The sequence below is a fragment of the Mangifera indica genome, chromosome 2 (genome assembly GCF_011075055.1).
Source record: "Mangifera indica cultivar Alphonso chromosome 2, CATAS_Mindica_2.1, whole genome shotgun sequence".
Taxonomy (NCBI): Eukaryota; Viridiplantae; Streptophyta; class Magnoliopsida; order Sapindales; family Anacardiaceae; genus Mangifera; species Mangifera indica.
Genome location: NC_058138.1, coordinates 20149766 through 20257074, shown reverse-complemented (window position 1 = coordinate 20257074; position 107309 = coordinate 20149766). Strand labels below are relative to the sequence as shown.

The following is a 107309-nucleotide window of genomic DNA, read 5'->3' as shown; positions in this document are numbered from 1 at the left end:
TAATATTGAATAGTCATATCTTTGATTACTTCTGCAGATGTAGTTTTAGGCTTATGTGATTGTAACTCTTCCTGAAATGGGACAAATAAACAATTTTAAGTAGTTTTTGGTTTTCTGTAATCTCTTAGGCATCCTACTTGTTGAACTTTTTTAGCTACATTATATTGATCATGATACAAGATGCCTTCTGGGCCTCTTTAAAATAATGTTGATATGCCTGAATTTTGCAAATTTCCAATGTCATATTTTGCAGTATTGCATGGTTGATTGGTTGGTCTCTGATTCTTGAGTATACGATTGGTGGTGCTGCTGTTGCTCGTGGCATATCTCCAAATCTGGTCTGTTGAGTCCTTTTCTAACTTTAATTATAATATTTTGGTTTTCACTTGTGAGTTGCTTGAGTTTCATTGTTTCTTCTACGTAAAGGATCAATTAATATGCTCAGGTGTCTATAAGTTGGAGTTCTATTAATCATCTCTACTATCTTACCTTTGTTTTTATTAATGGATCTAGGCATTGCTTTTTGGAGGTGGAGATAGTCTACCGGCTTTTCTGGATCGCCATTATATTCCTGGGCTTGATATTGTTGTTGACCCTTGTGCTGCAATTCTAGTATTTATTGTCACTGGCCTTTTGTGTGTAGGAATCAAGGAGGTACCTTCTTGTTCCTTTCTGATTTTATTCTTTCTTTGTTTTTTTTTTTTTGGTGTGGTTCGTTTCCTTACTTAAACACTCTTGCAGAGCACAGTTGCACAAGGAATTGTCACTACTGCCAATGTATGTGCCATGCTTTTTGTCACAATAGCCGGTAGTTATCTGGGATGCAAGACTGGATGGGCTGGATATGAACTTCGTACTGGGTAATAAGCCATCCCATTTGCACACCAACTGTGATAAGATAACTTCCTAGGTTTTCACTCTTTATTTTTGATATAGATATTTTCCCTTTGGAGTCAATGGGATGCTTGCTGGGTCTGCAACTGTCTTCTTTGCATACATTGGTTTTGATACAGTTGCCAGTACAGCTGAGGAGGTTTTATGTTCTTTCCTTAGCTCACCATTAAGTCCTTTTACTTAATGCAGTTTGCATTCATTTTTTAGGAATGCCTTGATGGATTCAATTGTTCATTTTTCCTTATTAATTTTTCTGTTAGGTAAAGAATCCTCAAAGAGATTTGCCATTGGGCATTGGAGCAGCAGTGTCTATTTGTTGTGCATTGTATATGCTGGTCTCCGGTGTTATTGTTGGTCTGGTACCTTATTATGCAATGGACCCTGACACTCCCATCTCCTCTGCATTTACCTACCATGGGATGCAATGGGCAGCGTGAGTGATAATTTTGGTTAAAGAACTTGTGGTGCATTGATTAATAATTTTCTTATTTTAATGAATTGAATTATTCCTTTCTCCTGTATATTTTGTCGGGGTTGGGGGGGGGGGGGGGGGGGGGGGTGGGGAACTTCCAGGTATATAATAACAGTTGGAGCTTTTACTGCACTCTGCTCAACACTATTGGGTTCACTTCTTCCTCAGGTACAAATAGGAGTGCTCAGAATTTTGTAGTTTAGCTAAATTTTATAATTTCTTGCGAGCTAACAAAGCTTTCAGTGGATGAGGATTATTACGTACTTGTCCAATCTCCTCTTAAAATAAACTGCATGTACACCATGAAAATCACAATCGTCCTTTAACTTGCACTAAACAACTATCAACCACACACACTATACCAAACAAAGTGCAAGCAAACCATTAAAGGATATGATAGAATATTTGTAGATTGTATTGACTTTGTCAATCCCTTTCCAACCTATCCAATAATCTTCATTAGAACAATCTAAGGAAAATAAATAGAAACTAGGGTAACCTCCAACATTTCGAGGAGTTGGTACCTCCTAGTAATTATACAGAGAATATCTCCTTTCCTTTTTCTTTTCTTTTCTTAGGCCCCGATATATGTCTTCTCTCTCAATCATTCTCTTTTCTTCCTCCTATGATTTGTCTCCACGTTGATCCAAAATTGTCATCACCTTCAACCAATTTCTCCATGCTATATGTAGCTCCTTTTTCTATCCTTCTCCTCACATAAACTCTGAGTGGCCTAACATTACTTCCCCCTACCAATTTCACCTTTGTCATCAAAGTGAAATTTTGGAAATTGTTCTTTGATGGTGTTAAAATCTTTGTTTGAATTTTCAAAGTTAGTTAGGGAGCCCCTCCCATTGGATCAGTACTTGCATCGAACCTTCAACCAAGTACTTTACTTCCTTCATAACCACATGTTGGAGTTGCAACTTTGTACCTTTGGTCAACCAAGGGGGTACAGGTTGACTAAAAATTTTTTTTTCCTTAACTTTTTTCAATAGGGAGATGTGGAAAACAGGACGCATATAAGCATCCTTCCAGGGGAGTCAACTTGTTAGCAACCTTACCCAATTGTTCAAGCACTTCATAAGGGCTATAAAGTCGGGGGCTGAACTTCTCATTGGAGCGTTTTTCTAATGGAAAGTAATTTGTATGGTTGAAGTTCTATATATACCCAATCACCTACTGCAAACTAAATTTCTCTCCTTTCGTCAGCCCATTTCTTCAAATGCTTTGAGCTTTCAACAAATTAGCTTTCGATTTGTCCAAGATTGCATTTAGCTTTCTTATTTGGTTATAACTTCCTCATTCACAAAAGGGTTCATTGATGAGACATAGAAGTTTAGGCGGATCACATTCATAGAGGGCTCTAAAAGGAGTCATACCTCTTACCCCTTGAAAGGAGGTTTTAACCCAATATTCGGATTAAGTGAGCCACTTAACCTACTGTTTAGGTTGAGAACTCATAAAACAACACTAATAGTTTCTAAGCCCCTATAAACTACCTCAGTTTGCTTATTTGTTTATGGATATGTGGAACTATGCTATAAAAGAATACTGCATACCCAAAATAGCTCCAACCAGAAATGACTTAGAAACACCGTGCCCCTATTTGAAACAATGGAATTTGGATAACCATGAAGGCGTACAATCTCTTTCGCAAACAACTCTTCGAATTCCTTAGCTGTAAACGGATGGCATAAAGGAAGGAAATGGGCATACTTGGTTAATCTATCTACAACCACAAAAATTGTGTCAAACCCATGCAATTTTGGTAACCCCTTACAAAATCCCTTGAAATGTCAATCATTTCGGCACTTGAATTTCATTGGAATCGACCAATTTTCTGTCGGAGTTTGCCGATTTATCATATTGGATTTTCGTTGATTTGGAGATGTTGTTGGAATCAGTTGTTTCTTCAAGACACCAGCATTAACCAGCTCAACTTCCAATATATATCTTCCCTCTTAATCATTCTCTTTTCTTCCTCCTGTGATTTGTTGCCACAGTGATCCAAAACTGTTATCACCTTCAATCAATTTCTCCATGCCACATTTAGCTTCCTTTCCTCTTTCTCCCCACATAAACTTTGAGTGGCCTAACAAGGATACACTGTTAAGTGCTTTGCTTTATCCATATTTAAAATACAAGCTTTACTCTTATTTATGTTTTCCCACCACAATGCTTCCAAATTGAACCACATGATAAAACTGGATAAGTTTTACTGGACAATTACTTTTTTTTTAGCTGATGTTTAAATGTTGCTATGAAAAAAATAACCCAAAAAATTTATAGTTGAATTTAATACCATATCTTTTTTAGTAAACTATATTAATTGTAATGCAACTATTAGGTGAGCTTCATTTTGCTTGTGTCTGATCTCAGATTCTCTGTTTCTTTAACTTCAGACTGAATTCTTTAATATATATGTAATTAATTGTGGATTTCCTTCATCTTTCTTCTTCTTTGTCTTTAACAGCCACGGATTTTGATGTCAATGGCAAGAGATGGATTGCTGCCATTATTCTTTTCAGATGTTAATGAACACACTCAGGTTCCAGTCAAGAGTACTATTGTGACTGGTATTGTTGCTTCAACTTTGGCATTCTTTATGGAGGTTTCTCAGTTGGCAGGAATGGTAAGTGGACTATTGTTGCATTAATTTGGAACAGTACTGTTGGATGCTCCAACTTAACTGTGTAGTCGAAACGTGAGATGAATCATGATATAACCACTTAAATATGAGGGTTCCTGGTAAAATTTTAAACCGGCAGTTCAAAGTGGCCAGAAACTTATATATCTTTGAAATGTTAGGCTCTGTCCTGTTCTTTAATACCATTATTAGGATTCCAGAGGCACAATTATCCATGGTTGTTCAAGTATCAGTTTTGTCTAGAATGTAGAATACCAGCTTGGAAAACCCTTGTTTCTCATGTTTGCTTTTATTCCCACCTACTAAAAAAACCTCTTTGTATAGAAGATGAACCTAATTGAGTTATTCTTTATATTATTATTATCTAGAAATGCAATCTAGGGTAAATTCTAGTAGGACATAAAGAAGCTATACTGTCTATATTCTTGACTTCCTTAAGTGTTGAATCAAATGGCCTATCAACTGATAGAATTCTAAATTCTCGATAATTGCCTTCCTTCTGCAGGTTAGTGTGGGTACACTTCTTGCCTTTACTATGGTGGCAATATCTGTATTGATTCTCAGATATGTCCCACCAGATGAGGTGCCACTTCCTTCATCACTCCAGGAATCCATTGATTCTGTCTCATTGCTATATGGTCAGAGTTCTGCATATAGTAATGAGAGTAACCTTTATGTTAACATTGGCAATTCCAGCGTTAGTGGACCTTTACTGTGCAAAAAGGTTGCACCTGTTGGTTATCCTATTATTAAGCAAGTTCAAGGTATTGTATCTCCCTTGTATATTCTTGCTTCTCTAGTACTATGGAGCTTTTGAATAAGCAATTTATGCTAATTTAATGATTCATTGTTGGCTGATCATAGGTTACGTGGTTGGTGTGCCTGTAGGCATTGGTTAATCATACAGAGTTATTCATATAAAGCTGTCATCAACAACTTTGATTTTGGTCTTAATTTTGGGGTCAGTCTTGACTTTCATTAGACAATTAACTAGGAAATGAAATCAACATAAGTGAAATAGAGATTTTCATTTAAATGGCAAGAAGATGAATCCAAATGGAAGTCTTCTCTCTCAGTATAACTAACTAGGAAAATCTGAGAAAGGACAAATATCAAGATGGTTAACATTATGATATTGTTGAGGTGCTATCAAAGAATAAGACAAAAATGATTTTACAGTTGTTGGTAATATTCATTTCCTGGTACCATATTAAAATCTATGAGACTTGGAAATATTTCATACTAGAATCCTTGCAATCGTTTATTTTTTTTGGCCCTGTCTTGTATCAGCTGGGTTGTGCTGAACTCTTCTATTCTGTTCTATATTGTGATTGTCACAGATATATTCAGTGGAAAGAACCGGAGAAAAATTGCTGGCTGGACTATAATGTTCACCTGCGTTGGGGTGTTTCTTCTTACCTACTCAGCTTCAGATTTGAGCCTTCCTAGGTGTGTGTACTTCAGACATCAAGAAAGCAGTGGAAATATGTTGTTTCTTCCCTAAATAAACCTTGCCTTCTTAGCAGTCTGAGTGCCTGGTTGATTGTTGTTAGTTTTAGTCTTTTACATTATTAGTTCTTCTTCCAGGATCCTTCGGTTCTCATTGTGTGGAGTCGGTGGTGCTCTTCTTATGTCTGGTCTGGTTGTGCTAACTTTTATAGGCCAAGATGAGGGAAGACATAGCTTTGGGCACACTGGAGGTATGTTTTAACCCATATATATCTAGTTATGCACTTGATATGCTCAGTCTAGCTTGACTCCCTGATAGAGAAACTAGCTTTGTTCCCCCAGTTGTTGCATTGATGTTTCATAGAGGCCTCAAATTGTGTGAGGTTTCTGCATCAGTTGCTAAAAATATGTATGCTGCACACAACCAACAACCATGTTCTATCTATAGTTTGAAAACACAAGTTACCTGGTATTAACCTTAGAATATTCATGAAATATTTTATGTTTACTGGTTAAGAATAGATTTATTCTTGAAGTTAGTGTATTAGGTTAGTGATATCATGAAAGATTAATACCACGTAACTTGTGTTTTCAAACTATAGCAAAGAGACAAGTTGCCTGGTATTAACCTTAGAATATTCAAGAAATATTTTATCTTTAGCAAAGAGACTAAACTAAAGCAATTAGTATAGTAATATCTTATATGTTGTGTTTTTTTTTAATTAGAAGAAACGCGGTTATAAACCAAAAACGAGTTTCAGAATTTCTTTTATTTGTGGAAACTGCCCCGACATGTTTTGTAGAGGTTTAAGAGCATTTCCATTTCCAAAACTTTTCTGAAACCTGGAAACTATACCCACACGACATTTCCATGCATCATAGGTGTCATCCCTTGCAACTGTGGTGTTCTTTTTACACTTTGGTAAAATATATACAAATTGTTTGCTAATAGAGTATAAACAAGACTTTCTTCCTTCTGCAAGGCTTTTTTTTTTTTTTAAAAGCAATGCAGCTATTCATCTTTCTTCATTATTCAGTTCTATTTTTAATTATGCCAGCGTTGTTATATATATATATATATATATATATATATATATATATATATATATATATATATATATATATGTATTATAATTTGGTTAGAGAATTTACCAATGGATTATTGTTCTCTTTTCAGGTTTCTTATGCCCATTTGTTCCACTCCTACCCATTGCCTGCATTCTCATCAATGTCTACTTACTGATTAATCTTGGGTGAGTATAGTACTATCAATCAGCTAACTTTGTCAAAAAGAGTGTACGTGCGCTTAAATGACCCTTGTGATTACACCTGGTTATTACTCCATCCTTAAGTTATAATATCAATCCTCTTCTCATTTGATGTGTTTCTTGTCAACTTTCAGTGCTGCAACCTGGGCTCGTGTTTCAGTCTGGCTTATCATCGGAGTATTGGTTTATGCATTCTACGGACGCACTCACAGCTCACTGCTAGATGCAGTCTATGTTCCTGCTGCTCATGTTGATGAAATTTATCGCACTTCTGGTTCTGAAAATTCTGTGGCTTAGTCTGTTAAAATTGCTATCATCCTGGCAAGCTGCTTCTGCAGTTAGTTTTACGGAAGATACTCTTTGTTGTAAGCTTGAAATTTCCCCTTGGGGAATGCATGATATCTTTTAACTTGAATTCGATCTCAAGTTTGTATAGAATCTATTGTTGTTGATATTTGTATGGGGCTTGGAGAAATAGTGTAAAAATAATTTGCAAATTTAAAATGTTTGATAGATTTCCTACTCTACAACTTCCTCTGAATTCTGCCTCTCAATTTTGCCCTCTCTCAGGTTCTTACAAGCATGCTTCTTTAGCCTGTAATGGGTTTCATTCTACAAGGACCAAAAGCACTTCAGTGGGAGGTAAAGAGACAACAAAAGCTCTTTGGTGTTATCATATGGCCAAAGAAACCAGTTCACCTTTATGATTAATTTCATAAAAATGGTGTAGCATAATAAAACATGTACAAAATGAAATTATTATTACCAGGGAAGAAAAGTTGCTTGTGGAATTATTTTTTGTTCTCATTCTGGTTTATCATAAAGGTGAACTGGTTTCTTTCTCCAAATAAAATTTATGGAGATAAAAAAAAACTTGAATCAATTGTTTGAATGTCCTGCTATAGGACCCAAAAGAAGTATAAAATGACATAATACATCTGAATAACATTCTTCAGAATATCACAAAAAGTATTACATGGATGAGTTAAGAAACAATATCAATCTGGGAAGATTCTCAAGAGCAAATGTGAAAATTGCACCAAGTACAAACATCAAAATGAATGCTAACAATATCTTTCCAATGTACATGGAACTGATTCCAGGTTTAGAAATTGTCTTTTGAGGACCCGTCCGGTCAGAACTCTGAAAAAGCAAAAAGGAAAAAAAAAAAACCAAGATAAGTTTAGCCAAGCACATAAGATATAATTAATATCCCTAGCTAAGTAACAGCAAAGAATACTAACAATGGATATATTACTTGATTTTTGTTTGCAAATTGCTAGATTCAAACCTTCAAGGTGCAAGGGCATTTTTTAAAAGAGCAATATTATGTGCATTTATAACGAGTACCAATTTAAGTACCAATGATGATGTGAATATAATTTTTTGTTCCAACCGATGAAAAGATGCAGGACAAGCATGAAATGACTAATCAGTTACACCAACAAACCATTGCCTTGACAGAGCATACCATCTAAAATCATATTACACAATTCAACATATCTTATATTGAACAAATGCATCATCACTATCTTCAAAATGCATACACAGGTACCACATCCCTGAAGTTTCAAGCCACCAAAAATTAATCAAGTATAAAAGTATGAACTTCATTGTTGTTGCAACATTGGTGACACATGCAGGCTTCTTAACAATGTCAATAATCTGAAGGATTTTTTTACCTGATCAATTATCCAGTAGTAACTGACTTGTTTTTCATTTGAAACTTATTGCAACTCAGTCTTCTAACAAAGGCAGAACATGAGAATATGTAGCAAGTTCCCTAACCCATGCAACAAATAGTTTGAAGCATGCAATCGTACACATGAGGCCTACTTTTTCACAAGAGCTAAATAAAATTACGAGACAACATTATGACAATTATAACAGAAGTTAAGGTTTGAGATGGTCTTAATAGAAAGAGCTTCCTAGATCATTCTAAACTTCACCTTCTCTGATATGAGGTTAATGGGTCTACTGTTTCCATTACAAAATAAGCAACAAATTGTCTTCTACCCTTTAAATTTTGTGTATCTTAGTACTTTTGATTTTTCTTTGTTTAGTTTAACTATGAATTCAAGTTGCAATATTTCAATCTGTGCCACCATTTTCTTGTGATCTAGAGCTGAATCAATCAAGGGAACACGCTGACAAGACTCAATCAATTAATCCTGTTATCTACACACTTCGATGCACACCTAAGAGATGTTCTTTAACCAAGAGAGGTTGTAGCTATATCCTATTCCTTTTGTCCTATAGGGACTCAAAATCCAATTTTTCCTAAGAAAAGAAAATTAAAAAATAATGAAATTTACAGGTTCTAGGTTTGCAATGCTTAATCTTGTCTAGGAAGTACTACTCAAAACACACTATCAAGAGATATAATGGGCATTCTTTATGGCTGTAAGACTAAGGAAAAGGCCAAGAAGAATTGTCACATCAATAACTTTAACACTAATCGAATGTTTTAATTTTGGTTTAGAATGATAGTCCAACCATAGAATTTTCAAGAAGTTTATCCATATCATCTGCAATCCATGTAATAGATCAAAGATTCATGAAGTCAGACACAACTAATAATGTGTGCAACCATAAAACAAAATTATACTTAGCCTATTTTCAAAATTAGCTGTAACTTATATGCATAGTTGCTAGTAACCTCATATCTTATCCCAGATAACCTTTCACTGTATGGCATCCCAAGAAATTTCCTAGAAACAAAACATATGCAATAGATATATTTAAATGGTCAATTTGTGTAGAAACATTAGAGTACCACTCACAACATTTCATAGACATCAGCGGAAGCTTTACTTGTCAAAGATACATATGATTACTCCTGATCTACATACTTTTCGACAATTATCTATCATGTATCAACCCTAATTTTTTCACAATCCTGCATAGGCATGGTTGCCTGATACATAGCTTATTTTCAAATATATATCAAAGGGTTCAACATAGCATGTTTGACTTTATGCAAAAAATGCTGAAAAGTAGATGCAGAAAGTGAAAAAATTTCATACCATTACACCAGGCACCTGTGTGGCAAATAACCGATCCTTTTCTCTTCTTCTGAAACCTTCTTCAAGTGAGAAACAAATTATAAACAAGGTAAGCAACACTAAAACTAATCATATAACATACACGATCCAAAAATATATAAAAAAATTTGAACTGAAAAAACTCAAAGATACCCGCATAATCTTCTTCAGTAACTGTTTGTAATTTCCAATCCTTGCCATAATCCACAAGAACTGCATTGGGGCCAAAATTAATTGGTTCTTCCCCTTCTTTAACTGCTTCAATATGCAAAGCAAGAGGATTTCCATTACCCAACTTCCTATTTATCAAATTCACTGCAAAACCTGCCTTAGTACCTGCCGCATACCGGCTTATTTTACCAGAGCTTTTGCATATAACCTCCAAATACTGTTTCATATACAAAACATAAATCAGCATTCAATCCATTAAAAAAACCAGTATGCTAGAAATTAAAAATATCCCAAAAGGTTGTGGGTGGAGATTCGATTACTAAATTAAAAGATGTATAAATCCAACAAGGAATTGAATTAAGCTTCAATGATCTCTGAACTCTAGCAAAACACAGGCATAGATGGATCAAAATGACATCATCAACAGTTTTTCTTGTTTAATTTTTTATCATATAAATAAAAATAAAGTAATTAAACACAAAGAAATGAAGAGACAGTTACAGGTGGGGGTGGTGTAGATTTGACTTTTGATGACTCTACGTCCTCCATTTGCAAGAGAGAAGCTGCCAATAACGTGTTCTTACGAACTAGATTTAATGCTTTGTTTATATGGGCCGAGCCTATACTATTCCGTTCGACCCAGGAAAGCTTAGATTATCAGGCCTTTTATATGACTTTCTTTTACACACTTGAATTTGAGGGAAATGGGAATTCTTTGGAAGTGCCTCAGTTGTTAAAAAGGATTCTTGCATTATTTGGAATTACAAACAATCCTTAAAAATCTCTTAAAATACCAAAGAACCCATAGAGTGTAAAAAGTTTCTTGACAGTGACAGATGATTAGTTTTTTTTTTTTTAATAACAATAGACGTGTTCATATGCAGTGATCTCCCATGTAAGAGCGTAAAAAGTTCATTGACTTATTAATGTTAAAGCTGACAAATATCTAACAGTTGAGTGTTAGAAGCTTCAAGTAATCACCCTAATATATATACACTATATCTATATTATTAAATACGTGATTTTCATTCAAGGATAAGAACACTGTAAAAGGAAAAAACAGTAATTGATAAATGAGTATTGAAAGCTTTCACTGCATTTCTATTTTGATCCTGAGCTTATTAGGCCGTAGCATTTGTGTGTAAGGCCACCAATGAAGCATAAATACCATTCTTCATATTTATCAAAGTTTCGTGGTTTCCTTTCTCAGCAATCATCCCATTCTTAACCACAGCAATTAAATCAACACCTTTAATTGTTGATAATCTATGAGCTATTGTTATGGTAGTTCTGTTGACCATAACTCGATCCAATGCTTCTTGAACCACTCTTTCGGATTCTACATCAAGAGCACTTGTTGCTTCATCCAGAAGTAATATTTTAGGATCCTTCACTATTGCTCTTCCAATTGCAATTCTTTGCTTCTGTCCACCGGATAATTGGATACCTTTCTCACCTACCATTGTATCATAACCCTGCACTTATCAAATACCGCAAATCTTCAAAATGTAATCCATTCAAGTCATTTTTATTTTATCATATCACAACAAGTAAGACTATAACCTGTTTTAAGCTGCTAATGAAGCTATGGGCATTTGCCAGTTCTGCTGCAGCTAAAATTTCTGCTTCTGCTGCAATTCCTTCCTTGCCATATGCTATGTTTGCTCGGATAGTATCATTAAATAACACAGGCTCCTGACTCACCAATCCCATCTGTTGCCTGAACCACTTCAGTTGTAGATTTTGGATTTCAATTCCATCCAATGTAATTTGACCAGAATCAGGGTCATAGAATCTTTGCAACAATGAGATTACAGTTGATTTCCCACTCCCACTTTCCCCGACCAGAGCAACAGTCTGATAGAAATCATATATGAATTTGTATAGTTAGTTTCTGGAATGCAATTTAAAAGCTTGAACATGGCAATTAATGGGGTGAATAGAACATGATAGTAACATCCAGTTACCTTGCCGGAATGAATAGCCAAGCTGAGATCTTTTAATATTTTGATATCTGGTCTTGTAGGATAAGTAAAACTGATGTGCCGGAACTCAATGTCCCCTTTAACACTTTCTATTGTTGTTCCGGACTCATCACTTGAGTCTATTTTTGATTTCCTGTCAAGAATTGCAAAAACAGAAGCAACAGCAACCATTGCCTTACTAGCGTCAGGTGCAAGGAAGCCTGATTGAGAAACCCCACTTGCTGCCAGAAAGAGAGCATAGAAAACCTGCAAATTCAGAAAAGAAACATCTTGTCTCTAAATAACAAACTACAGGAATAGGAACCGTGAATGTCATGTTGATGAACAAGTGAGAAAGAAATGAGAACTTACACGAAAAATGTCAGGAAAAGTTGCTCTTCTGGCCTCAAATAGTCGGACTCCAAAATAAAAACTGCCCGCATAGAATAAAAACAGCAAGCAGAATGATAGTCCAAAAGCTACACCAGCTGCCAAACCTTGCTTTATCGATGCCTTGACAGGGCCTTCACATTTCTTCTGATATACTTCCAACACCTTTTCTTCCGCACAGAAGGAAGCAACTGTTCTAATACTTCCTACCGCATCATTTGCCACTTGACTGGCTTCCTCGTATATTTTCTGTAATTATTGATGAAAATGGTTGAGCTTTACTGAAATAGGCAAAAAGCATATTATGCATCATCTGTTAGTGATTTATGGAGCAGACCTTAGCGTCAGCACTGAAACCTTTAGTATATTTCATCTGAATATATCCGTTAACTGCTATCAGGGGCAGCAACGCAGAAACAATAAGAGCCATTTCCCAGTTTGCTTCAAAAGCAATCACCAAACCAGCAATTATAGTTGCAATATTCTGAACTAGCAAACCAAGTGCATCTCCAACAACCCTTCGAAAAGAAGCTGCATCTGCAGAAAGCCTTGCACCAATTGCACCACTTGAGTGGTCAGGTTCATCAAACCAGCTTATCTCCATGTTAACCACCTTCTCAAAATTCATTGATCTGATCCGTCTTATCAACTTAGAGCCGGCCACAGCAAAAAAATATGACTGTAATGGAAAAACAATTAAACATGATATGGCTAAAAAGAAGAACAATAGTGCCCAAAATTTTGTATGCTTGCGGAGCTCATCCTCTGGCTCAAAGAAAGATTTTATTACACCGGAAAGAAGGATGCCAAAAAATGGTAACTGCAGACCAATGACTACTGCAGCAATTGTGCCTAGCACTAACACTGGGATCTCTGGCTTGCTTAGGTATGCCAGGCGTAAAAGTGAGACTTCTGGAGGTGATTTGGATAACTCTGAAGTTGAAGTAATTGGTTCCACGTCCACAGGTGCTAATTCCAGGACATCAATTCCAGTTGGTATACGAAATGAAATTGAGAATGAGTGATGACTACTATTTCCAATTCCAGATGATCCCTGGCTTATTGATCGGGTTAAAGACATCCCTTGGCTTGAATGTCTTCCTGTATTCATTAATATTTCAGGCCCATCCCGATCCTTTGAATCGTTTTCCTTTGACGCCTCGCTTGTTTCTTGCAACTGAACAAGCTGGCTATATGCTCCATTAGGATCATTTGTTAGCAAAGAGTGTGTACCTGAGATTAAAAGTAAATCAGATTAAATACTAGAAGCTGTAATTTGTGTTTGTAGTCGTGGAATGACCACTATATACAGAACTAGTTATCACCGAATAGCTTATGTCAGCAAGGATCCACAATAAGGAAATTTCATCATTCATCAACTCCATGTATTTACAATGAATTTTAATATATGCGTAAGTGCCGAGAAACTTCTGGTGGAAAAGTTTTACCTTTGTCAACAATTTTTCCTTGATGAATAACAACAATTATATCAGCATTCCTTATTGTACTCAAGCGATGGGCTACAATGACCGTAGTTCGGTTGATCATAACTCTTTCAAGTGCCTCTTGCACAACTCTCTCAGATTCTACATCAAGAGCGCTTGTGGCTTCGTCTAGAAGTAGAATTCTGGGGTTTTTAAGAATTGCTCTAGCAATGGCTATTCTCTGCTTTTGCCCCCCTGATAGTTGAGTTCCATGCTCCCCAACGAGAGTGTCCAGTCCCTAGAAAAGAAAACACAGGAGAAGAGTAAGTTAACAAACAGGGTTCATCAAGTTGGTTGGGAGCATCCATCTGATAAATAAAACATGTAATTCTGCATGTTTCAGAGAACCTGAGGGAGGTTATCTATGAATGTGGTGGCATTTGCTAGTTCAGCAGCAGCCCTTATTTCCTGAATAGTAGCAGAATCCTTTCCATAGGCTATATTATCTTTAATGGTGGAAGAAAACAACACTGGTTCCTGACTGACAAGGCCTATCTTCTCCCTGATCCATTTAAGCTGGAACTCTTTGAGATTAATACCATCAATAAGAACTTCACCAACCTGAGGATCATAAAATCTCTCAATTAAACTGATAACAGTTGATTTCCCAATTCCACTCTGTCCAACCAAAGCTGCAGTTGTGCCAGCTGGAATTGTGAGGGAAAATTTACTCAACACTTGCTCATCTGGTCTTGCAGGATAACTAAAACAAACATCTTTTAATTCTATGTCTCCACGAATATCATCTAATTTTACCCCATTGGTGTCATAAGCATCTATCTGTGGGTTCCTTTTGATTGCCTCAAACAATCTATATGCTGCAGCTTGTCCAGGACCAAATGCACTAAAGCATCGATATGCCTGGCCTGTAGAACTGAAAAATATACATGGTGAACAAAAATGCCACACTTTTGCTTTTGGCTCGCAATCAAATATCACATTACATAAAAATAATGGGCAGCACAACTTACTAGGCTCCAGCCATTATAGCAAAGAGTGCAGTAATGACATCTCCTCCAGAATATCCCTTTTCGAGTATCATTTTCCCACCAAACCATACAGCAAAGGCATAAGTGGTGTATGAAACAAAGCTAATAGAACCATAACCCAACCCAAAGGCCAGACCTTCTTGCACACTAGATTCATATGCCTCGGTTAAAGACTGATTGTATCTAGCTACAGCTTGCCTCTCCCCAGTAAATGATGCAACCTGCATAGTTAAAGAGGATCAGGATCAAAATTATTCCTAGACAAGAAGGAAAGGCAAGTATTAGCCATCGCGCTGAGATTTTATACAGTTCTAATTGCTCCAATCGTCTGCTGAGATACCGATGCAGCAACTGAATAAGCAGCTTGTCCTCTGGATGCCATTTTTGCCATTACAGTATTCATGACAGCCCCACTGATGAAGAGAGGCAGAAGAGAAGATAACAGGACAAAGGTGAGAAGCCATTCTTTGATAAATGCAATAACAAAGCCTGAAATGTATGTTGAAACTAGCTCTATGAGCTTTCCAACCTACACAAAGAGTAAAAAGTAGAGTTAAAAAATACATTCGGAAAAACTGAACTCCTAAGAGAAGAGGAAAAAGTGGAAAATGGTTAGGCTTTTGTACTCCTTAATTAATACCTTCTCACCCATGGCATCTTGAATAAGTAAAACTTCACCTGACATTCTTTCAACAATCTCTCCATGACTTTCCGTGTCAAAGAAGCCAACATCTTGTCTCAACATGGTTTTTAAGTATAACCTTCTTATTCGTGCTGCTTGGCGTTCTCCGGTGACAATCCAACAAGTCATCTCTAGCATATAAAAAAACATAGATATCTTAGTTAATCTATCCATACTTTGTCTCAGGAATAAGCCTGATATACTTACGCAGAAAACCTAGAGCACCAGCTGCAATAGCTAAGAATACAAAATCCAGAGACACCTGAATATAACAAATCCATCAGTTATGATGTATCTAATTTTATTGCATAAAAGATAAACAAAAATTTTAAAATATACCTTTGAAACCTCATTAACCACTTTTTTGGTGTCTTCATTTTCTCCATATGCATTTACTAAATTTCCAAAGAGTAGGGTCATGAGCGGCATGCTCATCCCATTCCCTATGGCACCAATTATGCCCACAAAAATTAGCAAAAAATCCGAGAAGTTGGCAAAAGAGTAGAGCTTGTAATATGGCAGTTTATTGCTGCTGTCTTCTTTCTCCTTTCTTTTCTCCAAATCTTGTTGGTTGTCATCCCTTTCTGTAGCTTCCTGAGAATCTACCACTTGGGAGAGACTTGTTGACACTGCAGCCTGCTCAGTGATTATTTCTCCATCGAAACCGTCCTCGTTAACCATGTTACTTACAGCAATCTATACTTTCTTTGTTAAATTAACAAAAAAAAAAATCAAAAGAATATAAATAAACTGTTAGAACTAATTAGGATTTGTTAAGAATATTCTTTTAGATTATTCAGATTACCAAGTAACCAAACAGAACAATCCAGAATACGAAATCAACAAGAACAGGAACAAAGAACACAAGAAATACTTGGTTCGGGTTTCGATTTGAAACCCTACATCCAAGGCAGAGACAAGTCTCTAGTCGAATCCACTATAGAACACAAGCGATTACAGCTTACAGAATACCCTCCGATGAACCTCTCACGATATCAATACACCGCAAGATAATGCCTCCTAACAAGCCTTCTACCAGACTCAAGACAAATACACAATCAGAGAAAACAAGGAGATTTCTCCTTCGGCTCAACTAAATCAGAGAACCAGAACAGCAAACCCTAATCGCAAACCAGAGCAGAGCAAACCAGGGAGCCGACTCACATCAATCAAATGAGCGCTCACCTTAATATAGTTAGGGTTACATTTCAGTATAAGACCATACTGCCCTCAATGTACAAAATGACATTAATAACCCTAATAAGTCCTACAATGACCAAACTCTCCTTAATACGTTTTTAAGCCATATTCCACATAACTCCACCTTGGCTTAAATTTGGAGATGAAATGCATTCCACTAGAAAACCTTCTCTGCAGTTTTATTTCTGTCATAGCTTTTGACATATATTTAGAGAGTTCAAGGCTTCCTTGAACTTGCTCACAGGAACTGCTTTAGTCAAAATATCTGCTGGATTCACACTAGTCATGATTTTCTCAATCAATATTTGCTTGCTGGACAGCACATCTCTGATGAAATGAAGTCTCACATCAATATGCTTAGTCCTCTCATGATATGCACTGTTTTTAGAAAGATGAATGGCACTCTGTGAATCACTGTAAATCACAGGAATATCTGAACTCAAACCCAGTTCAGATGTGATTCCCTTCAGCCACATAGCCTCCTTCACAGCTTCTGTCAAGGCAATATACTCTGCTTCAGTGGTGGATAAAGCCACAATAGACTGCAAATTGCATTTCGAGCTCACAATATTTCCACCATAGGTGAAAATATAGCCAGTTAAAGATCTTCTTTTATCCAAATCAGCTGCAAAATCTGAATCACAAAATCCTTTTACAAGTAAACTGTTAGTAGGATCAGATGTGAACAATAACCCAAGGTCTGCAGTACCTTTGAGATATTTCATTAACCATTTTACAGCATACCAATGATCTTTGCAAGGATTGCTCATGAATCTACTTACTAAGCTAATAGCATAGGCAATATCAGGTCTTGAACCAATCATTGCATACATCAAGCTACCTACTGCATTTGAATAGGGTATTTTATTCATGAATTCAGATTCAATAGTAGATAGGCTGACAGTAGATTTTAATCTAAAATGAGCACCCATAGGAATACTAACAGGCTTAGATTCAGACATATTATATATGCTTAAAATCCTTTTAATGTATCCTATTTGTGATAAAAATAAAGATCTTTTTGTTCTATCTCTTTCAATATCCATACCTAATATTCTTTTTGCTGACCCTAAGTCTTTCATAACAAATTCACTTTTCAGCATTTGTTTCAAGGTTATCAAAGCAGACATATCTTTGGAAGCTAGAAGCATATCATCAACATATAAAAGCAAGTAAACATAGCATCCAGCATCAGACTTTAAATAATACACACAATGGTCATAATTGCATCTTAAAAAACCAATAGACAGAACAAACTCATCAAACCTCTTGTACCATTGTCTAGGAGACTGCTTTAGCCCATACAGAGATTTGTGAAGCAGGCAGACTTTGTTTTCAGCTCCAGGTTTTACAAAGCCTTCAGGTTGCTCCATCAGAATTTGTTCTTCCAAATTTCCATGCAGGAATGTTGTTGTAACATCCATCTGTTCCAGTTCCATATCAAATAACACAACAGCAGATAATATGAGTCTTATAGAGGTATGCTTCACAACAGGGGAAAATACTTCATGGTAGTCTATCCCTTCTCTTTGTGAGAAGCCTTTTGCCACTACCCTTGCTTTAAATCTTGGCTGTTCTACTCCTGGAATACCTGGCTTCCTTTTAAAGACCCACTTACATCCAATTACCTTTTTCTTCAGAGGTCTATCAACCAGAGTCCAGGTGTTATTCCTTTTCAGAGATTCTATCTCACTTTCCATTGCTCTTAACCAATCTGAGCTATATTTACTTTCACAGGCTTGGGTGTAATTCAAGGGTTCACTCATCTCAATCAAGTCTCCAATTTGAAAAGCATAAGAGATGAGATCAGCATGAGCATATCTAGAGGGTGGTCTTATTTCTCTTCTTGGCCTATCTCTAGCTAATTTATAGTTAGAGAGATTTTGTTCTCCTGGGCTATGAGGACACTGAACTTGACTTTGAGGTGAGAGTTGCTGATTCAAGTCTGAGATTTCGTACTTTGAAGTACGAATTGAATCCAAACCCAAATCAGGTCCCTCACCAGACTCTATAGACTGAGATGCAGACTCTATAGCACTATGATGTCTAGACACAGGTGTCTCCACCTCAAACTGAACCTGCCCAGTTTTCCTTTCTGAAGAGAAAAGATCTTTGTAGAATTTTAATTCATTAAAAGTAACATTTCTACTCACAACACACTTATGTTCTTCTAACAGCCATAGTTTATAGCCCTTAGTGCCTGTGGGATAGCCTAGAAAGACAGCTTTTAAAGCTCTTGGGTTCAGCTTACCTTGACTAACATGCACATAGGCAAGGCATCCAAAAGGTTTCAAGTGATGTAAGGAAGGTGGTCTTTTTGACCACATTTCAATTGGAGTCTTAAACCCAACTGCTGATGATGGTGACCTATTTATTAGATAGCAGGCAGTTGCCACAGCTTCAGCCCAAAATTTCTTGTCTAATCCAGAATCAGCTAGAATGCACCTAACCTTATTTAGGATAGTCCTATTCATTCTCTCAGCCAGGCCATTTTGCTGTGGTGTTTCACTACATGTTCTGTGCCTAAGAATTCCATGTTTCTTACAAAAATCATAAAAAAGTTTGTTGCAATATTCAAGGCCATTGTCAGTTCTAAGCACTTTAATTTTCTTGTTAGTTTGATTTTCAACTAGATTTTTCCAGTCTTTAAAGCACTCAAAAGCCTCATCCTTTTGTTTTAGGAAATAAACCCATACTCTCCTAGAGTAATCATCAATGAGTGTCATAAAGTAGTGTGCATGAGATAATGAATCAGGAACATGAGGAGAACCCCACAAATCAGAATGCACATACTCAAGTATATCATTTGATCTACATGTGGCAGTAGAAAACTTTAACTTATGAGATTTACCAAGCACACAGTTTTCACAGAACTTCAAATCAGAAAGCTTATTTTGATCAATAAGTTTTTGTTTACACAATTCATTTAAGCCTGCCATACTAATATGCCCAAGTCTTTTATGCCACAAGATTGTTTCATCAAAATTATCATGAGCAGAATGCATATTATCAGACACCACACTACCATCTAATATATATAACCCATTTGATAATTTTCCTTTCATTACAACTAAGGAACCTTTCATGATTTTTAAAACTCCTTTTTCAGATTTATATGAAAAACCATTCAAATCAAGTGAACCAAGAGAAATCAGATTTCTTCTTAACTTAGGCACTAGCCTGACATTTTCAAGAGTTTTTATAGAACCATCAAACATTTGGAATTTGACATTACCAATAGCAGTCACATCACAGGAGTCATCATTCCCCATCAAAACTTTCCCACCATTTATGTATTTTAAATCAGTAAGCCATTCTTTCTTAGGAGTCATATGAAAAGTACAACCTGAGTCCATTACCCACTCTTCATCTAACCCTATTTCAGAAAGAACTAACACTTCTGCACTTTCATACCCCTCAAGAAAATTTGCTAGTTCTAGATTTTCAGTTTTATTAGAAAGGACCTTCTTTTTCTCTGGACAATTTCTTTTGAAGTGACCCTCCTTATGACATAACCAGCAAGTTTTCTTAAATCTAGATTTTGACCTAGATGTCTTCTTGTTAATAGCATTATTCCTCTTTTCTTGTCTGCCCCTAATCTGAAGACCCTCCCCAATGGATTTCCTCTCAAATTTTATTTCTAAGTCTTTAGACCTTAGGGCTCCTAGGACTTCATCCAATGACAAGGAATCCCTCCCATATTTAATAGCAGCCTTAACATCCCTAAAAGATTCAGGTAAAGCATTCAAAATTATTATTGCCTGATTTTCATCTGATATTTTTTCATCAATACTGTTCAGATCAATAACAATTCTGTGAAACTCATCAAGATTATCATCTAAAGACTTAGAGGGGTCCATTTTGAAACCAAACAACTGTTCTTTCAAATATATTTTGTTTATCAATGATTTAGTCATATATAGGGATTCAAGTTTTAACCATATTTTTGCAGCAGTATCAGCATCATCAATTTTCCGCAACACATTATCAGACAGATGCAAAATTAATAGACTATAGGCTGTTTCCATTACCTCAGCTATTTCAACATCAGTCATACCTTCCGGGAACTCAGATGGTTTTCCCAATGCCTTCGCACATTTCTGATGCACCAGTACCGCATACATCTTCTTTTTCCACATGTTGAAATCGCCTTTGCCATCAAATTTATCGACATCGATTCTGGTTGAACCCATTCTTCCTGTCTAACAATTTACTTTACAATCTTTAGGCAAGAAGCAAGATTAGTAATATCAGAAAGATTATATTAAAGCAAAAATTCAAAGATATCACCAGAAATCGATCACCAGATCATTCACAACATAAAACCCTAACTGGCTCTGATACCACTTGTTAGAACTAATTAGGATTTGTTAAGAATATTCTTTTAGATTATTCAGATTACCAAGTAACCAAACAGAACAATCCAGAATACGAAATCAACAAGAACAGGAACAAAGAACACAAGAAATACTTGGTTCGGGTTTCGATTTGAAACCCTACATCCAAGGCAGAGACAAGTCTCTAGTCGAATCCACTATAGAACACAAGCGATTACAGCTTATAGAATACCCTCCGATGAACCTCTCACGATATCAATACACCGCAAGATAATGCCTCCTAACAAGCCTTCTACCAGACTCAAGACAAATACACAATCAGAGAAAACAAGGAGATTTCTCCTTCGGCTCAACTAAATCAGAGAACCAGAACAGCAAACCCTAATCGCAAACCAGAGCAGAGCAAACCAGGGAGCCGACTCACATCAATCAAATGAGCGCTCACCTTAATATAGTTAGGGTTACATTTCAGTATAAGACCATACTGCCCTCAATGTACAAAATGACATTAATAACCCTAATAAGTCCTACAATGACCAAACTCTCCTTAATACGTTTTTAAGCCATATTCCACATAAACAAACTCATGATTTATAAGTGGCATATAACTGAAGCATGGAAGTTGATATATATTAATATGAGAGCTTATTAATCATACGACTAGTCTAGCTTTGTAACTTCAGCTTCTCAATAATAAGCTATAGTCTTTTTATTTACATCACGATTTCTGCAGCTGCGCTAAAATGGAGTTAAATAAAGGGATGGAGATTGAGACTTGGCTTTCTTTTTTCTGAAAGTAAGTACATTATTTTTCATTCACCCACCGGTAAGCAAAAAAATAATATAAATGACATACATGTCTTTCATTCATCAGCATTTTGGGTCTGCAATCCCAACAAAGTCAGTAAATTTTTACCTAAAATGTGCTGCCCGGATATTTCTTCCAAGTTAAATCTGACAACCTTATACTAGAAAAGAGAATAAGATGTCACTATAAATAAATTTACTTGGTCTCAGACAAATTAAGAACAAGTATTAATAGAATCGACTGACATGCAAGAAACAAGCTGCAGAAACTTGAACATTTTATCATCCAAGCTACATATAAATTCAACAACATAACATTTAACTAAGAACTAACTATAAAGTATCTACAAGTCCTAGAAGAAGTTAGATTCCCACCTCTTTGGAATGCTGACAAGTTTGTAATTGGCCTCTAGAATTTCAACAAAGCATTGTGTATTTATGTTAGTTTGATATATATGCTACCTTGATCATCTCCATGGTGTATATTATTATACAAATAAGTAAAATATATAGGGCAGTCTATCACATGGTTTGTAATGGTTGGACCACAAAGATTTTTCAACTATTGGGTTTGATTTTCTCAAGTCCACCACTCTAAAGAGAGGAATAGGATCATTCATGATTTCTTATTTTCGTATGGGATAATTAATTTAAAACCTCATCAAGTTTGCCCAAAATCAATAAACCCCAAAGACATTCGGTAATAACTTTAGACCCTTAAAGTTGGGAGTGCTTCGTTAGTTTTAATAGTAGAGGGGATACACATAACTGCCACATCCCTTGAGGGAGGCCCTACCATCGTAACCCACCTCACTCTATATCTTATAACTTTTTTAGATCGGTAACTTTTACATATTGATGTGACAATATGAGATTGAATAAAATTATTATTTATTTTTTTAACTAATTATATATTAATAGTTAATTAGATTTGTTTGTATATATAATTAGATTTTTGTAAATATGAATTTTATAAAGCTTGAGCCATTTATGAAAAAAAATAGTGAAAATTATGTTCACACAAGGGAAGAAGGTGATCTCATATTTAGAATATAATTATTCTATAATACATGCACCAAATGTGTCCTCTTGAATAATGTTAAGAAATCAGGAACCGCAATCCACAGTTGTCATTAATTTGTATTTGTGGGGATGGACATTAAACAATTATGTGATCGATCTTTTTCACAATAATACATTTATTAATACAAGCTTGTCTAATTTTTCAGATATTCAAACTTTTTAAGGTTTAATAACTACGGCAAATGACTATTTTTCACCCAAGTTTTAACTTAATCTCGAAAGTATATTTATGGTAAATAAAAAATTTAAACAACCATTAATGGGTTAACTGCTATTACAATTTTTAGTTAGAAATAAAGGTAAAATCATTTTTTTATCACTAAACCCTAAATTTTTAAAAGTTACTATTATTTTCCCTTCAGATTTAAAAAACTAACATTTCATTCCATTCTCAAAGTTTGAAAAATTTAGATTTCACTCCTAGGGTTTGTTTAACTTCTTTAGCCACCACCATCCTAGCCATTAGTTGATGCTTTCCACCTATCTTGTAGATCGATAGCCACCCAACCACCACAAAGGACAATGCTTCATCACGTCATCCATATGTGACAACGAAGATTTTCATCCTTTTTGGTGGTTGGGCAACTATCTTTTGTCGTTGGATTTAAAAGATGGATGGAAAACGTTGACCGATGGCTAGAATAGTGGTGGCCAAAGAAGCTAAACAAACTCTAGGGGTGAAATATAAACTTTTCAAACTTTGAAAATGAAATGAAATGTTAGTTTTTAAAATATGAGGGGAAAAATAATATTAACTTTTAAAAATTTAGGGTTTAGTGATGAAATAATGATTTTATCTTTGTTTTTAACTAAAAATTGTAATAGCAGTTAACCTATAGGTAAGTGTTTAAATTTTTTATCCGCTATAAGTATGTTTTTTAAATTGAATTAAAACTTGAGTGAGAAATAGTCCTTTGGCCTAATAATTATATAGGGGAAAACAAGATTCATTGGCAAGAGTTGAATACTCACTAGACGAGGAAAAAACATAGAAATTTGTAGTCTCAAAATTAAAGCAAAAACATGTTTAAATTTATCATTCCTTTTATACATGATTATAAACATGTCTCTGATTTGTAGTATCATTCTATAAGCATAGAAATTGCACTAGGTTGAGACAAACATAGAAAAAACATATGGGTAGTCGCATAGCATTTGCTCCTTGTCCACCCCAAAAAAAAAAAAAAAACATTTGCTCTCCGGAGAGAGATACTACTATTAATTATTTATGCATGATCTCATGTAAATATCATAGTTACAGGAGGTAAGCCTTCAATAATAAAAATACCACCTCATTTTATTAAAAATAGCAGAAAACAAGTAAAAGAAGTTACTGACAAAACATCATCTAATGTATGTAATACATATTCCAAAATCATAAACACACATAAATAAGTCTCAAAACATATGACATATCATGAATATATTTATTACTTATTTGACCATAACATCAAATAATGTGCCCCTCATGCTCACCCTCAGTTGTCCCATCTCTAAGCAGTTTTCAACGTTACTTGTTCTCTGCAAAATATAAAAAGAAAATGAGTGAGTGATAATCATAAGTAGGAGTCTTTAAGCTTTACACTTGTTTCTCTTGGTTCTTTTCTACATTGAAATCTTGCATCCTATTCTTATTAATCACCTCATCTAGGATATATCTAAAAACTTAGACATGGATGACTTAGAATATAATGTATGTAAAAATATCATTTAAAATTATTGGTAAAAATATTTTCTCAAAAAACATTATTTTTATAAAACATTTCACCTTTATGTCGATCAGACTAAATTAAGACAAAGATTCGATATATTAGTCACGTGGGTCTTATAAGCTATTGTAATTCACAATATGTATGAGTTTGTCCTAACACCTCTTTGCGGGTGTACATGAATGAGCTCTCATAACACTTCTCTATGAGTGCATATGATGAACAATGTGTCCACTTTGTGAATACAACACCCTTTTGTAGGCAGATAGACTATCCTATGAGTCCCCACTTGGCAACATTTTTATAAAATATAACTTTTTCAAATCATAATAAAAAACCATGTTTTCATAAGTAAAACAATTCTCTCAATCTATAAGATTTATATGTCCCACACATATTTGATAGGATCTTTGTGAGCCACGTGTTCCATGGGATTACTATGTCCCAATCATCTCACCACCCTAAGAAACTCATAAAACATGGAAAATTATTACTCAACTCATGCATAAAATCAACAATATGTTTTCATTAACCATTCATGTATATGCTTATGATTCATGCCCAATCACAAATTCTATCTTAGATATGTCATGGTACTTCGATGTATCATAAATGTCCTTTAAGATCTCACAAAACAATTTTGGGAATGAATGTTCTCTCTATGAAACAATTGGTTTTGTTCTTTAATTCAGGAATGACATTTCACAATTCAAGAACACATATTCACTCTACTCTTTTGAACGTGCTTTGAATATTTATTTCATGATCATTCATCTATCTAAAAGCATTTTAGTCTTTTCACATATGAACGATTGTACTATACTTCAACAAAGGTGTTTATCGTGACCTAGTTTATCTATCTAAAGACATTTTAGTCTTTTCACATATGAACAATTATACTATACTTCAACAAAGGTGTTCATTGTGACCTAGTTTATCTATCTAAAGACATTTTAGTCTTTTCACATATAAACGATTATACTATACTTCAACAAAAGTGTTCATCGTGACCTAGTTTACATACTCGTCTTTGGGAGAAGTGTTTCATTGCAAATATAAAAAAACTCTAAATCAACTAAGTGATTGTTCTTGTCCTTAAAACAACTATTCTATAGCGTTTGTAACGATGAATTACGATTGTCTATATTGGAATTCCTTGTACCACAATACTATAACAAATTATAACCGTCCAAAACACAATCATATTCTAATATCACATACATTTAAATATCATAATAAAACACAAATCATACTAGTATAGAAATCCTCAATTATCTCAATCTCATAATATTTTAAATCACACATTCATTAACTTTTATGATGAAAACTTTAAAAAGACAAAAAATACCCTTTTGTCTTGATGAATACCTATTAAAAAACAAAATGACTCATTTTCAATATTATTTAAACAAAGCTACATCATTCACTCAACCGAAATCAAGAAACATAAAGGATAAAACAAGAGCCTGCGATCCAAGGGAGAAGATGGATAAACACATCACAAAAATCATTGAATATTGAAGAGAAAAATTGCAATGAAGTTGGATGACTTTGATGAGTAAAAGCATACGTTCAAAAAAGTGGTATGAGCTCAAAACTTCAACCAGTTTAAACAGTTGGTGTGATACCTTAGAATTAGGGACGTGCACATTTTCCAACCAAACTAAAAAAATGGTTTGACAAAAGGGATATTAATTAAAATAGACAGCCGCATTTCCGCCTAAACCTTTTTCGGCAACAATTTTTACATTTTACCTTTTTAAGCAAACCGTTGTTTTCATTCAAAAAATACCCTTCGTCTAATTTCTCACTTTACTGTAGCATTTTCCCGATTATTTGCTTTCCTTTCACGAAAAACATTAAGATTAAACTACCATAATATTTATAAATTAAAAAACAGATTAATATTTTATAAAATAATTTATTTTTATATATAAAAAATATTACGTTTTTTTCTAAATTATCTATAATGAATAAAATTTATAAATTAAAAAATAGATTAATATTTTATAAAATAATTGATTGTTATATATCAAAAATGTTAAGTTTTTTTTTTTAAATTATCTGTAATGAATAAAATTTATAAATTAAAAAATATATTAATTTTTATAAAATAATTGATTCTTTTATATAGAAAACAATGCATATATCGAAAACGGTATGTTTTCCTTGAAACGGTGCGTTTTCTTGTGGAAAGGGGTGTGGGTGCGGGAATTTCAGAAAGGGTGCGTGGACGGTGTGGCAGCAGCTTCAGAAAGGGTGCGAAATTGCAAAAAGGGTGCGACAATTTTTGAAAGGGTGCGAGAATTGCTGAAATGGTACGACAGTTTGTATTTTGGGTGTGGCAATTGCGGAAAGGGTGCGACAGTTTCTGAAAGGGTGCGAGAATTACTGAAAGGGTGCGTGGAACTGTGCGACTACTCATTGCGTGGAATATATATTAATATATTATATTATATATTATATTAATATATAATAGTTATATAATATAACAAAGGGTGCGGATGCGGGTGCGGGAATTTGGTAAAGGGTGTGGGACTTTGGTAAGGGGTGCGTGTGCGTGCGAGCGAGCGCGCGCGCTAGCACCCCCGCACCCCGTTCCCGCACCCACACGCAAGCAGCGCCAGTGCGAGCGCGCGCGCCAGTTTATCCCCGCACCCCTTTATAATTTATAAAGGGGTGCGGGGTTATAAAAAGGGGTGCGGGAGAAATTTCTCCTCCCGCACCCCTTTACAATATACATTAATTATTATATATTATAAATATAATATATTTATATTATATTATATAATATATTATTATAAATATATTATATTAATATAATAAAAATATAATAATATATAATATAATATATATTAATAAAATATAATATATATTATAATTCTCCTATACCCTTTTTATAATTTTCCCGCACCCCTTTTGTTTTTTCCGCACTCGTTTATATTTTCACGCACCCCTTCACATTTTCATGCACCTTTTCACATTTTCACGCACCCCTTTACAATTTCACGTATTCGTTTGTATTTTTACGCACCCGTTTTGAATTTTCACGCGCCCCTTCACAATTTCACGCACCTGTTTGTATTTTTACACACCCGTTTTGTATTTTCACGCACCTGTTTGTATTTTCACACACCCGTTTGTATTTTCACGCACCCCTTCACATTGTCACGCACCCGTTTGTATTTTTTACACACTCGCTTTGTGTTTATTATTTTCATGCACCCCTTTTATAATTCATGCACCTTTCAGAAAATTGTCGCACCCTTCCACGCACCCTTTCAAAAATTGCCGCACCCTCCACACACCCTTTCAGAAATTGCCGCACCCTCTACGTACCCTTCCAGCAATTGCCGCACCCTCCACGCACCCTTTTAGCAATTGTCGCACCCTCCACACACCCTTTCAGAAATTGCCACACCCTCCACATTTTCACGAACCCATTTGTATTTTCATACATTCGTTTGTATTTTCATTCCCTTCCCGCACCCCTTAATACTTTCCTGCACCCCTTTTGAGAAAACGCAACGTTTTGAGAAAAACATACTGTTTTCGATATATCCATTATTTTCCATATATATCAATCAATTTTAAATTTAATTATTTTGTAAATTTATAGATTTTATAAAATAAATTTTATAAAATTTGTAGATTTTATTCATAAATTTTATTCAATTTATAGATTTTCAATGTGTTTTTCAATTTTATTCATAGATTAACATTTTCAATCTATAAATTTTATTCAATCTGTAGTATATTTGTTTTTCAATCTATAGATTTTATTCATTACAGATAAATTAATCTTAATGCGTATAGTTAAGGATGAGAAAGGTAGACAATTAATCAACGTGAAAGGTAGGTAATTAATCGACGAAATGCTACGGTAAGATTAAGAAATTAAACGAGGGGTGTTTTTGGAATGAAAAAAACAATTTGCTTAAAAAGGTAAAACGTCAAATTTGTTGCCGAAAAATGTTTAAACGGGAAAGCGGTTGCCTATTTTAATTAATATCCCCTAATTTAGCGTGACATTTTTCGAAGACCTCTTTGATTTTTCCGTATCCACTGTTTAAGCTAAGAGACCAACCTTCGCCAGGATTTTGAGAAGATAATGGGTGCATGTTGGGTTTGTCCCCTGAGAACGAAAGAAGAGGATCCAGTGAAATACAAGATAACAGTTAGAGCATAACACAATTATGTAAGAGAATATTTTCCGGGGAATTTCGGTGAAGCCATTAGGGAAAAAAAAACTGCCATCAGGTGTTTGAGAAAATGTCTCATTAACAAACATGCTTATTAAAGTAGAAAAATTTTATTGGTTTTAGTTATTCTTAAAGCGTTACGATTTCAATAAAGAATTCGCCTATTGGCGTAACTGATTATTTTATGGACTTAATTCTAAGAGTTCTTTTGTTTGCAGTTTGATTCAATGTTTGGAAGAACTCCCATTGGGCTTTATTCAATTGAAGAAATCTAGAGAGGGGAGAACAATCTTTGGTTGATAGAATTGACAAGGGAAACCCCAATATTGCCTTCGTTTCTGCAGCGGCTTTTTCAGTTTTGTTTTATGCAAAGATAGTTAATTAAATTAAGTTAATATCATAGTTCTAAGAATGAAGTTTTCAGATTTTTAGGAGTCTTAGTTTCAACTGGCTTTGATGAAACACAGAGAAAAAGAAATGGAGAAAATATATTGAGGCTAGTGGAAAATATTGTGATGGAGCTGAACTAAGAATACTAGAGTTGACCTAAGAGTTAGCAAAATTGGTGGAATATTAGAACTTTTAAGGTGAAACTCTGAGTTCGAGCTTCTGTCACACTTGTGAAACCTTAATTTACCTGGTGCAATGATTATTGTTCTAATCACTGTATCCCGAGTTTACCCGTCTAATAAATACGGACGGTCCTCAGTTGTCCAAAAAAAAAAAAAATACTAAAGCTACTCTACTATGTTATTGTCGGAAATTGGGATTATGAAAAAAAATTGAACCGAGTGTTGCACTTAAACAAGAGGGAGTCAATGCAACTTTTATGATATAATTATTTTTATACTTGTTTCAGTTCATTGAAATAAATTAATTAATTATGGTTACTGAGTATTTTTAAGTCTGAATTGGGTTGTGATGGTAGGACAAATTATTTAATCATCTCAAGCATATTTCAGTTCTCTGAAAAAAAAAAAAATTCCTTAACCATGTCCCAAACCACAGTCTAAATTCGACCAATTTGCAATTTTCCAGTCCAATTTGATTTGGTTTGAAGTACAAAATTATATGATTTGATTTAAGATTTTGTCAATAGTTGGACACAAATTTATTCCAATTTGCAAACTTTTTTAAAATCCAGACGAAATAACGACACCTTATTTTTTAATGAAGAGATGAAATTTTTTTAGGTTAAAGGGCTATTTCTCACCGGAGTTTTGGTGAAATAAACGAATATATATTCGTAATAAATAAAAAATTAAAATATTTATCTAAATTTTAGTATGTTAAGATACATCTATAAATTTTTTATTAGGATAAAAAGATAAAATTGTTATTTTACTGATAATATTAAAATAATTAAAATTATATTTTATTTTTTTTTATTGATTTGGAAAAATAACAATTTTTCTCTATGATTAAGTTTAAAAAATTTTTTTTTTTTTTTAGAATACTAAACTTGAAAACTGGCCATTTCCTGACGCTTTGTTGCCTGATCTGGATTACAAGCATTGTCCAAGGATGATGCTTTGTCATCCAACAAAGTTCAAAGCCTCTGGCTATCGGCTATCATCAATGGTTGGAGGCATGAAGAAAAAACCTAGAAATTTGGAGGAGAAAAATCATTTTTTAAAGTTGAGATTTGGGGATGAAATATTAACTTTTAAAACCAAAGAGGAAAATAAGATTAAATTATATATTTTTTAATATTATTGTTAAATGATAGTTTTACTTTAATATTTTAAAACAATTTTAACAAAAGTTTATGAATAAATGAGTATTTAAGTTTATTATATATCGCAAGTATATTTTTAAGGTTGAGTTAAAACTTAGATGGAAATAGTCCTTTGGCCTTCAAAATAATAAAAAAGTTAGCACTACCCACTCCATGGGGAAAGATGTGTTGAATATAATTTAACATTTCTAACCTCACCATCTAAGCATGTCCTATATTAAAATAGAAAAATAAAGGTTTAATGACTGAAGCAAATTTGTGAGTAATGACACTTCAGAAGGCAAGAAACTTTTCATAGGGCAATATAAGAACATCATCAGCCAGCACTTCATAGAGGAGGATGAACATACGAACAGAGTTGAAAAAAATTCATTTGCTTTGCATTCAAGATCAAGACATCATCTCCAGTGCCTGGCCAGTCTTCACCCAAATGTCATGATGAGGAAGCCCTTGTAAATGCTCATGAACTTCGCTACAAATGCTGCAAAAATTCGCCATAAGTATATCAAAGCTCTTAAAAAGGAAACGTCCTACTTTTTTTCCAACCATTTAAAGGGTGTAATAGTTAAGAATAATTTAATGCTAAAAATCAGTGAGGAAATGTCAAGCTTGGTGATGTTCAATCAATAAGTTACTGATGATTGCATATCCTATGCTCAATTGCTAGCTGTGAACAGAACATATCCAAATACATGGAAGTACCTTCAAGGTGAAATATAGCTTTCTGTTCCAGATGCATCCTATGTTCCTGCAGGAAAATAACAAATTTCACAGTTGAGAATGCAATCCAAAGCAAGCCTGACCCAAGAGTCATTACAGTTACTACTACAAAGCGAATTTTGTTGAACTCCTTGGTGTCACAAAGAATTGATCCTTTTTTATGTTAAATACTGGGGTTGATGAATGATCACATTGTTACTTAACTGTATCGACATTGATGAATGATCTTTTTTTATGTTTGCAAACAGTACCAGATTAACCGTTTGAATATGCAGGCATAATATAATATATATTTTTCTCTAGCTTTCCCACTGTTTTCTGGGTACATAAAAAAAAAGCCATAACAAATTTAACTGGCATCCAGTGTTTATCAGTGAAGTTGAAACTCAAGCTGCAGTTGATCTGCAAAATCTAAGGAATTAATGCCTTTGTCTGCTCCGTACTTATCAATTCAAATCACTCACCAAACGTCATTTATCTCTTTGTGGTTTTCTGAACTGAAAAAATGCCTCTCTGTCTCAGTCGGCATTCATTTTATTACATTATCATTTTTTTTTTAAAATATATCTATTCATATCAATAATATATATTTTATTATATAATATATTATTATATCATATTAATTATGATACATCTCATAATATATATTATTTTTTATTTATATCATATTATATAATACATATTATATATTATAAGATACTAATAATTATAAATATAAATAGTTAGGCTTGATGGGTGATTTAGTATGAGGAGAATGGTAGTTGGTTAAAATTTTGCCTTAATAATAGGGAGAGTATGCCTTAAATGTATCGTGTATCATAAGTAAAGATGACAACGCGAAGAGATGGGGAGGGGATCTCAATCCTCGTCCTTGTCCTCATAAGAGATATCAATCTCCATTTTTGGTTTGTCCCCGTTACAGAGATAAAAATGATTCATCATCCCCTCGTAAAAAAATTTTTCTCTCTATCCTCACAGGAAAAATCCCCTTCCTATATCCTCAAGACACAAATATAATACATTAACCACTTTAATATGCATAAGAAAAATCTAAATAAATTTAAAAAACATAAATAATTTAAAATTATATTAATATAAAAAGACGGGATAGAGACAGAGAAATTACCCATATATCCTCATCTCTAATTGCGGAGATTTCTTTTGTTTTTGTCCCCATCCTCTTCTCCATTTTTATCAGAGAATTCTCTCTTTATTAAAATTAGGGAGAATCTACATCTCTAAAATCGGATCAAAATTATTATCTCTAATAGGAGTTCACTAATTACTTAATTGGAATTCCTAAGAGTGAGTGCATTTTGGAATTCCTAAGCACATTCAAAAAGAATTCCAAGCCTTTGTTTTTATGGAGCTGAGAAACCCCACGAACTTCCCTATGTGCCTCTGAGAAAAAGGGATTTTCTCTTCAAGCACATTTAAAGATTTGCGTGTGTTATTAGAACTCATTCTCTTCAAAAACTAGAATATAGAGAGAGAGAATTGCATGTGTTAAATTTATGATGTTTTTATAAAAAAAAATGTCAGGGAAAACATGAAAAAAGAAAACAAGTAAACAAAACAAACAAATATAATAAAGGAGGGGAAACGGCAGACAATTATGGGAAATGAAGGAAGAGCGACGGCCATGGGTGAGAGAGCAGGGAGAGAGGTGGCACTTGGTTCATTCATAGTTTGCTTCATTCTTATTCTTTCCGATTGTGGGCAAATTCTATTATGAATTTTTTATTAAGAACCATGAACCTATGATATTTCAAAACTAACAAAACTGTGTTTTAATGTTCTTGATGGAATGAAAGAAGAGATTAAACTAGAGGAAGAGAACATCGAAAGGAAAAGAAACTCAACCTAATAGAGAGATGCAATTTGACCACCCACAAAATAGATAATAGGATGAAATTGTTAATCTCATTTATGTAGAGGAAACATAATAAATTCTGAAAAGTAAATCAATTAGAAGTAATAAGATTGCTACAATTTCTTATGATAGTTAATATAAAATAAATATTTTGATGAAGCTTGAGAATTCACACTCATATATATATATATATAAAACAATTATAATAATAAAAATAAATAAAAATTAAAATAAATCTATATGTAAACTTTAGGTTACAACTGATATTCAAGTTATAGATGATACTCATAATTTTACAAACTTCAGGTTATAAATTAGATACAATTATTATAATAAAAATAAATATTCTAATGACATTCAAGACTTCTAGCCCAGATTTATGTTTTTTGTAAATTTTAGGTTACAGATGATATTCATGAATTCAGGTCCAAATTCATAATTTTGTAAACTTTGGGTTACAAATAATATTTAAGATTTTAGGTCTAGATTTATGATACTCAAGACTTTAGGTCTAGATTCATAATTTTATAAATTTTGGATTATAAATATGATATAATTATAAATATGAAAAATAAAAGAATAAGAGAAATTAAAATATCTTAAGTCTATATTTTACAAACAGGATAATCTTATAACTAAGATATTTGTATTTATAATATACAAATAAAATAATAATATAAATAAAAAAATAATTAATATTAAAATATTTTTATGCTAATTATATTGATAACAAATTATAAATATGATAAAAAAATTATGAGTAAAAATGTTATAATTAAAGTAAACTTTAAGTAGAAGAAGAAATTAAATGAAGTAGATGTAAACAGAACAAAATGAAAAGCAAAAAGCTAAAGAATGAAAGCAGAACTTCGGAGGCTTGGATGAAGATTTTATCACGTGTATATTCGTAGACAGCTGCCCCTCCAGTCAAAGAGATGGCTATTTTTCAAAGCAAATTTCCAAGACTCTTTAATGCTTTCATATCATCTTTTGCCAGCGTCTCTTTCACATGGTGGAAAAATCTACCATTTATAAGAGACACAAATTTATTCCAATTTTCAAACTTTTTTAAAAAATAGGACTAAATAGCGACACCTTATTTTTTAATGAAGAAATGGAATTTTGTTAGGCTATAAAGGATTATTTTTCATCTAAGTTTTGATGAAATAATAAATATATATCTATAATAGATAAAAAATTTAAATATCTATTTAAATTTTAATCTGTTAGAACACACTTATAAATTTTTTATTAGGGTTAAGAGATAAAATTATTATTTTATTAGTAATATTAAAATAATTAAAATTTTATCTTATTTCTCTCTTTTAGTTTTGAAAAGTAATACTTTCTCTCTAAGATTAAGTTTTAAAAAATTTATTTTTTCTTCTAGAATATCAAACTTGAAATCCAGTCACTTCCTCTAATGAACAACAATCTTATGATAGATGAAGATGTTATCTTCTAGAGAATAATATTTAGATGATACTTTGTCGTCTGATCTGGGCTAGAGGAATGAAGAAAAAACCTAGAGATTTGAGAATAAAAAGTCATTTTTCAAAGTTGAAATGTGGGGGTGAAATATTAATTTTTAAAATTTGAGAAGAAAATAAGGTTAAATTATGTATTTTTTAATATTTTTATTAAATAATAGTTTTATATTTATATTTAAAGGTAATTTTAATAAAAAATTAGAAATAAGTGAGTGTTCAAAATTTTCTTTTCTTACGAGTGTGTTCTTAAAATTGAGATAAAATTTAAATGAAAATAGTCCTTTCATGTTCAAAATAATAAAAAAGTTAGCACTACCTACTCCATGAGAAAAGATGTGTTGAATATAATTTGACATTTCTAACATCACCTTCTAAACATGTCCTATATTAAAATAGAACCAAAAAAGGTTTAATGAGTGAAGCAAATTTGTGGGTAATGACACTTCAGAAGGCAAAAAACTTTTCATAGGGCAATATAAGAACATCTTCAGCCAGCACTTGGAGGATGAACATAAGAACAGGGTTGAAAAAAATTCATTTGCTTTGCATTCAAGATCAGGACATCTTCTCCAGTGCCTGGCCAGTCTTCACCCAAATGTCATGATGAGGAAGCCCTTGTAAATGCTCATGAACTTCGCTACAAATGCTGCAAAAATTCGCCATAAGTATATCAAAGCTCTTAAAAAGGAAACGTCCTACTTTTTTTCCAACCATTTAAAGGGTGTAATAGTTAAGAATAATTTAATGCTAAAAATCAGTGAGGAAATGTCAAGCTTGGTGATGTTCAATCAATAAGTTACTGATGATTGAATATGCTACGCTCAATAGCTAGCTGTGAACAGAACATATCCAAATACATGGAAGTACACCTTCAAGGTGAAATATAGCTTTCTGTCCCAGATGCATCCAATGTTCCTGCAGGAAAATAACAAATTTCACAGTTGAGAATGCAATCCAAAGCAAGCCTGACCCAAGAGTCATTACAGATACTACTACAAAGCGAATTTTGTTGAATTCCTTGGTGTCACAAATAATTGATCCTTTTTTATGTTAAATACTGAGGTTGATGAATGATCACATTGTTACTTAAAACCGTATCGAGGTTGATGAATGATTTTTTTTGTGTTTGCAAACAGTACTAGATTAACCGTTTGAATATGCAGGCAAAATATAATATATATTTTTCTCTAGCTTTCCCACTGTTTTCTGGGTACATCATAAAAAAGCCATAATAAATTTAACTGACATCCAGTATTTATCAGTGTGAAGTTGAAACTCAAGCTGTAGTTGATCTGCAAAATCTATGGAATTAATGCCTTTGTCTGCTCCGTACCTATCACTTCAAATCACTCACCAAACACCATTTATTTCTTTGTTGTTTTCTGAACTGAACAGATGCCTCCCTGCCCCAGTAAGCATATTCTCTCGCTCTCTATTTATTGACTTTTGATTCATTCCATATTTAACCCTGCTGTTTGATCGTTAATATATTAATTTCTACAAACGGGATCAGATGGAAGAGAGCCTTCTTGCGTCGGAAACTACAGATATCAGAGATTTGAAAGGAAGAGTTTGGGTGGAATCAAAAAAAATATGGAACCTGGCTTTTCCTGCAATGTTATCCAGGGTGGGTCAATATGGAATGTTTGTGGTGACACAGGTGTTTATGGGACACATTGGTGAACTTGAGCTCGCAGCTTATGCACTCATTCAAACCATTACCGTGCGGTTTGCTTATGGCATACTGGTAAAGTTTTCTTTCCTAATATTATATCAGAATCTGCCGTTTTTTAAAACACAAACCTTACATAAATTTGAACACTTTGGATTGAATAGTCTTAGGGAGATGAATACTAGCACCTTATCCTGTCAGTTCATCTGTTTTTGCCACTGTCAAGTCAATTTTCTCCCCCTTAGCTAGCTTTATTCATTGAGCCAAATGTGTCTTGAAACCTAATAAGTTATTCAGCCCTTTCCGAGTCTCTAGCCATCCCTGCTGTTATCTGAGTCCATCTTTGTTAATGTCACATACTTGACAGGTGAAATTTGGGATGTGTTTTAAGATTATTGACATTACTATCATGTTTTAGGTAGGCATGTCAAGTGCAAATTCGACAATGTGTGGGCAAGCATTTGGGGCAAAACAGTACCACATGCTGGGAATTTACTTGCAAAGATCATGGATCATCAACTTCACTACTGCTACAATATTGCTGCCTGTGTTTATCTTCACAACTCCCATTTTCAAACTGCTTGGTCAGGAAGAAGATATAGCAAGTAAAGCAGGAGATATCTCCCCTTGGTTCATACCCATCATCTACTCTTACGCATTCATGTTTAACATGCAGCAGTTTTTACAATCCCAGCACAAGAACCTGATAATTGGCTGGCTATCAGCAGCCTCATTTGCACTTCATGTTCTTCTTTCATGGATCTTCGTCACCAAATTGAACTTGGGGATTCCTGGTGCAATGGTTGCCATGATTGTAGCAAGTTGGTTGGTCACAATTGCACTGTTCTTATATATCTTCTGCGGTTGGTGCCCTAATACATGGAAAGGACTTACACTAGCCGCTTTAGCTGATTTTTTTCCTGCAGTAAAACTCTCTTTATCCTCAGGAGTGATGATATGGTAAAATTCTTTCATCCAAATTAAATATCAATTATTTAAATACTTAAATATACATTAATTTGCTTGTTTATGTTGAATAGCTTAGAATTATGGTACAATGCTGTTTTAGTCCTGCTAGCAGGATATTTGAAAAATGCCACAACTGAGATTTCCGCCTTCTCCATATGGTAAGTTAATTTCAATGTATTCAATAGTAGAAATATTACACAAATTCTTACTTGCTGTTTGGGATTTCCATAATGAAACTATTCTGATTCAAGTTGAATTAATTTGTAGCATCAATATAATAGCTTGGGAATTAACGTTATGCTTGGGGCTCGTCGTAGCTTGTAGGTGAGAGTCCAAAAATATATACTTATTTTTTTTATGTTATTTTCAATAAATTTATACGTACTCAGTTAACATACAATCTTATGATGATATTTTACAGTGTCCGTGTCTCAAATGAATTGGGGAAAGGAGATGCCAAGGCTGCAATATTTTCCATCAAAGTCAACTTAACCACCACAGTTTTGATGGGAGTGTTGTTTTCGATAATTTGTCTAGTGTTTGGCAATAGAATTGGCTACATATTTACAAGTGATGAACAAGTAGCAGCCACTGTTTCAAGTCTTTCTGTCCTGCTTGCTATATCGGTTTTTTTAAACAGTAGTCAGACAATACTCACAGGCATGTTTACAAATTTTGATCATTTTTGTCAAATTATATAATTTTTTTAAGCTTCAAGCATTCAGGAATCTTTATCTGTTTCTAATGCAGGGGCTGCTATAGGTTCTGGCCGCCAAGGTATGGTTGCATACATTAACATTTGTAGTTATTATTTGATTGGAGTACCTGTTGGAGCTCTTCTTGGATATATAGCTGACCTAAAAGTAGAGGTAAAATTTTGTTGTTTAAACCAATTTCCTACCCAACTGTCTTCTTCCCAAGATTAGGGTTTTTTTAATTGATTCTCAAAAGTTGTTTACTTGAATGGTCAGAATATGCTGAAGAAATTTTTTCATGTCAGGGTATTTGGATTGGGATGATTCTGGGTGTTGTGATTCAAACACTTGTTCTTGGCTACATTACCTGGAAAACTGATTGGAATGAGCAGGTAATTTGAAATGCTATATTTCAAAAATCACATATACATATACTAGAAATCTTGATTGTTCTCTCCTTAAGAATAGCCCCCTTTAATCTAAGCTTTTGACTCTCCATTAAACATATTCACTTTTACAGGTGGATAAAGCATCAAAACGACTCGATCGGTTCAAAAGACCTTTGGAGGAATCAAATGGCAATTAATTTTTTTGTTTTTATAGAATAGCGTTTTACTATTATTTTAAGCTATAATTAAGGATGTTCATCACCGATAAACAAAAGCAAAAATTCATTTACTTCAACTTCCAGACACCACAACATAAACGACAATTTCAAGCATGGGCCTTATCTTTCTTCATGAAATTTTTATTAGAATATATTGCCTGAATTGGATAACAACAGGCTTTCCATACTGTTTATATTTTCCCAATACAATTGTTACTATAGCAAACTTATTAAAAATGTAATCAATTTAATTCTGTTGTGACCACCAGTAAAATTGGTAAATCAGGATAAGCCAACTCCATCACTCAATTAGCATCAGTTTAATAGAGCTCAACAAGATCACTTCAGTAGAAAATGCATATCGAGGAAATGTGTTCATTAATAGATTACCTCCCCCAGATTCACAAAGAAGAATGTCTTCTTTGACAAGTTAGTAAGTTCCTCCAGATGGCCAAGATTTATGCTGATGTCTTCACGAATTGCAGCACGTGGACAGCCTCCCGTGTTTCCACAGCATGCATCCTTTCCTCTGGCAGGGCACCATTCTTCATCAGGAACTCACCATCCTCTTTTGTGAATATATCATTTGTCACCTGAAGTAGTAACATTCTTCTTAATCCATCACTCAACAGAAATAATCATTTAACAACAAAATTAACAAGGCAAACAAAATAATTAACCCATTTTCAAGTTAACATTTTAGGAGATTGTAGCCAAACACCCAAAAGAAATGGTTGTTCTTAATGACACTGATGAAGTTTAAATTGAGAATACAAAATCGTAAAGTATTCATCAGTTTATCCACCTATCAAGTGCAGGGAAAATGAAGTAAACAGATGACGATTTATTATGAGCTCAAAATGGGCAAAGGCACATCACTAACAATCCTCCACCAAAAACAGATTAACTGCCCCGAGATTTGAAAAACAAAAATATTACAGATAAAGATCTTCATACAACATAAAGGTTCCTAATGCCCCTCCACAACAGTCATCTCTCTGAGGAATACCATCGCATAACTTAAGTATGGGAAATTTAAAGAAATCTACTTTTATCACTCAATCATTTTTTTTTTTTTTTAAACACAATTTAATATTAAGGTGGGTAATAGGGAGAGTAACCAAATATTATGCACAAGTTAAAAGCATGAAACATAAAATACCATCTATAAATCTTTCTAAGACGAAGTATTTCTTTGTCGCTCTGACACAGTAAACAGAGTTAACTTGACCAGGTTCTGCATAAAAATGACCAAAAGTTGAAAACTTTGAAATAGCTCGAATGCAAAACATAAAAATGTCAGAGAGATGTTTGAGGGGGGGAATTCGTAATTATAGATGATACTTACCGCGGCAAGACTGTACTTGTCCCGTAAGAATTTACATAAAGCCAGCATCAAAGCAATTTTCCTGTAAGGTAGTAACCAATAATTAGGGCTGGACTCGAACCGAGTCTGTTCGAATTCGAGTTTGAGCTCGACTCAAACGATCAGCCCTATATGAGATCGGTCGAGTTCGAGTTTGAGCTACTTGTCAAATTTTCTATTTAAAAATTTTGATACAAAACGACGTCGTTTTAATAACAAAGCTTGACTTTCACGAGCTCAAACTTAAACTCGAGTTCAATTATATGTAAGTCAAGTCAAGTTTGAGCTTGAGCTTGACTCGATTCGAATCTAATCTTACTAATAACATATAAATTTTTATTATTTGTAAGTTAAATAAAGTAACGTAAGTTATTAAAAATAGATTATCAGAGTATTTTTTAATTCTCTTAGCCAGTTGGCCTCTTACATCCCTATTCTCACCATGCGGGGCCTATGTAACCATTTCTCACCACACAAGCCCCACTTGAAGGGTGTTTTATGCAACTTTTAAGCTTTTCTAATATTTTTTATTTTAGAGGGTAAAACCATTCAAAGGCTTTTGATACATAGTTTTCAAAATTTCAAAATTTTTTTTTGAATAAAGAATGTATTATGAAATTGATCTATTTTTATTTTATTTATTTTCATATAAAAAATTGGCATACAAAATAAAGAGACATGAATCTAAATTGAATCAAATCAATAATTTAAACTACTAATTTAAATTATAAATTCGAATCAAACTAAGTTATAAATTTAAATTATTTATTCAATACAAAATTTGAAAAATATTATACAAAATCACAGCCTTTCCATTAGACGATAACATGATCCATCGTATTTGCGAGTTATGCCCAAACTCAATCATGCCCATTTGAGACAGATGTGTTGGCCCATCAAGTCTAATTATAACATAATAATTTCATTATCGTATTTGGAGTCCTTAAATAATATATCAAATGCTGACTTTTGAATTGTTAATAATATGATACATTAATATCGATTTTAATGATTATCTTTCTCTGCAATTTTACCAATTTTATATGATTTTTGAATTTTTATAACTGATATAAATAAACACACAAAACAATTAGATACAGTTCGATTTGAAAAACATAATTCCGAAAGTATATTTTATCTTATAAAATACATGGAAATTCATTCATCATTAGATGAAAAAAGTAGAATCATAACTAAAGGGGTAAAAATATAGCTTCTGACCATTCCATTTTATTGTTGTGCAACAATTGGAATTTCCCAAAAAAAAAAAAACCACTTAATTGGTTGACTTATGATAGTTTTTGAAACTATTGGAAATTTAAATTTTACTAAAAACTTTGGGTAGGATTGGGAAAATGCCCTTAAATATTTAAAATAATAAAGGGCCATCAGAAAAAGGCCAAAACGCGAAATGTGAGCTGGAATGTCGGTGGATGGTAGAGTTTCAGTTCCCGCCATTATATTTTTCCCTTGCCATAGCGGGCAGATATGAGTTTCCTGCAATATTTAGTGATTAGATTAATGCTTACATCAGAACTCGTGTGAAGATATATTGGCCAGAAAAAATAAATCATCTTTTCTATGCTCACGCTAGCGAAATTTTTCAATGGCAGAACTTGGTCGAATGGATGAAGACATAAAGTTTCAAATTCACTGTATGGAGAAAGAGGCATACTGTTATGTTTTGAGGGCTTTCATTGCCCAATCTGATCTCCTTTCATGGGTATGCTATTTTGTTTTTGAACATTATGTTTTCCTACTGTGCGTCATCAAGTTGTATGAATTGCCTTGATCATGCATGTTATACTTCGAATTTATCTTCACTGGTCTGCCATAATCACCCAAAAAACCCTTGTCACTGCACAGGGTAAGGAGGGGCTTATTACTGAATTGAGAAAGGAACTTAATGTTACCGATACGGAACATGGAGAACTTCTTATGCAAATCAACTCTGACAAGCCAATTAAAATGATAAGGTCTTTGTAATCCTTTTAGTATTCATTTTGCTATGCTGTAGTTTGTTTTTCTTTGTTTTGATTATTATGTTAACTCAGTTTGTGGTTGATATTCTTACGCTTTGTTGATGGCACATTTGATGTAGGGAATGGCGGGAAGGTGCTCACCATGCCCAAGAACCACTTTATGGAAAAGTGGATGCTTCCAGCTTTCTTCCAGGCTTTGCTCCTGATTCAGTTGGCAATACAGTCCCAAAAAGAGTGAAAAATTCTCATTCTTCAGTCTCAAAATCTCAGAAATATGTTCCATATAGTCTACCTTCTCCAGGAACACAATCCTGGAAATATGTGTCACACATTCAACCTTCTTCTGTAACTCTTCCTTCTCCATTGCTGGTAAGTAGAAGCAGTACAAGCTGAAATGGTTAATTATTTTTCATTTGTTCTCTGCTTCACTGTATTACACTTTAAAAATAATGTGTCAAATATTAATTGTCCAAAGGATATCTGATCCCACCAAATCCTGTAACATAATGAACCTACTGCTAAACACAATGGATACAAAACTGGGAAATGTTCGGAGAAAATTTTTAACTGAAAGAGGAGTTATGTATTAAGCATTAGTGTTCAGACAGGGTTATCAGAATTCTTTTTTTTTTTTCACATAATTAAGTGTGGCCTATAATTTAATAAACTGCTCTGAAATGTGTCAGAGCCCAGTGAAGTTAATTAACGTGGTCCAAGTTTTTCCATACAGTAGTTCCTTATCATCTTATTTTGCCCGATGAGACTTAAAGTTAAGAACTGAACTACCAAAAATAACCTTGAATCTTCTGATTTAAGTTTAGTTCCCATCTATCTGAATTTTGTGTCCAGTGACAACAATTGGCAGTCTTAGGGTAATTTTGGCAATGCAACTGATGCAGCGGTTTTCATTGGTTTGTCATCTGTTTGTTTTGTGCAAAATTGTTTTATCTTTCGACTTAGGATTTGTGACCATGATAATATAATAATTTGTTCTTTCTGTGTGTGAGGTGGCGGTTTATGTGGTACAAAGGATTTGAGAAATTCTATTTTTACATTGAATTTATGTTTACTTTTGAAATTCAAATGCTAAGTGTACAAGTTTTAGTGGAAGGTGACATTATAATTGGCAAAAAGTTGATTTATTTATAATTTTTTGAGAGAACTATAACTTTGTTAGTTCCAGTTTCGGATAGCAAGTCAAGAGATATGATTCACAATGATGATTATTATTTTTTTCTTCTTACGAAAATCTGATCGTTCGAATGATCCTTGTTAGATAATTGTTCATTCCACAGAATTATTGAGTTGTTACATAAGATTCTATGTAAACTTTTAGATATTTATTTATTTCCTTCATTGTTCTTTCTGTTTATCAGATGAGTGTAATAATTTTGAATTTTGCCTCCTTAGATATGATATTTGCATGCATGGTGTCAATATCTTCACTATTTCCAGGTGCAATTCAGGGATGATCAACCTAACCATGAATCAGTTGTGATCTCCTCTGGGAATCCTGAGCAGTCTATGAAGATAGTTAATCATAATAATCAGGCACCATCTGACGGCAAACGAAAAGTACTGGGGAAATTTCAATCAAAGAAAGTTATTCATGCACCTGATGTTAAGAAAAGATCCGATGTAATTGAGATACGTGCAACAGATAAGCTTATTCACAAGGTGAGACTGAAATGTTAGTTGTCTGATTTCATGAGTTACTGATATATTAAAATTTCAATGGAGTTGGTTTGTAATTCAACAAAAAAAAATCTTGGATGTAAAAAAAGTAAGAATTTATATCCTATTTTGCAATGTCATATGTGAATAGTAGTGATCTACCGAATTTGGACCTTGGACCATTTTCTGAGAGCTTGGTAAATTAGTACTGTTCATTTATCTTGTGGCTAAACCCATACATTCAAATGATATATAGAAAAAACTGTTTTCAAACGATTTTTAGGATTGCAATTGGTAAAAGTATTAAAGTTGATTCGTTAGAATTATGGAAATAGGCTATGAAAATCAGATATCTATGTGAAATTGGATGAACTTTGAGAGATTTGAGTAGGATTGGAACTTTTGTTGTCTTCAAGATTGGCATTTTGCCATGTAGTTTTTATAGTGTCTTCCATTATTTTAGAGTCAGTCATGATATTTGGATTATACCAATCATAGTGGCGCAGTTTGTGTTGATTTCTACTGATGCTACAACTTTATTTAACATAAGACATGGTATGAGCATGAATTGGTCAAATGTTATCTGGGTCAGTTTGATTAAGTTGAGATCTGTATAATACTATACCAGTTTTGATACCGTTTAATGTTATGAGTTCTGTGTGTTTCACCCTTTTATGTGAATGATTACCTATCAATTGATTGTTTTGTGTGTTGCACCTTTTATGTTACAAGTTTCATTCACATTCTAAATTAGTAGTCTTTCTTTTTCCATTATCAATATTAGTTTCGGAAGAAAATCCCTTTTTCTCAGAGGCACACAGGGAAGTTCGTGGGGGTTCTTATCTCCATAAAAAAAGTCTTGGAATTCTTTTTGAATATGCTTAGGAATTCCAAAATGTACTCACTCTTTTTCTCATTGTATGCAATTCTTAGTTATTAGCTTGATGCATATTCCAAATATTAGATTTTGTCACCTTATGTTGCGGCTCCAGCTTCTATAGATTCTGGTCCCAGTTGTGGTGTTATTACTCCAGCATATTTCAGTTTTTTTTTTTTTTTGAAAAGAAACAATAATTTCTTTTTTATTTCTTTTACTAATATGGATGATAGGCAAATTGGAGCAGCATAATGGGTAAAGTAGAAGTTCACAACTCAAGAGTCTGATGTTTTGTGGATTCTATTCTGTTTCTAGCTCAATTCACCCTTTGTAGCTTTTCTACAATCAATTAACTCTCATCTTACATACTGTGCCAAAAATGTTGTTCTATTATAGATGAGAGATTGCTTTGTTCACCTCCATCTGTCACCTTATAGTGCATATCTGTATATGTGTCACAACCATCTGCAGCAGCTGCATAATACTGCAAAAATTTTCACCGTTAGTATGATAAAGCTGGTTGGTCGACTTAAATACAACGTACTACTTTTTCTCCTGCGTTAAATTTAGTCAAAATCTAGTACAAGCAAATCAAGCATCAAACTGATCGACTTCAAAGTGCTGAATTACAAGAATGAGAAAGTTATTTTTTCAATGACTAAAGCACGTACATGTGTTTGAATGGTTATTATTTTGTTGAATTCAATTAAGTAATTAGTATCCTGCTATTAGAGATGACAATTTTAATCGGATTTTAGGGATCTAGATTTTTTTTATTCTAATGAGGAGAGAATTCTCTGATAAAAATAGAGAAAATAATGGGGACAAGGGCCAAAAAAATTTATGTAATTAGAGATAGGGATATATGTGTTCTTTCTCTGCCTTATTTTCGTCTCTTTATATTAATATAACTTTAAATTATTTATATTTTTTAAATTTATTTAAATTTTTTTGTGCATATTAAAGTGGTTAATATATTATATTTGTGATATTTAAAATAATGGGTTAGTTTTAATTTTACTTAATTTATTTTTTAATATATTTTTATTGTGTTTAGAGGATATGAAGAGAAGATTTTTTCTTGAGAGGACGAGGAGAAGATTTTCCCTACGGGAATGGAGAGAAGATTTTTTTCGTAGGGAGTGGATGAAGAATCATTTTTATCTCCGTAATGTGGACAAACCAAAGACGGGATTGATATCTCCTATGGAGACAAGGATGAGGATTGAGATCCCCTCCCCATCTCTTTGCGTTGTCATCTCTACTTATGATACACGAAACATTTAAGGCATATTCTCTTTACTATTAAGGCAAAATTTTAACCAACTACCTTTCTCCTCATATTAAATCAGCCATCAAGTCTAACTAAATATATTTATAATTATCAGTATCTTATGATACATAATACGTATCATACGATATGATATAAATAGAAAACGATATATGTCATGAGGTATATCATAATTAATATGATACAATAAGCGTATCATACAATATGATACATATTATTGATACGAATTGATACACTTTTTAAAGAAAATGATAATATAATAGGAGTATATATGAAAATCTTAAATTTTTAAAGATATTTGTGATATTTTCTAAAATGATGATATTTCAATTATATTTTTTAATTATTTTATTTTTAAAAATTGTATCATAAGATATAATATGATACTCAATATATGATATATAAAATTAGATTTTTGATATATAATACTATATATAATTATATAATATGATATATAATTCTATTAATATATGTTTCTATTACCCTAAATCCTACTTTTTAATGTCAGTCCCACTAACCAAGTCCTAAGCTATGATTGTTGTAACAAGAAACACTATCTAAATTCGATCACTCTTGAATAGTAAAACCAATCACCTGAAGTAGATAAAATCTCGAGTCAGTGTCAAGTTGAAACTCCATCAGCAGTTTATCTGTAAAATCTGTAGAATTAATGCCTTTGTTGTTTTCTTCAGTGTCGAGAAAAATAAGGACTCGGCAATATGTTCTCCCTAAAATGCCAGTTTCTGAGTTCATCCAATTTCTTATTCCGTACCTATCAGTCAAATCAAACCACTCACCTAATTCCTTTGTTTTGTTGTTAAATCTACCCAGTTCAACGACTACACGCACGAAGGGACTTTTTTTTTTTCTCTCTCTCTCTAGTTTTTGAACTGAAAAGAAGCCTCCATTAAGCATATTCTCTCGCTTTCTATTATTTGACTTTTGAATCATTTCATATTCAACCCTACTGTTTGATCGTTAAAGTATTAATTTCTACAAACAGGATCAGATGGAAGAGAGCCTTCTTGCATCGGAAACTGAAGATATCAGAGATTTGAAAGGAAGAGTTTGGGTGGAATCGAAAAGGATATGGAAACTGGCTTTTCCTGCAATGTTATCCAGGGTGGGTCAATATGGAATGTTCGTGGTGACACAGGTGTTTATGGGACACATTGGTGAACTCGAGCTCGCTGCTTATGCACTCATTCAAACCATTACTGTGCGATTTGCTTATGGCATACTGGTAAAGTTTTCTTTCCTAATACTATATCAGAATCTGCCATCTTTAAAACACAAACCTTACATTAGTTTGAACACTCTGGATTGATTAGTCTTAGGGAGATGAATACTAGCACCATATCTTGCCAGATCATCTGTTTTTGCCACTCCCAGGTCAATTTTCTCCTTCTTAGCTAGCTTTATTCATTGAGCCAAATGTGCCCTGAAACTTAATAAATATTTTATTATTTTTCTTGTGGATAGGGAGAGGCAAAACTGTGGAGAATTTTTCCAGGAGATGGGGAGGGGAAGAGGAGAGAAATTTTTTCAGTGGAGAGGGGATGAGGATTCCCCGTATCGGGGTTGGGACAGGGAAGAGGATTTAAGTATTTGCCCCTAACAGTCTGTAGTCATCCCTACTCTTATCTGAGTCCATCTTTGTTAATGTCACATACTTGACAGGTGAAATTTGGGATGTGTTTTAAGATTATTGACATTACTATCATGTTTTAGGTAGGCATGTCAAGTGCAAATTCGACAATGTGTGGGCAAGCATTTGGGGCAAAACAGTACCACATGCTGGGAATTTACTTGCAAAGATCATGGATCATCAACCTCACTACTGCTACAATATTGCTGCCTGTGTTTATCTTCTCAGCTTCTATATTCAAACTACTTGGTCAGGAAGAAGATATAGCAAGTAAAGCAGGCCATATCTCCCTTTGGTTCATACCCATCATCTACTCTTATGCATTAATGTTTAACATGCAGCAGTTTTTACAATCCCAGCATAAAAACGTGATAATTGGCTGGCTGTCAGCAGCCTCATTTGCACTTCATGTTCTTCTTTCATGGATCTTTGTCTCCAAATTGAACTTGGGGATTCCTGGTGCAATGGCTGCCATGATTGTGGCAAGTTGGTTGGTCACAATTGCACTGTTCTTGTATATCTTCTGCGGTTGGTGCCCTAATACATGGAAAGGATTTACACTAGCCGCTTTGGCTGATTTGTTTCCTGCAGTAAAACTCTCTTTATCCTCAGGAGTGATGATATGGTAAAACTCCTTCATGCAAATTAAATATCAATTATTTAAATACTTAAATATATATTAATTTGCATTTTTATGTTGAATAGCTTAGAATTATGGTACAATGCTGTTTTAGTCCTGCTAGCAGGATATTTGAAAAATGCCACGACTGAGATTTCTGCCTTCTCCATATGGTAAGTTAATTTCAATGTATTCAACATTAGAAATATTATACACATATTCTTACTTGCTGTTTGGGATTTCCATAATGAAATTATTCTGATTCAAGTTGAATTAATTTGTAGCATCAATATAATAGCTTGGGAATTAACATTATGCTTGGGGCTCGTCGTAGCTTGTAGGTGAGAGTCCAAAAATATATCCTTACTTTTTTTATGTCATTTTCAATAAATTTATATGTACTCAGTTAACACACAATCTCATGATGATATTTTACAGTGTCCGTGTTTCAAATGAACTGGGGAGAGGAGATGCCAAGGCTGCAATATTTTCCATCAAAGTCAACTTAACCACCACAGTTTTGATGGGAGTATTGTTTTCGATAATTTGTCTAGTGTTTGGCAATAGAATTGGCTACATATTTACAAGTGATGAACAAGTAGCAGACACTGTTTCAAGTCTTTCTGTCCTACTAGCTATCTCGGTTTTTTTAAACAGTAGTCAGACAATATTCACAGGTATGTTTTACAAATTTTGATCATTTTTGTCAAATTATAATTTTTTTAAGCTTCAAGCATTCAGGCATCTTTATCTGTTTCTAATGCAGGGGCTGCTATAGGTTCTGGCCGCCAAGGTATGGTTGCATATATTAACATTTGTAGTTATTATTTGATTGGAGTACCTGTTGGAGCTCTTCTTGGATATATAGCTGACCTCAAAGTAGAGGTAAAATCTTGTTGTTTAAACCAATTTCCCACCCAATTGTCTTCTTCCAAGACTAGGGTTTTTTTAATTGATTCTCAAAAGTTGTTTACTTGAATGGTTCAGAATATGCTAACGAAATTTTTTCATGTCATTGACAGGGTATTTGGATTGGGATGATTCTGGGTGTTGTGATTCAAACACTTGTTCTTGGCTACATAACCTGGAAAACTGATTGGAATGAGCAGGTAATTTGAAATGCTATACTTCAAAAATCACATATACATATACTAGAAATCTTGATTGTTCTCTCCTTAAGCATAGCCCCCTTTAGTCTAAGCTTTTGACTCTCCATTAAACATATTTACTTTTACAGGTGGATAAAGCATCAAAACGACTCAATCGTTTCAAAAGACCTTTGGAGGAATCAGATGGCAATTAATTTTTTTTTAAGCTATAATTAAGGATGTTCATCACCGATAACCAAAAGCAAAAATTCATTTACTTCAACTTCCAGACACCACAACATAAACTACAATTTCAAGCATGGGCCTTCACTTTCTTCATGAAGTTTTTATTAGAATATATTTGCTTGAATTGGATAACAACAGGCTTTCCATACTGTTATATTTTCCCAATACAATTGTTACTATAGCAAACTTATTAAAAATGTAATCAATATAATTCTGTTGTGACCACCAGTAAAATTGGTAAATCAGGATAAGCCAACTCCATCATTCAATTAGCATCAGTTTAATAGAGCTCAACAAGATCACTTCAGTAGAAAATGCATATCGAGGAAATGTATTCATTAATAGAATACCTCCCCCAGATTCACAAAGAAGAATGTCTTCTTTGAACAAGTTAGTAAGTTCCTCCAGAAGGCCAAGATGTATGCTGATGTCTTCACGAATTGCAGCATGTGGACAGCCTCCTGTGTTTCCACAGCATGTATCCTTTCCTCTGGCAGGGCACCATTCTTCATCAGGAACTCACCATCCTCTTTTGTGAATATATCATTTGTCACCTGAAGTAATAATATTCTTCTTAATCCATCACTCAACAGAAATAATCATTTAACAACAAAATAATTAACAAGGGAAACAAAATAATTAACCCATTTTCAAGTTAACGCTTTAGGAGATTGTAGCCAAACACCCAAAAGAAATGGTTGTTCTTAATGACACTGATGAAGTTTAAATCGAGAATACAAAATTGCAAAGTATTCATCAGTTTATCCACCTATCAAGTGCAGTGAAAATGAAGTAAACAGATGACGATTTATTATGAGCCGAAAATGGGCCAAAGCACATCACTAACAATCTTCCACCAAAAATAGTTTAACTGCCCCAAGATTTGAAAAACAAAAATATTACAGATATAGAACTTCATACAACATAAAGGTAATGCTCCTCTACAACAATAATCTCTTTGAGGAATACCATCGCGTGATTTAAGTATGGGAAATTTAAAGAAATTTACTTTCATTACTCAATCTTTTTTTTTTTTTTCTGGCACAATTTAATATTAAGGTGGGTAACAGGGAGAGTAACCAAATATTATGCACAAGTTAAAAGCATGAAACATAAAATACCATCAATAAATCTGTCTAAGACGAAGCATGTTGTTGTCGCTCTGACACAGTCTGCATAAAAAAGACCAAAAGTTGAAAACTTTGAAATAGCTCAAATTCAAAACATAAAAATATCAGAGAGATGTTTGAGGGAGGAAATTCGTAATTATAGATGATACTAGCAGCAAGACTGTACTTGTCCCGTAAGAATTTACATAAAGCCCGCATCAAAGCTATTTTCCTGTAAGGGAGTAACCAATAACATCTAATTAGAAATAGCATCAAAGCTGTTTCATTTAAGCCAGCAACAAGAATCATTGTCTACATGAAAATGGAAAACATTCGGCAAATACAGAAGTCTCAAATCAACAAGATAATTGCAGATGCCAAAACAGCTATGCACTCAAATAATTAGAAATAACATTTAACGACAACAATGAAACCCTCTAAAAAGTAAAATCGAACTAGAAAATTACATTTAGAACTTAAAATTAAAACTTAGAGAGAAAAGTGAAAATACCCAGTACCAACAGGACCGCCAATATCAACAGTGAAGGCTCTCTCGTTTTAGTTTCTTGAGAGAAGAGGAGGAGTTCTTCTACTGAAGAAGCCAGGAGAGTAAATGGGTTCATGCGAGTGTGGTGCGAGTCCATCGTGGCTATGGTACACCGTCCCCATGATTTAGTTGCTGAATCTCCATCGCTTCATCTTTGTTGCTTCATGAAAACAGTGAGTAATTTCATTATAGCAAAGAAATAATGCTCAACCGAAAAAATAAACAATCAGATTTTAGAAAGACTACTGACGGTGATGATCATGATGATGATGGTCATGGGAAGCCATTGACTATGGAAGTAAAGTGGATTTTTGTAAGAGACTGTTAAGACAGAAGACAAATCCCGAAAGATGCAAGAGAGGCAGACTGGCTTCCCAAGTTTACCAATTAACTTTAAAAATTTCTTTCACCCATCAATTAGTTATATTCTTTTTCCTTCTTAAATCCTAAAAGTAAATAATTTTTCTCAATTTAAGTTTTCAAAAATAATATTTTCCTCTATAATTTTTAAACTTTTAGATTAAATTTTTCGACTATGACTGATAATCTCCAGACGATATGTCTTTCTCTCCGATGTCTCCTCCTTTCGGTCATACTTCTTCTAATCCTCCTCGATATTATCATCGACAAAGACGAGTCATCTTTGTTGACGACGACATTGAAGAGGACGAGAATGAGCACGATTGGAATGAGGAGACATCGAAGAGGAAGAGACACTGTTTGGAGATCGTTAGTTGCCGTCAAAAAATTCAATCCAAAATTTGAAAATCCTAAGGGGGAAAAATGTTATTTTTAAAAACTTGAGTTGGAGGAAATTGTTAGTTTTTAGGGTTTGGGGAGAAAAATAAAATCAAATTTAAGTTTATTTTTAATATTACAAATAAATGATAATTTTATCTTTAAAATTGTTAATTTTAACCGTCTTTGGTGGGTAAATAGGATTTTCAAAGTCAACTAAAAAAAATTGAGAAATTAGCATACTTTGGGTGAGAAATAATCCTTTGGCTTATAAAAATTATATTACATTTGCAGGAATGTTTTATTATCAAAATTAAATGATTATTTTAAGTATTATTATATATAAATTATTATTATATTTGATAAAATTTTATAAAATTATGTAAATATAAATCATTATTATGTTTGATTAAATATAATAAAAAAGCTAGCGTATTATTTTATTTACGTACCTTGAATATAATTATTTTAAAATATTTTTTATATTAATTAAAAATAAGATTATTTTTAAAAAGATTTAATAAATAAATATATAATTATAATAAAATTAAGATTTTTTGATAATTTTTAATACTTAAAATACAAGTAATAGTTAGATTACTTCTTATATTATTTGTCACATTACTATTAATAATAAAAAATTATTATAATTTTTTTAATTTATAAATAAATAATATATATAATAAAAGGCCGAGTATTATACTAAGGCCAAAGGACTATTTCCCACCCAATGTATACTTTTTATGCACATTGTCACCCGTTAACTTTGAAAAGCTCATTTACCTACTTATGGGCTGTTAAAAAAAAACGGATTCAAAGGTAAAATCGTCATTTTATATGTAATATTAAAAATAAATTAAAATTTAATCCTCTTTTCCCCCCTAACCCCTAAAAACTAATCATTTCCCCCTAGGCCAAGTTTTGAAAAATAGCATTCCCCCCCCCTTAGGGCTTAGTTTTCAATCCCCGATGCCAAATCCGGAGCCATCGCCGACGACAAAGCCTTTCCAACGCACCACCATGCTCTGACGACCTCTCTTCTCTCCTCTGGAACATCGATCGGCCCAGATCTAGCGTCGTCTTTGCCTATAAATTTGAAGAGCTTCGTCGTCGGCGATGGCATCGAATTTGACGTCAGAGATTGAAAACTAAACCCTAGAGGGAAAAATGGTTAGTTTTTAGAGGAGGGGGGAAAAAGAGATAAATTTTAAAGCATTAGGGTTTCGTTAAATTAAATTGCTCATGGGTGAGTATTTGGTATTTTCATAGTTAAAAGGGGGAAACTTGAGAATGCAGTATACTTCGGTGGGAAATATCCTTTGGCCATTATACTAATCTTCAATTTCTTTAATCAAAGGTCCTTTCGTCCCTATCTTCACCATGCGAGGCCTGCGTACCCAGTTCTCACCACACAGCACAGTCACGCTTAGTGGGTGTTTTACGCAACTTTTAAGCTTTTCTAATATTTTTTTTTTTTGAGGATAAAACCAATCAAAGGTTTTTTTTAGGTAGTTTTCAAATTTTTGATTTTTTTGAATAAAGTATGAATTATGAAAATTGATTCTACTTTTATTTTATTTATTTTCTTATAGAAAATTGACATACAAAACAAAGTGACATAAATTAAGTCTAATAAAATTAATAACACAAACTATTAATTTAAATTATAAATTCGAATCAAACTAAACTATAAATTTAAACTACTTATTCGATATCAAATTTGAAAAATATTGTATAAAATCATGACTTTTCCATTAGGTGATAACATGATCTATTATAATTATACCTAAACTTAGTTGTATCTGTTTGAGACAAGTTGTGTTGGCTTGTCAAGTCTAATTATAACATAATAATTTCATTATCATATTTAGACTCCTTAAATAATGAATCAAAACACTGACTTTTGAATTGTTAATAATTGGATACATCAATATCGATTTTAATGATTATCTTTCATTGCGATTTTACTAATTTTGTATGATTTTTGAATTTTTTAAACCAATATAAATAAACATACAAAACAATTAGATATAGTGTGATTTGAAAAACATAATTTTGAAAGTATCTTTTATCTTATAAAATAAATACATGGAAATTCATTTATCATTGGATGAAAAAGGTAGAATCGTAACTAAAGGGGTAAAAAAATAGCTTTTAATAATTTCATTTTAATATTGTGCAATAATTGGAATTACCAAAAAAAAAAATCCCTTATTGGCAGACTTATGATAGTTTTTGAAACTATTGGAAATTCAGATTTTACTAAGAAATTCGGGTAAGTTTGGAATAAGCCCTCAAATATTTAAAATAATAAAGGGGCATTAGAAAAGGGCCAAAACGCGAAATGTGAGCGGAATGTCGGTGGATGGTAGGGTTTCAGTTCCCGCCATTAAATTCCGGCAAATCCTCACCGTAGACGACACTCGTTGTCTTTCACTTACTAAATACTTATCCTTTCAGTTCGGCTAAACCAGTAGTTCCAATGGCTTACATCAATCACAACCGTGCCAGTAAGTTCCTTCTTTCCTTCTCTCATTTTCTGTTAGCTTCCCGATGAAGTTTTAACTTCAGATTTGATTAAATTTTTCTCTTTTGTTTCCTGGCTAAGTTAATTTACTTTAATGTGCCATTTTGCTAGGGTCATTGGGTTAACTAATTATTTTAAATTTATTTATTTTTGGACCCCAAAGATTTTGGCTTTGCTGTATGTTAACTTGTACTTGGTTATTTTCTTGCTTCATTTTCTGTTTGTTTCCTGATAAATGTACTATGAGAGGCATAGAGAATGAAGTGAAGTTTTGGTGCTAAAGTGTATTGTGCTGTTTGAAGCGTTTTGCTTTGTTTAAGTGAGAGCCAGAACAAACTTAGGGTTATGTAGTGCTATTTTGGGGTGTGTGGATCTAGAGGTCATTGAAATAATTCATCCTAGCGGGTGGTTTTTTGAATTATTTTTTGGTTCTCGGGAGTGTTATTTCTGTAATTTTTTATTTTAGCATACGCGAACAGTGGAATGTGTTTATCTGCGTGGAGTGAGGACATTAAAATAAAGAATATAATATGACGGAAAGAGAATGAGAGTGACCATCTGCATTTGTGTATACGGTTTGTCTGGGATCTTCATAACAGCTGAGACCCACTTCTATGCAGCGCTTGTCATGGTTGTTAACTTAATAATCATGAACTTGGCCTGGGATTTGACTTGCTGGATATTTCTTACTCTTCAATAAAAACTAATAATGATTAAACATTATTATGGAGCGCACACACACACATACATTTTTCTATTATTACCGGATTAAAAGACAGAAATTAATGTAAAAAGGTTTAAAAATTCACATACAATTTATTAGAAGCCACTCTGATCTTAAAAAAAAAAAAAAAAGATTATTGCTTGGATTCTGCTTTAAAATATTTTGCTGCAAATAGTTGAGCTTTGCCTTGATAATAAAGTACCTTCTTGTGGGTCAATTGTAAGTCCAAAAAATTTCGAAACAAGAACTTTCGTTTAGTTCCTTTTCTTTGTCTCTTTATTTTTGGTACAAGGCATTATCAAGAGAGTGATATTCATGTCTCTATATTCGTTGGGCAGAGTGACTTAAATTTCTGTTTACTTCTTTTTACCTTGTCAGCAACTGAAATGGAGATGTAATTTCTATCTCTCTAACTACTGTTGCTGCTTTTTTCTTTTTTTAGCAGATTAAAGCTCCCAAAGCTCTTTTTATATTTTTTCCCTTGCTATAGCGGGGCAGATATGAGTTTCTGTAATATTTAGTGATTAGATTAATGCTTACATCGGAACTTGTTTGAAGATATATTGGTCAGAAAAAATAAATCATCTTCTCTATGCTCATGTTAGCGAAATTTTTCAGTGGCAGAACTTGGTCGAATGGATGAAGACATAAAGTTTCAAATTCACTGTATGGAGAAAGAGGCATACTGTTATGTTTTGAGGGCTTTCATTGCCCAATCTGATCTCCTTTCATGGGTATGCTATTGTGTTTTTGACCATTATGTTTCCCTACTGTGCATCATCAAGTTGTATGAATTGCCTTGATCGTGCATGTTATACTTCGAATTTATCTTCACTGGTCTGCCATAATCACCCAAAAAACCCTTGTCACTGCACAGGGCAAGGAAGGGCTTATTACTGAATTGAGAAAGGAACTTAATGTTACCGATACGGAACATGGAGAACTTCTTTTGCAAATCAACTCTGACAAGTCAATTAAAATGATAAGGTCTTTGTAATCCTTTTAGTATTCATTTTGCTATGCTGTAGTTTGTTTTTCTTTGTTTTGATTATTATGTTAACTCAGTTTGTGGTTGATATTCTTACGCTTTGTTGATGGCACATTTGATGTAGGGAATGGCGGAAAGGTGCTCACCATGCCCAAGAACCACTTTATGGAAAAGTGGATGCTTCCAGCTTTCTTCCAGGCTTTGCTCCTGATTCAGTTGGCAATACAGTCCCAAAAAGAGTGAAAAATTCTCATTCTTCAGTCTCAAAATCTCAGAAATATGTTCCATATAGTCTACCTTCTCCAGGAACACAATCCCGGAAATATGTGTCACACATTCAACCTTCTTCTGTAACTCTTCCTTCTCCATTGCTGGTAAGTAGAAGCAGTACAAGGTGAAATGGTTAATTATTTTTCATTTTTTCTCTGCTTCACTGTATTACACTTTAAAAATAATGTGTCAAATATTGATTGTCCAAAGATATCTGACCCCACCAAATCCTTTAACATAATGAAACTACTGCTAAATACAATGGGTACAAAACTGGAGAAATGTTTGGAGAAAATTTTTAACTGAAAGAGGAGTTATGTATTAAGCATTAGTGTTCAGACACGGTTATCAGAATTTTTTTTTTTTCACATAATTAAGTGTGGCCTATAATTTAATAAACTGCTCTGAAATGTGTCAAAGCCCAGTGGAGTTAATTAATGTGGTCCAATTTTTTCAATTAAGGCAAAATTTTGCCATATTGTAGTTCCTTATCATCTTATTTTACCTGATGAGACTTAAAGTTAAGAACTGAACTACCAAAAATGATTTTGAATCTTCTGATTTAAGTTTAGTTCCTACCTACCTGAATTTTGTGTCCAGTGACAACAATTGGCAGTGTTAGGGTAATTTTGGCAATGCAACTGATACAGCGGTTTTCATTGGATTGTCATCCGTTTGTTTTGTGCAAGATTTTTTTAATCTTTCGACTTAGGATTTATGACCATGATAATATCATAATTTGTTCTTTCTGTCTGTGAGGTGGTGGTTTATGTGGTACAAAGGATTTGAGAAATTCTATTTTTACATTGAATTTATGTTTACTTTTGAAATTCAAATGCTAAGTGTACAAGTTTTAGTGGAAGGTGACATTATAATTGGCAAAAAGTTGATTTATCTAATCTTTTTCGCTGTTGGTGAATTTATAATTTTTTGAGAGAACTATAACTTTGTTAGTTCCAGTTTCAGATAGCAAGTCAAGAAATATGATTCAGAATGATAATTATTATTTTTTTCTTCTTACAAAAATATGATCATTCGAATGATCCTTGTTAGATAATTGTTCATTTCCACAGAATTACTGAGTTGTTACATAAGATTCTGTGTAAAGTTTTAGATATTATTTTTTTCCTTCATTGTTCTTTCTGTTTATCAGATGAGTATAATAATTTGAATTTCGGCTCCTTAGATATGATATTTGCATGCATGGTGTCAATGTCTTCACTATTTCCAGGTGCAATTCAGGGATGATCAACCTAACCATGAATCAGCTGTGATCTCCTCTGGGAATCCTGAGCAGTCTATGAAGATAGTTAATCATAATAATCAGGCACCATCTGATGGCAAACGAAAAGTACTGGGGAAATTTCAATCAAAGAAAGGTATTCATGCACCTGACGTTAAGAAAAGATCCCAAGTAATTGAGATCCGTGCAACAGATAAGCTTATTCACAAGGTGAGACTGAAATGTTAGTTGTCTGATTTCATGAGTTACTGATATATTAAAATTTCAATGGAGTTGGTTTGTGATTCAACAAAAAAAATCTTGGATGTAAAAAAAGTAAGAATTTATATCCTATTTTGCAATGTCATACGTATGTTGTGATCTACCGAATTTGGACCTTGGACCATTTCCTGAGAGCTTTGTAAAGTTAATATTGTTCATTTATCATGTGGCTAAACCCATACATTCAAATGATATATGGAAAAAAACTCTTTTCACACGATTTTTAGGATTGCAATTGGTAAAAAGTATAAAAATTGAATTCATTAGAATTATGGAAATAGGCTATGAAAATCAGATATCTATGTGAAATTGGATGAACTTTGAGAGCTTTGAGTAGGATTGGAACTTTTGTTGTCTTCAAGATTGGCATTTTGCCATATAGTTTTTATAGTGTTTTCCATTATTTTAGTGTCAGTCATGATATTTGGATTATACCAATCTTGGTGGTACAGCTTGGTTGATTTCTATTGATGCTATAACTTTATTTAACATAAGACATGGTACGAGCATGAATTGGTCAAATGTTATCTGGGTCAGTATGATTAAGTTGAGATCTGTATAATACTAGACCAGTATCGATACCATTTAATGTTATGAGTTCTGTGTGTTTCACCCTTTTATGTGAATGATTACCTATCAATTGATTATTTTGTGTGTTGCACCCTTTATGTTACAAGTTTCACATTCTATATTAGTAGTCTTTCTTTTTCCATTATCAACATTTGTTTTGGAGGAAAATCCCTCGAATAGTTTTCTTAATAACCTTCAGAGGCATATAGGGAAGTTCGTGGGGATTCTTGTCTCCATAAAACAAGGCTTGGAATTCTTTTTGAATATGCTTAGGAATTCCAAAATGTACTCACTCTTTTTCTCATTGTATGCAAATCTTAGTTATTAGCTTGATGCATATTCCAAATATTAGATTTTGTCACCTTATCTGGCAGCTCCAACTTCTATAGAGCCTGGTCCCGGATGTGTTATTACCAGCATATTTCCTTTTTTTTTTTAAATTTTTGTTGAAAAGAAACAATAATTTCTTTTTTCTTTCTTTTAACAATATGGATGATAGGCAAATTGGAGCAGCATAATGGGTAAAGTAGAAGTTCACAACTCATGAGTCTTGATGTTTTGTGGATTCTATTCTGTTTCTAGCTCAATTCACCCTTTGTAGCTTCTCTACAGTCAGTTAACTCTCATCTTTATATACTGTGCCAAAAATGTTGTTCTATTATAGATGAGAGATTGCTTTGTTCGCCTCCATCTGTCACCTTATAGTGCACATCTGTATATGTGTCACAACCATCTGCAGCAGCTGCATAAATAGATTCCTAGTTCCATGTTTATAGCACATGCCCATGCAGCAGTGTCTTCCACCTCGTCTAGTGCAGGAATTTGTATTACCAACATTTCTTATATAGAGTATTATTGTACTAAAGCATTTATAGGGAAACAAATGGGTGAAGTTAAAGTATACTACCTTTGGATATCCTGTTTCTTGTATGTAGAACCGAGTGTGTTCTCTACATGGTTGCATGATTATAATAGTATGTTTGATCTCATAACTCCTTTTGAAAAGCTATGCTCTACTTTCGTGGACCATATTTCAATTGAAATTGTGCTGACATTAATTAGTTTTAGCCTTGTCATTTTAGAGAGTCAAGGTACTTGACTCTTCAATTGCGCCTCTAAAAGATACTGGACGTGCTAGAAAATTTAATTTTATTACTGCCGATTGTCTAAGTAAAGGTGCTCAATTTACTGAAAGACTTCTGTCACTTCTATAAGATATTGTGTGTTTCAACCCATGGATTATGTCAAGCTTAAAAGAGAAGAAGCTAGCACCTAAGGCTGCACTGTTTGTGCAGGGAAATAGTTGGGCTTTGACACTAGACAATGCCTATATGAACCTGGTTTTAAAGGGCTAATAATTCTTGGATACTAAACAAATGAAAGCAAATTCTTTAGAAATTATGGTTTCATCTTAGCCACTGAGCTCTGTTATGCACTAAGATTCTTCTGTATTGGATTATACCAACCAGAAAAATTCTCACAAGTTTTGTCTGGTGGAGGATCACTTTGATGAACTTTTTCTCTGTAGTACGAGTATGTTGAGTGTTTTAGCGTAAATACACATTTATTCTCTTTAGAAGTTCGTTTCTGTTGAAATCTCTGAAATCTTTGCATCTGGCAGGTGGAGAGGACAATCTATGGTACAAAAAACCCTAACCCAGTTCAAATTGAAGAGGCAAAGTTAACCCTAAGAGTATCTATGCTCAATCCCCTCTTTTGTACAATCCATATTATGTTATTCTGTTTGCATCAATTATTATCTGTTTTATAAGAGGCTGATTGGATTTTCTATTCCTCACAATTAGTGATGCTGTGTAAATTTGAAAATGTTTGTAGGAGCATGAAAGAGCTCTCTTAGATGCACTTGGTAAACTTGCTGATGTTTCAGATGGTAAGTCTCTTATTTCTATAATCTTCTTGGTATTCTCTTTGACCTGTCATATAAGCTCATGGACAATTTTAAATTTCTAGATGAGCCGCCCTACGAAATGCAACATCACTACCACTCCCACAAGGAGCATCCTGGAAATGGACAGGGAATTGAGGCACACTGCAACTTCTATAGACAGGCAGGTGGGTTTCATGGCTATCATAGTGAGGCTTTTGGTCAGATGAAATCTGTCAGAATGGGAGTCTCTTTCCTCGATGTGCAAGGTGATGAAGATACACCTTGACCTCGCCTTGTGCTTAAAATGATGTAGATAATAAGACACCGACATCAGGCAGGATTCATCATTTGGGTTGTTAACAAACTAGTCATTGAATGGTGATTATAGTATTTTGCTGTCATTCTAGGCCTTTTCATTCAGGGTATACTTCTCTTCTGTATGATAGTGGCTCCTAGGCCTCCAACTTAGTAGCATGCTGATATCAATTGAACAGCAACCTTGATGTGTACTTCTTAACCATTAGGAATGAATTATGTCACTACTATGGTTAATGTGTGAAGGGTAAATGCTATGAAGATCACATTTACTATAATTTTGCTCTCGCAAAATTGAAATGTTATGTTATAACTGCCTTAGTATTATAACATGGCCGGGGATATTTATTGATTTTGCATTTGATACACAGCATACAATAAGGGTTAGCAGTGGCGTCACTGGTAGTAGAGGGATGTTTGTTTGCCCAAGAGATGTTTGTATGTTTGCTTAAATATATTTAGGGAATGAAATCTTTTTAGCTTCAGTGGATTTTCTATTTATTAAGGATAAAAGTTTTCAGTTGGATGTGGTCTTCACCTTTTGCAGATTTTGAGTTGTACCTTAGGGATTTCGCCTCTGCAAGTTCCTTATTCTTGGTAAGTTTTCAAAGCATTTCATATTAACTTAATTAATCAAGTGCTTTAAGTGGCTCTTCTGGCTTCCATTTATTGGGCCAGATTTATGGACCTAATCTATACATTAGCATACACGTCTTCTTTCTCCAACGTATTAACAGGTCAATTTCATTTTCAAAACGTTTTATTTATTTATTTATTTTTTGTCCTCCCAAAAGAAAGTTGAAACTTGAAACCGTCGGTAAGCTGCTTTGTACACTATCGGAAAGATTTGGAAAGAGTGCTCAAATTTTTGATACCAAATTCATTATGAGAAGCGAAAATGAGATGTTGGCAGATGTAGGCAAGGGTGGAGAACAAGAAGTGTTGCTTTGAACTCGAAGGCAACAGAGTTTGGTTATGGAAATTTACAGCCCCCTAACTCTACAACGCACAGCCTAATTTTCTATAAGGAGTTTAGCTTCCCTAGAAATGCCTGAGAATTAGGTGTAGAAATGGGAGTGGGTTCTGGCAAGCCGGCTTTGGCAATAGATCACCATGTCTAGAGGTTGGGCCAAGCTAGGCCACCAACATGTTAGGGTATGTGGCACAACCCAGAGTCCTTTGGGTCGTGCCTTTGCAAACCCTCAACAGAGTTTGCATGTTTTTACTGTCAATAAAATTATATACATTTTACATTTTTTTTAATGTTTTATTATTTTATTATTTTTTAAAATTATTTTTATTTTTTTATTATTTTTAATAGAACATATCGAGTTAGTTCGTAGGTCTAATTCCAAAGTAGAGTTAGATTTAAAACGAGTTTATTCAAGTATGAAACGAGTCCGAATTGAGTTTACCCTGAAACGAACATAAACATGAATGTGAGCTTGGGTTTTAAACGAAAAACAATCATGAGCCTAAACCCGAATATGGGTTGAGCAAAACAAGCACGACTTTCTAAATGAAATAAAAATTTAAGCAAGTTGCATACGATACTAATTATTGTATATTTGAATAATCCAGAGTTTGAAACAAGGCTAAGATACGATCCCAAAACCGAGCTTAATAACCAAGCCGAGATGAATATCTTGTGTAAACTTGAGTTAATGCAAGTAAATTATAAACAGTAAAATTACTAAGCAAGCCAAATATAAATATTTAATTAAGCGAATTCGGTGAACCCAAGTCAAGTCTGAGCCTTGACCAATCCAAAAGGAGTCAGACCTTGTTTAGCTTGACTTAGCTAGTTTGCAGCCTAAGGGCCCGGTACGATCAATATGGCCTGTGGTGGTGCAAAAAATGAGGGTAGAATTGCCCCGGTCACAATTGGCCATATCGCCAAAAAAAAAAAAAAATTGAAGCAGAAGAAAGACGTGGTGAAGGAGAGAGGGGGAGGGAGAAGATGATAAAGAACTGGCGAAGGAGAACAAAAAGAAAAGACAGTATAGTAAGGGGCAGTGCAGTAATTTAATTCCTTGCTTCAGTGTCAACGTCATTTTCCGTCAACAACTTTAAATTTTAGGTGGAAAAAAGCTACTTATGCATTCATTGATTGAGACTGTTTAAAAATGTCAATCACTCTTGATTATTATAAAACTAAGTGGCCTGTGTTAAATCTGTCTGTAATTAACTTATAAATTGACCTCTCTTCCTCAAGAATATATTTTCTGGTGAAAGGAAGCTTCGTCGACTGAACCTATTAAACGTACTTACAAATCCAGGCTGAAACTTTGCAATGAATGAACACAAATGAAGATTGCCATTTGAAATTAAACCACACAATATTCACCCAGACGTCCTTGGAACTTCATCATTGTCTTCCAGAAACTTAAAACAATTAACGCTCTTTCCCATTTCTCCAAAGACTTATTCCCACCCAAAATATATTATTGTCCCAATTCCTCTTCCTTAATTTTGAAAATTTCATTTATCCACTCATGAACGTTAAATCTATTAGTTTTAAAGGTAAAATTATTATTTTTTTATGCAATATTAAAAATAAACTTAAATTTTATTTTATTTTCTCTTCTTACACTTTAAAAACTAATCATTTCCTCTTTAGACTAAGTTTTAAAAAATGATATTTTCTCCTTTAGAGTTTAGTTTTCAAATTGTAGCATTAGCATTAGCAACCTCTCCCTCTTGACACTTTCTCTCCCTGTAACAGTCTTTCTCTTGTCACTTAGACCTCCGACTGACGTTGATTGAAATTGAAAAGAAAAAAACAAAATCTCATCTTTGTCTAAGAAAATGAGCATCTTCCTAGAAGAAGATAAAGCAAACGCTTATTTTTTCAGACGAAGACGAGATATTCGTTTTCTAGACGAAGACAAGATCTTCGTTTTCTCAAATTTAATTGACATCATTCGGAGATCCAGATAAAAGAAGAGAGATCATTGGAGAAGAGGTCGCTGACAATAGCACTGGAGTTTGAAAATTAAACCCTAGAGGAAAAATATTATTTTTTAAAACTTAACCAAGAGATGAAATTGTTAGTTTTATGAGTTTAAGGGGGAGAATGAGATAAAATTTTAAAGAGTTAGAGTTTCATTAACTTTAACTACTCATAAATGAATAAATAAGATTTTCAAAATTAAAGGGTGAAAACTTAGAAATACTGCATACTTTGGGTGGGAAAAAGTCCTTTGCCTTCTTCTAAACACAATCATCCATCTTAATGTAGGCCCTCATTAACGATCAAATCCATAGCTAAATTCCACCCTACACCATTAGCTTTATTCTTTCCCATTTTAGAAATATATTGATTTTAATTAAGCTAATTTTATAAGTCCTTGTGAAAGCTTATATTTTAGAATCCTGCTCTTAAAGAAAATACCAACTCTTGTATCAGAGACAAACTGTTTATACTTGTATAATTACTAGCTAATAACAAATGTTATGCTGTAGAAAGTGTCTGATTGTCTCGTATTTTTCTCATCTGATAATAATTTTAAGTCTTCCCTACCAAGCTGCGAGCATGTATGCTCCTTAAACTTTTTCAGTAATATTGCAATTTTTTTTAACTCAGGAGGAGGTCTCTAATGTCAACATCACTTCCTTGCTCCGCAAATTTTATATACAAAATAATATTATATATAATTATAATAAATATTAATTTAAATATTAATAATATTATATTATTATATAATTTGATATTATTTTATATTTTATTTAAAATTATTTAATTATATTATGATAGTAAATTGATTAATCAAAAATATACTTTTAGTATACTATCGGTAAAATTTAAATTTAAACCTTTTATTTTAGATTTATATATCTTTATTATTTAAACTACTTTTTAAAAACAATAATATATAATATTGGTATTTAAATTAATATTTATTATAAATATATATAATTTTAATAAAATTATATATTATACAAACGTGTGAATTTGATTTAACGATAAAGTAACAAATACACCTAAAAGGATAAGGGGACACATTGGTACCCAATTTAACACATAGCATTTCTACACTAGGCTGAAGAGACAACTCATTCCCCAGCAGAGTGGTACTCGTTCAACACTATGGAATTCTCTCCTCAAAATTATCACCATTAACATCTCCTCTTCAACCTTGTTTGAATGGCAATCCTCAGCTCCATCTTTCATTCCAAGAAACTCTTACTTTTCCTCAACATCTCCTTCCTCTTCCTGCTCTCTCTCTTTCTCAAAACATCAATCTTTCCCCACCAATCAATTCAACTCAATTCACTCCCCCGGCAAAAATTTGTCGCCGACGGTTGCACCGGCCTCCATGACTACAGTGATTACCAATCTAAGTGTACATATGTCAAGTCTCAAGTGGGTTGCGAGCCAAAAGGTTATATAAACTATCTTAGAATCTTCTACTGCACTTGTGGCGAATTTCCCTTTCTTGGTTACGCTCTGCTTCTTCTGTGGCTTCTCGTTTTGTTCTATTTAATGGGAGACACAGCTGCCAATTACTTCTGTTCATCTTTAGAGACCCTTTCCAGGATCCTGAGACTCCCTCCAACTATCGCCGGAATTACTCTCCTTTCTCTCGGAAATGGGGCTTCTGATGTCTTCGCCAGCATCGTTTCCTTCACGAGATCCAACGACGGAGATGTTGGTTTCAACAGTATTTTGGGTGGTGCCTTTTTCATCTCCAGTGTTGTAGTTGGTGTCATAAGTATTTTGACAAATTCTCAGGAGATTTCAGTTGATAAGCCAAGCTTCATCAGAGATGCTCTCTTCTTTTTATCAACTCTGCTAGCTCTTGTTTTGATAATTCTTATTGGAAAAATCAGCTTTTTGGGCGCAATTCTTTTTGTTTCTATATACTTCATCTATATATCAGCAGTTTCTGGTTCATATTTTTATCAGAAAAGTAAAGAGAGCAAAAATATGACCCTCTATGATGTTCCAAGGAGTGAGGATGATTTTTTAGAGAGAGGCATACCGTTACTTGGTTATGTAGATGAAGAAAAACCAATTTTAATGGAGATCAAAACTAGCAGCCTGGAAAATCACCATCATCAAGAGCAAAATTCATCTTTTTCTGATTACATTCACAAGCTCTTAAACGTTTTGGAGCTACCTCTATACTTGCCAAGAAGACTGACAATTCCAGTTGTTAGTGAGGAGAAATGGTCAAAAACATATGCAGTAATTTCGGCAACACTGGCGCCACTTCTCCTGGCAGCAATCTACAACACTCAAAGGGAAAAAAACACAGGTTCCAGGGTCAGCCTGGTGACATTCATGGCAGGAGGAGTGATTGCAGTAATTCTGGGAAATCTTGCCTATGTCACTACCAAAAACTCAGGCCCTCCAAAAACAAGTTTATTTCCATGGGTGGCGGGTGGGTTTCTGATGAGTGTAACATGGACATATATCACTGCAGAGGAACTGGTGTCTTTACTTGTTTCAATCGGCAATATTGTCGGAATAAGCCCTTCAGTTCTCGGTCTTACTGTTCTGGCGTGGGGAAATTCCCTTGGGGACTTGATATCAAACGTTGCCATGGCGATGAATGGTGGGGCTGATGGGGCACAGATTGCGATATCAGGCTGCTATGCGGGGCCAATGTTCAACACACTGGTGGGGCTGGGGATGTCGCTTGTTTTTTCTTCATATTCCGAATACCCATCGGCTTATCAAATTCCTGAAGATCCTTCTCTCTACGAGACTGTAGCTTTTTTGATTGGAGGTTTGCTCTGGGCTCTGGTAATTTTGCCCAGAAAAAATATGAAGCTCGATAGGCTTTTGGGGTGTGGACTTTTGGCCATTTATTCTTGTTTTCTTTTTCTAAGGTTCGCCAGAGCTATTGGTCTTCTAAAACTTCACTGAATTTACACTGTCCGAACCTAGTATTGGGTTACTAATTAGTAATTAACTTTGTAATTTTGTCATTATACATATTCATAAAAAAAGAAAATGCCAATTAAGCTAGTTGGTTCTTTCCTCTTCTGTTTAATAGATATAATAACCTTATGATATTTAGAATAAACGAATGCTTGCAAATAATTTATACAAACTGAAGTGTTAATTTGTGATTAAATGATTTCATTATTTATTTTTTTGAATAATATTATTTGTATTTACTTTTGGGTATCTAAATGATATGTTTATTATTTTATTTTTAATTCAAAATCACTCAATCATTTAATAACACCAATATATACCGATTTATATACTTAAAGTGATTTTGTATAGTTTTAATGTTTTTTCTTTTAATAAAACTATGTACATAAATAATAAACGCAACTTTATATACAAACAACGATATATCATCATATTATTAAATGATATTAAATTAGTATAAAACAATACACAATCATATTGTGACATAACAATAATTGTGTATAAGGTTATTATTCGTGCATATAATATTACTTTTTTTTTTAATTTCAAATTCACCTAATAAAAAATTATCATATCAGTTATATTGATAAATTTGTATAATTTATTGGTACATTTAATATTACTATAATATTTGCTATACCTCTTGTTGGGGTGTGATTGATTTAAAATTAAAATTATTTATTTTATTTAGAAATTTATAAACTTTTTTATTCTTGATAATTTTGTAAGAAATGTAATTTTTTGTTAAGTAGCATTGAAGGGACAAAGCAATTTGTTCACTCAAATTTTAAAAAGGTTATAAAGAAACATTTTATTTTGGGATATTAATTAGAATACTCATTTTTATGTTTCACTTTTTTTTTTTTTTTTATATATAAAATTTAAAACATAAAATATTTAAAATGTTTTTAAGTATTTTATTCACCCCGTTAAGGTATAAAATAATATATTTGACTGATCAAGCAATCTATCTGATCAAGTAACCCTATCATAATCGGTTGTCTAATCTATCCAATCATGACCAAGTTGATCAACTCATTTGATCAATCTCAAATTTTAAAATTTTTTTAAAGATAAAATCAAATTAAAAATATGTTATATTTATATAATAAAAAAATTATATATATATATATATATATATATATATATATATATATATAAATGTATTATTTTAATTAATACACTTTTTTTTTTGTCATTATATATATATATTTCAATATAGAATTATTAACCCAAAAATCAACACGCTATCTAGTTAGTTAAAGTATTGCATAATCTTTGAGATATAATTAAATAAATTAAAAGCAATTAGTATGAAAGAAGGAATCAAGAAACTTCTGAATTTATCCTCACGTAACAATTGGAATAAGTTAACAATCACTATTTCCCACCTAACCTTTGATGAAATACAGGATCGTTCGCTCCATGATTGAAAAAACTATTTTTTTTAGTTTATATAGTTAAAATTTATTTTTATCATTTTGTATAATATATATCATTTAATTATATCTTTAATAATATAAATAAAATATATTTTTATTTTAATTACTTTAAATATTTCTTTTTTAACCTATTTTTCATTTTTTTTTCCACTTTCTCATTTCTCGATTCTTTATTGTCTTAAAGCATCCAAGAGATACCAACAGAACAAAGAGATTTCTTGGTCTGGGTGGACGTCCATGTCGCTTGAGTGGAAAATCATAATGTCAGGTGGCAACGATGCCTTGGGAGTTGATAGATGATCACATACCCACTTGGGTGTAGTGTTTGGGTTAGACTTCATGTGATTGTTCTTCACCATGAATAGCTAATCGAGTCCCTTTATTTTGTTTAGGTGATGAGAGAGCAATGTAGTGTGGATTGTTGATATATCTAGGTACATTGAATTCATTTGCTTTGAGATAATCACTTTAGACGAGTTAGTTTTCTCATTCAATGCCTCAGTTGCAACAATATTCATCTAATATTAACAAAATTTTAATAATCAATGTTTCTCTCAAAACAATGAGTGTTTTATGAGTGAGAGAGAGTTTGTTAAAAGATTGTTTATTGATATATAGTCGTTAACGATAAAAACGAGATTCTAATTCTACTATAACTTTATAATTTTGAATTTATATAATCTTTATCGTGAAAAAAATTTATAAAATTTTTGAAATAAATTGATATAGAAGGTGATTAGCAGTTGGGCTCTTGGACACAATAAAACATAATTTGGGGGAATTGAAACAGGACCACTCAACAAGGAAAAATTAAAAAATATTTAGGTCTCAGTTTTCAACCATTTCCTCTTGTACCTACCTGAACTGAAATTGTCTTATAGTATCTTAATGCAACTTCATCTCTGTTCAACACTAACACAAGGCTTCTCTTGCAGCCTCAACCTTAAAGGATTGCATTTGAAGCTGTGGGTGGCTTCTCTTGCACATGGCTTCTCTTACAGCCTCAACCTTCAAAGATTACTTATCTTTCATGAATTTTAAAATTTAGGTTTAGACCAATATAAATTAGTTATTTTATTTCTCTCTGATCAAATTTTGTAAAAATGATAATCGAACCGATATTTGTAAGATAAATGAAAAGGGTATGCCAAATTCGTAATTACTCGTACCCTTGATAAGCTTTTATGATTTTTAAATTTGGGTTTAAATTAAATAATAGTAATTACCTAGTTGATCATGAGATTTTATGAAGGTATTAAGGGTGAAATAGAAGCTACTAAACATGAAAGCCAAATAATGGGAAGGGAAGGGAAGAGAAAGGCAAGCCCAAGTAGAATGACATGATTGACATCAAAATTTGGACTAGCTTTAGCAAATTGGTGAAAGATGCATGCACCATGTGCTAAATTCAGCCAGATGATGCCTTCCTGCCCCATGCTATCAATAATTGTTTTTTAACCTAATTTATTTATAAAATGACAAAACAATATAATGAAGAAGATTGGGTAGGGCTTAGTCACTTTAACTTGTATCTTTATTTGTAGTTCTAATAAATTCTCTTCCTATTTAAGCCTACCAAGTATCTTTTTAACTTTCAATAATAATTAAAATTATTTTAATATATAAATTAATAAATATAATTATATTTTAATTAAAAAATTATAATTCTTTTAACATAACAGAACAATGTTAACCTATTTGATTAAACAGGTTAAACATGTTGTATTAAACACAACATAATATATTATTCTTTCGTTAACTAGGTTATTTTGTATCAAACATAAAAAAACCATAACACACTTTATTGGTTATTATGTAAATTATATTATATATCAATTAATACATTATCCCATTTATTAAACATGTTAATTTAAACAATTACGTCAAACACGTCAATTTTTACAACACATTTAACAAATTAACATAGGTGCTAATTAATATTCATTCAAATTTAAAAGCGGATAGCTTAAAAAAAATTATAATTGTTTGCTTAAAATTAAATGTCGCTGAAATGAATGGATAGAACCGTAGAAGCAACTTGGTCCTTGCTAAAGCCACTAAATAATTTTCTGACATGTATGATCGAGGGGCATGACCCATCAAATTATTGAACTACAAAAATTTAATAAAAAATAAAAATAAACCTCGTATTATCCAATCCTTAGATCTAGAATCTCCAGTTTGGAATATTATAAGAAACAACGGATCACATGCACACATGTTTTATACATAAATATATATATATATATATATATGATCATATCTTTATATGATTGAGTATTATTTTATTATTAATTTAAAATTATATATATAATTTTAATCCAAATGATATTGTAAATTAAATGCTAAGAGTGTATTCCTAACAGGTAAGAATTATACATTCTAAGCAAAATTTTCAGTCTTTTTCTGCACACCATTTCAAGAAAATAGACCCTTTTTATTATCTGTAGACGTACTTACAGAAATTTGTTGTGAAAGTCTTTAGTCCAAGGAAAAAACTGTCATCTAATCTCTAAGATCTATCATTTTTTTTTTTTTTTGTTTTGAGAAACATTTTCAGGGCTCTTGGGGTTTTATGAACTATATTTAATTATTTGAAAAGTGTCTGTTAATATTGCTATACATAAAGCCAAAGAAAATGCTTACTTCGCAGCCTACTCTCTCTAATTCAAGATATTGTGGAGTTGATGAAGAGGGAAACTGGGATACGTCTCTTGAAGCAGAAATGGGGGCAATCAAGGGGTAAGCAACAAGTAAATGTCTGTCAGTTAGGTTATTGTAAAATATTTGCGTGCAGCCAAAACTATAACAGTTGCAAAGTTTGACAAAAGTACGTTCGTGATTGTGATTATATATATTTATTCAAGCAGAACCGTGCATTCATCTACCTTCTTTAGTAACTTGTATTTTCTCACTGGGGAATCACAATGGATGGTATTATCAAGTGCCCAGAGCAAGGCACCCACCAAAAAGGCTAATGCCTACAGGAGATTGGAGACATCAGAGATCATAATGGAGAAATTAACAAACCAGGATTCTATTACTACTAGAAGTTGCATCTTATCAGTTGTGGATTCCTCTAAAAGACCTAGCTTGATCCCATGGGTGGTCGCCATTGTCATAGTTTTTTCTCCTAATTATGTCTGTTATGCAAGAAGGGAAGAGAAGATAAGGGTAGCTGTTGAGGACTTTATACTTTCTAAAATATGCAGCATTTTCTATAGCAGGGAGCCTTTTTAAACTTTTAGTCATAAAGGTAGACCAACTATTCTTAATAGTACATTGCTCCTTTGGCACTCTGATAACCCAGTTTAAAATTAGAAAGATACAGGGAAGGACAGGAACATATTACATCTTTGCTAAGGGAGTTTCAATGGCCTTCAATACGTTGAGAAGGACAAACAATCATAATGACAAGTAGTTTTGACTGCAGAATTACAGCCTAATTTCCCTCAAATCTGGGCTGCTTCAACGAAGGATTTCACTCTTGACAAAGGTGAGACCTTGCAAATTGAAGTTGTTTGCATTTAAAGACATAAGTGATGAAGAGAAAAACAACCTTGATTAAGCTATTTAGACTATTGTGGCAGTCTGGTTCATCCAGTGTTTTTTGATTACCATCTGAACTTTGAAAGCTACATACAAGTCTAGGAATGAAAATTTGAAATTTGTGGTGGTCATTCGATAAAAAAATGGCACATCAAGTCTCCAATCAATCAACAAATTCCTAAATTAAAGACATGATTCCAAAATTGGGTAGCTTTGAATAAAAACTAGTAGTACTTAGATTAGATGCGATTAAATTAAATTTAGCAGATTCTACATGACTAATAAATAGAATGGTGAACTTTACCAATTACACTTCATTCAATCTGGTTTCTTCAAATTCAAGCAATTATCCACAGCTTGGCTGAACAACTCTTGAACCTGTCTCAGTTCCTTCTCTGTTACCAAAAAAGTTACTGAGACTGTTGCCAAAAGCAAAGTATAAATAACACAGATCATCTAGTATAGTCAGCCGGAGAATGGTTAACAAAAAAATATCAAAAGAAAAATATGGCATATGTATCACATATTATCCAGTACACTCAGCAGTAGTTTGTCATGGAAACATTGTTTGATTGAAATTATATTATATTTATGAATTGTTTTCCCAAATTTACAACCAAACTTTTAAAAATTCCCAAAAGCAACATGGATACTAATTGGCCACAGCCACTAAGGTCTTCAGATCAGAGATACAGCCTAAGAGTTCTACCATTTATACTTTCTAATCCCTTTTCATAATGTCTTTCATAACCACAATCATGTGGTTGGTCTTTATACATAGAAGATTGATCAAATATTTTCCCTCAAAAGGAGGTAATTGTAGCCTAGCATTCTAACAAATCATCACATCAATTTGAAAAACGTAAAGGTTTGAGAATTCACCAGCAGCTTCCAGTTGTCTCCTCAGTTCTTGACCCACAACATCATTCTCAGCCTGCAGGTGAGTTTGCAAGGAAAAAATAAAAAGTTACACTACCTCTGAAACATTCAAATTAAATTCAAGAAATTTCAGTTCCTAAATTCCATAGCCTATGCCTGGAGTTCTGCAATACTTTTCAACTGATCTTCTTCAGCAGCCTGAGCCAATGGAAGAGCTGCTACCAATGCATCAAACTGCAGTAGAGATATATTATGTTAGACTACTCATCAGTAACTTCTAGTAAGCAGAATACTTGTTAATCAATAAACCTTATATTATGATGGACAAAAAGACTTGGTGGTTGATGTTGAAAACCGATATTTGAATGGTTCCATTTAATATTACAAACCAGCAAAGTTTCCACTATAACTCCAGGCATAACTACAAACTTTTCAAAGCATAGGAAAAAAATTGATTCTATTGAAATACAAGTCAGATGAAAATTTCACAATGTTCTGCCTATTCTATGGAGTAAATGTTAGGTATTGCTCTTCAGTCAACAACATACATTGAGCAATTTAACAAAGAAAAGCGACTAGACAATCAGCCTGTGCTGGTGGATCGCCACATAATATGGTTTGGCTTATCCTTGATAATATCAATACCTCAAACAGCCCCTTAGTGAAATGGCGATCACAAAAAACTGCGCACGCAAAACTATATCAAGTATTCAATTTAAAGCAACAGGAACCTGCTTAGCTGCTTTTACAAGAGCAGCACTCATAAGCTTGGGTTGCTCCGCAAAATTTGCCACGTCCTCTGGAGGATTAGTACCTGGTGGTTCTGGGTAGTTGGGAGACTGTCTAATAGGAGGATTATCCCTTTGCAGTGTGCCAAAGGTGTTAAAGTTAATACCCGCAATTTGATTGATCTGTTCTTGTAACTGTGAAATGATGTCCATCCTGCAAAAGTTAATCATCCATATACGATGTTATGACTAAAAATCTTGTGGAATCTATGAACTCAATCCTGAGACAGCATCAAGCCTCTTAATAATTTGGTTGTAGAATTTCTTATGGTTGTTGTTCAAAGATAGTTTGACAAAAAGAGGCTGAGGTTTATCGTCATTTGACTAAGCAGTCAATTATTTAATTAAATGTAATGTATAATCTATATAAATAATTGTTTATACACATAAATTATTTGATATAAAAATGTTTAGATTTGATTTATGCAAGTAAGAATAAATTAAAAAGAAAATCATGAAATAATCACATTTCAACCCTTCAAGTTAGCAGTTGCATTATTCAAAGATCAAATTAATAAATATATGCAACACAATCAAATAGTATTACAAATTTAGATCATGAACTATGTATATACATGATGAACCTCAATGACATTGAAATCAAGTAAATAACTATGAGCCCTCCTCCCAAAACGCCATCAAGCCTCATCCCTCTCCATGGCAAAACCACCAGTGCCCACACCAATCCTCCCACTAAAAACCCCAATGTCTCTAACAGAAGTGGGTCTTCCGAGATGACCATTGACGATGGATAACCTCTCCAACAAGACTCAACGAGAGACATGCCTAGCCCAAACAGAATGTTGAAGATTGGCCCTGCATAACACCCTGAAATTGCAACCTGAGCCCCTTGCCCTTGCTCTCCTCCATTCAGAGCCATTGTCGAATTTGTGATCAAATCTCCAAGTGAATTGCCCCAAGCGAGGACTGTGAGGCCCAGAAGTGAAGGTTGTATGCCCAAAATGTATCCGACTGAAACCAACAAGGTCACCAATTCTTGAGCTGTGATGTAACTCCAAACAACACTCATTAAGAAACCTCCTGCCAGCCAAGGAAATAGGCACTTTGCGGGGGGGCTTGATTTCTCTGTTGTTACAAATGCAAGAATCCCTAGAGCCATTCCTATAAATAAACCAATTCCAAACACCATCAGGCTTTCAGGGTTCCAAAGGGCTGCCAACATAAGTGGTGACAATGTCACAGAAATAACTGCAATTGGCTTAGACCATTTCTTCTCAGAAACTACAGGAATTGTCAGTCTCCTTGGTAAATAAAGGGGCATCTCAAGAATATGAAGAATCATACTACAAAAGCGACAATTACTGGTCTCTGCAGAAGTCTCATCTTCTAAATTTCCTTCTTCTAAAGAATTAGACTCTCTGTTTTCACTAGCATTTAAGAGAGCTACATTCCAATCATCACCATAGCTTGAAGATTCTTCCGTTTCAATTTCTTCGCCACTTTTATGATACCGAATGGCTGAGACATAGACAACAATCACATAAACAACATACATGGAGAAAAAACCGATTGCCCCCCACAAATTGATTTTGCCGCGAATGAAGATCACAATTAAGACTGCAAGAACCAGAAGGAAGAAGCAAACGTCTCTGATGAAGGCATATTTGTTAACTCCAACACTTCTTTTATGCAAGCAAATGCATATAACTCCAACCACAACACAAGTCACAAAAGAAGCCGCACCTAGCACTGTACTAAGGCCAATGTCACTTGTCCCAGTGCCCATAAAGGAAACCAAGCTGGAGAAAACATCAGGGGCGCCATTGCCGAGAGACAGGAGAGTCACTCCAGCAATCGTGGGTGACAAATTTAACAGCCTCGATAGGCTTTCAAGCGAGCAACAAAAGTATTCAGAGGCAGTGTTTCCAAGGAGATAGAATAGAACCAAAAGCCAAAGAAAGATGAGAAAATACCCCAGAAAGGGATATCTTCCAAAACTGCAATAAAATAGGTAAAGATAATCAATATAGCCTTGAGAGGCACAAGGATTACCAGATTTCAGGTAAAGGCACTTGGCTTTGTAGTCATCTAACTGCTCCAAAACCTCGCAGCCTTCTTGATTTTTATCAAATGTGCTTGAAACAGGAAATTCTGAAGAGGTGAAATATGAAACCAAGAGAATAACACCACCCACTAAGAGAAATGAAACGTTCAGCAACAATCTCGAGCATCTCTTGTGCTGTAATACAAAAACAAAGGTGCCCATATGAGACTTGATTGAAGAAACAGAAAGCAACGAAGAATAACTAAACTTCTAACTAAATGGATTTGACTAAAAATGAATTCTTGGAACAGTAAAAGCAACTTTGTGGGGAGGTAATATGTGGGACATTGATATTTGGACTGTGTGGAATTCGATTGAAACTTGCTCACAAATTAAGTGTACACTTGTCTTGTGGCCGACTAGGCCGTTTCATTGAAGCAGATGAAGCCAAAACAATACAACTGCAAATGTCGGCTCGGTTACAGATCTCAGGTTCTTGATCGTGTTGAAGAGAGAAGACGAGAAGGCGCATTGAATGACTAGCAGATCTGATTATTGGCAATATTTTAATAAAATTAACAACGCAAGATGGACAAGGACATGGACTTGACTTTCTTTCTGTAATTTTTCTTATGGTTTGTTGTGTTTTATTGAAACGTGCAGGAAATTAGAGGAATATTTAGTTTTCTAATTTCTTTCCATATGGCCAATGGTGTTTACAAGTCTATCAAAATATATCATATTTATAAGGGAGAAGGACTATTTCCCACCTAACTTTTGATGCATTTTCAAAATGCCATCCACGACAGATGAAAATCCACTTTTCCCACTCATGAGCAAACTGCCGTCTAATTTTTCAGTTAGGAATAGGGGCAAAATCGTTATTTGCTATTTAAAACCTTAAAATTTTAAAATTTTACCGTTTCCCCCCTCCAGGTTTTAAAAACTATAACTAACCCATCCTCAAAGTTTAAAAAGTTTAGATTTCACCCCTGACGTTTGCTTCCTTCTCCGGCCACCACCGACGGCCGACGTATTCGATTGATCTCCCATCTCCAACTATAAAGGACGACCCTTCGTCGCCTAGATCTGGACGACGAAGCGTCGTCCAGATCTGGAAGAACAGACGAAGGACGACGCTTCATCGTCGGGTCGTCCAGACGCGACGAGCGACGAAGAGAGAAGAAGAGAGCCCTTCGTCGAGCGATCTCCCAGATCTGGACGATGAGCGACGAAGAGAGGTCCCTTCGTTGCATCGTGCGACGAAGAGATCTCCGTCTCTTCGTCGCACCGTGCGACGAGGAGATGAAGATCTCTTTGTCGCACCAGGAGAAGGAGGAGGCCGGTGACTACGCCGGAGAAGACGTCGGGAGATAAAGTTGAAGAATGGAGGTGAAATGCTAGTTTTGAAAGTTATGGGGGGCGGCTGTATTTTGAAAAATATGGAAACCCTAGGTTTGGGAGTGAAAATGTTAGTTTTTAAAGTTTAAAAACTTTAGGTAAGGTGAAAATGTTAGTTTCTAAAACCTAAGGGGAGTGAATGGTAAAACCCTCACATCAATTTTAGGAGATTAAAGTGAGGGATATTTTTGTCATTTCATTTAACAAGGATAAAATGGACATTTTACCCTTATACAAACAGATATCATCCATTTTAACAGCTCATGGGTAAAAAAAGTAGATTTTCATCTGTCATGGATGATATTTTGAAAATGCATCAAAAGTTAGGTGGGAAATAGTCCTTCTCCCTATTTATAAATATAAAAGTTAAATTTTATATTATATAAGATTAATTAATTTATATTAATATACAATCTATTATACTTATATCACATTTATTTTTAATTAGATATATAATTTTTTTTAAGTTTTTAATATTCTCTTTTAAGTATATTCACTATACATTATTAGATTTACTACTTAATTGAGTTCGTTTTGGATAGGTTTATATTAAAAAATATATTTATATATTTATATTATTAAATATTATTTTATTTTTAATTTAAAATTATTAAATTATATAATAATATATATAAATATTTACGTATAATTAGGAGAGGTATTTTTTATGCTAGGAAAGTTTTATATCAATTAAAGAGTGACGAAAGGTCAATCTGAACTGCAAGTAGTGGGAATGACAGATGAGATAAGCGTGGTAAAAAATATTGGAAGGATAGGATGGGATCACTGACCGCCACGCCACGACAAGAGTGCTCTGCGAGGGAGGAGGAAAAGGCGAATCCTTTTCTTTCTGCTTTTTATTAGCTGGATTTTGTCCTTCCTACGGTTGAACGTTGAAACGTGTCAAATCCTTTTGTCCATTTTCACAGTTTTGAGATTGAATTTTTGAAACAAAAACTCGAGTCTGATGATTAATTTATAATTATTAAATTAAATAAATTAAAATTTTAATATATTATTAGAAAAAAATTATATTTATATTTATATTTTTATATATAAAATTTTCTCTTTTATTATATAAATTATCTCCAAAGAAACTAAATTTATGCATATAAAATAAAGAAAATGGAAGCATTTGCTTACATGATTAATCAATATAATCGCCAGACGAAGGAGAAAAACAAATTTTATTATCCCAGTATTCAGTTGGACTTCTTATTTTTTTTATTTTCGAAATGTCCTAATTATGTATTAGATGTGATTCTATTAATTTAAAGTAATATAGTAAAAATAAATAAATTGAAGGAAAATGACAGTGGACATGGATTTTGGATTTTTGTCATCAATAATACATGGGCATCTAGTGTGACGTTGAAGGCTCATTCATATGCCGACAAGAGCTTTTGTGCCACATTTTTAAACAGGATAGATATCACAATCAATCTTTATCTGGTACAAGGACTAGATAGAGCGAGTGGCCCTTTCCCACCCAACGTGCATTTACATACTTTATATAATTTAAATAAGACCCGGGAGAATTTTCCACCAAGTTTTGATATATTTTTTTGTGGCCAAATAACTTATTCCCATCCAAACTATCCTCTATTATAAATTTTTACTTTTTAATTTGAAAAATCTTAAACACTCACCTATGAGTGATTAAAATTAATATTTTTATAAATAAAATTATTATTATTTTATATGTAATATTAAAAATAAGCTAAAATTTAATTTCTTTTTTCTCTTTTAAATCTTAAAAACTAAAATTTTTTCCTTAATTCAAGTTTTAAAAAATGATAGTTCTCTCATAGGGTTTAGTTTTCAGATCTTTGATGTCAAATCCGATATCATCGCTAGTAATGAATATCTCCTAATGCTTCCTCTCCCTTCAACACTCATAGATTAACTCTAGTTGATCTATGAATAAGATTTAAAATTTTTTAAACTCTATGAGTGTAATTTTAGGAACACATTAAAACTTAGATGGGAAATAGTCTTTTGGCCTGTAAATAAATAAGACAATATAATATCATATGATTGGATTATTTTGAATTAAAGATAAAATTTTACTCTTGTTTAAAAACTAACATTGCTATATAGGTTAAAAAAAAAAAAATTTTAATGTCTAAAAATTTTGAAAAATAAATAAAAAGAATGACTACCTTATATGTTAATTAGGAGTAACATGTTAATTTAACTTTCCTACTATATGTTAAAATTCTTTTTTTTTTTTAAGTAGTTAGCATACATATTAAAATCCAATAATACTTATTTAAATTATGTACTAAATATATATACATATAGTTTTATTGAATTATAATAATTTAATTTTTATGTCAAATATTAAATTAAACATAATAATTATAACAAAAAATAAATTTATGTTAAATATTGATTAGATGGCAGACCCTAATTTTGTGGCCCATTCCGATCAAATTGGGCCTTCAATTAACAAATATCACACAGCCCAAAAACATTATCCTGTAAACTGAATTTCCTGTTACAACCCAACTTTATGCTAAAGACCCAAAATCCTTAAACATTGAGAAATATATGGGCCAATTCATCTTAATTATTAAAAAGAAAAATGAAAAAAAACCCCAAATCACCTAAAATTGTAACAATACATTGATGTCACATGTTAATATAACTTCAAGAGTACTATTATATATGCAAATAATAAGCATAAATTTATGTATAAGTAATGATATATTATTATATGATTAAGTGTTATTTTATCTGTTATTCAAAATTACCTAATCACATAGTAATATGTTATCGTTTATTCATAAGTTTGTACTAATTATTTATACATATAATTTTAAAAAATTTTATATGATGAAATAATAAAATTAGATACACTAATAATATATTTTATACAATGTAATATTATATAATGAGCGATTTTAAATTTTGAATAAAATAACATCTAATCGTATAGTAATATGTCATCATTAGTATATTATCGTTAGTATTCATAGTTTTGTTGTTACAAAAAAATGTAACAATCAAATTACGTAATGATACATTGTCGTACACAAATTAATAATTATTAGAATTAGTATTCATAATAATCTTACTATGAAAAAGATATGCATACAATTAAGTTAAAATTTGATTTCTTTTAGATAAAATATTTTTGTGGCTAAGACCAGGTATGGATATTTACGTATTTTAACCAATATTTTGAGGTAATTTCTACAATAATTTTCGTACAAAAATTTCAAGTTGAGAAAATATTTATCATTTATTTGTTAGTTACAATGCTATATTAATTTAAAAATGTCTTTGTAATTATCTAAATCCTTTTAAAAACCTAAAAAAATTAGAATGTTTTTAATCATTTAAAAAATAAAAAGAAAAATAAAATAAATCATAAAAACTTATTTTGGACAAGAAAAGAATGTGAATCCTCGTGATTGCATATTTTTTTGTCACTTTAATTTTGGGTTGAATTAACCGCAATCCCCACCAAACTAGCGGCAGCGACTTCTCCAAAGCTGCCTTCTCTTTCGGCTCACATTGATTTAATCCTCTTCTTACTCGTTCGTCCTCTTGTTTTCCGCTTCAAAGTTTTGTTCATGTGATTTTAGCTTCTAATGGATTCTACTCTGAGATTACCTTCATCCATTGCCTTCCCCATCTCCTCCTCAAGATTGGTTCATGGCAATAAACGGATTGATTTCAGTTTTGGGTTTCAATTCATTACATGTCACTCCACTGGAAGAATCTGCGCCAGCTCTTCTAACGGCCCTCTTGCTCCCTCTTCTTCAAATGGGGTAAGTTCTATTTTGTTAAAATTAATTTTATTTTATTGACTTTTTCATTTCTTTCATTGTTCTAATTATTGGGTTCTTTTCGTTGTTTGAGTTTCATATCTTTAACATGTTTGATTCCAAGGGAATTGTTTTGTGTTGGATTTTACATGTTGTAAATTGTAATATCTTCAGTAAATAACCAAGTAATAATTCATTATAGATGTGATTCTGTCAGTTTTTTACAGTCTTTTAGCTGGAACGTTGATTGTCTTGATAAATTATATTTGTTAAAGACCAAGAAAGTACTTAGACCTATGAAATTTATGTTTCTACAAGGAGGTATTTAAAGATTGCCAATTTAGAGATAAACCTCCTAATATGACTCCATTTCGAGTTTTCCATGTTGATTATTATTCATAAGCATATCATATTATTCAAGAGACGGACAGCTGTATGAAACTGGTTTAGCTAATAACCATTTGTGCGTTTGTGTTTACTTTGGGATGAATAAATACAGATTGAAGTTTTTTTACATTGTGTTGCTTGGTGTAATATCTAAATGATACATGTTTGATGCGGCAGGCTGAGTCAAGCTCAGTTGGAAATATGAAGAGGCAAAGAAGCAGTCTTGAATCTCTGTTTTGTTATGATAAGCCTATTCCGGAGGAAAGAATTGAGAAACCGGTTGGACTTTCACTCTCTGAAAAAGTAATTGGAAATAATCTTCGCTGCACCGATTGCCAAGCCAAAGGTGCTGTACTGTGCACAACTTGCTCTGGCTCAGGCCTATATGTGGACTCAATATTAGAGAGCCAGGGAATCATTGTCAAAGTCCGCTGCCTAGGTAATTTTTTCCTCTCTCCGGTTTTACTTTGGACTTGAAAATGCATGTAAATATTCATGGATATATATGTCCTTGACAATTTTCTCCATTTCCCTAAATTGAATTTCTTGGGTATGAGTAAGTTTTGAGTTATGATATCGTTTTTGTTTGAACGTTTATCTGTAGCAGAATGGCCATTGTTTATCTTTCCTTTTTATTGATGGTTGAGTTAAAAGGTTTTTGCTTTATATTCCTTGGCCTTTCTTAAATCATATTGTTTTCCTTAATGTAATATATATGTGTTTGAATGTGGTGTCTCTTTCAAGGATTATTAGGTTCAAAGCCATTAAATAGTCAGTGTTTTAACACCAATATATGCTTCTTTGTAATCTCTCTGATTATTTTGACATTGGTGTCTCATTCAAAAAATATTGGATTCTAAGCCATTCGATAGTCAGTATTTTTGCAGCTTAAATTGCTTCTTTGTAATCTCCCCAGTTTCTTTGGCATCTTTCCTATCAGTTTAGGTTCTGTTTGAGCCTGTTTCTAGGAACATGCTTTGTTAGCTCAATGTTTCTTGATCAATTCAATTTTGTAAAGACATGTATATCTTTGGAAGTGAAGTTACATATAAAAAACTAGTCTGAAATTTAGAATGTTTTGGAATTTTGTGGTAAAGTTTTTCTGTATTATCAGTGTAAGCTAATCTCTGATTATTGAGACCTCATAAATAACAATTTCCACTCTAGAAGAAAAGTGAGACAGTTATACATGACTAATAGTTATCCAGTTTCTGATTGTGCTCGGGAAAACACAATGGTTTGATGTGGTAATTTTTCTGTGTAGGTTGTGGGGGAACTGGTAATATTATGTGCACTGAATGTGGTGGGCGAGGTCATCGCGGGCCCAAATGACTTACCTGTTTTGTTTGTCTTCTTTTATCAGACTTTATTGTAGACTTGTAGCTCACGCCAACATGGGGATGTTTCCTTCATACTTGTCATAGTTATTTGCAGCATTAGTTTCATTGGCATTTATGTTGAATTTATAGTGAAAAAGGAAGAAGAATATTAGATGTACCTATTTGAGGTATAAAAATAGGTATATATTTATATGTGTTATCATTTAATTGTGTGTTATTTTATCATTAATTTAAAATTATTAATCATTTGACGCCACATATAAAGGATGTATTTATTTTTGTACTCAAAATAGGTACACCTAGTGTTATTGAAAAGGAAAGTTACTGGTGTTGTATCATATTTGAATGATTTCTGTAAGGTTATTTTTTTTCTCTATATATCATATTTTCTTTATTGGTAAATGCACTCAGTGGAGTTTCCCATTTCTGTACAACTCAATGCATTGAGAATACAACATCTTTATGTGCTTTGCTTTTGAAGTTTGAAGGTAAAATACAGTCAAAAAATAAGGTGACTGGACTGAAGCAAAAATCAAGGTGATTACTTGAGTTTTTGACCATTGATGTACAATCTTTATTGCTAGTATTCTGTTAGTATTTTGTTGTATAATGGAAGAGCGATGCACACTTACGCTGAAATTCTCGATTCTGGAATTGAATCTAAAAGAACGGTTGTTGGTTTGAATTTTGTTTGAGTTCGAATTGGTGCTAAAACCCTGTCAAATGGCACCACACGGGTGCTCCATAAGTAGAACTTAGATTTGACAATTTTTAATATGATTTGTTAATTTGATATAAAAAAATAAGATTAAAATTAAGTTTTTTAAACACGAAATTTATTTCAGACCAATATGACATGATTTAAAATTAAATTAAGTAATATTAGAGTTTATACAAAAATAATCTAACATCATTCGAATTGATTTAAATGTTTTGAAAAAATATTACTTTAAACGAATTTATTAAAGATAAATTATAAAAATGTTAAAAGACAATATCAATAACAATTAAAATGTTTACAAATTATATATTATTGTATTTTTTATATAATTATAATTACTCATATTATTTTTTATTTTTGTTTAAATATTTTATTTTATTATTAAGTAGTAATAATGTGATTTTGCATATTAAATTATTAATGTGTTTTAAAGGTTTTAGTATATAATTTTTATTTATTTAAAATGACACAAAATACTATATTATATATTTTATTAAAAATATGTTAGGGTAATTTGGTAAAAAAATTAAAACAGTAAAAATATATGAAAATAATAGATAATTTCAAATCATTTTAAATTATATCGAATCAACTTAAATATTTAAAGTTTGGGTTGTGGGTAAAAATTTTGATAAAATATTAATTTTGATCAAATTAAAATTAAAAATTTGTTATATAAAATTTGAATCCACACGATATAAATATGAGTTAATGACACAAATCAGTTACGTAATTGTATTTAAATATGCACCATAATGACTCAGCATCTATCATAATAGAAAAGATGAGTTTCACAATCTTCGACATTATTTCATCATTCGGTTGGTATACCTTTCTATCAAGCCTTCACATTGTCTGTAATTGTCTGATGACTTGCGCCACATGTTTCTCGAGTCCAAAGTGGTGAATTTCCACATCACCCACTATTTATATATAATGCAATTCGCACTAAGGTTTGTTAAGTTTGATATCTCTGAAGCTCTTGAATGCGAACTGGGATTGTTGAATCAAATCGAAGACTTTGTGGGTTCTGTGCGTAAGCAACATAATAAGCTGAAACACATGCTTGTGGCCATGCCAAAGCTATCCTACACTGAAACATCACAAGCAAATCACAGAAGTTAGTTTGTTTACAGGTTTGAAGCCAAGGTATGTTTGTAATTCCATAATCTCTTACTGTGAAATAGCCGATGAAGAAAGCATAAATAGACACTTCTGCTGCGTAGCTCTTCTGAACAAGAAGTGTCCATGATCCTCCAACAAGAGTACATACCCCACCCCCCATTACACCGCTGAAAAAACAGAAAGCCCCTGTGAGATCAGAGTTGATCAGTGTTTCCAACCCGACTTGCCTGAACATTTCCCAGGTATCGACAGACGCCTGGACAAATCCCTTATTGTAAACTGCTAACTGCACAAAACCCCACCAGTTTCCATGTTTTTCAAGAGTCGAAGCAACATTCGAGTAACATTTAGCACACGAGAACAAGAACTCATCTGTATCCCCCGCAATCAAACTGATGCCTCGTCCTGAAGCCCCAGTGACCCCAAAAATTGGAACCAATATTGAACCAACACATACACTCCCTACCAAGTGATTCATCGTATCGCGAAAAACAATCGGTGTATCCATATCCGCCCCGTATGCAAAGTGGATGTATTTGATTCTTGAAACAATAACTTGCAGTATATTCTTGATCACTTGCATACTCCAAGCCAGGCTAAGCAGGATCACCAGTATGAACAGGATGTCTAATTTAGTTCCTATTGCAGTGGCTCCTCCAATGCCAGACACCAATAAACAGGCGTATACAGCACTGGTAACTATTGATAGAATGACCAAAAATGTAGTTTTTGCAGGAGGGGAAGCCAAGGAGACTTGCAAAATCTTGGCAGCATATTCAAATCTGGGATTGACCCAACAAGTGTAGAGGGTTTGAATAAACGCAGAAATGATAAAAATGGCACCTACGGCTGAACAAGCTGCAGAACTGATTAATAAAAATACTATACCGACCGCACAGGTCGACAGGGGGCCAAGCCAGAAGCATATTTTGATGGCTTTTGAAGGACAGGAATAAGTTATCCATTGCCAAGCGAAAGAGAAAACCCCAGCACTAGCTATTGAAGTAAGCAATGGAGGGTACCATCTCCTGGGGTGGAAATGGTGCTTCTGAGATAAAACAACACCGCGAAGAGTTAAGAAAATTGCTAAGATGGTGATCAGGAGTAAGTGAAAGTAGAAAAGAAATTGAAGAAGCTTCCTTGCGAATTGCCCCGCCACTGTTGCTTCAGTTTGTAGAGCACTTGGCTCTTGAACCTAGCTAAAAAATGAAGCAATATTTGGTATATAGAAAATGGGTTGTTGGAATTGAGAAAGGAAGATAAGAAGAAACTAATCAAGAACCTTGAGTGTGTTTGTGGGTAAAAATCTTGACGTTTGAAAGCTCTGCATAAAGAAAAGTCACATGTAAGTCTACATTAAAACTGGAAACTGAAAATTCAAAAAGTATTATATCACTCAAAGACTTAACTTGTTCAAGTCTGTATAAATTAATCAACAATTTGCTTGATGAACTCGTCTAATTTTCTACTCCTCCACATTTCTTCCAAGTCTCAATCTTCTCCATCATCAACCGAGAAAGTTGAATACAATACAAAACCATCAAACAAGATTAATTAATGAATGCATGAATATCATTCATCTGATTAAAACAATTACTAGAAATCAACGGTGTAGGTGAGTTTGGCTTTGGTGAGGTGGAGGAGACGGGTCAGCAGTTTTGACGTGAAGAAGAAGAGGTCCTAATGATGCATGCATTTGGATATACGCTTCTGTTGAACTCTTCTTTATTGGTTAAAGTATGAAGAAGAAATAAAAATGAAATTACAAAAAAGCGTAATCCATCCTGCTCTTGTTATTTGTTTAGTTCAACTGCTAACTAATTATTTTTATTTTTATTTTTTACAATAAAACCATGTGACCCAGATCTGAATATGATGATATATCATCTGAATATCCAATCGAGTATTCAAAACTTAAGACTTTTTTGATACAAGTAGGAGATCTAGAAAGAATAAAGATAATATTCAACTTGCAGAAAAGAAATGGTGTGGAATTTTGGACATAGAGAAGATAATTTCGAATAAAAATGATAGAAGTGACCAATGAACTGTCACCATGAATCAAAACTTGAGCTATGTAGCGTCTAAAACAAAACAACCCAAAAACGAAGTGAATAGATGAGTTGACTCTTGGAGGGCACGACTTGTTTACTTACGGAAGAGCTTTATAAAATTGCGAGTTGAGTTTTTCCCAGGGCAGGGGTGGAAAAAGAAGACTAATGAATATTTGTTATTTATTTAGGTTTATTAAGAAATTAAACCAATATTCTTCCACTCCATATATATCAACTGTGGAATATTAAATCCTTTTCAAATAATTAATTCAAATTAATACTATTGATTTCTTTTATTTTTTTCCAAGTAATCAAAGGACATCAATTAGGGATTACTCTGAAGAAAAATGATAGACCAAAAGACTTATTCCACCCAAGATTTAGCATATTTCCGAATACACATATGTGGGTTTAAAAAATTTAAACATTAATCTATGAATAAATTTTTATTAGAATTTTTTATTAAAATTAAAGATAAAATTATCATTTTAATAATAATATTAAAAAATATATAAATTTATTTTATTTTTCTTCTATAAGTTGAAAACTGACATTTCAACCCACGTTCCAACTTTGAAAATGATATGCACCGGGTTAGGCGCCTGTAGAATTGTGGTTTAGGTGAAGCAGCCAATTAAAAAAAAAGGGAATTTATTTATTTATATGACAAGCTAATAAAGCTATCAACTTCTGTCTGGTACTGGGTGAAGTGTGCTTTAGAATTAGAGTGGTTTAAAGTTTAGTCAATCTTGGCTTCTTTTAAACTTCAAAACAAAAATAATTAAGTAGTACATATTGAGCAAAACTGTATAGTTAGGAGACTATTCTATCCTTGATAGTTTGGTCATATTTGAATTTATATATTCAAGTAAATAAGGATCAATTCAGTCGTCTCTTGATTTATGTCGCAAATAATAAAGCTATCTACTGCAAAACTTGGAATGGATTTATATTAGGGTGGAGGGCCCGTAAAGGCTGAAGTCTGAAGACGGTAGAAATTAAATACTGGCAACTTTGAAGCTTCAAGAGTGTTGTTTTCTACATTGACTTTTCGCCAATTTAAAATACACCGCATATTATGGTTCAAGTGGAAAACTTCATTTATTTTGCAATTAGTATGTATGGATTTGGATCAAAGAAATGTGACTACGAAGATTGATATATAATCAAATGCAGTGTAGGCTGTGGGATCTGGACATGGCGGTGGGCTAGGCCAAGTTTACTATGGTCTGCTGTGTCCACAGCTGTGGCTGCCAATAGCATGGTAAGACACGGGCACAGCCCAAGGTCTCTTAGACTCTGTTTTTGTAAGCCTTTAATGGGTTGATCGCCTATATTTACATTTATTTTTTATTATTATTATTTTTTTTTTTGTGAGTTAGACCCTAAAACCCCTAACAATTATAAGAGAGAAAGACAAATGATAAAGAAAAATGGAAAGGCCCTGTTTTGCAAACAATTATAGCTCTGCACCTCAATAATAACTGTTGTATAATTTGATCAAGCAAAGGGACATGAATTAATCAAAAAGTACATTGCTGAGAAGTTCAGAAGAGCAACAACAAAGAGTGGGTCTTTGTTTAGTTTACAAAAAAAAATTGAAAGCTTATTTCCTGATTAAACAAAACTTTCTTCAATCAGTAAACTTGAACATATAATCCACATAACTCCATTTAAAATTTTTGAGAAAGGATTTTCAAGAATAAGAGTTGATGATCAAACAGCCCATTTGTTTTTCAGCTTTTTATTTTCCCTGGAAATTTTGTTATTTATCTTTACAGTAAATATGAGTTAATGATGTCAATGTGAACAACTGTTAAACATTAATGAAATGGAGTTAAGAGTCTTTGATGTTTTCAATGATCTAGAGAATTCCTCCCTTCCCTTCCCCGCCAGTCCAATCCTAGTAGATTTCCAGGAAAGCCCCCTATCTCTCCTAACTTTTACTTTCCAAAGTACACAAATTATTAGTAACTTTGAAGATTCCATTGAGTCACTTTATTAAAGTTCACCCACCAACACTTGATGCACTGACATTTGGACAACTTCCCTTCAAAGCAAGGAACCCTCTCTCTCTCCCCAGCATCTTTCTTTCTTTCCTCAGGTTTTGAGTCTCTTCATTTTACCCTAATTCTGTCACATACAAACACTCTAGCTGTATTAGGTTAATGATGCTATGTCATATTTACCCATATCATAAGAAAGAAAGTAGGCCAGCAGTAACACTATCAATAATCCTCTGATTCTGAAAGGATTAAAGTATTTGTATCTTATAATATTGGATATGAATTCAGTTTTAAAAGAATACCCGACTCAAATAAGTCGTCCTCATCTAGATTTAAAAAAAAAAAAAAAGTGTGGCAAGATAAATATAGCTGAAACGTGGAGGATGAAAGACATATCCCCTCGCAAGATCTAAGAGAACTACCTCTCCTTCTATCTTTTTTCTCTTAAATCTTTCATTTTTTTCACCATTTTCTCAACATTAACTCACACCAAGATGGGCATCAAACCTTTCATGATCTTCTTCCTCTTTATTTCAATTTTCTTCTGCCTTCTCTATCTTTACATCCCAATCACAAAACCAGCCCTTGCCATGAGCTCCAACAGCATTCTACTCAAATCTCAGAACCCATATCCAGTAACCTTTGCATACTTAATTTCTGCGTCAAAGGGCGACACAGTTAAAGTTAAAAGAGCCCTGTTGGCTTTGTATCATCCAGGAAATCATTATCTTGTACACATGGACAAGGATGCTCCAGAGAAAGAACACAAGGAAATTGCAGATTTTATCTCAAATGAACCAGTTTTTAGCTTGGTAAATAATGTTTATATGGTTGGCAAACCAAATTTAGTAACCTACAGAGGCCCAACAATGCTCGCCACTACTCTCCATGCCATGGCCATCCTCTTGCGATGCTGCAAATGGGATTGGTTTATTAATCTTAGTGCTTCTGATTATCCTTTGGTAACTCAAGATGGTATGGTGAGTGTTTTTTTTTAAAATAAAATTCAGATTCCTTTGTTAAGATTTTTTTTTTTCCTTATCTGTGTCTCACTAACAGAAGATACAAAAAATCATGATTTTTTTTTTCTGGGTTTTCAGATCTGATTCATGCATTTTCTGACTTGCCAAGAGATCTCAATTTTGTACAGCACAGCAGTCAGCTGGGTTGGAAATTGTAAGAAATTTTATCATTCTCTGTAAAGGGTATTTTGTTATATAAATGTTTATATTTTGTTATGTAATAAATTTTTCAGGAACAAGAGAGGCAAGCCAATTATAATAGACCCAGGGCTTTACAGCATCAACAAATCAGAGATCTGGTGGGTGATCAAGCAGAGGACTCTTCCCACTGCTTTCAAGCTCTATACAGGTATTTCCCTAATTAATCTTAATTGAAAAAAAAATTCATATTGGCATTCTCTATAAGCTTTCAAAATGCAACACTAAAACCTTACGAGTAGCATGTGAACTTCCGAAGAGATAAGAGACAACACGCATTCATAGGTACATAGTACAATCTTGTAAGCTTGTATAATTTGGAATCAATAAATAAAATTTTCTTCATGTGGGACCAAAATTTTAGGGGACCTGGGACCAAGTGATTAACATATTTAAAATATCCTTCTTAAGTTACTTTCATCGACAAGTGCTTCTCAGCAAACTTTATTCTACCAAAAATTCATTTATTTTGTAATAAATTTTCTTCTTGTCGGTAGTCATAATGATTAATGCCAGCAAGAAACGAAAGACAAACATTAAGAGTTGCTTAAAAATAAAATAAAGTTAGAGAAATATGAATTTGATTTTGTTATATTTGTGTGGAAATTCTTGGTAGGTAAGGTTGGTAGTTGTTGAAAGTTGGCGTTGATGGGTATATTTGCTAATCAACAAACAACAATTCTAAAATACTTAATTAATTGTTCTACCAATAAAATTAGATATACTCATTTTTTTTAGTATATAAACAGATATACAGATCATATGTAATTATTTAATCATATACATATATATAAATAATGACACATATAAATATATACATATTTATGTACGTAAAATAGATACACATAGTTTTATTATAATAATAAACTTATGCCCATTTTAAGTGAGAGACTATAAAATAAGAATAATGTTATATACGCACATCTTTAAATACACAAATATATATATATATAATATATATATTATTATTACTCTTATTATTAATGAAATTTTAATTACACTTACATCATCCTACAGATTTTCTTCTGTAGATTCTAGACTTCATTTTCATAGAGCCAGATAAGAAAGTTACATACCATGAACGTTTCAGACCATGCACATGCCAAGTCTCGTACTGTTAGCATGGCATGTTTTCCCTAATCTTAAGGCTCTATTAGATTTTGCATAATCGATGTCTGAAAATATATAAATATTTTAGGATCCAACATATGAGTGGCTTTAAGATTACCGAGAAAGGCAAGATCTAGATCTAGATCTAGAAGAAGCATGATTATTTCTTAGAAATTAATTTTTTTCTGCTTTTATGTTACCCTTGTTATCTTAGCTTCCATTGAATACTTCCTGAACATTGAACTTTCTTTCCCATTAATTAATCTACCCCTTTCACCTTCCAACTCCTTAACTTCTAACTTAATTAAAGTCCTTTCAATTTGCTAACAATTTCTTTGGATGGTTGTCTTCTGGACTAAAGAGTCTTGAAATTTTCTTTACAGCATTTCATCTTTGTTCATTTATCACTGTCAAGGGTGGTAATTAATCTTGGAACCACAATTTATCAGGTTCAGCTTGGACAATATTATCAAGATCTTTCTCAGAGTATTCCATATTGGGTTGGGACAATTTGCCGAGAAATCTCCTCCTTTACTACACAAACTTTGTGTCTTCTCCAGAAGGATATTTCCAGACGGTTATATGCAACTCTGAAGACTACAAGAACACCACAGCTAACCACGATCTCCATTACATTACTTGGGATAATCCTCCCAAGCAGCATCCGCGATCCCTAGGCCTCAAAGACTTCAGAAGAATGCTTCTAAGCAACCGCCCCTTTGCCAGAAAATTTAAGCAAAATACCAGAGTTCTCGATAAAATCGATAAAGAGATCCTCCATAGGCAGCGTCAAGGATACACTTATGGAGGTTGGTGTTCCAAGACTGGAAAGAACTCGTGCTCAGGTTTTCGAAGCCAAAACTATGGAGTTTTGAGGCCAGGGCCAGGGTCTAGGAGGTTGAAAACTTTACTAACAAGACTTGTTTCATCAAAGAACTTTACAAAGAGGCAGTGTAGATAAATTTCATCTTATAATTCAATCTCACATTTGTATTGATCATTGGTTTGATAGTATACATATATGGATTGGCCGATGGATTTTTTTTTTTTTTAATGTATCGATCCACTTCCCGACCAAATCTCATTTTGAAATCTTATAAATCAACTTATAATTTGTGTATTTTCAGTTGAGAAAATAATGTAAAGAACATGATAGCATCCTCCACTTGTAGCATCCATGAATGGCTCAGGGAAAATTCATGTGACTTCTTTACAATAAGAGTAAGTCATTTGAGAACCCTCAAAATAGATGATACGAAAAGATAATATCTTATTATGCGGTTATATATTTTATTTTTAATTCAAAATCACATTCACATATCAGTATAGTTAACTAATTTAATACTCATTTTAGATATAGATTGATATATTGATATTGTTTACACTTATACTTATCAAGGGGTTTCAAACATTAATAAAAATATATGTATATATTTTTAGTATATAATTTGAATATATAGATTATGTATTATTATGTGATTGAATGATTTTAAATTATTTTATCTTTAATTTAAAATTATTTAATCATATAATGATTGATAATTTATATATTCAAATTATATATAAAAAATATGTCATATAACATGGTGTCCAAACATTTTAGAATCCTAAAGGGAAAATGAATAAAATGAAACCATATGTTAAATTATTTATTTTTGTTACTAAGAATATAAAAAATTTACTTTTTCATTGGAATGTGAAAATGCAAAATCTCTACGCTCCTCTTAACGGTCACCTTGCCCAACATTTAAAATTCATTCCAACAGAGAAACACACGGTTAAAGGCATGAACTAAAGTTGGCCCACACACAACAACGGTAACTTCAGACTAAAAAATTAAAGGACAAATAAATAACACATCCACCCACGCGCACTTCACAGAGCAACCGTGAATCTACAGAATTTGATCGGAAAGCGACGGTAGTCGCCGGACAAAATTCATCGGCACAGACGGCATGTCGTCTCGGAACCTCGGGTGGCGCAGGTAATAGAAGCCACATCCCAACACAAACACCTTAAACGGCACCACATAAGACATCAGTGAAGCTATCAAGCAAAATGCAACAAACATCCCTGTGGCTCTTGGATCCCTCCAGTTACACAACGCCTCCAAACGTTCTCCTAGGGCTGCCACGTCACCTAACAGTGTCTGTGCCCGCCCCGCTAAGGCCCGTAACCGATCGTATCGGATACGGATCACATCTGGTGATCGTGTGGTGGGGAATCCATCAAATTCCTCATCAAGCTCATCGGGACCCACCACGTCTACGTAAGAGAGCCTCGGGTCCATGTTGAGTGGGCCACGTTGGCGACAACGGAATCGTAATGCTATCATTAAAAAGGCGTACATGAATACGGTGGGCAGCAATAGATGTGGACATAACACAATTGCTATAAGTAGCACGTGCACTAAAATTGTTGTGGGTGGGTGCACCCACGAACGGATTCCATCCAACCATCGTGCCAAAGATGCGGCACGTGTCAAACAGCCTACTACCCGGAACCAATTAGCTTTACTTCTCCTCATGCTCCACACGTGTGTGTCTGAATCTATCATATACTGAACAACTTCTTGTCCTAATGGCGGCTCGGACCTAGCTAGCCGAGCCGTCACTATGCGCATAGCTGTGTGGCGCAGTAAGTCTTGTTGGGGTGGACTCAGCGGACGAAGATAGTGCAGTCTTGGTAGCATTGGGGTAGTGTATGCTTGGATGAGACTTAGCCATGATGGGCAAGAAAATCTGACGGCTATCTCTATCTCTCCCATTTTCTTGGCCCCACCAGGTAACAGTACAGTGAGAGAATACGAATTTAGGTACACACGATTTGTATCAAGTGTTGAGAGCCGTACACGTATTTTTCCAACACGAATATCCTTTCCTGGCTTCCCTGCTTCATCATGCTTGTACCTTCCATTGTCAAACATGCCAATTGTTAGTACAGTACAAGGATCATATACATCCCATGTGTATTGCTCATTCCACCGTGGATTAAACCGATCAAGGATCGTACGGGTACGGACCCACTTGGGTCCATATTTAGCCACCACATAAGCATCAGTGGTGCCACGGGTACCATCCTTAGTCTTGACTGGAAGCAAATTGGTGGCTCCGCGAATCCCTACCTCAAGTAACCCGATTGGAGACTTTGCTAATTGTTTAGCAGCGGCTCGAACATCACTGGTCACATGAGCTGCTTCATCTAACACGTGGTAGCCACCTTCTAAACATACTCTCACATGTATTCTTCCTGCGTATGGTTTGTTCTCGTCACCAACCAAATTGAACCATCTTGATTTTGGTTCTGCCCGATCATCAATCCGCCGTTCGACACTTGACATTTGTATTTTGGCATGGCCCACCGCACGACCATTTGTAACATCCTCCAAAGTCACCACTAAAAATGGCTCAAACGGCTCAGCAGCTACAAAAACCAAATCTTCATTCCAAGTCGGGTTTGCTGAGCTGGATGGTGACAGCCCAACTGAGGTCCGAGCCGTTTTAAAAACTTGAGCTCCGAGTTGACCTTTGACATAAAGTTCAAGACTCCTAACCTTAGGCTCGGATCCCGAACCAAGTTGCAAATCCTGGGTTTGGATAACCGTTAGTCTCAAATACCAAAGTTTAGGAGACAAGTACACCTTAGCTCGGGTCTCCGGTATCAACCCGCCGGAATCCGCCTGCCAAGCCTCCTGGAAGGCTTCGTCAGCCTGAGTTCCGATCCAGACGGCTAGCATGACGTCATTTCCACGCGAATTTTCTGATTCTAAGCTATACCATTGGGGAGCCAGGGGACTGTCTGGCGGGACTCTCTTTGGCACCTCTTGCAGATCAAAAGATACTGTTCCCAAGCAATTCTCAACACACTCTTCGTTTTCTTTCTTCTCTTCCGTCCAGACTGAAACCTCCAATGAACTGGAATTTAAACCTTCTTTATCAAAAGCAAAAACTTGGTCCCAATCTTTATCACTCTGGCTCTTGGTTTTGATACTGTGAGTGCCGATCACGAGCTTAGCGTATGACGGACCGTTGGATTCGGCACTAGCTCTTTTAGCCTTCACAACACGGACGTATAAAAAGGGCATGCGATCAACGAGATCGTAAGCGCTGCGGCTCCGATCGCTGGCCAATGAGCGAAGTTCATGGTCATTGAGGTGAAGATCCTGTGTTTTTGATACCATATCTACCGTCGTCTTAGCTTTGGTGTAGCTCGGTTTATCAGCATGAGCCAACGGCGGATTCTCTACTTCCACCGGTGGAGGAGGTGCCTCTGCTGGTTTAGGAGTCTCCTCCGGCCGCTTATCATCTTTAGTTTTTTCTTCCTCTTTAGGTTTCTCGTCATCTTTCTTCTCCTCAGATTTCTCTTCCTTTTTATCCTCAGCTTTTTCTTCTTTTTTCTCCTCCGGCGGCTTCTCTTCAGCCGATTTCTGTGCCGCGGCCTCTGCAGATGCATCCGCCGCCGGAGGATCTTCATCTATGTAGAAAACTTTAAGCCCGATCTCTCCCTTGATCTGGGAAAACACACTTCGCTTTTCCAATGGATAGTAAACAAGAGTCTCCGATCCAGTTTTTACAAAAGAAGAACCAGGAATCTTTACTTTTCCAAGAAACGTACTTCTTTTGCCAGTCTTCTTATCGTTATAGAGATTTATCTCCAACATTTCTGCAGCCATAGAGTCTGTATCATGGACAAGAAACTCAAGTCTCTCATCCCACTGTGGATTCAGATCTCTGAACTTAGTCTTCGTTCTTCTTCTCTGCCCATCGAAGTCCACAATCGCGTACGCACTAGCAGTCCCTTGACCGTCTTTTGGCATCAAATTCTTGGCGTTGCAGACTTCAACGATCAGCTTTGTACTAGAAGTTTCCGCCATCTTTACGAAGACAAAGTTTTAGATTTACAAGATTGACAGGATTTTTGGTTTTATTGAAAGTTTAAGATTTGAGGGAGAGACACAGTTGAGGAAGGATAGTGAAGAGTGAGTCAGTGTATGAAATGAAGAAGAGGGGGTCAAGCGGGGTATAAAAAGGAAGAGCGAGGAGTGATGACACGTCATTGAGACACGTAGATCAACATATGACACGTGGCACGTTCATTTATGGATGGATGGTGGGAGCGGGTAGACAATAGTAACGTGGTCGGTGATCTGAGAGTTTAGCAGCGTGCCTGGCGCTGAAAATCTGAGTCAGCCAAACAATTGAGAGCAGTTTTGGCCGTTTAGAATTTGTAAATTAAGACTTAGTTTTTAAGATATTTACCCACTGAACCACTCGTGTGTACAATTTAAATTTTGGGTTTCTTAGATAATAAAATATATATTTATCGCCCAGGGAGAAGCTTGGAAATAAAGAAATAGGGTTCAAATTTTTCTCTGTTCATGTTTTAAGGCTAAACTTTTGATTTAATTAGTATATCAATTGTGTAGATTGATTAGTAGATAAAAATTTTTACTTATTTGGTATAACAGTTTAACTTAAAAAGAAATTAAAGTTTTTTTTTTTGTTTAAATATAATATATTCTTATATATGTTATAAATATGGAAATATACGGGTAATTCAAGAGGTATAGAATCATGCAGAAATCAAAAAAAGGGTCATGAATTCATGATAAACGTATGCAAAAGGGAAACATAAATAGCACGAGAGGTATGAACACTTTGTGATTCATCATTCAATTTCTGTGGCCATTTTCTTTGAGTCAGTTCGATGCATTCATCTCACGATAATAATATGCTTAAGACACCCAATTATTTTGGTCGTGATTGCTAACTTTAATGACAACAAAATAATTTTTTAATTTTATGATAATTTACAAGGAAATAATGATTTTAATTTTATGATTGTTTTCGAAAAATTAATAGAAAGATCTATACTAAATATGATAATTGTTATAATTAATCACACATTAATGTGATGAACGTTAATTATCTAATCTATTGAAGATTGTAAAAGAAAGGGAAAATGACTATTTTTCACTCAAGTTTTAACTGAAATTCAAAAACACATTCACAATAGTTGAAAAACCTAAACTTTCACCCATGAGTCAACTCATGTTTATTTATTTTTATTAAAAGTAAAGATAAAATGATTATTTTACTATTTATATTAAAAAGATAAAAATTTGTTATATTCCCTTTTCAGATTTTAAAAACTAACAATTTCACTTTTACCTAAAGTTTTTAAACTTTAAAAAGTAATATTTTCACCTCTAAACCTAGGGTTTTCATATTTTTCAAACTAAGTCACCCTCTATAATTTTTAAAAACAGTAGTTTTACTCTCACTCTTCAAGTTCAGCTTCTCACATCCTCTCTGGCTTTCTTCTTTTCTTGAACTGACAGTAGGTGATGCGATAAAGTTAGGTCATGGGTGAGAGTTTAGATTTTTCAATTGTCACGCGTGTATTTTGGAATTTCAACTAAAATTTGAGTGAAAATAGTCATTTTCCCTACAAGAAAATATATTACTAATATCAAGAAAGAAAATCTTCACTTCACATTACATTATAAGAAAGAAAATCTTCACTTCAGATTGTCATAGATTTCAGTGGTTCAGTTTGGCTGGCTTGCATCTGACAGAAAACTTTATAAAAGAGGGCACTGAATACCAGTGCCACTTGCTATATGCTGCAGAAATGAACGTTTCTTTGTTCTTGTTTTGTATAGTATAGTTGCCACTGAATCTCTGACGAAATTGTTGTCGATGGATATTATAATAATGTGGTCGTCCGTAGTGGATTACTAAATAATTAGTAAAGCTGAAACGATCTATCTCTGTGTAAAATTAAAAGAGAGGGAAACGAATCTTGATTCATGAGAAGCTGTATGTATGAGTTTTGTATTTTAATATGTTGGTAATATAATTTCTGACAAATTTTGATACTGAAAACATGCAATAGTCCATCTGATTGTGATACAGGATTTAGTAATATTTATAACATATTAAATCAATAAATAAAACAATAAATTATTAGTTATTATTAGAATATAAAATAATAAGATCCAATAATGTGAGAATCTCGCATTCTATGTTGTGTGTTTCCTATCAACTATAAAATAACATTATGTTATAATCGGTAATTTAGTAACATGTATTAATCACTAAAACTTTATATTGAAAGTATGTTTAAAAAATAACATATCATTTATATATTTAAATTATTAATAAAAAATATATACACATAATATTCATTATTCTTTCTCTATTATTTTTAGTTTCCCTTTTCTCTCTCTTTTTTTTTCTAATTTTTCATTTCCTTTTTTCTCCTATATTGTTTTTATTTTCTTTTTGTCTCTTCTTCTTTTTCCCTTCTCATCGTCATTTCCCCTTGTCATCAATTGTCTCTTCTAAATTTAGTCTCAATGAGTTTTTAAAAGTTAAATTAGCTTTTAATCAATTAAATCTCTCTTGTTATTATCAGATATCATTTTTTTATCTCGATTTTTTATTATAAAAAAATCAATTAGATTTATCATCGCCAGTGAAAATGTGTGTCTTATCTCTCTTTTCTTGTGGTGACCATGTCTTCTTCATCTTTCTCAACAACTACTCCCTCCTAACATGGCCAATACAATTAATTCATTGTTGACAATTAAAAAAATTTAGGGTTTTGGAAATGTAAGTGATAAATTCTAAGTGTGTTGTTATTATCATTTGTCATTAATTTAAATATTTTAACATAAGGTAAAGAAACAATACTTTAACATGATTCCTATCTCAACGGATATGTTCCAATCTGCCAACTCAATTGCTTTTGGGTGCGTAATTTTGAGTGATTAAGATTTGGCATAATCGATACAAAGGGAAGAAGAGCCTGTAAAGCGGTTTGGCAGGGAGCGTTTAATTTTGTTTTCTTTTCATATCTGTATGTTTATTTGATTATGACATGATAATGTTGAAATCAGGACAACGTTAATTAATTTAAAATCATGATTTGTGGCATCCGGATTTGTTACTCCTAATTATTCAATTGGATTTTGTGGGTTTTTCATTGATAACGTGAAAATACAAAATTTAATTACTTGTTCATACTTGAATACATGCAAATGGTGCAAATAGGGTTGGACTCAAACTAAACTGGTTTGAGTTTAAAAGTCAATTCGGTTTGATTTAAATTCATTTACTTTGAATTAAATAGTTTAAAAGAAAAATATTTAGATTGAGAATTTATCAAAACTTAAGTTACCTGTTAAGATACTGTACAAATTTTGCGTGGTGGATGAGACCTTTGCAAAAATATCTAAAACCCAACGAGGGGACAGGTCAATACCTGCATGAACAATCAAATTATATAAAGTAAGCCCAAAAGCCCATCCCAACTAAATTAAATAAAGGAAAAAGAAAAAGAATCCTTCAACTCTTTTTAAATTGGGATTAAAGCCTAAATAAATAAACGCCAAAAAAAGTATAACCATGACTTCACTGCTATCATCACCTTTCTCCTGGAGTGATTGCCCTGAGCTTTCCACTTTCCAATTTCTGTTCCATCCATTCTGGTTTGCTCAAGTTTTACATTTCCTACCAACTCCACAATTTCAATGAAATAACATTTCTCTTTCTTTTAAATTCTCCATGAAATTGATGTTCCAATTTCACGATGAAAAATTAGAGACAAAACCATACAAGTGTTAATAAGTTTCTGTTAGGACAAAGCTTATAATGGTGAGGAACACGATGACCCACAATGGCATCATTTATGCATTTATCTTTACAAAGCCTAATATCTAAAATACCATTGCCCATGCCTGAAGCAATATGATTAAGAATGGATGGATATTGCATAGTATTATAGGATATTCTCCGTTAAGGAGTTTTCTTTTTGAGAAACATTTCTTTGAATTCAAGTAGCTCGAAGTAATTACAACCAACGATCTACTACAAAGTTAGCAACTAAGAAGTCTCTCATTTTCGTTAAAGTGACAAAGGATATAGATAAATCTTCTAACTCGAGGCATCAAGAAGACTTTTACTTATATTCTCTTTTATGACAACTACAAAAAGTTATTATCTCATTCCCAAATAAGATATTACTATTATTGTAAATATTATCTTTCAATCAATTAAAATAAAAACAAGTTCTTAGATTATATTTGAATTAAGAATTCTTTAATTATTCAAAGTTTGTTCCTCTTATACATCTTATAAATATAAAAGACTATCATAAGAGAAAGGGAGAGAGACATTTAAGAGAATACATCTCTAAGACACATCCTAATAGGACAGAAGTGGCCCTTGAGACATCTTGAAAGACTAGGAATTGACTATATCTACTACACACAATATTCCTTGTATTAATCCTGTATAGGGTATACATCAATCAATCTTGTGTTTGGACATCAACACAATATTCCTTGTATTAATCCTATATAGGGTATACATCAATCTTTTGCCAGTTAAGTAATTTGTTCTTTTCAAAAAAATGAGCAACAAGTTGATCTCCTGCTCCTATGTCAAAATTGCTCATTATGTATTGTGCGGGCTTTGTTTCTTGTTGGATCATCCGATTTTTCTAACCCTGCTCTAATATTAAGAAAAACTTTCAAAGAATTTTCTACTTATTCTTCTTTGTGTGTATACACCACTTACACCTAATAATTTGGGAAACAATATAAATTCTATAACAAAAGGAAAGAAATAAAAAGAACAAGGAAAATCAAATACATGAAGGAAAAAGGAAAGAAAATTTTCAAGCTAATTATTCTCTTATCACGCAATTAATTCTATATTGTTTCTTAGACTGAATAATGGAAAGAATATTTCAAATTTGCTCCATAAAATTCCAATTATAATGGAATATTCTTAATTTTCAGCAATTTGTATGGAGATTCGTTTAAAATTCCAAATTCGGTTGATATACATAGAATCAAATTTTAGTTTTTTTCTTTTATATTGAGGAACCAATCTAAACTAAATTGTTCATTTGAGATCAACTAATTATATTAAATAGGACAAATCCCAAATTCAATACCCAACCCTATAACCACTACGAAAAAGTGTCCGTCAATTCAAGCACCAATATAAGAAAGTTGATTTCCTGGCGGACAAGTAAACAGAGGCTGACAATGAACCCACAATAGTAGTTGCATTTATCATCTTACCACTAAAATGCACAACTCTTGTCACGGTGGCATGCCCTTGTTTATACTTATTATTTTCCATAAGCTTAAATATATTCAAAACATACACTGAACTAAGACAAACAAAATGATAAACCCAGCAGAGTGGTAATTAATATGATCCACTTTTGCAAGAAACAAAATTTCTGATTTATTCATCATATTTGAGGTAGATCTTTACTGAAGTGGGCATCCAATTTGAACCACAAGTTGTGCCATCTTTTCTTCAACTTTTACATTCACCAATTTGAGCAATGTATGAATTATAATTTTCTTGAAGCAATGAAAATTTTCTTGATGCTAACTTTTGAGATATGGTTCTTTCAAGGTTTATATCATTTGGTATAAGAGTCATTCTTATGTCTCTTAGTTACAATCATACAGTGCGAGTGGTGACATCGGTATTATATTGTTTCTCTAGGGTTAATAGAAAGTTAACGTACAACCATCTTGAATGGACGTCAGAACTACAAAACATAGTGATATGTTAGGATCTTAAGTGTAAGATAGGAAACTTAGATCCCACATTAGAAAATATAGATTTCTAGTATGAGATTTATATAACTTAGACTTTTCAATCTTAATAACTAGTTTTTGAGGTGTGATTCTTTTAAGATTCATATTAAATTTACAGTAGAAATGGTTGGTTCAAACATAAGGACCAAGATCATGCACACTAGAAAATTTGGCACTAGAAAATAAAGCTGTGCATGATCCAAATTTTCTAGTGTGCATGATCTTGATTCAAGAAAATAAACATAATGTAAACCTCTAATGAAAATTAATGAGAGTTCTCATATTTTAATTTTCCTAATCTTAAGGGGGAAAAAAGGAAAGGGTACTGTTGTTTACACAGTAATGGTTGCATTGACCTTTTTAGATGTTTCTGAACCAAAGAATTAGGCATCATAGAAATTAAATTATACACATTCTTTGCAATAGGACACGTGTATATTATTAGTGGCATGTTACCTGACAACAATTTCGGTGGATGAGAAAAGTTGAGCAGGCTTTTGCTTTCTTCAGGACAATGTTATGATAATAGAAATATATATGTATCAAAGAAGGCTCCAAAAAACTTGTATAAAATCTATCTGATCTACCCCACAGTAGAGAAATTATGCGTTGATAGAACAGATAACAATAACACAACCAAAGGACGATATTTTAGTAATGCATTGAGAATTATTCTAAGAGGTGGTGTAGGTTATGGAAATGAAAGTTGCTACACCTGTGACTTGAAAAGAAAAGGTTCAAAAGCACTGTTGGATAAATATATATGAATGTACATGTCACCTAATCCAATAAAGTTTTTAATATTTTTCTGAAGATTTTTGTAATTCTAAAGTGGTATGTTGAGCATATGCACATTAATGGTTGTTTTTTATACGCAATTTTTACACATGCAGAGTTCTCCTCCTTACAAAGTTAGCTTCAAGTTGAGTGGATTCTAGCTAATTATGGCGTCACGTAGCTTTCAACTTTGGAATATGCTTGTTGGTTCCTCCTGCATCATAATTTTATTTGACTTTCTATGTGTCATCAGGTTGTGAATAGCATTTTATGTAAGGGTATTATTCACGAAGAATAATGACAATCTGGTAGAACAGTGACTAATGAATTATTTTACACAGAAACCTTCGATAAAATCATACGTGGGACTAAGTTAATATAAGCTATAATATGTAATATGTTGTTGGTGACTTCATTCATCTTGGAATTGCCTTTGGTAAGTTCATATTTGTAAAACAAAGAATTCTTTTAAAAATAAACCTGTGGTTGGAAAGTTATAAAATACTTGGGTCATTGAAAAAGATAGCAGGGTTTCATTTCAGGTGAACTGAAACCATTTTTAATTTCAAGATTCTGAATTAAATGTCAAAGTTGATATGCCTTTGTTTCATCCACCTAACATTGACATAACATATTTAGCTAACATTTTTATATCCTAAATAATGTTATGTATATATATATATTTTAATTATATAATTAAATATATAAATAATATATGATAATATAATTAAATATTATTTTATTTTTAATTTAATATCATTTAATTATATAATAATATATTATTTATATGTTCAATTATATACTTAAAAATATATAAACATCAGTGGATTGTTTTAATATAACCATTTTCTCATTTGTCTTTTGCTCTCATTGATATGTTGCAACTTTTCCTAGCATTATTCAAACCACTTTAAATTTCTTGGCAATATCTTATAGTGAACACATTTTCCTATACCTTGGAACAATAAAAATGTTAGGGCTCCAATGGTCTAGAAAGTTGTAAGGTTATGAAGATTCCTTCTTAATTGACCTATTTATGCAAACAAATATTGGCATGAACACCCTGCTTTTGTGGGGAATCATCATCATCATAAGTCTGTCTTTCGATAATTAAATTTTGGTGGGCTCAAACTTTCCATTATCATTGTCGTTTTATTATCATTTCAGTTATATACAATTTGCGAGTATTGGATGTCATCAATCATCACCTTCAGTCCCACCAAAAACTGTCTGTCCAGATGCCTACACATCTAACAAGCTTAAAGAAAAAGTGCTTCTACAAATGTGTATATCATGATCTAAATTCATTGTTAATTAGAATTATTATTATTATCACAATCACTAATTGTACCCTCCGTCTCTCTACAACTCGATCATCAATAGAAATTTATGTACGAATGTGCATAAATGGTCTCATTCCTTTTTAATATTTTATAGATCTTCGTGATCATGCAGTAAGCTTAAACAATGGTTGTATCCATATTTTATATCATAGTGACTTCAATTATCGTATGCAATTCTATGTTTACTCACACAATAATATATTATTGATCTAAATTGATACTCATTATAAATATACATAACATGACTTTTTCTGAAAATTTAGAAGATGTCAGCCATGCATGGAAGCAGCCCTATTTCTGAAATGATTCAGAATTTGTTAATTTTATAAAGGATAGTAGTATTAGTGATTCAATATGGTTCAATTGGTAACTCCCACAAATTAAGCTAAAATGTAAAGGTGATGTCTCTTCCTTTTGGACACCTTGGCTGCTTGTAAATGATGATGTTGCTGCTTAAAACCTAGTTATTTTTCAATATGATTTATAAGGATTGCCTTCTGATATTTTTTTACTGCTGAAATATGATGCAGATTTTGTCAATATTACGTGTGAATAAGCAGGACTGATAATGTACAATAATTTCTATATTATCGAGATATTTCTGAATAACAAATTCAACTAAACTTGGTATTCATTGGACATGGGTTTTGCCGTTTCAATTTTCATTTCAAAACCAGTTTCATTTTGTCTTTTGACTATTATGACTATGTCTATGTCATCGTCAACGCACTTAAATTAATAGTTATTATTTAATCTTTTTACTATGGCTACTTTTTGGCTAATACGAGAATTCAACACCTTGAAGAGAATAAGAATCATGTTAAGCACATAATTAAATTATTATGACACGAAAATAAATGTATGATTAAAAATTTTCTTGTAAGTATTCTAAATAAATGTATCACCAAAATAATTTACACTAAGCAAATTGCAAATATTGTATTTAAATAATTTGTCTATATAAATTAAACAAGTCATATTACACTTGAGTGTTGGGTAAATATTAATATTTGTATTTATATAATTCAATGTTGCTTTCCGCTATGCGAGTCTATCTATATAGAAGTCGACTGTACAAGATGTGTCTAATCTCTATTATGTGAACAACTTTAGGAATGGGGCCAGTGGGAATGAAAAATAACCTAAAAGACAAATGAGGTTGTCAAATTATGAATAATATGACAAATGACAAAGTCATACATCTTCCCACCGCCCTAACTCTAAGGTGTGCCACCCTTTTCGAGCTATTCCATCAGTCATCATATTCATAAGATTCCATGTAACACATGTTTCCTGTAGATACACTGCTTTTTTGGGCATGAATTATTGGTTTATGTTTAGTATATTCAAATATTGTCTTTCTAAATTTTAGATGAAATTAATCACTTTATCTAGCTATTCCAACAAATTATTAAAACCCCTTCTTAATATGGTAGATTTCATTAATTTAAACTTTACCATAATGAATTCTGTCTAATTAAGCTTGAAATAATTGAAAGAAAAGAAAAGAAAGACCAAGTGCATAAATCATGCAATAGAAAATTATTTTTAAATAATTATGTGGACTCATATTCTCTTTGTAATTTAATTGCTTATCAACTTATTTAATTAACTCATATTATAGATATATTTATTTCTTTCTTATTCAGTTAACCAATTGAAACTTGAAAGTGCCTTGGTAACATAGACATAAAAGTATGTTTCAATCTATACACAAGCACAAAATTTATAAGATAGAAACCAAAATTATAATTTGCGAAATATAAAACTAACCTTCCACTATTGCTAATGTAGATTTATTGTAGAACCGTTTTTAAATGAAAATGTTTCCAGGTGATTTAGATTTCACAATAAATGGTGTATGTGTATTCAAAATCCGTTCAGTTGGAACCCCTCTTATAAAACTGACAAATTATCTCACTATTAAGGATGATAACTGAAAAGTAGAAAGTAAAGATATGAGAGTTACAGACGATTTTCAACTTCATAACAACTATTCATTAACTATTTAAAGTAGTTACTAAGGAGAAGAAATCGACACTATAATGATATATTTGCAAGATTTTTATGTACTCATAAAACTCATGAGTTTATTTTTGCATGACTAACATTTTTTTAGATTAATGTATTAAATTTTTTTAGATTAGATGTATATACTAAACTTATAAATCGACGTGACACAACTTATTTATTGTTGTATTGTTCATTTATAATAATTAAGTATATATTAAATTGATATATTAATAAATTTATACATTCATGTTGTCGATTAAATTTATACATCTAAGCTATTGGAAAAAATTCATTATCAATTTTGATATTTATTTTGAAAATTAAAAAACAATTGAACTATTAAATGGGTGAGGTTAAATTAATGAACAGATAATTATCCATTTAGAGACAACCCACAGAAACGACAAAACGGTGTGTAAGTGGAGCCAATGGGTCAACCCACCATCACAAATTGAGTCCCAACATGACAAATTGAGTCCCAACATGAAGTCTCATCTTGACACTTATCAGTTCCCGTGAATCTCCTCTCTGTAAAATTATTCATTGGGTTCATGTTTCATGTCACACAAATTACATCTGCAATACAATAAATAAAAGAATTTATTGATATGAAAATGAAAGGAAGGGGGGAAAGTTAGGCAAGTGGGAACTCGCCAACCCATAAAATATAATGTTAAAATGGGAAGTTGACTTTGTGGTGGTGATGTGAAGAACTTTTGGATATTCAAGCATTAGAATAATTGAATTCAAGTCATTGTTAAATTAATTGTTGTCTATATAAGTCTCCATGCTCACATTTTTTCTCTCAAATCTGTCTTTGAATTCATCATTTTGCTTTCTTCTGGCTATTATCTCCCTACTGTTAATTACTCTCGCAACATGGAACTCAGGGCTTTTCTTAGACTGCTTGTTCTCTTTCTTGGTTTCTCTTATGTTCTCTCTTCAACTGTTGTTTCTGCAACAAGTGAGCTTCTTTTCTTTCTAATCGTTCCCTGAATTACAATCTGAAAGTTCCATTTGTTTATGTATCATTGATTTATTCATGGGTTGAATCTGTAACACAGGAAGCCTCAAGTCTAACAATGAAAACCCTTTCTCAGCTCAGGATTTACTGGCTCAGGTTTTTTTTTTAATTTTTTCTATCTGTGATATTCTTAACTGCAGCTGGGAAAATTAAACTATTTGTTCTTCCCTTCTGTAATCTTGTTTAAGATCAATAATAAAGAATCCAAGGCCAACCCAAATATATTTTAATTTGTTTTTGTACAGATTTAAACATGCATTCTCTTTCTTTCTGTCATTTTGTTTCTCGGAATCCTTACAATAACATTGAATTTCTTTTAATTTGCAGGAGGCAATGGATTTTAGTGAAAGCAGTGAGGAGGTCATGTTTGGTAATGAACAACAAGAAGGCTACGAAGTTGAGAGGAGAATGGATTTTGAAAGAACAGATTATCCAGGAACAGGAGCCAACAACCACCATGATCCCAAAAGTCCTGGCAGACTTTAAGTCCAAAAATAAATATAAATTAATTATGCATAGAGTAAGACTTAATTATAATCAAAAGGGAAATCTGGATCCTGGGTATGGTTTATATATATGTGGTTTGTTTGCCTACTGTGTAAAATCTAACTGAAGTATTGATTTATTTGGGTTGTGAGGTAAACTTTGTTCGACTATATAGTTTGTGTTAATCGAGTATTTATATAAATACTGTTATTGATGATGGAATTGTAATGTTGCATTTTATGTATTGGAGCTGAACTCCACAGCAAATGGCGACTTAGAATTTGCTCCAGAAAGTCCTGGTAGTAGAATTATTAATACAACCACATGATACAGTATAATATTATTGTATAAATATGTACTTTTCAAATCACTACAATTGTGCATGTGATGTCAAATCTATTTTGTTATTCTTTTAAGAGTAAACTTTCAAACCCATAGATGATAGATCTGATTCAGGAGTTTTATCGCAGAAAAAAAAAAATACTATTTATATTTATTTTAAATATATAAATTAATATAAATTTAAATATATTATCATATAATTAAATATTATTTTATTTTTAATTTAAAAATATCTATAGACATAATAGAGTATTAATTTGGTATAATCCTTAGATTTGAAATATAAAGTTCAAGATTTAATATTTAAAAAATAGACTTTTTTTGTGCAAGAAAATATGTTCCTTTGGGAAATCAGCTTTTAGTAAGGGTTATTTTCTCGCTAAATCTGAATTTACAATGAAGAATATTATCCTTGGTAAATAGAGTTTTTAATAGAAAAATATTCCCTTCATAGTTGTAGTTTTATCAAGA

General features: G+C 33.1%; 14 protein-coding genes and 1 long non-coding RNA gene across 19 annotated transcripts in view; 8 read left to right on the top strand and 7 right to left on the bottom strand.

Annotated features, from left to right (window-relative positions):
* Nucleotides 1-7248, top strand: part of LOC123205543 (cationic amino acid transporter 2, vacuolar-like) — an 8303-nt gene extending 1055 nt beyond the window's left edge. Inside the window, exons 3-14 of the mRNA XM_044622528.1 lie at nt 254-338; nt 514-654; nt 742-860; nt 937-1033; nt 1155-1327; nt 1468-1534; nt 3843-4001; nt 4522-4780; nt 5357-5465; nt 5604-5716; nt 6643-6718; nt 6868-7248. Of these exons, the coding sequence (XP_044478463.1) occupies nt 254-338; nt 514-654; nt 742-860; nt 937-1033; nt 1155-1327; nt 1468-1534; nt 3843-4001; nt 4522-4780; nt 5357-5465; nt 5604-5716; nt 6643-6718; nt 6868-7030 (1561 nt within the window). The 3' untranslated portion in view covers nt 7031-7248. The remainder of the gene's footprint in view (nt 1-253; nt 339-513; nt 655-741; nt 861-936; nt 1034-1154; nt 1328-1467; nt 1535-3842; nt 4002-4521; nt 4781-5356; nt 5466-5603; nt 5717-6642; nt 6719-6867) is intronic.
* Nucleotides 7249-7616: 368 nt separating this feature from the next.
* On the bottom strand, nt 7617-10609 carry LOC123205554. Of its 2 annotated transcripts, none has more exons than XM_044622539.1 (4): nt 10450-10609; nt 9931-10165; nt 9760-9818; nt 7617-7876 (listed from the first exon to the last, which is right to left on the bottom strand). In XM_044622539.1, the coding sequence occupies exons 1-4, from the start codon at nt 10495-10497 to the stop codon at nt 7706-7708; spliced, it is 513 nt and encodes a 170-aa protein (XP_044478474.1). In that variant the 5' UTR covers nt 10498-10609; the 3' UTR covers nt 7617-7705. The 2 variants fall into 2 exon arrangements, with proteins under 2 accessions (XP_044478474.1, XP_044478482.1); XM_044622547.1 differs by having other exon boundaries at nt 9760-9815.
* Nucleotides 10610-11069: 460 nt separating this feature from the next.
* LOC123209586 (ABC transporter B family member 11-like) lies at nt 11070-16138 on the bottom strand. The gene is made up of 12 exons (XM_044627687.1): nt 15797-16138; nt 15665-15719; nt 15416-15588; nt 15083-15304; nt 14758-14996; nt 14135-14660; nt 13751-14024; nt 12640-13535; nt 12285-12551; nt 11916-12179; nt 11512-11805; nt 11070-11423 (listed from the first exon to the last, which is right to left on the bottom strand). Exons 1-12 carry the CDS (start codon nt 16136-16138, stop codon nt 11070-11072), a joined length of 3906 nt encoding a protein of 1301 aa, XP_044483622.1.
* Nucleotides 16139-36095: 19957 nt separating this feature from the next.
* Nucleotides 36096-38785, top strand: LOC123205783 (protein DETOXIFICATION 24-like). Of its 2 annotated transcripts, none has more exons than XM_044622826.1 (8): nt 36096-36363; nt 36707-37248; nt 37329-37415; nt 37525-37581; nt 37679-37917; nt 38008-38126; nt 38258-38344; nt 38473-38785. In XM_044622826.1, exons 1-8 carry the CDS (start codon nt 36130-36132, stop codon nt 38536-38538), a joined length of 1431 nt encoding a protein of 476 aa, XP_044478761.1. In that variant the 5' UTR covers nt 36096-36129; the 3' UTR covers nt 38539-38785. The 2 variants fall into 2 exon arrangements, with proteins under 2 accessions (XP_044478761.1, XP_044478767.1); XM_044622832.1 differs by having other exon boundaries at nt 36246-36363; nt 36711-37248.
* A 2562-nt stretch (nt 38786-41347) lies between these two features.
* On the top strand, nt 41348-45639 carry LOC123207745 (protein EMSY-LIKE 3-like). 2 transcript variants are annotated; one of them, XM_044625200.1, is made up of 5 exons: nt 41348-41648; nt 41792-41901; nt 42027-42276; nt 43363-43584; nt 44692-44886. In XM_044625200.1, exons 1-5 carry the CDS (start codon nt 41532-41534, stop codon nt 44743-44745), a joined length of 753 nt encoding a protein of 250 aa, XP_044481135.1. In that variant the 5' UTR covers nt 41348-41531; the 3' UTR covers nt 44746-44886. The 2 variants fall into 2 exon arrangements, with proteins under 2 accessions (XP_044481135.1, XP_044481144.1); XM_044625209.1 differs by lacking the exon at nt 44692-44886 and adding an exon at nt 45516-45639 and having other exon boundaries at nt 41349-41648.
* An 800-nt stretch (nt 45640-46439) lies between these two features.
* LOC123200438 (protein DETOXIFICATION 24-like) lies at nt 46440-49485 on the top strand. Its single transcript, XM_044615625.1, has 8 exons — nt 46440-46992; nt 47481-48022; nt 48103-48189; nt 48301-48357; nt 48455-48693; nt 48783-48901; nt 49039-49125; nt 49254-49485. The coding sequence occupies exons 1-8, from the start codon at nt 46759-46761 to the stop codon at nt 49317-49319; spliced, it is 1431 nt and encodes a 476-aa protein (XP_044471560.1). The 5' UTR covers nt 46440-46758; the 3' UTR covers nt 49320-49485.
* Nucleotides 49486-49588: 103 nt separating this feature from the next.
* LOC123200444 lies at nt 49589-51378 on the bottom strand. Its single transcript, XR_006498569.1, has 5 exons — nt 51257-51378; nt 50971-51166; nt 50647-50691; nt 50472-50522; nt 49589-49904 (listed from the first exon to the last, which is right to left on the bottom strand). It is a non-coding gene; the product is annotated as an uncharacterized LOC123200444 (long non-coding RNA).
* A 2691-nt stretch (nt 51379-54069) lies between these two features.
* LOC123209721 (protein EMSY-LIKE 3-like) lies at nt 54070-60808 on the top strand. Its single transcript, XM_044627849.1, has 8 exons — nt 54070-54254; nt 55614-55729; nt 55873-55982; nt 56108-56357; nt 57485-57706; nt 59949-60020; nt 60164-60218; nt 60299-60808. Exons 1-8 carry the CDS (start codon nt 54227-54229, stop codon nt 60499-60501), a joined length of 1056 nt encoding a protein of 351 aa, XP_044483784.1. The 5' UTR covers nt 54070-54226; the 3' UTR covers nt 60502-60808.
* A 3733-nt stretch (nt 60809-64541) lies between these two features.
* On the top strand, nt 64542-66507 carry LOC123198314 (cation/calcium exchanger 1). Its single transcript, XM_044613003.1, has one exon. It carries the CDS (start codon nt 64678-64680, stop codon nt 66403-66405), a length of 1728 nt encoding a protein of 575 aa, XP_044468938.1. The 5' UTR covers nt 64542-64677; the 3' UTR covers nt 66406-66507.
* Nucleotides 66508-71623: 5116 nt separating this feature from the next.
* Nucleotides 71624-73399, bottom strand: LOC123207996 (mediator of RNA polymerase II transcription subunit 21-like). The gene is made up of 4 exons (XM_044625460.1): nt 73022-73399; nt 72447-72524; nt 72294-72345; nt 71624-71806 (listed from the first exon to the last, which is right to left on the bottom strand). Exons 1-4 carry the CDS (start codon nt 73247-73249, stop codon nt 71730-71732), a joined length of 435 nt encoding a protein of 144 aa, XP_044481395.1. The 5' UTR covers nt 73250-73399; the 3' UTR covers nt 71624-71729.
* A 174-nt stretch (nt 73400-73573) lies between these two features.
* LOC123204147 (cation/calcium exchanger 2) lies at nt 73574-75462 on the bottom strand. The gene has a single exon (XM_044620728.1). The coding sequence runs from the start codon at nt 75303-75305 to the stop codon at nt 73635-73637; it is 1671 nt and encodes a 556-aa protein (XP_044476663.1). The 5' UTR covers nt 75306-75462; the 3' UTR covers nt 73574-73634.
* A 4421-nt stretch (nt 75463-79883) lies between these two features.
* LOC123208982 (protein BUNDLE SHEATH DEFECTIVE 2, chloroplastic) lies at nt 79884-82389 on the top strand. Its single transcript, XM_044626672.1, has 3 exons — nt 79884-80263; nt 80825-81086; nt 81912-82389. The coding sequence occupies exons 1-3, from the start codon at nt 80084-80086 to the stop codon at nt 81977-81979; spliced, it is 510 nt and encodes a 169-aa protein (XP_044482607.1). The 5' UTR covers nt 79884-80083; the 3' UTR covers nt 81980-82389.
* A 1044-nt stretch (nt 82390-83433) lies between these two features.
* On the bottom strand, nt 83434-85178 carry LOC123208979 (protein PNS1-like). Its single transcript, XM_044626670.1, has 3 exons — nt 85116-85178; nt 83886-85028; nt 83434-83801 (listed from the first exon to the last, which is right to left on the bottom strand). Exons 1-3 carry the CDS (start codon nt 85161-85163, stop codon nt 83667-83669), a joined length of 1326 nt encoding a protein of 441 aa, XP_044482605.1. The 5' UTR covers nt 85164-85178; the 3' UTR covers nt 83434-83666.
* Nucleotides 85179-87967: 2789 nt separating this feature from the next.
* LOC123208980 (beta-glucuronosyltransferase GlcAT14A) lies at nt 87968-91273 on the top strand. 2 transcript variants are annotated; one of them, XM_044626671.1, is made up of 4 exons: nt 87968-88868; nt 88994-89069; nt 89149-89264; nt 90673-91273. In XM_044626671.1, the coding sequence occupies exons 1-4, from the start codon at nt 88388-88390 to the stop codon at nt 91182-91184; spliced, it is 1185 nt and encodes a 394-aa protein (XP_044482606.1). In that variant the 5' UTR covers nt 87968-88387; the 3' UTR covers nt 91185-91273. The 2 variants fall into 2 exon arrangements, 1 of the variants encoding a protein (XP_044482606.1); XR_006500907.1 differs by having other exon boundaries at nt 88529-88873; nt 90673-90826.
* A 620-nt stretch (nt 91274-91893) lies between these two features.
* Nucleotides 91894-95206, bottom strand: LOC123204140 (FT-interacting protein 7). Its single transcript, XM_044620717.1, has one exon. It carries the CDS (start codon nt 95094-95096, stop codon nt 92118-92120), a length of 2979 nt encoding a protein of 992 aa, XP_044476652.1. The 5' UTR covers nt 95097-95206; the 3' UTR covers nt 91894-92117.
* Between the last annotated feature and the right edge of the window lie 12103 nt (nt 95207-107309).

Excerpts from the sequence above, each read along its gene's own strand:
- LOC123205554 (XM_044622539.1), bottom strand. The coding sequence starts at position 10,497 with ATGGAGGACGTAGAGTCATCAAAAGTCAAATCTACACCACCCCCACCT. Across the intron at positions 9,819-9,930 it reads TACTGAAGAAGATTATGCGG|AAGGTTTCAGAAGAAGAGAA; the intron begins GTATCTTTGAGT and ends TCTCACTTGAAG. Across the intron at positions 7,877-9,759 it reads CACAGGTGCCTGGTGTAATG|AGTTCTGACCGGACGGGTCC; the intron begins GTATGAAATTTT and ends TTGCTTTTTCAG.
- LOC123209586 (XM_044627687.1), bottom strand. The coding sequence starts at position 16,138 with ATGGTTAACGAGGACGGTTTCGATGGAGAAATAATCACTGAGCAGGCT. Across the intron at positions 15,720-15,796 it reads TGGTTAATGAGGTTTCAAAG|GTGTCTCTGGATTTTGTATT; the intron begins GTATATTTTAAA and ends TGTTATATTCAG. Across the intron at positions 14,997-15,082 it reads CGATTGGAGCAATTAGAACT|GTTGCATCATTTACTGGGGA; the intron begins GTATAAAATCTC and ends TTAACTATGCAG.
- LOC123205783 (XM_044622826.1), top strand. The coding sequence starts at position 36,130 with ATGGAAGAGAGCCTTCTTGCGTCGGAAACTACAGATATCAGAGATTTG. Across the intron at positions 38,127-38,257 it reads TAGCTGACCTAAAAGTAGAG|GGTATTTGGATTGGGATGAT; the intron begins GTAAAATTTTGT and ends TTTTCATGTCAG. Across the intron at positions 38,345-38,472 it reads AAACTGATTGGAATGAGCAG|GTGGATAAAGCATCAAAACG; the intron begins GTAATTTGAAAT and ends TCACTTTTACAG.
- LOC123207745 (XM_044625200.1), top strand. The coding sequence starts at position 41,532 with ATGGCAGAACTTGGTCGAATGGATGAAGACATAAAGTTTCAAATTCAC. Across the intron at positions 42,277-43,362 it reads CTCTTCCTTCTCCATTGCTG|GTGCAATTCAGGGATGATCA; the intron begins GTAAGTAGAAGC and ends CACTATTTCCAG. Across the intron at positions 43,585-44,691 it reads CAGATAAGCTTATTCACAAG|GCAAATTGGAGCAGCATAAT; the intron begins GTGAGACTGAAA and ends TATGGATGATAG.
- LOC123200438 (XM_044615625.1), top strand. The coding sequence starts at position 46,759 with ATGGAAGAGAGCCTTCTTGCATCGGAAACTGAAGATATCAGAGATTTG. Across the intron at positions 48,023-48,102 it reads TCCTCAGGAGTGATGATATG|CTTAGAATTATGGTACAATG; the intron begins GTAAAACTCCTT and ends TATGTTGAATAG. Across the intron at positions 48,694-48,782 it reads TAGTCAGACAATATTCACAG|GGGCTGCTATAGGTTCTGGC; the intron begins GTATGTTTTACA and ends TTTCTAATGCAG.
- LOC123209721 (XM_044627849.1), top strand. The coding sequence starts at position 54,227 with ATGGCTTACATCAATCACAACCGTGCCA. Across the intron at positions 55,730-55,872 it reads AATCTGATCTCCTTTCATGG|GGCAAGGAAGGGCTTATTAC; the intron begins GTATGCTATTGT and ends GTCACTGCACAG. Across the intron at positions 57,707-59,948 it reads CAGATAAGCTTATTCACAAG|GTGGAGAGGACAATCTATGG; the intron begins GTGAGACTGAAA and ends TGCATCTGGCAG.
- LOC123198314 (XM_044613003.1), top strand. The coding sequence starts at position 64,678 with ATGGCAATCCTCAGCTCCATCTTTCATTCCAAGAAACTCTTACTTTTC.
- LOC123207996 (XM_044625460.1), bottom strand. The coding sequence starts at position 73,249 with ATGATTAACTTTTGCAGGATGGACATCATTTCACAGTTACAAGAACAG. Across the intron at positions 72,525-73,021 it reads TTGTAAAAGCAGCTAAGCAG|TTTGATGCATTGGTAGCAGC; the intron begins GTTCCTGTTGCT and ends TCTCTACTGCAG. Across the intron at positions 71,807-72,293 it reads GAGACAACTGGAAGCTGCTG|AGAAGGAACTGAGACAGGTT; the intron begins GTGAATTCTCAA and ends TTTTGGTAACAG.
- LOC123204147 (XM_044620728.1), bottom strand. The coding sequence starts at position 75,305 with ATGGGCACCTTTGTTTTTGTATTACAGCACAAGAGATGCTCGAGATTG.
- LOC123208982 (XM_044626672.1), top strand. The coding sequence starts at position 80,084 with ATGGATTCTACTCTGAGATTACCTTCATCCATTGCCTTCCCCATCTCC. Across the intron at positions 80,264-80,824 it reads CTCCCTCTTCTTCAAATGGG|GCTGAGTCAAGCTCAGTTGG; the intron begins GTAAGTTCTATT and ends TTGATGCGGCAG. Across the intron at positions 81,087-81,911 it reads TGTCAAAGTCCGCTGCCTAG|GTTGTGGGGGAACTGGTAAT; the intron begins GTAATTTTTTCC and ends TTTTCTGTGTAG.
- LOC123208979 (XM_044626670.1), bottom strand. The coding sequence starts at position 85,163 with ATGCAGAGCTTTCAAACGTCAAGATTTTTACCCACAAACACACTCAAG. Across the intron at positions 85,029-85,115 it reads TACCCACAAACACACTCAAG|GTTCAAGAGCCAAGTGCTCT; the intron begins GTTCTTGATTAG and ends TTTTTTAGCTAG. Across the intron at positions 83,802-83,885 it reads TCTTCATCGGCTATTTCACA|TGTAGGATAGCTTTGGCATG; the intron begins GTAAGAGATTAT and ends GTGATGTTTCAG.
- LOC123208980 (XM_044626671.1), top strand. The coding sequence starts at position 88,388 with ATGGGCATCAAACCTTTCATGATCTTCTTCCTCTTTATTTCAATTTTC. Across the intron at positions 88,869-88,993 it reads TCCTTTGGTAACTCAAGATG|ATCTGATTCATGCATTTTCT; the intron begins GTATGGTGAGTG and ends CTGGGTTTTCAG. Across the intron at positions 89,265-90,672 it reads TGCTTTCAAGCTCTATACAG|GTTCAGCTTGGACAATATTA; the intron begins GTATTTCCCTAA and ends ACAATTTATCAG.
- LOC123204140 (XM_044620717.1), bottom strand. The coding sequence starts at position 95,096 with ATGGCGGAAACTTCTAGTACAAAGCTGATCGTTGAAGTCTGCAACGCC.